The sequence below is a fragment of the Hippichthys cyanospilos genome, chromosome 1 (assembly GCF_059441005.1).
Source record: "Hippichthys cyanospilos isolate Australia breed blue-spotted pipefish chromosome 1, RoL_Hcya_1.0, whole genome shotgun sequence".
Lineage (NCBI taxonomy): Eukaryota > Metazoa > Chordata > Actinopteri > Syngnathiformes > Syngnathidae > Hippichthys > Hippichthys cyanospilos.
Window position 1 is genome coordinate 12,905,001 of NC_142369.1, and position 103,754 is coordinate 13,008,754.

Here is a 103,754-nt window from a genome sequence, read left to right on the forward strand (position 1 = left end):
TGGACCATTATTTAATGTATTTTAATGTGGTATACTGTAACACACACACACACACACACACACACACACATATACATATATATATATATATATATATATATATATATATATATATATATATATCATTTAATTAATCTTGTAATTCATTAATTACGTGTGGAAAAAGGACCATTCCAATACTTTTTGGGTAGTTTCACACAACACAATAATTTTGTAGAAGAGAGTGGGAAGGGGTTGTTGAAAAGACAAAATATTGGTTTGGTCCGATTTTGACACATACAGGTAATTGGATTATTTTTTGAGGAGGGGAGCGTTTCACTGTGTTAGGTAATATTTACGAGGTTACCAGTTTAAATCAAACATACAGTTAGACATATAGTTGGGTATTGTATGGTTTTTAATGTGACTTTATAAAAGTTAATAAGCTTCAATTAATAAGACACTCAGTGAAAATTAATAACAACATGTTCTGAAGTCTATTTTTCAACATGGCCAATTTATTTGTAATATGTGACGTGTGACATGGGGCAATATTTTAGATATGATTGATGTTTGAACTGAATTTTTTTTGTGTTAAGAATTGATGGTGTCTCCTAAATTGTGAAACAATAAGATTGATGACGGTTGCAACTTCTGGGACAAATGCATTTAATTTACGATGACCTCGTTTTTTAAAAACTCTATCAGGACAAAAAAGGCCTGTCTGGGAAACAAATTCCAGCAGAGAGGCGGCCCATCTATCAGAGACATGTTCGTCCATCAACTCTGCTGGCCAAAAGCATCCTCGAAGGTAAAAAACTGGACATTACATCTTTCCTGTTTTGAGTTCATACTAAGCAGCTTATGTTTTTTTTTTTTTTTTTAATTTTATAGTGTTCTAATTGTATTGTAATTGGAAGTTTTTCAATTTTATTTCCCCCAAGACATCTGACTCAAATGATCAGGATGGTTATCAGATTATATATATATATATATATATATATATATATATATATATATATATATACAGTATATATGATCATACGCTGTATGATCTGGAGCCTTGCATGTCAATATATGGTAAAGTTTGGTAAAGTTTCCCGTATTTCAATCCCAATGAACAGGTTTTCGCCCTGTGCCGTCCGATCCCTTCCTGGGAGCCAGCTCCACCCTGCCTCCGCCACTGAGCGACCGCATGCGCAAGAGGCGGGCGTTTGCCGACAAGGAGCTGGAGAGCATCATGCTGGAGCGTGAATACAAGGAGCGAGAGCTCCTGGAGAACGGCCAGGCCTCCCCGCTGCTCTTCGCCAACAACATGGCGCACCACGCCGTTGACTACAACGCCTACAAGACGGCCTACTCGCCGGAGGCGCCCCCCAAGGACATGTGCTTGGGCTCTGCCTGTTTGGATGCGCCCATGCCGTACCCTCCGGCCGCCAACAACGTGGAGTTGGTAACGTCCAACGTGAGCGTGGCCACCACATACCGGCACTACCCGCGAGGGGGCTTTGTGGTGTGGCCCCGCGGCGCCGCCAACCTGGGTGACGCCCTGCTCTACCGCCAGTGCCTCTTCAATGCCACGGCCGTGCAGAACATGAAGCCCGGCGGCGCCGCGTGGGAGCCCAAGACCACGCCTGCCGAAAGCCAGCCGCCGGAGCAGGACGCGGCTGACGCCGAGGGCTCGCGAGCTGCTTCGTCGCTGGAGGCGGGACCAAAATCTAACGCGAGAGAGAACTCTGCTTTCTACCCGCCGAAAAGGAGCTTCGGGCAAGCCTTCCCTGGCAAGGACGCGGCCAAATTCTCGCTAAAAGTCAACTCCACATTCCACTCGCTCATCCAACACTCGCTGGGCGACAGGGACGGCGGCGGGGCGGCAGCCGAACTCCGGGGGTCACCGTACTGTAAGGAGCTCCTCCAGGAGGCGGCGCGAAAGCTTAGGGAAAGCTCCGGCAAGGACGCGCAGGCTGGCAAAATGGCCGACAGGTGCGCCAAAGACTTTCTGTCCAAGCCGGGAGGGACCAAGATTGCTGCCGGCGAGTCTCTGTCCTTCTCTGTGGAGGCCATTTTGAAAAGACCCGCCATGAGTCGAGCTTTTCATTGAAACAGAAATACGTACAGGAAACCCCTGTATTTACAGGAGGGGAGGGCCCGAGCCTCACTGCCTAGTGCGAACACGGTTTTACAATGTGGCAACAAGAGGATATTTTGTTGTAGAATCCCGTCAGCATTTAATGGTTCCTTCATTCACTATGCATGATCGGCATAGATAGATGAAATGTTGAATATTTTTGCGGCATTAAGTCAAATTCAATTAATTCCCATCGCATAGTCGTGGGAAACTGATTGTTTGAACCGGAAATGCATGACAAAACTGAAACCGTCAAAAACTCTTATCACTTATATCTCATCTTACAATTTTAACCTTGAAAATATTTTGATTTAAAGGTCTTTCACACCGATGAAGTCTCTCTGTAACTTCTTTTAACAACCCATGCTAAACTGAATTTCCCAGAATATATGTTAATGTCTCAGTCAAAGTGTAGTAGTTCAACAAATGACCGACACAAATAACTGCTTTCCCATTAGGCAGATCTTTGGCATCCTCTTGTGCCAATTTAAAGCACTATAGAAAAAACACACAAAAATGCAAATTGGTAAATTTGAGAGGAGCATGTTGTCAACAGGCAAGGGTTCGCTGTATGTAAATGTAGGACCAAAAAAAACACACATTCCTGTTGTAATATTTTTGTACAGTGTCTTGAATATTGTTTATGCTTGTGCATGTGGAATAAGTGTCAAAAGTATTTAAACAAGTTCCTCATGTCAATAAAGTTCACAGGACTTTGCTTACAATGTCTCGCAGTTTATGCCCAGGGTTGTCTGCCGTTTTGATTTGAAACAGCCATTTTGGTTATCGTGCCAATTTCCACATTTAAATTTGAAACTCCTAGATCCTGAACTGAGTTTTACTTGTGATCATGGAATTTCATATCTAAAAAAAAGCTTCAAGAAGCTCTATTCAAGCAGGCACAGAGTCTGCTATTAAGGTTTGATGCTGCCACTTTAGGGTAATTTTTGCCATTTCCATGGGTTCCTTAAAGGAATCATTTACCAGTGGATTTTGTTAACTTCCTTCGAAATTTTAACTCCATATTCTCGACAGATGAGTGGCACTAGATTACTAGAATTTTTCATATTTTTCATTGCCTTGTCCATATGGATGAGAATGGTGGAAAAGTGTGAGACAATGGTCGTGGCTCCTTTAATCTCATCACCTTGATGTGAACGCATTTTTGCTACCTTCGTCAAGATTAGTAAATGTGTTCATAAAATACTCTTACTCTTAAAAATTGGCAAAAGTCAGATTTTTTTTCATACCTGTATTCAACCCCCCCACCCAAAAAAAAAGACTGATTTTTGACAACCTTTTTCTTAAACAAATGCTCAATCTTAATTCATATTTTTTAAGGTTTCACGTGTTAGAATACCAAAATATTGGTTATTTTATTCAATATATATGCTTTGGATTAACTGGCTAAATAACAGGTTTGTAAAATTTGGTAAATTAATGGAAATCATGCCGGTCAGGCCCTAGTAAAATTAGACGACGGAAATTGAATTGGATGTCTACAAGCAAAAATCCAATGCAAATGTTGGGCATTATATAAAAAGCAATTCATATCCTAAAGAAAATGAGCCCTTTTCTTCCGAGTTTGTAAATGAATACAAGAAAAAAAAAAATTGGTATGGCCAGTGGCTTGAATTCATTTCCCTGCTCAAAGTCATTCATTCCCAGACTTATTTATTTGACTTTACAGAGTCCAGAGCCAATTTTCTCCTTCAAACATTAAGGAAAAGTAGGTCTTAAAATCGATGGAATTCATCATTAATATCAGTATCAGTGTGTATGGCAGTGGCTGCCGGTCCGGCGAAAAGGGATATTTGAAATCTATACCTATCAATTAGAGACAATGAGTTAAGATAAGAAAAGCTGAATACCACAAAATTTAGTCACACTTTACTATTGCATAACATTCGATAATTCACACAATACACTGGACCCCCGGATTACGGTGTCCCCGGCCCACAATTTTTTCATGTTATGAAGTGGACTACTAAGTCTTTTCGTCCCCTCTTTAAAGCATTTTTCCCGATTTACAGAACCAACAACTGTCATGATCCGTGGCGTTGGCTGTGTTTATGTGGTTTTGCCTCCCTCTTCAGGTGTTTTTAGGTTAATTGCTCTTATTTTCTGTTTGCGTCAAACTGCCTGTGCTGCAACACGTCACTAAGATGCCAATATGCTAAAGACTTGATCTTGTGTGAGTGCTTACAATTTTTTATTTATTGTGTATTTTAATGCTTTATTCAAGCTCTAATTGGTTAGCCACAATTTGCTACTGAGCTTAAAGGGGAACGTAAGAAGATGATTAGTATGGAAATGAAGCTGGAGATCATCAAGAAATACGAAGAAGGCTAGGCTAGGCTAGGCTAGGCTAGGCTAGGCTAACCTTGCTAGGGATTATGAGCATAAGTGGTTCAAGTCAACGTCACTCAAAGGTAAAGAATATTTCATTTTTCCTTTACATATTTATTATTTATGATGTTTAACTGTGTACATGTATATTATATACAAGTAGCACTTACTATATTATTTTGTTACCAATTTTTAATATGTACTATATATACAAATTTTGTGGTTTTTACCTGGGATTTTCTTGGCATTAGCTAATTACCATAGGTTTCTATTGGCCGCCATACGACAATTTCGCTTTACGAGCCCAACTCTGAAACGGATTAATTTCACATGGCGTGGTCCACTGTATCAGTTTTATTGATATTCATTAAGTTTCAAGGCTAATTTACAGCACAAATAAAGTGACATCAGCAACTAGTGGCCTAGTTACATGCCATCTTTACATTTGCAGCCCTGTGTGAGGAGAAAACTTCAACATTTGTACATAAAGACAAGATCATTCCCGTTTTAGCCGGCGTGTTGTTGTGTAAACATACGCCAACGGGGTGTGTGTCACACAAGGCCACAACGCTTGTGTGTGCGTGCTAAACTGCCACTGATAACTATCTGCTGAGGTCCTTAGGACCGCATCGTCAAAGACTGTGAGACTGCGTGTGTCAGCAAGGGAGCAGGCGGGATTGCTGACTTAACAACACACACACGCACACACACATTCACCTTATCTGCAGATGTCGTTCACACAGTAGCATTTTGTTTGTGTGCACACAGGTGTCGTTTGCCATTTAGAGACATCACTGACTTTCCTTCATGCTGAGATGACGGCAGGGCAGACAAACACAGACACACATGAGGAAAAGTGGCCTGGGAATTTAGTCTTTGGCGTCTCTTGTTTCGCAGAGAAAACAAGGCAAAAGGTCACGAGTGTGCTTGTCGTTAATACATGTCGCTGCCGCTGATGTTGTCGCGTTAAATGTCATCCCATTGCAGGGATGGCTACAACCTGAACGCATCCAATCGGCAATACGATACGACGATAGCGATACGACGAGGGGTGGGAATCTTTGACTGTCTGACGATTTGATTCCGGGTTTTGGGTCTCCGATTCGATTCGGAACTGATTTTTGATTCAAAACAATTTGATTCGATTAAAAACGATTTCTGCTTCAATCTGGACAGTAGTTGTGCAAAGAATAATCAATGTACTTCAGTTTGCTTTGCAAGACAAAATAACAAAGGGAGACTGTGCCATGTTTTACATTTTTTGAGTTTTGATCTGTATGGAACATGCTTTTTTTCCACAAAAATAACATGTGGACAACTGCTACTCTTTGAAGCTAGCTATACATTCTATAACTTTATAGTACAAAATAAGTGGAAACAATTTTAAAAAGGTAGCATAAGATACATTGTCATTTTACAGGAAATTGGATTACCAACACATTATGTGACTAACTGTTGCCCAAAAGAAAAACTAGAATATTTCTCAAACCATTAATGGTAAAGATATGAAAATAAACATTTTTACACAAAACAGCTAAATTGAGAGAATGTGCAAAGCATGAAACCTGTTCCAGTTTGTTTATCTTTGAGCATATAGGGTGCGTTATCAGTCACAATTTTAAGATAATATTTAGTACAGCATGACAGTATTCTCATTCATTTACACATTTGTGAGTTTTATGTGCTTGTGTATCAATTTCAAGTTTGCATACATTGTTTTGTATTCCATTTTTTGTGGACATGCTGAGTTTTTATGTTGTGTTGATTTCTAACAATTTAGCTTTCTGTTCTGTACGAACAATTGTTTCTGGACAGCACATTTAATTTACGTGTATGAGAAACAAAAGCACATTGGAGTGAGGGAAGTTGCAGTCCGAGTAGGGAAATTGGAAGACATGACTGAACGCTACTGCTTTGATGTTGATCTATTCAGTCAGAAGGCGACAGAATTATTTATCACAGCTTCAATGTGATTAGGACCTGCAATAGCCACGGTAAAAGACACTTTTATGCACAATCAGCAGATCCGTGATGCTCAAACTCCATTCGTTGGAAGTGGAGTGAAACGATGCATTTACAATACATTTGCGGCCGTATTGATTGTGTGCATCACACGAGTCTGCTGTGAGTGTTATTGTTGATTGTCTATTATATTGTCTGTCTACATATACGGTCACCATTGTGTTTAGCAATCTGTTGTTTCAAGGGTGTTCGTTCATGTTAGAGTTGGATTAAGTTATTTACTCAAAATCAACAGCTAATATCTTGAAATATTTGTAAGTTGAATCACTTAAGTCTTCTTTGTGAATCCAGATAAGGGTGTGGGCCAGTGCCGTGTTCCTCCATGCTAATACTGGCAGTCATTAAAAAGCACGACAAGAACTTTACACCATGCCAAATACATCACGCTCCATTAACTTCTCCAGTCATAATAATGTAATGTGCGCGGTGTGTCTCCTATCCCTGCGGAAGATTGTGGTGTGACCACCGGGACGACGACGGAACGGACGTCTGCTTGGACAGTCGCGCAAATGGAGAACATATTTTCGGAAATTGAGATTTGATTATACAGTAAACATCTGATATTCACGTGCTTATGCTTTGTTAATGTTGTACTTTATTGATCTGCCTTTTAGTTTTTGACCTTACGTAAAGTGAAATGAACAGTTTCCTTCAAACCTACGTACGTTTTTGGTGTAGAGGTTAAAAGCTAGAATAAGAAAGATGACAACTTGAAATAGGAGGTTGATGGTTGATTTATCACTGGCTGTCAAAGAAAATTAAAGTACATCAAATTTATGAAGGCAGGGGTGCCCAAACCTTTTTGCCCCCAACCCTAACCCTGTTTCCGATTTGGGGGCACAGCACGCGACCAGTGAGCTAAAACTTTGGACTACAAGTAAGTAGAATGGACGCTTATCAGTGTTAGCAATCTTAGCGTAGTCCTCCGATGGACAGTGGCTCCAAAACATCACCAAGAGACAACAACATGAGCCAAAAATACCTTTACGACGGATTAATTATCTTTTTGCGACCAAGCTACTGTAAGCTTTAGTGCTTTAATCATTGAGAATATAAAAAAATGTATTCAAGGGGTGAGGGCATGTAAACATCTTAGCTCGGGCACATCAGGAGCAAAACGTCAGAGGCACGAGCACATGACATGACGTCATCACAGAATTGTCCAGCGCAGCATGCACACCGGTGTTCGTGTCATAAAAATTATCAATTCAAGTAATAAAGTATAAGGTATAAGTATACCTAAATCTGTATCCTTTTTAACATTAACAAAAGATAAAAAAAACAATACAAAAATCAACTTTCAACAACTGTTAATTATTTTTTACAGCTTTTGTACGGGTTACAGCTTAGTCTCAAACAGAAAAAAAATGACCAATTGCATCAAAGTGCCTGAAACTATAACAAAAAGATGGCAATTCTTATATTATTGCAAGTACACTTTACATGACAAAAACAAAGCCCTTTCTTTGGGGTCATCCACACCCCCCCTGGGAGGCCCGCCCCACTGTTTGAGAATCACTGGTCTATTGTCTTAATTGCGTTGACAGAAATAAAACATATACGACGCTGTTTCCTACTTGTATGAATAATGTTGGAGATGGTTTGACTAGTTTGAACACATTGCACATTAAAGTTCTCAACTCAAGTCACTCTTCGTTTTGTATGGTTTTTGAGTGTTTTTATATAGTAGCAAACGTTTCCTCCACCTGCCATTTTGTCGCAAATTTGCCAGTCTAAACCTTGATGTAAATGCTATGGAAAAAAGGCTGTGTCACAATGTGGCCCGCAAAGAAAATAGCCTTAGCGATGTATTGTCACACTGTGTTATTTCTGCCCAGTTTGTTTTCTTTTGCCCATGATTCACGACTTTTTTTTTTAGAGGCCGCCATGACGTGACAGGTTGCAGCTGCCGCTGCCCGACCGCACCGACCACCGCTGCGTGAGCTGTGATTTTACTAACATGCTGATAAATGACCACCGCACCTGCCTGATGCTAACTTGAGTAAACAGTGAATTGACCAAAGTTAAAACTTGAGGGGCCCAGGTTTGCATAGATCTGGAAAAATCTATGGAAATGACTGCAAACATATCAGCTAAATATAGGTTACTTTTTTTTTATCTGCTATCTCAAGACAACGAGAAACGAGAACCTGACAACCAATTTCAAGCATTCCGATCGACCATAGTCGTTTTACTTTGAATTTTCCCCAACTCGTCTCTACTCATTTCCATGAAACAAAAAACAAAAACATGTAGTTGATGTCAATTGACATTGATGACGCTCCACGTCAGCATTCCTGTTCACGCACTTTCAATGGTGCTCAAAGTGCTAAACTACCTTAATTTAATGTTGGATCCCTTTAAAATTTTGCTATCAGTTTCCCAGTTTCACTGAAATTTTGTGCTCTGCTCAACTTGCACAATATTATGAAAAGTCAAATTTCTTTTAATCGATCTCTTTCAGTGCCAAGCGTATATTTAGCATTTTCACTCACCTTTCAAGGCCAAGAGAATATCGTGTGCTGTCTATGTAAATATGGGTGCTGCCATATGAAAGATTGACTTCCATTCTTCAGTTAGAATTGATGTATCGGTAATAGCTGTTTTGTGTGGAAACACTGCCATCCAATGGTCACAGTTATTCCTACAATACTCAATTGGCTTATATTAGGTAAGCATTAGTCAAAGGTGAAATTAGTTCATTAAAAAAACAATTTTGACTAGAATTTAATAATTTATTATTGTTATTACGATTTTAAAGGACAAGAATTCTCATCCACTGAAGGCACTGAAGAAGTTAATGTTGTCTGTCCATTATACATGGTTCATTTGGTTGCAATCAGATAAAAATCTGATAAAGATTTCACTTTTGGAGACGAGGATAGCAGACTTTTTTGTGGGTATAGATTCCAACCAAATTTCAAATTGCAAAATGAAGAGGGCTGAAAATGGCTGACTTATTATGTCTTTTCAGGCATAGGCTCTTGAGCTTCATTCATGTCCATCAAATTTTATGTTGCTAAACAAAATTGGTTTCAAGTGCTGAATGATTCAACTCTCATAGACTCTCAACATCCCAGTAGACGGGATGTCTCGTGAGATCACAATAACGAGAAGAGACAAAATATTTGCAAAATTTGCAATACAAAATAATGTCTAGTATATATTTTCCAGGTTCAAAATATTTTCTTTTTACTGAGCAGACTGCAAGAACATCAATGGTCTAGCATGCAAATGTAAACATAAAAAGAGAGTCAGGGTCATTGTTCTGCTGCAGCTGAGATTTTTGCCCTTGCTGGATAGTTGAACAAAAGCGGTGTTAGTTAGGCTCGTGTTAATATTGGTGAATGGAGTATTTTTTTCGGTGTGTTTACAATGTGTCTTTGTCTTATCTGTAAATATTTTACCTTTGTTATCTTCAAGTGGATAACCAAAATATCGCCACAGGTGATTTGAAAGTAATCTGAGCGTCCTGTATTTTTCTTGTACAGCTGCTTGGTATTGAGTCTTTTGGTATTGAGATTTAAAAAAAAAAACGTTTGTTTTTTTTGTTTTGTTTTGTTTTTTATATACACATGACAAGTGCTGCACGCTAGTGGCTAATTTATGCTAGGCGATGAGCTAAACGCTGCCATCAAGCATTGTACGATAACTTTTCAGAGTAACTGAGTCGTTTTTTTAGCACCATAAATTGGGAAATTAATGTAAATCAGAACAACATTGTGTTGTTTCTGTTGGGATCCGAGACTCACAAATCACTGGTGGAGCAACAGTTCGTGCAGCAGAAAGTTGAGAATTGCTTTTGGGAGCAATTTCAAAATTAAAGCAGACCAACGTGTTCGTGTCCATACATTATTTGGTATGGTAAGGTTTATTTTGAAGTTGGCTTTTTATGTTCTGTTGGTATTTGTTGTATGTGGGTTGGTATCTGGGTTTTCTGTTCTTTTCTGATTTGGGCTTTTGCTGCTTTTTATTTTAATAGTCTTTTTGAGTTGTGGGATTTTGTTCATGTGTTTAGGTTCATGTTTTTGTTCCTCTCGTGTGTGATTAAGTCCACCTGTCCCAGATAACCTGTGTCCGCCAATCAGCTCCCTGCTCCTATTGTTTCCTGCCCATGTGTTACTAGTTTGTCTTGTAAATTTTAAGTGTATTTAGCTTCCAGTCTCCTTTCAGTTCTTGTTGGGTCATTGTCGATGCGTCGCTGTCGATGTTGCGTCATAGTTGCTGTCAGTTTTTTGACGTCCTCGTGAGTGTTTCCTGTACCCCTCCGAGCAAACGCTTCCGGTGTTTTGGTAGTTAGTTTGTTAATTTTTTGTTGTTGGTTACTTAGTATGCAATTTTCTTTCTTGTTTTTTGATCTACACAATAAACTATTATTTCTGAGCGCACCTTGCGTCCGGCCTCCCTACATTTGGGTCCACAACCTCGCACCACCTCACCCACCATGCCTCAACGCAACACTTTTTGGGTAAGGCAATCTGAAAGCTCAACTATCTGAAACCTGACAATCATGTGGCTTTTTTGCCGCCGAGCCCTGCGGGTTTTAACCTTGGTGCTGCCTGAAAAACAACCTGTTGCCACTGTGCAACTTTGCGCCTGTTTTGGCAACAGCGCCTGTGCTAATGTGTGTGTTGTTACATCAACACACTGTGTTTTAACTCAGTTGGCCCTTGGCCTGTTTGAAGTGAGCACTCACACAAAAACCTTTTTGTTGATGCAAATGCATCTCCACCGCTGATACAAGAATAGTTAAACATTTCACTTCATGGACTATTATGACAATTGTTGTTTATGTTGATAGAAGTAAGCTGGCAGGGTTACTGTGTCGGATTGAGCGCATCTTGAAACTCTTTTTGTGGATTTGCTCATAAAGCAGGAGGCATGCGTGTCACATTATCATGTTGCCAGGTGAAACATTTGATCATCATCTCACCTTGAGGTGTTTCATTGCAGTTTTGTTTTACGGTGTGTCCTCAGACTTGCCAGGAATCTCTTACCATGCGGACTGAGCAGGATTTTTCTCTTGTATTGTATTTGTGAGTCAAATTTCCAATGGAAATACATTTCTTTGTAAATTTCACTTTTCAAAGACCCCCTCTAAAAGTCCAAAAAGAACCTAAAACGGACATTTTGAAACAATGACGTTTCCAGGCATATGTTCTTGAGACTTTCTGTGGGTCTACTCAAGGTGGTCATGCCTACCAAATTTCATGTTGCAAAGTTAAATGTTTGAAGCTGGCTTCGTGGCTGGTTTACTTTCATGGTGTCACAACCAAGGAGCTCTACATCTGACAGGTGCCCCCCCCCCCCCCCCCCCCCCGCCTCGATTCACACCCAATCCCTATCTTCTGTCTGAGTGAGGACAGAGTGGTGCATTTGAGGGTCAAACGTATTTGACTCCAGCTGTAGAATAACCCCCAGAAAAACATAAAAGTGTTTTATTGGAGGAAGCTGCGCAACGCAGGAGGATACCACCTCTGAAGTCAACCCATTCCATACATCATCATCATCATAATCGCAGTGCATTTGCAAGTACAAATCACATGCACACTGACATTATTTTGTAGGAAAATATAAATGTATTTGATAACAAAAAATGTGCCGACTTTCAAGTTGGGGAGATTGGACTGGTAACATTTACATAAAAATGCAGATACAAAATATCAACATAAATCTTTGGTTATAACAACATTTTGTATTTGGATTCTACACATTTGTGAGACATTTGGGTGACTAAATTCGCCAAGGATCAAAGTGACCGAGCAACAGTGGTATTCCTCGCAAGTATAACATAACAGTAAAGTTAAAATGTCTAACATAACAGTAAAGTTAAATTGTCTTTGAAGGTTTATTAACACAGGCTAACCTGAACAAATATAACATCTTTTATAAGAGGGTTTTGCAAATGTGTTACTTATTTAAAAGAACGTTAAAATGGGGATTTAAATAAGCATTCACTCAGAGATCCTCCCGGTCTCTTAAATCATTAAAAAAAAGCCAAGGAAATGTAGTCAAATGCTAATCCCTAACACAGCGTCACTTTTGTTATTTGCGCCGACCGCTAACATTCATGTTGCCATGGCGATGATATGCATGATGGGAAAGCCAGACAAACATGTGTGCTCTTTAAACCAGGGAATCTTCTCCCGGGCCGTGCCACTGACATGTGTAAGTGCACCCTGACGCATTTTTTAAAAAAATCTTAAAAAGGAAGAATTTTTGAGAAGGGAATCGAACAGGGCACCGCGCTCCGTCGCAAACCGTAGTTAAAAACACAAAAAGGAAAACATAAAAGTCTCCTTTTGGAAAAAAAAGCGTGCATTTTTTTCACGTTAACCCTTTTAATGGCCCTAACTCAAGTCGTTTTTACATCACGTTGGGATATGTTGTGGTATTAGTTGGAGCGAGCCAAGAAAAATGTCATAAATGATGATGAGGCCAGACGCTTCCGACCAAATGATGAGGAAAGCAAAGCGTGTGCCGCGTTAAATGAGCACATGTGTTTTCATAGGTTAAGGTACGGGTCCCGTCAGGTTCTACTCTTCTTTTCAATTTGTGGATTATTCAGTTACTATTATTCCTACCAGTGGTGATTAGCAAATGTAATTTATGAATAACAAGATAGACAGAGTACATTTACCCATGTATTTTTTTGTGGCTTTTTAAAAAAGTTTGTATAATTTCGGGCAATTCTGTTTCCTTCAAGACTGCCAGGTAGCGGTTTGTCGTGTATTGGCCTGGATGTGGGCTTTGAGGACCCAAATGCGGGAAAGCGGGGAGGAAATTTGTGCTGAAAAATAAATAGTTTAATAAGGTGAAGAGGGAATAAAAAACACAAAATAAACAAAGCAATACAAAGTAAGAAATGGAAATGGGTCGAGAAACAGCGATGTGTAAGCTCATTGAACGAAACATGAGAAAAATCTTAAATTTAATGATATCGTATGATGTGCAGTATATTGCACATGCTAATCTGTACTGTAGCTTATTTTCTTTTATTCCAAAGATTATTTATAGCTGTTTTGTTTAATCCTGTTGAGCATCATTGTGATGTGTGTTAAAATAATGATGTGATGTGTGTTAAAATAATAAAATAAAATAATTGATAAACGTCACAATCACACTGACAGGTTCAGGTAAGTAAGAGAGTGCCTGGGGATTAACCTCAGCTGTACTTTTTTATATTTTCTTTTGTGAAGGTTGGTACTTATAATAAACTAAATATCATAATAATAACCGCCGAACCCATCACACTAACCAGCCTTTTTTTTGGAGATTATTTCGAATGATTCCATCCATTCTGGACGGTCCCAGCGACTGCTTGTCCCACCGATATGTTCCTCACAGGGACCAGAGTGGTTTTAAATGAGGCTGTTACCCCCTATTAAAAAAAAAAAAAGGCCCTTGGAAGTGATAGCATAGTCCGGGTGGTCTTGGTGGAAGGGGAGGGGCTGCAACGACCTTATAAAAGATTTAGGTAATGATGGGGGCCTGACCCAGCCCAACCCAACCTTTGCTCCTTGATGACACGTCCAGCTGGAGCTCCACAGCCACCGTCACATGCTCGCGGAAACTTGCGCTCATAAACGTTTGACTTTGATAGCGTCGCCTCGCAGGTGCCAAGGGTTGTCAAAAACAACCTTGCGTGAGCTACACAGTTAGCATAGATTAGCTTTGGCTAATTTGAATCCTGACCAATATTTTTTCTGTTTTTAGGATGCCGATCAGTTCTCTCGTTCATTAGTTCGGTTTGACTGGCCTGCAAGTGAGCTAGCCTGTAGTATAGCTAGGTAGCTAAAACCACAATTAGCTATACTGTTCACCCACAAACTAACCACCTAGATCAGTTGCTGGAAAGCGAGCTAGCGTTGTTTATAGCTGGACTTTGTTTGAAAGACAGATATCTCTGTAAAAATTAATTAAAAAAAAAACCAAAACAAGAAGAAAACACAGTAGCCATAGATATGAATACCACATGGCGGCCATCATAGATAATGATGCATGGACATTGAAGTCGTAATTCATGCTCATTTATCAATCAAATTCATGAGGCTTACTTTTGTGTCACACTGTAATACAGATAAAACATTTAGAACAAACCCTGACAGCTCATGCATGAAATGAATTGACCAATAAACTAACAAAATAATGTCTCATAAACATAAAATGTAGTTTCAGTTGTTCTTGTTTTTCTCACGTATTCATTTTATTTCATTCACCAAAATGTTTTATTTTTTTTCCAATGTTAGTTTCAGTTATTTTGTTATTTGTAAAAACCGTGGACAGCATATGATATGCGCTAACAACCTTGACTCTCCTAGGTTAGCGTTGTTGTCCAGCATGACGCTCAAAGGGGTCATGAAGTCATGCTAAGCTATGCACTTATGTATTGCTGGGCCCCAATCAAACTTTTTTTAAAGTAACAAAATGTATCATGATATTTTGAATACAATGTCATCCCTAATGGACAGATCATTACAACGTCCAATATAAGGAATGGTGCAAGTTAGCTACCGATAGGGGCCCTGGAGAGGCGTTATCTAGTCGCTCATGTATTTTTATTGCTTTTTTTTTTTTTTTTACTAAAAAAATGGAAAATTGAAGGCAGAAGAGAAAGTGGGGGGAAAAGACTTTTGGAAAAAGCGCTTTCACACGCGCCCACATAAATGTCACACAAGATTTAAGCAATGCACTGTCCCAGGGCTGCAACCTTTTGGCCCAAAAGTTTGCTTTTTCCCACCGTCCTCAGCCTCGGTCTGATAGTGTGTTTGCGTGAGTGTGTGTTTATATGTGTATTTTCCATGTGTGGCAGCTTTTTGAATGACTGAATTGATGAGGGTAGTAAGTCATCTTGTCTCGCAGTATGCGTCTCCTGTCTGCAAGTCATAAAGTTAATAATTAACAATGTCCTCTTCTGGACCTTATTTGTGAGTGAGAGTGTCGCACATATGATGCTCATCATCATCATCATCATCATCATCATCAATCGAAGTCACATTCAGCAAAGTAGAAGAAGACCTTGGCAGCGGCTCGGACCTTGGAGTACGGCCTGCACTGTAAAAACTGTTTTCCACGTATGGATTTTATTTTTATGTCTTTTATTTTTATGTATTTTTTCATCTTCGTTTGCTTGCATGCGATCTTTCTATCTGTTTTACTTTGAATAAAATGAAAAAAAAAATTCTGATGCTCATGTCTTTTGCGCATCTGCAACCGAATTGAGTAGACATGATTTATTTTATTTTTGGTAGATTATTTAAATGTATTTGCGTCAAACTGAACTTTCTTTCTGGAAATGAAATGACCACATTAAATACGCTGATGATAGTTTAAAAAAAAAAAAAAAAAAAAAAAAAAAATATATATATATATATATATATATATATATATATATATATATATATATATATATAAAATATAAATATATATATATATATATATATATATATATATATATATTTATATTGTTTTTTATTATATATATATATATATATATATATATATTTATATTGTTTTTTATTATATATATATATATATATATATATATATATATATATATATATATATATATATATATATATATATATATATATAATATATACGCTGATGATAGTTTAAAAAAAATATATAAAATATATATATATATATATATATATATATATATATATATATATATATATATATATATATATATATATATATATATATATATATATATATATATATATATATAATTTTATTTTATTTTATTTTTTATTTTTTTGGGTGGATTATTCAAAACAAAATAGTTGCTTGTGTTAAACTGAAATTTCTTTCTGAATTTGAAATGACCAAAAAACAGATAATATTATTATGAATAAATAAATAAATAAACAAAAATGGGTGGTGTTTTGCTCAGTGAAGCCCAGGTTTGAAACTCACTGCCTTGGTTTCCGCTTGTCAATCTCCAGCCACCCTTTTGGCCATCCTCATTCTGAGAAAATTTTTGCGCATGAATTTTTCGTCCGTTTTTGCATTCTTTCAACATTTTTATTGCCCTTGACATCTAAATTTAAATTTATTATATGAATGAAATCTCTTTTATTTCACGCATTTCTTTTTATATACTTTTTAAGGCATACAACGTGACATAAAAATTAGAATATGGAATGTCTCGTAAAAGGAGTGCAAAAATATTGACTGACTTATGACAAAATTAATAATGATTAAAAAAATAGAATGATAGAAATATGTGATTGAAGAATAAAATACAAAACAAAAATCAAACGAAAACTATTTCAGTCCAATGAATTCATTAGAAAAAAGCCCTTATTTTGAAATAAAACATTGCAATCAAATATACAATAGCATACAGCACAAAGTAAGACTCGAAACAGTGAAAAAAAATCATGTTAATTTTGACACAGAGACAAGTCCCTCAGTAATTTGTTTTGCAAGTGAATATATTGCATCAACAACTATTGCAGGATGTGTGGGTGCTTGTGCATTTCCAGCCCCTGGTCCAAGAAAACAACAAAAATGCAAAGACTCTATTTAGACAAAATGTATTTGGTGCAGAAAGAATATTTATGAGCTGTCTTTGGAGTGTTTTGGTCTTCTTTTACAACGCTGACACATGGCAATAAGATGTTGGCCCTTTTGAAGTCGCACATCTGCGCGCCAGCGGAAACGCGCAAAATCTTGCGTGCCTCTTTGATTGTTACATTGGAGATATCATGTGTGTGCGTGTGTGCGCGTGTGTTTGTGTGTGTGTGCTACCAGGCCGGCTGCTGTGAGCTTGTAAAAAACTAGAGATGGGGATTCCACATGCTTATCCAAGGAGATAATAAACAAAAGGGGGGGACGGGTGATATATTGGGCACATGTGGGCCTTTGGAAGGATGAAGGGCCGGTGGGGGAGGGGGGACTTGAGGGGTATCCGAGAACAAGATGAGTTCAGTAGATCACATCGTCCTACTTGAAGAGATTCCCACCTTGGCCCCACCCCCTCCCCCAAGAGAGCCAATGGGGAGCAGCTTTTTAAATGAACGGACGGCGGCTCACACTGTAAATTGACTTGCGAGGTAAATAGTCACATTTGCACTCATTTTCATGAGATTACTGATATATGGGCTCAAGTGTAGAGTGGAAATTTGCCATACACAGAAAACATTCAGGAATAACGCAACGCAAAAAATTTATTGGTTGCACATGTGTGAGTAGATGAAAATCTTTATGCACCGTGTCAAAGTTTAGAGGCAAGTAATGTTTAGGGTTTAAAAGTAGTGTTTCAAAATAGGTTTTAGGTTTAAAAGTGGGGCACGGGTGTTAAAATAGACTAGCAAAAGAAGGGGTTACAAAATACCACCAATAATGTTGCATGGGATTGAGGAATGGACGCCAAGGGAAAAAGAGGAAAGGATTTTGGAGGCAGCAGAACTGAGGATGCAAAACACACCACATTGAAGGATAAGGAGACAAGAATAAATGAGATCAATGAGAAGGTACGCTTTAAAATTAGTTGGGTTAAAAAAGTAATGTAATCAGGCTCAAAAGGGGACTGCAACGCCACTTGAATTGTTCTGTACAAAATGACCTTTTTTTGTTTTATGCAAAAAAAAAAAACAAACAAAAAAAACAGAAAGTTGCGCCAAAGTGATCAAGGCATATGTTGATCCATAATTGGGTTATTTATGACTCAGGTGTTTCGACTGAGCAGGTTGTAGCAGAGGTTTATGATGGAGAGTTGACTTGAAATACTGGGAGGTCAAAGTAGCCCAAATTGGGTCAAAAATGGATCAACCAAACTTGGCGGGTCATTTATTTAACCCAGAAAGTAGGGTCAAATTAATAAACCATGAAAAGACTTGGTAACAATTTGTAACAATTTGGGAGGTTGTTGAATATAACACAATTAAGTTTGTTTTTTTGGTACAAACCAGCACCCCTTCAATTTGTTACGTGAGTCATTTGAACCAACTTTAGGGGTTAATTAAATAATTTGTATAATTACATTTTTTTTTGACTAAACATTAGATTCTTTGCCTGATGTTATTTTTTTTACTGCAAACACAGCAAACGCTCTCTAAGTATAGTCGAGCATTTATTGGAGTCATTTTTGACCCGACTGTTGAGAAGATCAGAATGAGGTGGTACGGACATGTGGCGAGAATGGAGGGAGATGACCCTGTTTGCAAAGGTGAATCTGCACTTTGAAGGAAAAAGACCAAGGGGAAGGCCAAAGGAGACATGGAAAAACAATGTACATCAGGATTTGCTCCATTTCAAAGTGAAGACAGAGGGTGCGCCTAACAGGCGTAAAGACGAAGGCTGCTGAGGTTAGCCGGAAAATGTCTAGTTTATCAAAGTTGACTGCCTACGTGAGATTATCCAGATTTAATTGTCGCCACCAAACAAAAGTCTTTGTTTGTTCCTGGAAATGGTGTGCAAAAGTGTTTTTTGTTACAACTGTGATTTGTTGTGATAACACGCCATTAAGCGCCCGAACAACCGTCAACGGGACTCGACGGCGGTGGCGCCACGATGGAAAGGCGAATGTGTACCACGTTCAGCTTCACAAGCACAGCACTCAGAATTGTATATGCTGTATACATATCAAATAAAATTACAATAAATATTTTATAAATTGGTATGTCAAAACATATATTAGAAGATGATGATTCATGTTAAATAGATTCATTAAATAATGTGAGAAAAAGTGAGAAAAATGGTGAAACGTTAAAAATAAAAAACAAATTTAATTAAGTTTTGAATAGTAAATATAAATTGAATGGCAAAAGTTAAAAAAAATACAATTAAAGAAAAACAACATAAGAGTAAAAACATGATAAATTGACCTGAAAATGAAGAATTGCTCAAATAAAACACTACAATCCAAAATATGAATTAAATAATACCAATTGAACACAGACACACATGCATGCGCACGCACACACACACAACAACACACACTGCCCCCCCCCCCCCCCCCCCCCCCCCCCACTTAAGTAAGCAATGAACATAACAAATCAATCCTGGAATCAAAATCAGAAGTGAAATAACGTTAGAAAATCATATACAAATCACAAACTAATACAAAAGCATAATAAAAAATAACACAGGAATTAAAGATATGAAAAAAATGAAAAAAAAATTCCTGTAAATGAAAAAAAATATATAAATGTACTAATAAAAGAAGCATACAACATTTAATAGTAAAAGAAAAGAGAATCATAATAGTTTATAAATGAACAAAAAATATCAGTATCAAGAGTAATTAAAAGGGCTATTTGATTTTTTGCTTATCCTTTCATATTAAAAACAAATATTATGCCACAATATATATTAATTAACAATATAAAGGTAGACTATCGTCAGTATAACAATAGCACAACAATAACGATAACAATAGCACAACAATAACGATGCACGGAACAATGCTTTGAGCAGTGAGGGTCAAATCCCCCAAATAAAAATCCCTTGCCAACACTGCCTTATGAAACAGGTATCATAAAAAAGAATGATTCTGTTAATAAATCAACAAGAACCACTTATCCTCTTTGCCAAGCCAGGCACCACACTTAAACATTTCCACGCGGATTTGGACTAGGAGATGAGAAGTGTAGACGTTCACCTTTAATTTAAGAGGTGTCACAAAAATATGCCGTTTACTGGGGTTCCGCCTCCACCGTCGGGTGCCCGAAAGTATTTTTAACATTTCCACCCACTCGGGTAGCTCAAATAAAACAACCAGAGTTCATAACAACAAAGGCATGCATGTAGTCTTTATCTTCTGCAAAGAATGACTCATTTCTGTAATATACTGCCCCCAGTGGTGGCAAAGAGGGTGATTTTCAGTTGGATGCACTGTATGCTATAAGACTGACTAAAATGAACAAGATTAGATTTATTACCTAGTAGACAAATGTTTTTATATTATGGAGTAGGCCTACACACAAATGAATGAATATGAAAGACTTGAAGTTTAGAAAGTTTATATGTCTACTATTTACGAAACAAATGCAACTAGTGTCTAAGGGAACAATTGTATTTAGTAAATCATACTGTCCATTGACCGGGCTGCATTTCTTTCCGGGTGAAATGAGGCGGGCAGATTTTCAAGGAAGGTGGCCGGGCCTGCCAGCGACTGTTTGGCTACTAAAAATTGTTTCCACGACAGGAGCATGGTCGCCCGACTGTACGGTGAAACCACGAGGAGTGACTGGTGTGTGGACTACAAACACATAGAGAACACCACTGGCATCATGAAAACCTGTATGATTTGGCTTTAAAAATAGCGGAGGGCATTTGGGTTATTGTTTTATCTCCTCAAAGTTGCCTGTGAATAAACATAAACTATTGTTTATATATATATATATATATATATATATATATATATATATATATATATATATATATATATATATATATATATATATATATATATATATATATATATATATATATATATATATATATATATATATATATATATATATATGTATGTATACATACACACACACACATTCAAGGGCGTATTCTATTTATAAATCAGGGTCCGAATATTTTAACCAAGTGTGAATACAGAAACTGGATGTTGATGTTGGGGCACATTTCAAAGGTAGGAGTCAACGTCTGCTAAACAGATAGCACTTTGGTTTGTTTTCTCACCTTTGTTTTTGCGTATACAGCTTTGAGAGGTCAACGAGCGTGTGACACCTGTCTCGCAAACCACTATTAAAGACAATGACAACAACATGTTGCTCTTGTGCGTGCATCCCCGGCAACATTGTTGGTGCTCACACCCGACACCCCCCCCCCCAAAAAAAAAAAAAAAAAAAAAACAACTTAAAAACAAAAACACGTCCTGATGATTTAGTAGAATTTGATACAAAAGTGTGATGAGGAGCAAAATACTGTAATCTCAACACAATTGGCTCTTTATGGAATGTCTTCTGCAAAAGTAACATTTTGCACTAAAGTAGGACTTTAAGATGTGTCTTTTTAGCGTCATCATCATAATATACACATTCATAAAAACAAATTATATAGTATGTTCTATTATTTAACTGCATATGTTGCTGTATTATTTGTGGTCACATGCTGTATCAATTGCTTAAAGATTTATAACACTGCAATTATCAATGCTATATGTTTGCCAGTGTTTGACCATTTCTATTGTTTGTTAGCATTAACCTAAATAGAAAGCTAAACAAAGCTATGTGGTAGGTTCATGATCAAAACATGAGGTGTACACATAAAAAAATTGATTCACAAAAGAATCAAGATTCTCATTTACTATGGTTCAGAATCAATATGAAATGTCTCAATATCGATTTCTTAAATTGAAAGAGCTAAATAGATTTTTTTGGCTTGAACTAAACAAATTAAGTACTAAATTAATTGATTTGACACTTTAAATATAAGTAGATTGTGACGATTCTTTGCACTTCTATATATTAAAGCAAAAATAATTGTCAATCAAATCATTTTGAATAGTTTTGAGTCAAAAATCGAAATAATTTTGAATCATCGTTTTGGGTCAAAAATCGATTCTGAATCGAATCCTACACCCAAAATCTGAATCGAATCAAATCATGAGACAGTCAAAGATTCCCAACCCTCCAAAACCTAGTTCAAGTACAAAACATGTCATTCAAGGCACTCTATCTGCTTTAAAATGTAGCGCATAGAAGGAAAAAATAGTCAGTAAAATTAATTCCATACTAAAGTACAATAATGAGATATTGGCACTCGATTACTTGGCACTGCAAATGTTTTGCATTAGCCGTGTGAAACGCCTTCTGTTCCCCGCGATTCGCTTTTACAAGCGAGAAACTGGATATTTCATATTTCATTCTGCTTTGTGGACGTCAGTGCACATGCGAGTGGCAAACCCCCCTCCCTCCACCCCCTTTGATCGCCCTCCACCCCTCCACCACTGTGACTAATTGCAGGGCGGAGAACAAATGAAAGGAATATCTGAGCTATTTCATGGGAATTGGCCGCTGGCCGCTAGCGGAATTAGCCCCCTTTCCACGCAAACGCTAACTTTATGCCGCGACTTTCGGGGATGTTAACGGTTTACTTTATCGTCGCCGTGACAACGTGAGGTCACTGGTCCCAAAACCGAAGTTCAGGGCCAGAAATAGGTCACTTTTTTATTGCCTTTTGTGTCTCAGTTTTTGTTGTTTTACTGTTAGTTCATGTCATTTTCATGGACAAACCAAAAGCATTTTAGTCATTTCTGGTGCTGTGAATAAAACAAGGTAATTTCAGTATTTTGATTTGTTCAGCTTGGCCTATACTTGACCAAGTTCCACATGTCAATATGATGTCATTTCAGCAACCCCGCACGTCCACGCGGCATGCCAGATGAACTATTTATGATGGAAGTTTGCCAGTAGAAACACCTTTATAATTCAGCTGAAAAGGACAACCATGACCTAAATACTGTAAACAACTCCTGGAGAGCATGCACACCCGGTGAGATGAGGAGTCTGTTAAAAAAAAGCTTGGATAAATTTTAGCTACCTCTGTTATAGAGTCATGTTGTTTGTATGCTCTAGACACTTATAGTATGGGAGAATATTGGCTGACTGCGGGGGAAAGCCGCACCGAGTATAAAGTGTTGAAAAAAACGAGATTCCACGCGTTCACTCATCAAGCATCAACCAAGCTGTATTAGTTTTGTCCAAAGATTTTTGTAATTACAGCACATTTAGCTCTATGAAATTTGTGAGTTAAATGTTTAGCGGCAAGTGTTTTGCCACCTCTGTAGCTTAGCACTAGCATTAGATTTTGGGCTCACGTCAGAAAAAAAAGTGTCAAGCAGCGGCAAGTTGCGGCAGCGTAAGACATCTGTACTCACATCATTTATGACTTTTGGCGACTGACATTTATGGCTGTTGTCAATGAAGGCCAGTTCTCAGGCCTCTGCAGATGTTAAACCTCATGGGTCCCTGAACTTTGAAATTTCGCCAATACCATAAACACTAAATGTAAAATAAGTAAAAGATAACAAAAAAGAGAGTAATGTGCCCTCAGTCTGTCTTCATTTGTATCTGTCATCGATAATGATTATTGATTCAAAAATTTAGTCGGAAATTACAAATAACTAATGTTCGACTCGACCCACTGGATTGGTCTGAGTCTGTTCCGGGCCATAATGTCTAGAATGGTATCAGGACGTTCCTATTAGAACCAATCCAATCAAATCCATAGACTCAAACTCAACTGGTTGGGAAGCAATCACCTTAAATGAAGCGGCTACAATGTTGCGCTAATGAGCGTCAAAATGGCGTAAATGCGACACAGGTGCCGGCGCATCATTGTAGCAGTCCGCCTCTTGCAAATCAATCACCCGCTGTCAGCCGGAAGATTCCAGAGTGTGAAACGACACCTTGACTTGAGGGAAAACACTTGTGATGTCTCTCAGTTGTTTCCAGCAACCGCTTGCCCCCTTAGTCCCCCAATGATGACCACGTGGTGACCCCTTTCCAGTCACCTGCTGCTGGGACCGTGGCTAACCTGCCATCCAAAGCGGAAAATCTGCCGCCTTTTTGCATGCATACCTTCACTTTTTCACGTTTAGCTGTCATTACTTGTGAAGGTTTGACTTTTTTTGTGGCGGGATGACGATTCCCTCACCACCTTTGAAAAATACATGTCTTCATTCTTTTACACCAGCAATCAATTCAAGGTTTGTGTTGCTTCCAGATGCAACTCTGATCAAATGTGCACACACACACACATGCACACACACATGCACAGCTATACTTGTGAGGAAATCCATTGACGTAATGCATTTCCTAGCCCCAACCATAACCTTAACCATTAGAAATGGTTGCCCAACCCTAACCCAGTGCTTCTCAATTATAGTTTGCCAAGCTCCCCGTATAAAAGAGAAAACCTTACGCTCACCACCTCTACTCTACGCGCTGACTATAAACAAGATTATTATCAATAAAAAGTGTAGAAGTATAACTCATACTTTATAAAAAAAAATGTATAAGTATACCTATCCTTTTTTAACATTAACAAAAGAAAAAAACAATAGAGTTAATGAAGTTTCAACAACTGTTAATTTTTTGCAGCGTTTATACGGGGTTACAGGTTAGTCTAAAATAGAAAAAAAAACCTACCAAAGTGCCTGAAATTGAAAAAAAAAAAAGAGGGAAAATCTTATTTTATTGCAATTACACTTCACATGACAAAAACAAATCCTTTTTCCTGGGCCAAGATACAGTTTTTATTCCATGTTTTTTGTCTGTTTTGCAGTGTGTGTTTTAAAACATCATAAAATGTAACACTGTACTTGTTTTTTATTAGAAAACAAACATAACTGCTACAGTATGTACCGTAACCATCAAATTGTTTGCTTTTGATTTTAACCGCTCAAACTCAAATGTTGAATATGAAATAAGACACACGAGTTTCCAAAAAGATTTTGGCAGTGAGCTTGAAAGAAAAATGATCTTCTCGTGTTGCTTATAAAAGATGAAGAACGAGCGCGCGGCTGCTTTGTGGAACCGCTCATGTGAAGTGTGCTCTAATCTATGCGGAGACACGCAAAACCGTTTTGGTTTTATGCTGCATTCACACTGGACCCTTGGCCACCTGCTTGTCCTTTGGGGGATTTGACATCAGCCATCCTAGAATGTTCCAGGTCCTCTCAAGATGATGCACCTGATACTACGAGTCACTCACCCCATATCTTCATCTAGAAATCAAGTCAAAGAATTACTTTTTATAAAATATGCTTCTAACCAACTTCACCATAGTTCCTATTGCGTGGTGATTCCACATGGTGGTAGCGATGCCTCAACTCACATCAACTCAGTTCGTTAACACCATGATGCCACAAGCCAATGACAAAACACTGCTTCTGTGTAAATCAAGTCAGTACAACATAGCTCTTTCCCATCAAGATGGCACAAATTTATGGCAGAGCACCATTCATTTTTAAGTAAAGGCACTTCAACTAACATCAACCTTGTTCATCAGATGCCCTGAGATGCAGAGATGCAATGACATTAACCGGTGACAAAGCATTACTTTAGTTTAAATGAAGCTCTTCAACTCATTTCAACATAGTTCTTTGCTATCAAGATGTCACAAATTGATGGCAAAGCTCAAACTTCCTGAGTAAAGCATTTCAACTAACATCAACATAGCTCATCAGATGCCATGAGATGCAGACAAGGTTGTTTCTCCTTTAATGAAGTGCATCAACTCACCTCCAAATACTTCTTGGGATTAGGATGCTGCAACATGGCATCAAATCATTGATTTTGTATTAATGAAGTGCTTTAACTCACTTCAACATAGATCATTAGCACCAAGATGTCAGAACTTGTTTTTGTTCCTAAATGAAGCGCCGAACCAAGTTCAACATAAATCCTTGCCAAGAATATGCCATTAAATGGCAGCTGAAAACTTTTTCTATTTAACTTAAGTGCCTAAATTTACCTCAACGCAATTCCTTGACATCGAGATTCCACAATATGATGTCAAAGCACTGTGTTCATTCAAATGGAGCTCCTCGGCTTACTTCTACATAGTTCCTTGGCACCAACATCCTACAAGGCTGCACTGTTTTGTTGGATTGAGTCTCCTCTATTCACATTAGCATATTTTCATGCGGGAAAAATGTCAGAAGATAGCAGCAAAGCAGGACTTTTGTCCAAATGAAGCTCTTTAACGCACTTAAGCATAGTTCCTTGGCATCAATTTGTGAGGGGCTTGAAAATGCAACGTCCAGACAGTAATATCACAGCACAGGGATGGTGAGATGATCAAAATACCGAAACTTTTTTTTTTTTCAAACAACAGGTTGCTGATTGCCGGTATGGCAAGGGAGGGCGGAGATTGTCTCCCTCTAACATAAACGCACACACATGCTCACACACAAGCATAACGTATCCAACTCACATACGTTCAAATACCAGGCTGTCAATCACACAGTGGGGAGGCGGGAACGTGCGCATGGAATTCGTGCGCTTCTATCTCACAGGCACAACATGTGCGCTCAAAATGCCCGCCAGCTTTCTCTCATTTACGCCCCCTATAGATCAATGATGGTGCAAACTATAAATCAACTCTCAAGTCTTCAATCTACTTTTTTGGGAGGGTTTTTTTTTTTCCTCCCATCAATGCACGCGTTCTTGACACTACATAACTTGACACTACAATTTTAGAGTCAATCGCGCATCTTTTTCAGCTTGATAAACCTTTGACTTATATTTGTAATTTGTAATTTGAAAGGATTGCACGCATTTTTGAATTGACACATACATGTCTTTGAATTGACACACTTTTATTTGATACACCTCACCGGCTTATTTCCCCAAAACTCTGACAATAAGATTTGACCTGATATAGCAACCGTCTTGTCCAGTACACACTTTGAAACGTGTTTGTTTTGGGCTTAATGCTAGCAGAGTTAGCAACACAGAAGCGTTCAAGACTCTTTTCCTGGATCGGATGTGAGTCATCTTTGTGTTCCTGTGAGAGGCATGAGGGTATTTTGGACTGAATTCCAATGATGTGCGACTGTTATAAACCAGCAGAACACATTCGAACAATGGAGGTAGAAACGTTGTTTTTTTTTGGGTGCTGGCGGGCTTTATTTGAGTGAGAGTGTGTTAACATTTTGATGGACAATGGTGATCTTATCGCGCCAGTTCGGCTTTGATGGCGGGCCTGGGAAGATGGTGACGCAGGGATGCGAGTCGTCCAATGTCTGCACCTGCAGCAGTCATGTTGTTTTGATTCAACCCCAAGGTTGTCCCGGGTCATGAATGACCAGTCAGGCTCATGGGAAAAAAGTGAACGCAAAAAAGATGATCTGACTTTAAATCAAAATAAATGAATGAAGAGCATGTCTACCATTGTGCATGTCCTCGAGGTGGTGAAAACATGGGAGGGGGGGAAACTGTGAATTGAAAAGGATGTTTAACTATCAAATATTTTGTTGTGCTTTTAAGATGACACACAATGAAGTTGAATGAACTATTAAAAGACTATAAAGCAGATTGACATAAAATGGATTCCTCAAAGATAATGTTCACGTTTAGCCGTTTTCTGCACTAAAAAGTTAGCGTTTTATCTACACTGAATTTCATAAAACTGTTTATTATTGCCATTAACACAAATTTCCACTTGCTGTAAACTGAAAATGACATTTTCAATTCAATTTTTCTTTTTTTAATAATTTTTTAAAAAAGATTTTTTGAGTTCCTAGTCATAGTTTTTCCTTAAATTGACATCTTGAACAGATATACTGTTCATATAGACATATAGATTGTTTGATGACTAGCAAAAAAAAAATAATAATAAATTAAAAAAAAAATTGCAGCTAAGCCGCAATGGACTGTAAGCCGCAGGTCTCAAATCAAAAACAAAAGTTGTGTGTTATAGCCTGAAAAATACAGGACTAATTTAAGAACATGTAAAACATATCACATTGAGAGTATTCTAATATTTTTGCATGTTGTGACCGTTTAGTGATTATATCATCAATTATGCTTATTTACTTTGGTAGAAATATACGACTGGTCGATGTTTTTGTAGTTGGATTTGATTAAGGAAGAAGCCAGGAAATTGGTGATGGTTTTGATTAAAAAAGAACCTGAGAAACTATATAGAAACAAACTGTCAAAACCAAAAGGCACACCTGCTTGACGCGAGTGTCTAGAGTGCGCTGATTGGTTGACACAAAGAAGGGGGGTTGACGAGAACAGGCTCAGACAAAAGGTGTGGATATAAATGAAAATTGCACCCAAGAAAACATGACATTATATGAAACAAGGCAAAACCTAAACAAAATTGTCATTAAAAAAATCACCTAAAAAGTAAATATAATCAAAACAACTTTATGACCTAGTGACACACTTATGCTACACTGACAATTGACTATTATCATTCTATCGTATGGAATAAATGCAGTTGAAAATGGAAAACACCAGTTTTAGATAACGATTAGTTTATGTTCAATGAAGACTCCTATCAGAATGCAAGCTGCTGGAACACTTTCAGCCAACGTATCGTATGATCTCCACAATGCTTCCGTCGCCTGGGGGGGCCAGAAGTGTCCCCATGTTCATGCTGGTGCTTCAACACCTATCAGTAAAGACATCCAGCGTCACAGAAGTGTTCCACGAGAGGTCAAACAGGGATACGTCGAGCTGAACGCACCAAACGAGGGCGGCGGACAAAGTATCACCTTAGCCTGACACGATTTGCATGACTTTTCAAAATAACGCCCCGATGAGATTTGAATGGCCGGCATGGCTTACTGCCGCCGATGCACGTCCCCTCAAGACTCCTCGGTTGGTCTTTGTTGTGCCAACTGATAACATCTATGGCGAGATGTAAAAGAAACCAGAGCCGGGTGATAAAATGAGAGTTGGTTGGGCAGACGTTTGATATTGCCTCTACCTCCAACAAAGTACAAAATCTGCTTTTAAACGTGGGACACGAGCTGTCAGGGGGTGTTGTCCGCAAAACCCGAAGGGATGACTAGCTTGCGATCCCTAATCAAGTGGCCATCCTTCGAGACTTTGTCACAATTAATGAGAAAATAAAACAAAAAACAATGTTTGCCAATATCCAAATCCGCTATGAGATATCACAATTATAAACGTAAATTTCTCTGCATTCTCTAATTCAAGGGTCGTTTCTATTTTCCACTAGTCACTATTTGTGCCCAACTGCCCAGTATGCACAACACATTTCACAACATTTTAGTGACAATAAATATAGATTTTTTTTTTTCCCCGCAATTGTTTAAGACAACTTTCTTTGTCCCAACAAATTCAAAGCATGCTGGAGCAAGCAACGTCTCCTCTGTTGTAGCCAGAAGCACATTTACCTTTATCTCTGTCACACTTGGGATTCTAATTCACACTGCTTCCTTCTTTCAGTTTCAATCTGACTATAAAACAAACTACCTTAGTGATATAGTAGTAGTATATGTATATTTTTAATCTGTAAATATTCAATACTATTTTCACAATTGTAACCAAGCAGTTGTAACATAAGCATTAATGTATTTTTTTATTTACGTTTGCATAAATAAATGATTGAGCTTTTGTATGAATATTGTTTATTTTGAGGCCTTTTTCTCAAATAAATCAAATTATTAAGAGTCATCTCATTAGCTGCTGCATTAGTTGGCAAAATTGTTTAAACTGTGTCCGTTTGAGTGAGGCGTTTATTTGGATTGAGCGGCTGCTGCGCCTGAGAGGTTAAAATGTATTTCATCAAATGAAATTAATTTGCATGGTGTTGATGCAACAAGTCTTTTTCTTTTCATCGCAGTTTGCCCTCAAACAAGCCGTGGTGGTGGAGTGTTTGATGTAAATACTGTAGGTGCTCACTTGCCACATTATTAGGCACACCCAGGTTACCCAGTTCGTAACCCTGCACCAATAAGTTCAAAACTGCTCAGTCAAAAGCTAAAAAGCAACATTTTCTGGGAGCATTTTGCAAATGACAAACAATTTGGATTTTTTTTTTTTTACCTCCATAGGAAATATTGGTGAATAAATCATGGTTGTAACCAAACATTTATTGGGGACCTTCTCATTTTGAGCCTTCTCGTACAGTGGTTCTCAAAGCGTAATACCAGCACCGCTTCCTCTAGTGTTACCAGAGGGAACCACTAAGAACATCTATCCATCCATGGCTTGCTGGTGCCTATCCCAGCTGTATTCTGCCAGTAGTTGCCAGCCAATTTTAGGGATATGGAGACAGACAACCATTCACGCATCCAATCAATTCTAAGGACAATTTAGAGTGTCCAATACACCTGCCATGCATGTTTTTGACACGTGGGAAGCCGGAATGCCCGGAGAGAACCCACGCAGGCTTCGGGAGAACATGCAAACTCCACACTGGAAGACCTGGAGTTGACCTCGGGACTCGGAAACTATTGAGTTTTTATCCAATCAGAATTCAGCTAACTTGTGTCACCAGTCTGTATGAAATTTGCCCAAGGCCTTCAGAATCAACAGTTGCAGGCGTCCGTGCACTGTGAGTGAAGGGGGACATATAGTTAATAAGACAGTTGCAAAATCCAATCAGGTCACAAGGTGACGACAATAAGGCCAGCTAGAAAGCCTCACGTTGAATGTGACATGTACGCGTTTTGTGATTGAATAGTCAGCATAGGTATGCAGGTCAACCAAGCTTGGCTGTTGGGCTGTGAAAACTACTGTTTCCCGTGATTCTGTGGAGCAGTCATTCTCTGCCTTTTTTTTTTTTTAAGTGTATTAAAACATACGATAGAAAAGGATTTCTTGTTGGAACTGAAAAGCACAGACAAATTGTACAAGCAAGTCATTGAAGTCTACTAGAGGAAATAAAGCAGAATGGATTTTGTGTTGAATTAAGTTTTTTGGGAAACAGCCATTTTGATGTGCAAACATTTTATTGAAGTATTATTTCATTTTTAATATGTTTTTGTCATTTTATTACATTCATGTTCTGTTGCCAATTCCTTGTTACTGCTAAATTGGGAGTACACGGGATAGATTTTGATTGTGCGTGTGTATGCTGGGGGAGGTCATTTTTTGTACACTTGTTGTGGCGAGCTTGCTCCTGGGCAGCTCAATAGGTCCTACAAGGAGGGCGGGGGTGTATTAGACTTGTTTAGGTTGTATTGGTGGGCGATTGCGGCGCATGTTGAGTTACGAGGTAGTCACCATTAGAAAAGGAGGACATTGTTGAGTAATATGTGTTTGACCGCTCATTGGTCTGAGCGGCTGTGTCGATGAATTGCTCCAACTCTGCAACATAATTTTCTCTCTCTGCAACATACTCAATTAATTGTAAATAATGAAAATGTTCTTATATTGAATTGTGATTTGTAATTTAGCGTACAAGATGTGATATCTTGATTTCTTATCTCCAGTTGGGCCCTTGGAAAATACCCCCTCATACCTTTTCCTTGTCTCCTTGCTTCCTCATGATGTCATCTTTGTATTTTGGAGGCTTCAACAGTTTTTTTTTCCTTTCAAAGAAAATTCTGATACCTGGAGTGCCTTCAAAAGACAAAATACCTGTTCCATCTGGTGGACGCCAAGTTATTTACGACAACCTGGATTTTTTGTTGTTTTTATTACATTCAAAGCCTCGAATTACCGCGCCATTCATCTTGACGCTCACACGCCGTCCTCGGGAGGCGTTGCTATTTTTACTCGAATAAGAAGAGAAACATCTCCTCACTTTTGAAAAGGGGGCCGACATGCCTGGAATTGTCGCGCTGATGCCTTTTCCAGAGCACAGCTGGGATAAGTTTGTTCAGGCAAATTGCTGGGCGCCCAAAGAAGTCCCTCAGCGAAATGTAGACAGGCCCCTGGATGCCGGCCAGCACCGGCGTGGCCATCAAGCGCAAGGGGAGACTACACCTTGTGAACGCTGAGGTTTAATTGTGTTGGTAAATGTCAGAAAAAGATGACAGGCTCTCTTTGGTGTCATCCATTGCGGGACCCCGGTGAGCGGACCTCATGGTCCGCACATGTGGAGCAGCCCCCGCATTTCTGACTAAATAAGTCATTGGGCTTCTTTGGCAACATCCGACTGGAGATACGATACAGCTGAAGCGCTACATCACGCTGCCCCTGAAGTCGGACAATCTGGAGATCAAATTCGAATCTCCAGGGAGGAGAGGATGCATCGAAAATGAATAAATATTATAAATCTTGCGCGTTCTCAGAAAGTCCCATGTGACTTCATGTAGGTCCCAAGTGACTTCATGTAGGGAGCGATGTGATAAAAGTGCCACTAATTAATGGTTTGTGAGGTCGAGCCAGAGAAAAGCGACCCTTGTACAATTCCGCTATATTGTCCATGAATAGCAAAAAATCTATCTATATATATATCTATATATGGGATGTATATTAATAAGGACATGGGGGAACCTCCCTACATATTCAAATAGTATTTAAAAAATACAAACAAACAACACCAACAAAAACATGCATATCCTTGAGTGCTAAACTTCACATATGATGTGTGGACTGTATTTATTTTTGTTTAGTACAAAATGTTTGCATTTAAGAATTCTTAAAAAAAAAAACACCAGTGAAAATAATTTAGTTTGAACACCTCTGATAGAACAAAGAACGACGACACTACTGCCAATTTTAGTCATGATGATGATTTAAACACGCATAGTTGTGCTGCATGTCAGTTTAAAATCACTTTTTGGGATAGCAATAAAGAGCGAGCCATTTGCAAACACTTTAGAATTAAATAATTAAATACGCCTTGTGTGTATCAATCAAAAGTTTGGATTTTTGATTAATTCAAAAAAAAAAAAATGAAATTCACCAAAATGCGACTACAGTTTTGCCCCGATGCCACTGATACTTATATATAAATATTTAAATATTTAAATGTAGCAATTCAAATTACAAGTCAGCTTTATATATATCTAAAACACATAGTTTATACATAAGGTCAGTGTTTCACATAATTGCAAAACAACATTTAAATACGAACACCCAAATTAAAAACAATCAAAATAATTTCAGACAAAAAAATAAATAATTTAAGACATTCAAAAGCAAAGTAGAGAAATGAAAAGCCCTTTAAAGCTTTGGTTCTTTTTAAAGAACACTACAAATAAAGTTGAATATTAAAAGAACATACACTCTAAAAACAGTGGTGGTAAAAATAATCCAATTATGAGTAAAACAAAAAAGTAAAAAAAAACACAAAATTAAAAAAAAAACAATATTTGGATCACTTTGACATAACTTTGTAGGTTGTTTTCTCTAAACGACCCAATTTTAGAGGTGTCTTGCAAGAAATGACACATTTTAGGGTTGTTTGGTAGAGACAACCCAGAAAACAGGGTCAAATGAATTAGTCAGTCTGTTTTTTAGACCCATAAGTGACTAATTCTTAACCGAACTATTTTTAGATTTTCCAGCTCTAGAACATCACTTTGAAAAGTTGGTTCGAGAAATGCACCAAGACCTTAAACATATATAAAAAGCATTGTTTTTTAAAGTGAGTTTAAAAGCATTTATAATTGAGGCTATTTTAGTTCTGCTGACATCTTATTCAATTTACATGCAACACAATGGTGAAATACTGATACACCGTGTCTGCCCTGACGTGACCTTGAAATCCTGTTTTTAAATTGAAAATGCTAATGTATATTGAAGGATATTTAACAATCAGAATTTTTCATGCAAAATTCTAAATAAAATTGAATCATTTTCATTCATTACAGTCAATTTTTTTTTTGATTAAGCATACGGTGGGTTAATGGTATAGCCCTGAAACAAACACAGCGGGAGGGAAAGTGGAGCCTTTGAACCCAAATGACTGGAAGTGACTTTGTGCTACTTTTTCACATTTTCCCACTTCAGCGCGACGCTCCACTGGGACTTAACGGGAAACAGGTGGACATCCTTAAGGCCGTAAGAAAACAGCCCAAAAAGCATAACAAGGCCCCTGTGGTTTCCCCATAAGTGTGCCCTCATTTACCATATGTAGCCGCATATATCAAGGATATAATCATTAACGAGCGGTTCACGGGGAGGTCGTGCGCGAGCCCTTCCAGCCCGGCTCCGGGATCCTTTGCTTTCCCCTGAAACCACAAGAGAGCCTGCCTGAGCAAATGTTATGCTTTGCTTGTTTCACAGAGCTCAGTGGCCACTATTTCCTTTCACTAGCAATGACAAATCAAGACGGAGGATAGAGTTGCCACTAATGGCTTATCCTCTGCGGATTTCTCTCTTTTTTTTCTTTATAGGAAATTTCCCTCACCGTGCCAAGCGATTCAACATGCATGACCAGACGTGCTGGGATTGAGCTAAAAAAGGAAGTGATGACATGCTCATTGTTTCACTATCACCATCTAAATAGAGAAGTGAGGTGTGTATTGTCGGTTGGTTAGTTACGGTAATGGCGCCGTTCATTTTGCGCTGTATTTTGTGCTGTGTGCGCCTAGGTCACATGGGGCAGTATTGTTTTATGCTTGATCTAGAACCCTTGGCAAAAGTTACAAAAAAATACAAAAAGTTAAATTATATATATATATATATATATATATATATATATATATATATATATATATATATATATATATATATATATATATATATATATATATATATATATATATATATATATATATATATATATAAGGCGCACCCTCAATTATTGACACATTTCAAAACTATTTTCATATATAAGGCGCACCGGATTATAAAGCACACCCTCAATTAATGACATATTTTAAAACTTTTTCAACCGCAATATAGTAATACTCTAAAAGTAATAACAATAATAACTCAAATCATAACTCTAAAGTCTCATCAGCATAATAACTCAATGTCAATATGACCAACCTTGTTCAACCTTAAACACACAAAAGAAACAGGTTAAGCTTACTTTATCGGTTCATTCCCCATCTACGAATCCCATTCTCAATATTGAGCCATATATAAGGCGGACCTGATTATAAGGCGCACCATCAGGTTTTTAATAAAATAAACACATAATTTAAATTTTTGTATTTTTTGTATAGTATAGTATTTTGTATAGTATGTACATATACACACACACACACACACACACACACACAAAACAGTATTGACTGCAACAAGAACGGATACTGAGGCAGGCGGTTTATTTTACTGAGCATAAATGCACCAATTCAAGTGTATCGCGTTGTTGATGCATGCACTGAGCTTGATTGATTCCTTTGTTTTTCTAGCAGAATACACTCCAGCCAAGCAGGTTGACGCAGGCCCCGACACAAGCGACTTTGATACAGACCTCACCCTGCAAGAAAAACAGCCAGTGTACGCACTCGACATCTATGACAGGACGGCTTATTCCTTTTTTTCATTTTTTTTATTTTGCTGTTGCGAAAAAAGGGGCTTGTTACATGCTTCTCTGACATGTTTCATTATCACCCGCACAAAAGCGACAGTGAAAGACGACATGATCCCCGCCGCTCATTCATCACGGGGCCTGAGGTATCCGCGTCGTTCAGGTCGATAAGCGCCCGGCTGAAACCGGAGCCGATTTCTTGCTAAATTCCGCCATTAGTCACAGGCCCGTGTTTCAGGGATTAGCCAATCCCTACAAGAAAGTGGGGGCAATTGTCGTCTGGCGCAGCATGTTTAAGTAGTGTTTGTTTAGCGAGCATTTCTTTAAAGTGGTGTCATGCTTTTAGAGGGGATTGGCCGGCTGTAAAATTCCGGGGCCCTTTGAGGTTTGCAGTGATCCGAGCACAAAGGAGTGCGCGGGGGCGAGTGGGAAACAGTACAGTAGGTTTCAAGGCGTCTAATGGTTACTTTGTGCTTGGATTGACTTGTTGCGGGGACGCTTAGCTGTGACGCGATCGCCTTTCGGCAACAAAGTGAGCTGTTGAAGGCAGTGCTGGGATGCGAGAAAAAAAAAAGGTTTGAAATAAAGTTTGGTGTGTTGTCAATTGGCATAAAGCAAGCCCCTCACTTCCAACACAGGTTCCAGTTTGGCGATCGGGCTATAGCGCAGGTTTTTATTATATATTTATTTTTTAATACAGCTGACTACTTTGGTATAGAACTAGCTGATGCCATGAATTTGAAAAAAGAATGAAAACAGAAAGCATTCGCAACAGCCTAGTTTTTGTTAAAAGTTAACCAATCATCTCCAGATGTTGCTCTCCGAATATATTATAATTATTAAAATGTGTGTTTACTAAACAAAGTCAAAATCAAACACCATTAATTCTGTAGGAATATTATTCGGCAGTATTTAAAAAACACATTTTCCTCATCACAAATTTCTCTTTTTTCAGGGTTTGTTCTAGAATGCAACGCACTTGTGAAACCTATTTTCAGTTCTCCATCTGGGCCATTTGGTGTTACTGCGCTAAGACTACAGCAAATAATCTACTGGTGGAATCTTGGTGTTGTCGTTGGGTTTGAGTCATTGATAGTGTTTCTGTCTTATGCTTTTTTTGTCTGCCCTTGAAGGGACCTCGTGATTGTAAAGTGAAAGTTCAATACGTTTCTGCTTTTAGCGTCTATAGCCAATGTTGTACTTTTCCGTTACAATTTGCCTGTATGTATTGCCTTACACATTTCAAACTTTTTCTTTCCTAGGCCACATGAAGAAAAACTGAAGGATGATAGGGCCTCTCTGATATTTTGTTGAAATCAACTTCCATCAAAATCAGTCAATGAAGCAATTGCAGCCATTTACCGCAATAAATTGGAACTCATGTAATATGTTCACAATTTGGACCTTGACACCAAGCAGAAAATAAAGAAAACCATTTTTGCTTGTAAAGATTGAGTTGGGGTTAGGATTTTAAACTAGGGTTAGAGTGTTAATAGAGCGTTTCCATCTAGAGTTATAGTTTCAAAGATGTCTTTTAAAACAGGGTTAGGATTTCAAACTGGGCTAATAAACCTCGGTTAGTATTTCAAAATAAGGTTACCAAGTGGGCTTTTAAATACGAATTTTAATTTCTAAATTCTAATTTCAAATTTTTAAATAGGGTTTTATACCAGAGTTGGTCTTATAAGGAAGGGTTTCAATTGTGGGATTACAGGTTCTTTAAACTATGTTTAGCGTTTCAAAGGAGAGTTTGACTTCCCGATAGTGTTTGAATTTATAACACTGTTTAATATTTGAACTAAAAAATATGATCTGAGAAACTGAAAGTAATTGTCACAGTGTTATGAAAATAAGTTTAATCATTCATTTATATCTCTTCAGATACACAAAAGCTATACGGCATTTAAAACAAATTATATTTGTTGGTACATGCCGTTTGTGCTAGCATTTGATTCAGTTGAGGACAAGAGGTGTCAAAAATGTACAGATGTATATTTTACGAGTGAATGGAAGGCCTTGTGTGGTTTGTGGTGAATTTTATTTCTGAAAACAAGCCATCAATGCTTAATGATTCGCTCTGTTTTAAGTACTTTGCCGCCACCTGCCATTACATCTCCATACCCTTCTAGCAACCTCTTTTAAGGAAGGTGTTTATTATTTGAAATTTTTTTCCCCTGATTCCTATCGAAAGTTTAAATTAAATAAAGCTGGAATAGTTCCCAAATTCTTCTCTAATTTCCCTAAAAAAAAGGACCTAAGCTATCTGGAAATTTTTCACCCCTTTTGCAACCTTAAAAAGTAACAACTTAATGTAGCGTTACCTAGCCTCTGTACTCATGTGTGCTGATCCAAACGTGTACATGAGGTCACAAACTTCACGGCTCATCTGCGGTCACCTTAGATTTTTCCTTCCTCGCCCGCCATTTGTTATTCTCCATGAAAGGGAAGCCCTGGCTAGATTTACGGGGCAGGTGCGCCTCGGCACGCCTCCCGTCGCCGAGTGCTCCCGCGGGAGCGCTGTCTGGTCGGCGAAGCGACTCTCTCCGACTCGTCTGCCTGAGATCTTTTTCCAAGATGGAGCAGGGGTCAGGCGGGAGGCCGGGGAAAGAGAGGAAGCGCTGTCAGGAGGAAACCCGACTTTGTAGTTGCCTGGGCTGCAGGTGTTCTGCCATTCATTGTTAAAGCGTGCTGTTTAATATTACCGTCCCGGGCCGCCGCGATCCTGCGCCTGGAGAAATATGGACTGTCGGGAGAACACAAGAGCTCTCCATGTTGATTTAGCGTAGCATGTGTGTAGCATCCTGCGGGCTCTCGACAGGAAAGCTGCAACAATTTTGGAGCTAATGTGAAGTGACTTTGTTTTTAACATGCTGCACACGAGACAAAACTGTATAAATATCATTGACAAGCTTACAGAGATTAAACAAAGAGGTTTCATTGCGAGATTTGTGGCATTGGTGCTCATAGAAAGCTGTGAGTAATGTGTTAAAGTCAATGCTTGATGTGGCAACCAACTCCAACCTTAAAACATAACGCTAAATGAATAATTTGAAGGTGAAAAATTTATATGTCGTGGCCAGGGTGTGACAAGACCTCTGTGAGGGGTGGTCGGGGGTGGCATGCACAGTCAAGATTTTTTTTTTCATAAAATAATTGTATTTTATTATCCATCCATCCATCCATCCAGCCATTTATCCTCACAAGGGTCACAGGCTTGCTGGTGCCTATCCCAGCTGACTTTGGGCAGTAGGCGTGTGACACCCTGAACTGGTTGCCAGCCAATTGCAGGGCACACAGAGACAAACAACCATTCACTCACCCAATCACACCTAAGAAAATTTAGTATGGCCGATACAGGAGTGTGGGAGGAAGCCGGAGTGCCCGGAGGGAACCACGTGGGCTCGGGGAGGAAATGCAAACTCCCCACGGGAAGGGCGTGGGTTTAATTATATATAATATAAATCATACATACATATAAACAAGCAGTTGTCAAGGTCTATAAGAATATTGTGTGAATGTAAAAATGGGAGAAAAATCAGATACTGTATAAGCAATTTCCCCAATGTGTGGGGTGGTAGCCATGGCCACGCCTTGCCCCCAACCTATCCTAAACTGGCTGAACCTAGAAAAAAAAAAAAAAAAAAACTGAAAAAAATTACACTTGCTTAACTGTCTTAAATAAACCTTTTACTATCTAACAGATGTGTGGTCACAACACATTTTGGGGATGGATTTACTAAAACACAGATGTGGAAATTGACCCACTAACCAGATGCAATGAAAAATTGCTCTGCCAAACATGTAAAATTGGCATGCAATTCATTTTGTGACTTGTAGGAGTATATATAATATATACTAAATTCAAGGCCTTTTTTTTATCAAGCGTTATTGCATACTATTTGCATAATATTTTAAAACTGCTTATAATAGTGATCACAATCAATTACTGATCACAGAAGATATGTTGCTTGCTGCTCTTCGTGGAGGGAGATCCGCTAGCTTGGCCCTGGCCCTCTGTCTAACATCACAGTTCTCAGTGTGCCATTCAGGACGCATTCACAACAGCTGTGACTTCCTCCGAGGCCAATATAACATTGTGTGCCCGAGGAGGTCTACTTGTCCTTTTGGGTGAAATGTGTTCTCCTCCTATTTTCTACCATAGCTGGACTTTCAGTGGGAGTCAGGTGCAACACATTTATAAAGGGATAGGGAGGGGCCGCTCGGTTCGCACGATAGTGGGCGGTTGCTTTGACATGCACATGGTGCGCAAATCCACTATCCTTCCGCGCGACACTGCGCCTGTCAACCAAATTGCCAAATCTCGGTCTGACCCCGCCCCACTCCCTTCCCGACTATGTAAGCACCTTACCAATCCCCAGACCCACACCTCAATCACCAAAATAGAGCCCTTGGACTTACTATCCAACTGTAAATTAATGTTATTATGTGGTTGATTGTTGATTGTTAATACTAACATTTATACAACCGGAAGTAATGCACTTACATTAGACAAATCATTCAACATTTCTTTTCTTTTTCACCTGTTAAGCCCTTTGAGACAGTGGTGATTCAGGGCTAAACAAATAAACTTGACTTGACTTGAAATCACAGATTGCTTACAATGACACTGTTCATTCCATCACTTCAAAGTTAATTTTGCTCCTTCGGTGTTCTCTCCAATTTTTTGTAAATACTAAAAGAAATTGCATTAATATCTTTCAAAAATGGCACTCTCCAACACTTTGATACCTGTTGCCACCAACGCGTGGAATCTGTTGTAGTGAGTTTGTAGTGATGTTATTGGGATTTTAGTCAATTTGTATATTTCCTTGTACTGTTGTTGCAAGGCAGAATTTGCAGTGCTCAATCCCAACTGTCCCTTTGGGCAGTGAAAATAACAATCCGACTCAACAGATAGATTTTTAAATTCCGCAAGCAACTAACAAGAATTCTGATCGCCATTTGCTAGGAATGGTGTGGGGTACTGGAGTTGCCCTTTGTGGAAAAAATGTCCACCAAACAAGTTCTTTGACTCTGAAATTGAGTTGTGTCTTTGCTTGGATTGAGACCAAGCAGCATAAAACACGCAAGAGGTGAGTGTTTTCATTTTTTTTTTAAAGCCTGTCTGTGTTTCCAACTTTTTTAATGTGCATATGTTTCGGGCTTGTCACAGTGAATACCTGGCGCATCCGGCATCTGTGAGCCGTTAAGACCACTTCATCTTGCGCTCGTCCGCACAGCGAGGGCGTAAAAGGTAAGATTGCTCCATCTGCAAGTCATATGTTTCACTGTTAAGCGTGTGCCCGGACAAAATGTGTTTTGCCTTCTGTTCCATGTTGAATTAGTGCAGCAATGGTATGCAAGTGGTAGGAAGTAACAAAGCGTCTATCATTTGTTACTGTTCTTACAGTGAAAACATTTTTTCTTGAGTATTTTATTTTTCTGATGGCATGTTTATTTTTTGCCTTACTTCATCATAATATTCTCTACTTTTTTCAACACCCACGCACAATGACATGATTTAAATCAGTTGTAAATAGAGAGGTAAATATTGTAGATGAGATCTTTGACTGATTGTATTTTTAAAAAAGTGAGCTGGAGAAAAGTAACATGGCTGGATTAATGATGAGGACCCACAGTCACAATGATTTGTGCAAATGTCTTTGTCTTGTGGCAATTTAAAATCCACTAGTCTTTGGCAATAAAAAAAACATCTTGATTTATTTTGAAAAGAGAAAACCCTCAGTGTTCCCCTGCTACGAATAGGAAAAAAAAAACATTCGTAGTTGAATATAACACATAAAAAAGTCTTAACAGACTTTAGATGCATAGATGAATGACACCAAAATGGCAAAAGATTGTCCCAAAGCAATACCTATAAATAATAATCAGCATTGGCCAGAGCACAAAAACACATTTTTCTTTTGCGACGCACACAAGAAACATAAAAAAAGCAAAAACAAAATTGATTGGTGACTACATGAGCAGCTGTGAATATGTGCGTATGCTGCATAAGTAAGCAGGATGTTTGTTTTTTGTCACTATCATGAGATAATTCAGCATTTTTTGTGAACAACATAAGCAAAACTATGGGAACAGATCATAAAAGCCTGGACTCACTAAACCAATGCTAGCTTAAGCTTGGTTTGGAAAAAAAAAAGTTTTTATATTTTCATTGTCATGTTAGTGAAACTGATTTTTTGTATGTATAATTTAGCGTACATTGCCGAGTGTGTATGTTTGAACTTTTAAATGAAGGGGTCAAATTAGTATTTTTAACAGTCTAGTTTACTTAAGGAAAGTGTGAGTACTACTGCCACCTCTTATGACGACGAGGCATGTTGTGACTAATGGTTTGTTTCCACTCACCGCCACATTCTGGGATGCCGAGCTTTGAATGCTGGAGATCCGGGATCACCCAAGAAAAGTCACCCGTGATGGATCCGAGCAGATGCGTCACAGCCACGCTTTGGCACATTAAGATCAATTGTCAGGTCAAATGCTTTTCCTGTTCTTTGACCTAATGGAAAGAAAAGCTGTGTTGAAGCCAGATGAAGATGTGAAAACACCCATCTCTCAACATTCACACAATAATAATGACATATATGAAAAACAATAATTAACACTACCAGTAGTAGCTATATATATATATATATATATATATATATATATATATATATATATATATATATATATATATATATATATATATATAAAACTAAAAGGGCTCATTTTTAGATACACAGAAGTGAAACCTTTTTAGTTCACATCAAGTATTTACACGCACTCGTGGACACAAAAGCAATGATGTCAACTGTGTGTGCAAACATCCACTTGGCTCTCTGCCCCCGGCCATAAAAAAACAAGTGCACTACAATGTAAGTAGTGGTCATTCAAATGATTGAAAAGAAAAGCCTCAATTGCGGCTCATCCCTAAATAAATGAGTGCCGCACCCTTGTTTGCGCACACCTGCAGACAACCATACGTGACCTGTATGTGAGTGTGTGCGTGCACGTGTGAGGGAATTCCTGACAGTTCCATTCTGAAGTCATGAACTCCAGCACTTCAAAGAGTAAGTGTACAAGAAATTGTTCTTTACAAAAATATATTCCATGCAGTCTAGTCTAAAAATGATATTCTGATTAATGTTGTGTTTGTGGAGTATGAATTAAGCAATAATCTCCACTCATTTTTATAAAAATAATGATAAATTACTACTTTTATATAACACTTTTCTGGACACTCAAAGATGCTTTACAATGGGTACATTATTCATGCATGTAAACATTCATACCGGTGGTAGTAAACAATATTCTGTAGCCACAGCTGCCCTGGAACAGACTGACAGAAGAGTGGCTTCCATTTTGCACCGAAAGACCCTTTGACCATCACAGGAGGCAAGCTGGGTGAATTGTCTTTCCCTAGGACACAAAGACACATGACTTGCATAGAGTGGAATATGAACAGCCGGCCTTTCAGTTACAGGACGACCTGCTCTACTGCCTGAGGCACAGTTGCTCAGGACTCAGGTAAGGCCAATTACATCACAGCTTTTCAATGTCACGTAACCACAGAAACCAGTTGAGCCATGATTGGTCACCATGTGAGCCTTATACAACTTTGGTGTTATTTTTTGTCAACAGCAAGTGGTAAAATGGCTGTCTCCTGAGATGGATATAAACACGTGGATTTGACCGATAAATTCATATTCCACAAATTCAATATTAATCAAAATGATGTGTAGACTAGTGGCGGTGCATATAACTTATTATTGTGTAGAGTTTTTTTTTTTTTTAACTTGACTTACCCTTTAAAAATAAATATAATCAGAATGCTGTGTAGACTAGTGGGGGCGAAATAACTTTTTTTTTTTTTTTTTTTTACTTCAATTCCCCTTTAAAAGCACGGGTGAGGAGTCCATGGGCCATAATAGGCAGCCAAGAGGTTTTGGTGTGGCCTACCAAATAGAGCAATACGAAAAGAAAAACAAATCTTAGAGGTCTTAAAAAATACATTTCTGCCACTCAAAAACTTTACAGAAAAATGTGTAAATGTTTAACACAAAAATATGTAAAATAATGAAAAATACAAATCTTACAGATATAATAGAACATTAAAAATACTGCAGATATTATTAAAAAACACAACAAAATAGGAATGAAATACATACATTTAATGCTGATGGAATGAAAAAAAATTGAAAAATGTAAGGACCTTTTGAAGGCATATTGCAGAAATTTAACCACTTAAAAACAGAGAATAGAGAAAATGAAACGGGTATTTGTTGAATAAATATTAGTTTGAAAATACATAAATTTTGGATGGCAACGTCATTTTACACATAAAAACTATATAACATAAAACACCACATTTTGTCACTATCTGACAAAATATTTTGAATATTGAAATATGTGAAAAAGTATGTAAAAAACGATGAATATAAAATCTACTAATATGTGTTAATATTAAGTAGACAAATATGAGAAAAAATATTCAATATGAGCAAGGAAATTTAACATATTTGACAAAAAAATAGACAAATACTAGAAACATTCAAGCTATACCTGTATGTATATACAACAACTCCACGTGAAGCAAAATCCACAAATATTAGGTGGCAAATACACAAAAATGCTAAATACTATAAAGTGATACATATTATTAAACCAAATCAACAAATAATACAGTAGGTGAAAAAAATCACTAGAAAATAAAAATGTTAATGACAAACACCAGTCAAAAATACAACAAAAAACTGGTTATAATGTTTGAAATAATCCCAGGATTTCAAAGTAAATAAGTCATTAATTGAACTATTATTGTAGGATGAGGGAGTGAAGAGTCACACCATTGTTTCATTGTGCCTGTGAGGGACTTTGAGGAGGTTTGGAATTTAAATAAGATGTCACGCCTCTGACTTGTTCACCGGAGCCTTTTTCAAGGTGACTGTCACGCCGCAACCGCTCGGCCTTTCACTGTCAAATGACTGCGGCTGAGCTTTTTCCTGGCTCGCTGGACCTGAGTGGGGCCGCAGGCCGCAAGGTGACTTGGGTCTGTTTATTTGGATAGTATTTACATCCTCTTTCTGTCTGGATGGCCCAATAAGAAAAGGGGCAGCCGGTTCCCAGAGGGGAAGCCAAGATCAAAGGTCAAATGTTTTTGTTAATTGAGAAGAGATATTCAAATGAAGATCTATGTCAGGCTGGGGCACTTTGAATGTTATGGTTTCAACCCCAAGGATTGCGGGCCGAATTGTGGCTAGGTAGTTCTGTACCTTTTCAGGTAGCATTCAAAAACACTGTTTTAAGCTTGCATCAATCCTGGATGGAAGCTGTCATTCTAGCCAGAAACCATTTTGAAAAATGATCACGTTTTTCCGCTGAGATTGCAATTTAACATGCAATATATATGCAGTCTATATTTAAAAAAAAATATCATGTCAAACAAGTGTGGCATAACAAAAATCAGTATATCATAAATCAAATTACAACCAAGCAAACAAATTTGTGGATTTGTCAACACTATTTCTCATGCTTCCTTAAACAATGACAAGTAAACATAAAGAATGCCCTTCTTGGGAACTGAACTTATATAGACACTGTATAAATATATGAACAAATAAAACAAACATTATCATGTGCATAATCATTCCAGCTCCTGTTTTTTTTTAACCCTTTATGTACTTACTTTTATCATTTTGCATTATTTTTGATACCCTTTATGCACTCACTTCTTAGCATTTTGCACTGTGATTATTTTTTATTTAAAAAATGCGGTACTACCCCCCCAACAATCAACTTTAAACTTGCCTTGGTCACGTGGCGTTGTCAAACATGGTTGGTCATGTGGGGTCTTTGCACATTCCGATACAAAAAGGTTTATAGGCTTAGTTATACAACAGGTTCAAGAAGTGAAGAAAGTACCAGCATATGGGGAGAAACAACAGTTGTAATATCACAATTACGAGCATTAAAAACATCTGTGGCGTGCAATGGCCCACCGGACAAATGTAGGAGTAATAGTGTGAAATAATAAAGAAAAACTAAAATAAAATAGGCATTTGTTTTACGTTGCTGCCATCTTATGGACAACTTAAGGAACGCCCCCCCCCCTCAAAAAAAAAGAACAGCAGCATTCCAAAGCCTGTCAAAGCAATTCACTCTTTTTATAAGTCTAAGTGTTTATAAGCGCAAACTGTTCATTACCGCCTTTGACTGAAAAGTATTATCTCCCTTCGAACACCACAAACTCATAGTATTATTTGTACAGTACAGTCTAAAACACACCCAGGAAAGAAAACACGATGGTCGACAAGGGACAGTAGCCAATAAGCAAGAGCAGCCAGGGAAAAAGGCGGAACATCCTGTGGCTCTGGCCAATGAGTGATTGAATCAACGAGCTCAACTTTAAATATGTCAGCAAAACAGCACGAAGGGGGAGTGAACTTGACGACTGCAGTCATATTTTAGAGAAACATTAGATTATTTTCATCTGCTGCCGTGTGCTACTTTCACTTCGGCCGAGAGGTAAATGATCATCGCGTGGGGGACGCGGGGGCCATGACACAGCGGCCGGCGTGTTTTTAACCGTGTTGCGCGGATTGTAGCTGTCAAAACTTTTCCTGACGCGGACCGCTCGCTTTGGAAGAAGGGAGAGCGAGGGAGAGAGAGTCCACAGAACCAGAACCAGCTAGCACGTTAGCCTCCTAGCTTAGCGTTAGCTTAGCTTTACGAACGAGGGGGTGTGTGTTGGCAACAAAATGAGCCAAAAAGGCACCATTGGTGGATATGCACAAACATGATCGACATAACAAGATGTATTAAACCGCGCGCGGGTACCTTGGCCCGCTCAGGGTCCTGACTTTGATCCCACAAGTGACGTTTCGCCATGATGGCCACCGTTTTTTTCCCCCTGGGGGGGTGGGGGGCGGGTCGGGTCGGGTCATAATCCAATCAAGAGTCGGTTTGAATGTTTCCGGGAGCAAAAATCTAACGGTGCTCGTATCCAAAAAGCACGTTATTCGGTACTGCATAGTGTTATGATACGCTGGGATAATACGTGTTATATAAAAATGTTGCCACTTACTAGAATGCCGTCTTTTGGTAAATAGAAAATGTTTGAAAAGCAGTAATCATAATATGCTGCAATAACATAAACTAAGCTTCAATTAGGAGCAGTCTCGCTTTCACTTTTAATGGAACCATGGTTTTGTTTTCCAAAGTAGCTTGACAAAATGCATTGTTTTATCTTTAAAACATTGCCACTTGAGTTTTAAGTTTTAATTTACACAAAATAGTGGGCTAGTGTACTTTTTATTTGATAAAAGAGGGAAGTCTAGCGCAAATTGTTGGACTGGAGGACTGTTCTACGATTTAAACTTCATAATGGAAGGCTAGTTTAAATTGTTGCAGAAAGGTAGCTTTATTTATAGTGCACTTATGATACACAAGGCAACTCATTGTGCCTCATACAACCAAATGCACAACACTTAAAAGCTTTTTGTGAACAAACTCGTTAAATACATTTAAAAGTAAAATTAAAAAATATGAATTTAATCAAATTCATTCTTAAATGAACCCACATTGCCAACATGTCTCCACATTTAAAGGGACAATATGTCAGATTTAGATTGTTTTTCACTACGGACAGCAGGAGGTGCTGCATTTACCACTGTTTGTAGCTTTAACAGACATGGCAGCCTCCGGAGGAGTGCCACCCCCCATGTAATATCATTTAATGATAACTAGACCTACAGTTATATTGAAAACATTCTGTTGGTTGTTTAGAACACATTTATTTGTAAATTTTTGATATTTATAATGGGGTAATTTATTCCTTTTTAGTGAAAAATAGTCTTACACGTTGTAATCTTACACATTGTCCTTTTAAAACCAAGGTAACAAATTTAAAGGGAACTTCCTAGAGTAACTAAAAGAACAAACAGTGAAATTGATTTTTCGACATTCCATGTCTCGAGAGCTAGCTTCTGTAGCAGAGGATCGGTGCGCCAAGATCTCGCCCTTAGCCTCCGTCCAGCTCTCTACACACCTGACGTGGGGACCCACGTCTCTTCGGGCTTTGCCCAGCCGCGCCCCATGGGTGTAGGCCCGGCCACCGGGCGCTCGCCACCGAGTCTTACCTCCAGGTCTGACTCCAGAGTGGGGCCCGGGTGACCCACCACGTCCGGGCAAGGGAAAACCAGGCCCAGTTATATTGTTCATCATAAAAGATCCTTATTCATAGACAATACATTTAGTTACAATCCTAACTTATGACTAACTGGTTTTTCAATTGATGATTAGTGGCACTGAAACCTATTTCCTTCCCTGCAGGGGGTCCGCTTGTCATCTGGGATTGTTCCAGTCCATGTCCACCCCTTCAGACCCATCAGGTGGTATGTCCCATCCTGGCCCTTCCCCGGGTGCGGGCCTCTCCCCTGGCCCCATACTGGGCCCCAGCCCTGGACCAGACCCGTCGCCTGGTTCTGTTCACAGCATGATGGGACCCAGTCCTGGGCCCGGAACGCCCAATGCGGCCCATGGCATGCAGGGACAGGCGCAAAGTGACTTCTCGCAAGACATGATGTACCCTATGCACAAGGTAAACAAGGCACAATTGATTTCATAAAATGTGTTCATGGGCATAGAAACCTTTTCCTGTGCAATGCATGTCAACCCAGGTACCCATTTATTTATCCATCAAAAATTTTTGAAATTCAATGATTTTGTAATGATTTTGTGTCAAACAATTGTCCTCATTAAACTTTTAAATAATGCAAGGTTTTAACATTTTGAACTCGTACAATTATTAAAATACATTTTAGAAAAATTCACCCCTTTGTAATTTTCACTTTCACCATCTTGTATGTACTGAGCATGCCACAGTAATTTACATTCCTGCCAGGTCTTAACCTAGTTGGCAACCATGGCTGTTTGTTGCAGCAGCATCATGCAAACATCTAACAAAAGGCTCCCTTTAGAACCTCTGCGTCATTATTTGTTCCTTTAATTGTAGTCTTATATTAAGATCATGACTTGATTTTTCAGCCCATGGAGGGAATAAATGACAAGGCCATGGCAGATGCGATGCACTTTGGTCACATGAAAGGAGTGAGCATGAGATCTCTTCACAGTGGCATGGGCCCGCCGCAGAGCCCAATGGACCAGCATAGCCAGGGTACGTTTCAACTTAATTTATCTTTACCTTAAATACCTTTACCTAAAATAAAACAGTTTTTAAGTGGGACAATAGCTCCTTTCACACCAAATAGTCCAGGAACTCTTGGACGTGGGGGTTCCAGGTTGGAAGTTCCTGGTCTGTGGCCCACAAGTTTGCGTTCATACCGAGAGACAGCGGAGGGGGTAGCAGGGGGAAGAAACTACACTCAACTTCCTGTCTAACAAGTGGCGCTAACTAAAAGCGTGAATTACAAACAAGCATGATGATGAACTAAAGAAGCTGCCACACAGCGCATGAGAATGAAGCTTAATTGGATTTTTCTTTATTTATATGCATCTGAGTTAGCTTGATTCTGGTAAATTCATGTACGTTATTCGAGCTGTGCAATCTATCAATAAAGCTAGGAGTAGATGGCGGAGCCAGCACTTGCATACTTACAGCGAGCGTTTTGTGGCGAGAAGCCTGCTAAAAGTACATGTTGAAAAGGACAATCTGGACTGACAGCAATTGGTGGGTGGGGGACTGCTGAAGCTTCTGCTCAGTCCATCTTCTTTTTGTGGACTTGCATCGTGGAGAGCTTGCAGCGGTACAGCAGAAGAGTTCCTGCGGTGTGAAAGGGGCTAATTGGTCTACTAGAGCAGTGGTTCTCAAGTAAATTAAGGCATTTCAGTGGGTATGAGAAATTTCAAAAGTGTTTCTGCAGATGTCAGAAAATCTAACGTAATGCTTTTTTTGCCATGACAGGAACATTTCAGTTTTCTTTTCAAATGAGGAACAAATTAATTGGAACTTGAAACAAGTTTTTGGTAAATTGTTGTAGCGACTACTTCTTCCTCAAAATGTTGAATGCTTTTGTTTGCTTGTATATGGATGCGCCCAGTTATTAGTGTGAATTGAAAGAAGCAGTAAATAAAAAAAGATGATGTTACATTATCTATCTCCCGAGTTCCTCAAGAAAATGTCCCTAAAGATGCCACTTCACATGTAGTTACAGTTTAATTATGAGACAAGAATGGCACTGCACTATGTAAAAAATCTTTGCACTGGTTAGGTGGTACGTGGCTCAAAGGGGGTAACTCATTGAAAACGTGTTGAGAACCACTGTATTAGGGTATCAACCACTATACGAAGTTGTATGAAGTTTGAATTTAAATCTACAAACTGTAATTGCTTGTGATTAAAGCTGTCTCTGGTCTGCAACCCTCATTTTTACAATAGGCTACATGTCCCCCCATCCTTCTCCAATGGGTGTACATGAGCACGGGTCCAACCCCATGTCCGGAGGCGGAGGGCCCACGCCACCCCACATGCCCCCTTCCCAGCCGGGCCCCATGATGCCCATGGACCCGCAAGGAGGAGGAGGAGGAGGTGGCAACAGTGTCATCCCCAACATGTCCGGTATGGGCCAGCAGGGCCGGGGACCATCGGCATTCAATCAGGCCCAGTTGCAACAGCTCCGGGCTCAGATCCTGGCCTACAAGGTCTTGGGACGCGGGCAACCTCTGCCTGAGAACCTGCAACTGGCCGTGCAGGGCAAGAGAGGCCTACCCACAATGCAACAGCAGCAGCAACAGGCGCCAAGTGGTAGTCCCTACAACAGACCTCAAGGTATGACGATATATGTTTGTGTGATCTTATTTTTAACCTTGACAAAAGCATGCTTTAGACATAGATTAATATTAGACATGGGCGAGTACCGATACCAAGTATTATAATCGGGCTGATACCTGGCCTTACTTCAAGGTATCTGTACCTGCGATGGCAGCTGATGCTCGTACTGACTGCTTTCTTGGAGCAGTTTTATGATCATGAACTGAAAATGACTCATGAGAAGAATAGATAATTGCCTCTAAATTCTTGAAATTAAAGGAAAATTCTACATTGGCTTATGGTGGTCTTTCTTTAAAATGATACAGTATGTTATTGTTTTTTTTTTTTAGAGGGGTGTTGTGTATCTAACATACTATGGTATCAGTACTTGGTAGCAGTATCAGTGACTACTTAAGATAGTTTATCAAAAGTACTATGGTATCGGTACTTGGTATCAGTGACTACTTATGAAACAAAATTGGTGTCAAACATCCTTTTCATTAAGAATATACTGCTTTACAACATTATAATAATAGTAATACATTTTATTGTCAATGACATCATTCCATGTTTACAGTAAAAGCTTGAAAATCAGTACTCTTTTGACCAACATTTGAATGTGTTCTGATTCAAAGGAATGCCAATGGCACCTTTGGGTGGGGCCCAGTCTAGCCCCTGCCCCACTCCAGCCATGCAAGCTCACAATCAAGGCGCAGGTCCCAAACCTTGGCCTGATGGTATGTATTGCAATTATTCTGTATACAAAATGTAAATTTCCCCCAAAAAGTATTAGAGCAGCGAGGCCAACTTCTTCTATGTTGCTGTAGGAAAAAAAACTTTTGGGTTTGGTATCAAATGATCTCATGGAGATTAAATCCACAATTGTTTTTCCTTGTTCTTCAAAGAGATCATAATGTTTTGGCTGATATGTTTTTCAACCAGACCGCTCTCTGATTTTCATGTTGGTTACACCTCATACTCATATCGATGTAGTATAGACATTTAGTGTTATTTATCAAACATAAACATTTGTATAGAGACAAAAAGTGCACACATCATCATGTTCCTATTGCTCATACGAAAATGCCTGGATTCGGACAAAAAGAGGATCTCAGATCCAGATGTAAAAAGCTTGTATCTTCAAAAGCTTGCCTCGTATTCGTCTTTTGACAGCAAACTCACCCGTCTCTATCAAAATAAATATATAATACATAAAATATAATACATAAAACTAAAAGTATGCAGTTCAGTGAAACAGAACCCCTTTCATGCCACACATAAAAAACTGATTTTGAAACTGATGGAACTTTTATGTTAAGTCTTGCATCACGCTCTTTTATCTGAAACGGAGCTGAATTGAAATAGGCTCTCATTTCTGTTGCTGTCAATGAGCTGACGTGACTTCCGTTGGAGTTGAAGGGATGTCCTCATTATATATTTCATTATAGTTTCTGCAACACTTTCTGTCGATTTCAATGAGTAGTCATGGTGAAACCGGGGTACTTTGTGCTGTCTCATTTTTCATTTCAGTTTTCTTTAATGCATCATGACTTTCTATTGCAGCAGACGAAAGGAAAAGCTTCAGTAGAAACCTAACACATCTTTAAAGGAGAGATGGTGTGCATATTTTCCCAGACTTTAATAGAATTTCTAGGGGATAAATATTGATAATAAGATTACATTTCAACATCTTGTTCATTAAGCCTTCTTCCAGAAGTAACCAATATCATGTCAAGCCACCCCATAAAGAAATTTAAAAAAATATATTCTGAAGTCAGCACTTCATACATCTGTCGCTTAGTGTGCAGATCTGTCTTGTTCAATATCAGTCCCAAATCATTCAATGGGGAAAAATTGCCACATTTAACAAATATATTAACAAATATATTTCTCAGCCACACAGGCTTCACAACTAATAACTAAATAAAACGATTTAAAACCAATAAACGTTTTCCCCTGCTTGAATGAAATGGATGCTCAAGGCTGTCTCTATATCAATGAAAGGAATTTGAATTCCTTTTAATGCCAACACATTTCTTCTTCACATTTTCTGGCTTTCTGTCCAAAGGATGATAGAGAAAAGACTTGTGTTTTGCATTGAGCTGATGTAACTCCAATGCAACATCTTTCAACCTTTGGATCAGACAGCAAATCATTATGTTTGGGTAAATTCACCCAATAACAAAATATTCTGGTTCTGGTGCACCCAAGAGTCTTCTAAATCGCACATTTTATCAATATATTCAGTTCTTGGGTTCACAAAAAGTCTCTAACCACATCAGATTCATAGGCCATCAAATACATCTGTATACAAAAGGTAGTGCTTTAATCCTATAATCTATGATTGATCTAACCAATTAGAAGCCTGAAGAAAATGTATCCATCCATCAATTTCTATACTTCTCCTTTTCTAGGTCACAGGAAACTGGAGCCTATTCCAGCCATCTTTCCTGCTGAACTAGACTACGCTCTGAATTAATCACTAATTAATCAGACGACATGTACTGTAAATTGCACTTAATTTCAAACCATTTCTCAATTGCAGTTGAATGCACCTAAACATACCCTTTAGACATCTGTGCTCCTTTTTAGCAAGCAGCACCAAAAATTTCAGTTAATACACAAGGCATTATAACAACAACGCCTTGCTTCCAAATAGTAATTTTCAGTGACCGCACGCTAGAGAATAAACCAATCACGAAGCTTTCTCTTCTAAGTCCAAGGCGGTGACAATCAAGCCGGCGCCCCTAAGCACCTCCCCCCTGCGAACGGAGGCCGGCCATCGCCCGCACCCCCCCAGGCCACCGCTATGCCAGCTGGGCCCCTGGCAGGCAGCTCCATGCCCCCTCAACCAGCAGGTCAACAGGTGTCCCCCATGCTGCAGATGCAGCAGAAGCAGAACCGTGTCACGCCAATTCAGAAGCCCCAAGGCTTGGACCCAGTGGGCATTTTACAGGAGAGGGAATACAGGTAAAACGGCTATGCTATGTAGGCCTGAACTGATTTATTAGTTTACATGAATCACGTTCCTAATGATATCCACCAGGCTGCAAGCTCGGATTGCGCATCGCATTCATGAATTGGAGAGTCTGCCGGGCTCCCTTCCACCAGACCTGAGGACCAAGGCCACAGTTGAGCTCAAGGCACTGCGACTCCTCAACTTCCAGCGGCAGGTTTGCACTTTCTTTTTTTTTTTGGGGGGGGGGGGGGGGGCACCCTTTTGGATTAGAATCATTTATATTTTGATGGGAGCCTCCCATGTGGAACACAATTCATTTAATTTTCCAATTGAGGTAAATTGTATTTGTAATAATCTGTCAAACATTCGTCACATAAAAGCCTGATCGACTGCTAAAGAAAATTTAGCAAGCTAAATGATCGACAGCTAAAACATTTTTTAGTTACTGTCTGCACGTGCCAGAGTTGCTGTTTTTCATTTCTACGTTTATAAAGGGCCCAATGATGCTTAAAACATTAAGTAAAACTAAAAAGGTATTATCCTGAGCTTGTTATGGCCCCAGATAAAATCAATCGTAGTGCATTGGACTCAATAAAACAACACAGTTGACCATTGTTTATCAATTGCGGTATTTTGGCATGTACACACAATCATAAATTTGGTGAAACATGGATGCTGCGCAACTACGGGTTTTTATGATCAATTGAACTCGAGCTACACTGGCTAGGTGTTCACTGACCGCTCAGAATGTGGGACATGTTAAACACACTTAATGCGCAATAGTAATATAGCTTACTGATACAAACACAAGAAAATATGTAGAGTTGACAAAAGATGAAATTTATTCTGTTTTGCTATAGTTTTTTACATAGTTGCCAAAGTGTTGGTGCATCTTATACATGCTAACATATAAAATACCAGATTTTGACCCAAAAATTAAGGGTGCATGTATCCTACACATAGGTGCGTTCGATACATAGGTGCGTCCTATACATTGGTATGTCTTATATTTGCAGAATTACTGTATTACCGCGTTCGAAAAAATGTCTTTAAACACTAGTGTAACTGTAGTGTCGGATCATTGAAAATCCAGATTATTAAAAATAGATAAATAAATAAACCAATGAGTGAATCATTTTTCAAAAAGGTTGCTAGATCCTGAAAATGTGATTATTTTGGAGGCTTCTGCCTTTCTCCACAGCTGAGGCAGGACGTGGTGGCGTGCATGCGGCGGGACACTACCCTGGAAACGGCCCTGAACTCAAAAGCGTACCGGCGCAGCAAGCGACAGACGCTGCGGGAGGCTCGCATGACTGAGAAACTGGAGAAACAGCAGAAGTTGGAGCAAGAGAAGAAGAGGCGGCAGAAGCACCAGGTTGGGAAAGGGAAAAAAAAAAAAAAAAACTAGTTTGACAAAATTAAGCGGCAAGCTTACGAAGCAAGTTTAAGAGCATTAAGAGTTTGTCAGCTTGCTGATATTGTTTCCCCCAACAGGAGTATCTTAACAGTATTCTCCAGCATGCCAAAGACTTCAAGGAGTACCACCGCTCCATGTCGGCGAAAATGCAGAAGCTCACCCGAGCCATTGCCACTTGGCACACCAACACTGAGCGGGAGCAGAAGAAAGAGACTGAGAGAATTGAGAAAGAGAGAATGAGGAGACTCATGGTAAAAATCTCAATTAAATGTGATATTCCACTTCATTGTAAAAGACTTCAGTAGCTTTTTTTTTTTTTTTTACAGAGGGCACAAAGGCCCATAACCTACAATTTTAGAGATGCACTTTGTAAATTGCACTTTCTAAATAGACTTGCAAAGAAATGTTCCCATTTCCACTCATTTTCACTGCATCGCTGATAATTGGGCCAAAGTGGAGCTGAGGTTTGTAACAGCAACAAACTATATATATTAAGGAATAAGTTTTAAATTTTTCAAAAAAAAAGTGAATTTAACAATCGTGCATTTAGATGAAAAAAGATATCTTGCACTGAATCAAATTATAGGGGCAGAATTGGAACCATTTGGAGGCAGTTCAGATCCTAATTGTTTTAGAAATAATTCAGCAAAAAAAAAAAAGCCAGATGTCTGACGTCGAACAAACGGGCTAGCATTAGTAAGGGACTGTGGCCAATCTGATGCATTGGTTTATTAAATAGGCGAAAATGTCCACAAATAAAGGGAACATTTTAAATGGTAAAGTTCCAGATAGTATACTAAGGTTCTCCTGTAATTGACAATGACACATCTTCCATCCAAATCCCAGGCGGAGGATGAGGAGGGCTATCGAAAATTGATTGACCAGAAGAAGGACAAACGCTTGGCTTACCTGCTGCAGCAGACAGACGAGTATGTGGCCAATCTCACCACCTTGGTGTACGAGCACAAAGCTGCACAAGCAGCGAAGGAGAAGAAACGAAGGAAGAAGAAGAAGAAGGCAGTACGTACTATGAGAGACTTTAAAATGACCACTGTGGACCAAAATGTTGAACACTGTCATGTATGTTCTCCATATCTAGAAGGTTGACGGAGATAGTGGTGAAGGCACCAGTGCCATCGGACCTGATGGGGAGGTAAGTAATCTTTGAAAACACAACAATATCCTTACCGCTTTCCTCTATTGCATAAAACACAGCCTCCATTCTCAAAGCTGCTCTGAATAGTGTTTTAATCTGCAGCCCCCCCACCCCCACCCCCTGAGCTAACTTTTTTCCTCAGTGTTCTTGTTCTAAAGCATTCTGTTATCCGTCGACCCTGAATTTTCTTCTTCACTCGTTGCTTGTCTCACATGCCCACTCCCACAACTTGTCATTCATTTAGCTGCTCTTAAAATTAAAATACATTAATGAAACAAAGCAAAACCTTTGGCTTGAAATATTCAATGCCCAATTTTTGTGGTTGTATATAATCTGTTTCGTTGCACTGTCTTCCCACACCTCGCACAAGCCAGCTTTCAAAACTGCTTGAATGTTTTAATGTAGCTGTTTATCTTACACTAAGTCTGCTAAGACCCAGCAGCACATGATAACACATTTAGAACGAGGATTTATTATCTGTATACAGTATAAATGGAGAGTCTGCCAGGCGAGGATGAAGAAATTACTTAATTCAAAATGGAGGCGGGATAAAAATGTTTGCTCCTTGCCTGAATAATTATTATCATTGTACAAGCTGGGAGAACTTAATATTTTCTTTATCAACCTCCCATCCTCAATTGATTATATGATTAAATTGTGAGCGCTTGTGTAAGCTGCAAAGCAATCGATGGTCGCCCATGGGCAGAGGTAATCTCAATTTGCCATTAATCATGATATGAGATAGAACACAGGTTAAGTGTACTTTCGGTCATTAAAAAAAAGAAACATAGGGCATGAAGTATATAACATGTTTGTCCTTGTGGTGTGTTTGCAGCCTATGGATGAGAGCAGCCAGATGAGCGAGCTGCCTGTCAAGGTCATCCAGACGGAGACGGGCAAAGTTTTGCAGGGTACTGACGCACCCAAATCCAGCCAGCTGGAGGCCTGGCTTGAAATGAACCCTGGGTGAGGAGACTTTAGAATGCTTTTGACTTTTGATTCTGCCTCAGTCTTTTCAATAATATATTGTGTTAAATTGTAATTCAACTCTTAGCTTTTTGTACTTACCGCAGGTACGAAGTTGCTCCAAGGTCAGACAGCGAGGAGAGTGGCTCGGAATTTGAGGAGGAGGTCAGTGAATCATAAATGTTTATTGTAATGCAAAAATTATGAAAGCCTAATTATGTAACACTTTTGGAAAAAAAAAGAACTGTGCCAATTAATACTTTTTCTTACATAGCAGAGACTTCTCATTGATATAATGTATTGTATTGCCCCTAAATCTAACCTTAACCATGACATCAGATTGCCTAACCCTAACCCCAACCAAAATTCAGTTCAAACTTATACTCTGAAAGCGAGTCTTGACCTACAAAAAGCGTTCGGATTTTGTGGGGTCCACCAAAATTTTCCCCACAAAAAAACAGTAAAAGCTGCAAAAACCAAGGGCACACACACACACACACACACACACACACACACACACACACACACATATCCGAGCTTTTATTGAGCCAAGAAAGCATAATCTTAGGTTTAAAAAATCTCATGCCACACACTACAAAAAAGACTAACTTCTAACTTAAAAGTTAAAAGGGAATTCAATATAATCACAGTTGAAACCCACAGTAGGTTTATTCGAATGCATATGTGTATATTTATTTTATTTATCCCGCCCTCCTAGTGTGTATGTGCTGTGTGTGTGCGCGAATAATTGTATGATGTCTGGGAAATTAGGGTTTTTGTTTAAACACATGGAAATCCGTTATTTGTACATGATCCTGTTAAATTTCTGTCATTGAGGTTTCTTAAAATCAATAAAAAGACGTTTGAAAGAAACCCACAGTTTAACTCCACTAGGGGGCTGTAGGTGTACACATTTCGGTTATGCTGACTTAATTCTCAACTCATATCAGAACAATCACTTGTAATAAAACATACATGTGGGTCCTCAAAAGTATTTTTCATGTCACAAGGAGGAAGAAGATACTGCCAAGGGCGAAAACGACAAGACCGCAGAAGGTCCTATCGGAGAGGCCAAGCACATTATCGAGTATTATATTACTTCTCTTCTTGTTTAATCAAGCAGCATATCATAATGGAATTGAAGATGTGAGTTTCATGTTGACACACAAACACTTGTTTAGGTCAGCCAAGCAGGATGTGGATGATGAGTACAGCGTACCAACGGACGAGACCAGCCTGCAGTCCTACTACGGTGTCGCTCACGCTGTCATCGAGAGGGTGGAAAAGCAGTCATCTCTTCTGATTAACGGCTCGCTCAAACACTACCAGGTACGTGCTTACACGTGCTAATGTATCTCTGTGAATGCACAACCCATAACTTTACATTAATCCTTTTAAATATTGAGAAAAGTTTATTCAAGACCAAACTGGGAGGCGGTGGGGGGAGCTCAAACATGAGCTGTAGCTTGGGGGTCCACAAAATAATATGCATTAATTTGTTTTGTATCATTTGATAAATTAAATTCTTAGACATTGGGCCCCACGGGTAAAAAAAACAAATAAAATAGAATCACTCTTTCCTACCTTAGCTTTGCAGTAATGAAAAACTTTGTCAAGATCCCAGCATGAATATTATTATAATAGAGGTTTGCCAAAAAAATCGATTCACATAGAATTGGGATTTTCATTTTCCACAGACAGGAAATGAGAAAAAATTTTCAAATCCTTTTAACTCCTAAACGGGTAGCTTGAATTGTGTGTGGGAAACTGTGCATTGTAGAGATTGTAGAGAATAAATGTCACATATATAATACGAAACCACACAGTTAAATTCTTACTCTGTTCACCTGCTCACTTGAAAAAGTTCATTTTCATATCTGGTTTGTCATAAATATACCGAAAAATACTGTACTAGTCTTTTTCATTTGTGTGTGTTTTTTTTTCTTTTTTTTACAATACAGTATTCTGATTCTACAATTTCCTATGAGACAATATATATTGTTCTACATTTTATATCATACAGATGCATTTTATTTTTACTTCATCTTAATTTAATCTATAACATCTATACAGTTTATAGCTAGCTTCAAATAGTAGCAGTTGTTGACCTTTACATGCTGTTTTTGTGAAAAAAGGCATGTTCCTTACAAACCACCTAATAAATGTAAAATAGATGTCTCCTTTTATTATTTTGTAAAAGCAGACTAAAGTATTATGATAATACTTTACACTTCTATAGATTGAAAAAGAAATACCATATTTTCCACACTATATGGCGCACCGGATTATAAGGCGCACCCTCAATTAATGACATATTTTAAAACTTTTTCAATCACAATATAGTAAAACTCAAAGTAATAACAATAATAACTCAAATAATAACTCTAAAGTCTCATTAGCATAATAACTCAATGTCAATATGAGCAACCTTGTTCAACTGTAAACACACAAAAGAAACAGGTAAAGCTTACTTTATCAGTTCATTCCTCATTTACGAATACCAATATTTCAATCTCAATATTGATCCATATATAAGGCGCACCTGATTATCAGGCGTACCATCAGCTTTTTTAAAAGATTAAGGCTTTTAGGTGTGCCTTATAGTGCGGAAAACACGGTAACTGAATTGAATCATTTTGAATCAGGAATCATTTTGAATCAACAATCAATTCTGAATCAAATTGTAGACCCAAAAATCGGAAGCAAATGAAAACTGGATACAGTCAAAGATTCCCACTCTTTATACTATGATTTAAAATCAGATATGATGATTGTTCCAAGACCGATTTGAATATGCAGCTCGGAAAAGTGGACGGGGAAAACACCCACCATGAACATGAATGACAAAGAGAAAAAGAATAAAAGAATAATTCCTTTCCGCAACCTCTTTTTGATGGACTTGAAATCATTATCATTTCTGGTTGATGCAGTATTCCAAAACAGCCACAATCCAAACACCAATAATTCTTCCTTTTATTGTTTTTTTTTTTGTTACTATCCTCACAATTATCTAAATGATAGTTTTTATAATTTTGCCTCCTGGTGTTGTTCTCATTCTCTTTGGCCTGATAGAACTTTAGACTAAATCTCTTCCTTTCCTGACCTGATAGATGTTTTCATGCTAACCGTCACCTGCTACACATAACAAATATTCAAGTTTACCGGCACTTCAATGGAGGACTTTTTATCTCGCTGTTGCTTTGGCATTTTCTATACAAAGTTATTCAAGCACGACCCAGCAATCAAGGCTGCGACGTGTTGTGCGGCCCCTCAGAGACAATGAGGAAATAGTGGGCGAATACGAGATGGTGAGGTGGTACGGGGGTTGGATTCTGATCATCAAAAGGGCACAGCACAATGTCAGCTCACAGCAAGAACACCGACCAATTAAAGTGCATACGCCGTTGCATGTCTGACAGCTAACAGTATTGCAGAAGAAAAATTAATAAAACACAATGACACTGATCCCATTTGAAAATTTTATACGCTTCAGACTACCCAACCAATTACCTTGAGGATGAAAAATCTTTATTTTTTTATTTTTTGAGCTCCCTTCATATTGTATCTTAAGTGAAATTCGAGCTTGCCATAAATCACAAATATATATATATATATATATATATATATATATATATATATATATATATATATATATATATATATATATATATATATATATATATATATATATATATATATATATATATATATATATATATATATATATATAGATAGATAGATAGATAATTTTTATTTTTTTTATACAGGAGTGACTTTTTTTTTCTTTATACACGAGTCATTTATCAATCTTTGGATGAAGGAACAAGTTCATGTACTATTCATTTTACCAAAGGAGAAGATAAATGACTTCAATCGAGCAAATGGATGATATACTTTTTTTATTTTAGATCCACGTGAAGAAAAAACAAATATGTTTTAAATAACACCCACAAGTGTTAAGTGCCAGTCTTGCCAAGAACACTGTAAAACTTTAATCATTAAAAAAATAACATCACAATATATTTTAAAAGGTCGGCAAAACAATTATTTAGATTTGAGTTCTTGATGATGATATGATCTTGTTGCACATTTCGCTCGTCGAAGACTTCTTTGACAGTACCCCTGCACATTCTGACTGTCACGTGCTCAAGATTTTCTAGAAAATGGGATCTTTGTTATTTAATGTATTTTCTTCAGCTGTTATATGCTAAGCAGCTTTATTAATGCATGAGTTAGTCATCTGGGAAGAGAGCAGATTTGCTCTAATTTGCGGCTCAGATGGCCACGCCTCCCCTTTGCTTTTTCCTCTTTTTGATATTTATCCCCTTAAAGGCTTGTTATCTCTTTGATGTACGGCATGTCTTCCAAACACACTTTGTTGTCGTCGTTTGTGTTCTAGGGCGTGCTTCCTTGTATTTCAATATTGTTGCTTTTCTTCCCTCTGTTCAGATCCAAGGTCTGGAGTGGATGGTGTCCCTGTACAACAACAACTTAAATGGCATCCTGGCTGACGAGATGGGCCTGGGCAAGACCATCCAAACCATCGCACTCATCACCTACCTGATGGAGCACAAGAGGCTCAACGGGCCCTATCTCATCATTGTGCCACTCTCGTCAGTACTACCCCGCCTGTCAATTGTCAAAAAGCCTTTTCTCAAGTGACTGATGCACAGGGCGTTCCTCACATTGCAGTATAGCATTTTGGGGGCTAAGTCAAGTGAAGCAGATGCAAAGTCAGAATTGTGAATTGTGATAGTTGTTTCATGCCATTCCTTACAAAGCAGATAAAATACAAGCAATAAAAGTGTCTACATAACTTGCCAGAAAAAAAAAAAAAACACAGGCTCATACCACTTGTCCTCGTGACTACTGGCGAGCATCTCCATCTTGATGCATTCATACACAAAATGCTAATCACTTTTTACTTTTCAATTATTATGAAGAGTTAGCTCAGATCAACCCTTGCAACCCTAGCACGTGTGCATGTTTAATCGAGCTCTAGCCAGAGCCAGCATAGCACTTTTTTATTTGAGTAAAGTCAAAATAGGGCGTTTTAATTATTAAACTACATCTATTGCCAAAAATGAGGCCGCTTACAACTAATTGGTGGTACAACTCAAGTGTAAAATCAGCAGCTATTATTAGTGTACACTAGGCACACTGCTTGAATAAGACAAGCATAAAAACTAAAATACCGATTGAATTAAAATGTGTTGACAAGTTCAGTTAATTTCTGGTTCTCTAAAAATTAATCTGAAACTCTAATCCAAGTTTTAAATTTGACGATTTTGGCCAGGTTTGAAATAATAGCTCGGGTTTTAAACATTAAATTAAAACCATAACTGTAGCTTGAATAGTTTGAAATCCTAACCTTGTCTTGAAAATTGAAGCCTGAATCTAAAATATTCACGCTGGCTAGAAGTGCCATTTGGAAGTTCTCATATGTTGAAATCCCGATTCAAATTCCTAACTCGGGGTCGAAATCCTAAATGTAAACCCCAACCGTTGCTTAAAACTCCCAGTTTAAACCTCATCCTTTGGTTGAAGCCCTATTTTGTCTTTTTTTTTTTTTTTAACTTTGATTTAACCAGGAAAAGCAAGGTTTTCTTTGCAAACAGCAAGACAAAGGTTCAGAAGAGCAAGAAAAAGCAAAACAATTATGAGAAAATTGATAATGATATTAAAATTGATAACAATAGCAATAAAGACCACTGCAATAACAGTTGCAATAACAATAGTCCAAGAACAGTGACTCTTCCTCCCTAACCTGGGCCTTATAGTGAGAACCTCAAAACATAGCCAAATATTTGATGTTTGTATGTATAGACAGACACACACACACACATACACACAGTTGCTCATTCTTAAATTCCAGTAGCATGAAATCCATTTGCAGCTAATGAACACTTCCTCACTTTTTGACTTCCGTCTTGCGGCGACTACACAAACACAGATAAGAGACTGCCTCTGCGCTGCATGATGAATGAGTTGATATTTTTAAAGAAACAAGGCGGTAAATTGGTATTCAACGCGCCCAGCGCACACAGCTGCCGGATTACCAACACTTGGATGTCAGAACTGAGGCGGTGCACAACTTTGCAAGGTTAAAACACACTTTTATAAAATAAACAAGCTATCCGGTCTTTCATTCCACTCAACAAAACCAGCAATTTATCTCTCACTGTTTTTGCCCACAATTAATCCCTTCAAATCCTTAGACGGCACTCCAGCCCTCTCCACACAAGCAATGTGCTGATTTGGATGCACGCTTCAGCCTAATTACCATACAAATATGTAGATGAGATGGGAGCTTATTTACTCTCACATACTATGTTACTGCAATCTTCACATTGGCCAGTGACTTGATTCAAAATATGTAGGCACATATTTCATCTGCGCTGACAACTGTTTTCCCTCCCTGTTGTTATTTCTGCATTCTTTTTGTTTATTTTAACAGTGTTTCTTAACTTTCTCGGAGGTACTGAATCCCACTAGTTAATTATGCACATTCACCGAACACTATTTTAGTGAAAAATAAAATGATAAAACATAGGTATATGTCTGGGGTGGGTAATTCCGGTCCTTGAGGGCCGATGTCCTGGATGTTTTCCAATTTTTATCTCAAAACACACATGAGTCAAATGATCAGGATTATTTTCAAGCTCCAGCAGAGCTTGTTGATGCGCTAATGGTTTAAATCGGGTGTATTGGGGAGAGAAAACTGGAAAACATGCAGGACTCATTGCCCACCCCTGGTATATGTTTTGTGTGGCTGTTGCCTTTGATGGACCAGATATGCGAGGCTTCACCGTGGAAAGTGCTAGGCTTAAGTCATTTTCACTGCAAAGGCTTTTCCTTTTCTTCATTTTTGTATTCAGCATCTTCGAAAAGGGCCGCTTGCAAATCGAAAAAAATGTTCAGCGCCCATGACTTTTTTTTTCCTGAATGGGATTAAAATATTAAAAAACAAATACACAATGTGCTACCAAATCAGTCAAATTTTAAGTTCTGAAGAGTCTCCGCTGAACCCCTGAAACCAACTCAGTGAACCCTTAGGGTTCGATCGAACCCGGTTAAGAACTACTGGGTTAACATTATGTATTTCTTTGTGTCACTTTGCTACTGCACATCATTCTGCCTGCTGCTTTCTTGTCTCAAACTTAAATTGGATGGTACAGTATTTCCCCAGGGTGTGCAGACAGCGGAAGACAACGCTGTCTTCCGTAATTACTGTTTTGGCAGATTAAAGCTCAGATGTAATCTTTTAATATGCACTGAACAAATTGCACTCTTTCTCCTTTGGTGAACCCATCTGATGGACAGCCAATTCTGAACACCTTCCAAAAGACTCTGGTAGCAAGCAATCTTTTGACAGACTGCAGTGGAAAATCTTGCTTTTGGTAACTTAACACTTGCGTGCATCTTTGTAATTCTCATCGATTTTCTCACTTCAGGACTTTGTCCAATTGGATCTACGAGCTTGACAAATGGGCTCCGTCCGTGGTCAAAATTGCTTACAAGGTAAAAAAAAAAAAAAAATCTCTTACTATGCATGCTTTGTTCCTCCAAAAATGTTTGGCTTTTGTTCTCTGAAAGGGTACCCCAGGAATGCGCCGGGGATTGGTGCCGCAGCTCCGTAGTGGCAAATTTAACGCTTTGCTGACCACCTACGAATACATTATCAAGGACAAGCACATACTGGCCAAGGTGAGACAAAGTGTTCTCTTTGAAACCTACCTCAGCTCTTAAGGAGTTCCAAGCAGTCAAGGTTCAAGAAGCTTTATTGTCAATGACATTGTGAATGTTTCCTATAAGTAGAGGAAAGAGTAATCATTTTCTCTGGGGATCCAGTGACGTACTTGGATGCTGCATGAGTTCTTTTCTAACATGCTAAGAACTGAGGGCCGAAGTCACAAGAAAAATCCGACAGCTGCTGAAAGCACTTTTAATTGTTTTTCATTTGTGGTTGTAGTTTGCTCCATCATAAAGACATATTCACAAAGGACAAGCCAGTGGAAATACGCTCACAAGTTTGACAGGTTGAGCCCAGTTTGCACCTGATTACCATACACAAGGCAAAGTAAACTGCTTGATTTGAGCCTTGAAAGCCATAGCACAACCATGGCAGTTGGGAAGAAACCTTTTGACTGAATTCCCCTATTTAAAACATGCCCACTCAATCGAATTGTCTTGTTTTTGTTTGTTTTTTTATTTAAAGGTATGTCAGAGATTGTATGAGGTTCTGTGCCTAGAAAGATACCTTTAAATAAAATGCAATTATTATTATTATTATTATTATTATTATTATTATTATTATTATTATTATTAGGAAGAGTGGTTTGCATATTCGCCTCACAGTTCAGAGTCCCGGGTTCCCACATTCCAAAAGCATGCTTGGCAGGTGTGTTGGACACTCTAGATTGCCCTTAGGTGTTATTGGGTGAGTGAATGTGTGTGAATGAGTTTTTTTGTCGCTGTGTTCCCTGCAATTGGCTGGCAACAAGTCCTGGGTGTCCCCCCGCCCATTGCCCAAAGATTGCTGGGATAGCCACCAGTTAGCCAACAACCCTAATGGATGGATGATGATGATGATGATTATGATTATTATGATTATTATTGTGTTATAGTCATTCAGTCATTCATTTAATGTCCATTAGTTCAAAGAATTGTGATGACATTATCCAAACAACAAAGTGCTTGTGAATTTTTCTAACATTTGTGGTGTATTTTTTTTAAATTTGAGAATGTTATCTTACGTAATCTGAGGTTCCACCACATGCTTTTACACGCGCTTTGAGCTTGTGTTATTTTCTCCACCAAAGCTACATTTCGCTATTTGCATCATTTTCCGTGATGTTGACCTTTTATCAATGAAGAACATTGAGGATGGCTATTTCTCAGCCAAATAAATGCATATTAGCTCATTAAAATACGTGCCCCGTCACACCGAGAAGGATTCTGCTTGGCAGCATTGTGAGAGACGCATTTCATCATTTGTACCTGTTTTTTGAATAAGTCTATTTGTTTGCTATCCTTATTTGCAGTCCTGTAGTGAACCTGCCTTTGTTGGCATCAGCGGCTGTATAGCGCAATTACGAGCTAGTTATATTCAGCAGGCCCATTCTGGTTCACTCACATTAGCCATACAGTGACTGAACAGCCCCTATAAGGGGCTTCGGTACTCCAAACACCCAAAGCAGCCCCCACAGATCTCCCCCAGGTACACAGTTGATTGCCCTCTCCAAGTCCACAAAACACTTGTACACTGGTTGGGCGAACACCCATGCACCCTCCAGGATCGTGCCCAGGGTGGAGAGCTGGGCCAGTGTTCCACAGCCGGAACAAAAACCACACTGCTCCAAGGTTTGACTTCCGGACACACCCTTCTCTTCAGCACCCCTGAGAAGAATTGAGGAGGTCTTTGAAGTACAGTGGGCCCCCGGGTTACGAACTTAATCCGTTCAGCGGCTACGCTCGTATCTCGAATTGCTCGTATAGCGGGCAATCCAAACCCATGTTAATTCGTGAGTGCGTGCAACGCGCGCAGAAGCCTTAGGTAAAATCATCACGCTGTATACATAAATTAATATTAAGTGACATAATCTACTGTACAGTTGCATTAAATAACAAATATAAAGGATAAATGACTTTTACCTTTGGAAAGACGTGACTTGTGCTGAGATAAGCAGAGATGAGCAGAGATGAATGCTCTAAGTCAATACGGTAAATCAGATATGCTATTGGTCTTACAGTGTCAAAGTAACTTTTTCAGTCAGGGTTTTCTCTACTTCCTTCCATCCCAACCAGCTGTGCCATCAAGCTAGATAAAGGCGTTCGGCCAATAGCATATCGGCACTTCTGTGATTGACGTGTGACACCGGCCAATAGCATCTCCGTGAGTGAGACCGGGTGACCTTAATCGACCAATAGCATATTGGCGTCTCCTTGACTGACTGATAATTATTTGCACTTTTTTTTTAAACGGTTGGAATGTATTGACATCTTATTGATTAAAACACATTTAAATCTGTGACGATTTTTTGTCCTGCAATCGGCACACTTAATTTCATGTCAACTGTTTTTCCCGACGTGAATTGAGCACGGTGGAAGCGGAGAGGTGGTTGTGTGTGTTGCATTTACTAGGCAGCACACTTATGGCTTGTTCGAGCGTCAGTTCACCTTTGGTTACAACTCACAAAATTGCAACAATGACGCTGTCCCAATGCATATCGGGAGATCGCCGACTAACCTGACATGCAATCTTGTCTAGCAACCATTACATGGCGCTGTATCATCACCCGTAATAGGGTGCAGAGATTAACCTCTTGAGTTAATACGGCAACGCATATAGGCTATTGGTCTTACAGTGTTACAGTAACTCTTTCAGTCATGGTGCAAATCACGGAGATACTAAAACATCATCCTCTTATTTCTTCCTTTACCGCTGCTAGTAATTTTAGAAGCTATGTCTAACAGATAAAGTTTGCAAAGTCTTCAAAACATTCCGTTTTTCACTCATTTTGTCTACTTCCTTCCATCCTGTCCCATCAAGCTAGATAAAGGCGTTCGGCCAATAGCATATCGGCATTTCTGTGATTGACGTGTGACGCCGGCCAATAGCATCTCCGTGAGTGAGACCGGGTGACCTTAATCGACCAATAGCATATTGGCGTCTCCTTGACTGACTGATAATTATTCGCACTTTTTTTTAAACGGTTGGAATGTATTGACAATTAATTAAAAAAAAAACACACATTTAAACCAATGACAATTCTTTGTCCTGCAATCGGCACATTTAATTTCATGTCAGCTGTTTTTCCCTTTAGCTGTACAAACACTACACTTAAATGGTAATATATTTAGACACCGTGAGTGAGACAGTCAGTGTGAGATTGTAAAACCAATAGCGTTCACGTTACCGCCATAAGTATCTATTAATGATTGTAGATGACGCAACTGCTGAATATATTGACGCAGTTAGGCGAGAACATTTCAACATACTCAATGGCTGGTTTGACGGAATGCTCGCAAGACGAGAGGTTTGCTCGTAAGCGGAGGACAAAATTCTCCCTGATCCACGCTCGTAAGGCGGAATGTTCGCAAATCAGGATGCTCGTAAGCAGGGGGCTGACTGTATTCTACCCACTGGCTCACGATGTCCCAAGTTGAGATCTCCAGTGTACACAGTGTTAACAGTACACTGCTTCTCCCTCCTCAAGCGCCAAATGATAGACCAGAATTTCCTCGAAGCTGTCCGGAAGTTGTTTTTCATGGACTCACAAAACTTGCCCACACTTCAGTTTTTGCCTTGGCGACTGCTGACCGCCGTACTTCCTTTGGTCAGTGGATACTTCTGTCTCCGAAGTCCCACAGGCCAAAGAGACCCAATAGGACTCCTTCTTCAGCTTGACGGCATTCCTTAACGCTGTCCACCTCGACAATGGAGGCGCGAAACATGGTGCACTCAAAGTCAATGCCCCCCGTCCCTCCCTAGAATGCCACAATTTTCAAATGAGCGAGGCATTTTTGCCATTCTCAAGTGTGTTTTTTATTCAGTCATCTATGGTAATATGTTGGAATGCAAAAGCCTTATGGGTATACAATTAGCAAGAAGCATGTGCTCAAATTTCTGTCATGTAGTGCTCAAGCTGAATGACATGTTTGAAAAGCCCCTGAAGGATTTTATTGTATGTAGATACACCTCAACACTCACTCATCTTTGGCGTCCCCTGTGAGGAGCCTCCTGAAGCTTGTTTGCTGGCAATCTAGCTCGCAGCTAACATTTGATTGCGTTGCAGAACGCCAAGGCATGAGAAAAACAAAGTTACATACATTTCCATAGAAACAGCCACAGCATTTGAGAGTGGTGACAAAGGCTTGATTTAGAATTTTGTTTTCACGATAAACTTCAGCGGTAAATTTGTCTTCATATTGGAACATTGAAATGAGAGGATCGTTGATGTTTACTCCAAGAGCTGCAAAATAAACTCGGACCAAACTTTGTCTTTTAGAAGAACTTATGTTTGTTCCACTGCAAGCAAATGGGACGTGGGAGATTATTGGAGTAAGTCTCTCAAAGCACGTAAGGCAGTGTTATTTCTTTCTTGAACTCCAAAAGGGGCACCAGGCGAGCTCAACAAGACGGCACTGTAAGTGCCGTCATTGATTTATCGACCGGCGCATTGCACTCAAAAATGAACACAGGCCCCTTTAGCCTCTTCTTTTCGAGAGATGGCTCTGCCAAAGTCTGCGGCACTTTCCAGACATTTTGTCGATATTCCCCTCTGAAATGCGGCGTGATAGTTAAATGCCAGATGTTTTGTGGTGCCCAAAAGTCTTTTTTTTTTTGAGGGGGGGTATGGATAATAGCATCATAATCACAAAGGACTACACCATCACACCAACCTTGAAATGATGCAGCACTTTATTGACTTTTTATTTCATGCTTGCTCCACTGTAAACAGTATAGCTCCGCAAAGAAAAAAAAAAAACCTTTCATCATGTACTTCTGGAGACTTATATACTTCATTGCTGCCCTTGCCATAAAATGACTTAGTATGCTTTCCCAGTGCCTTTTTTAAAGTGTGTGCTCTTCGGTATAAAGTTTAAAGTATCACAGCTGCATCGACCTTTTACATTGAACTCATTGAAGGTGTGACTGAAGCTTACAGTTATACATGGTCCTGCCATCAATTCATTTGCTTGAATTGATGCTAATAATAGCATTTTAGAAATGAATAGTCTGTTATGGACGATGGTTGAATATTACCAAATATGTTAGTGTCGAGCTTCAAAATGACCAGCTTAAGGTGATGTGCCAGAAACCCAATGGAGTGTTCAGACTCAGTTACATTTTTCCATAAATTCAAATCACACCTATTCAATTTTGGCTAATATTGCTTCTAACTATAACATACTGTATGTCTATGGATGAGCTTGGTATATACAGTAGTTCCCTATGCAAGATTGAATCCTGCTACCCTAGTACATATTTTTCGGAGCAACATATTCTATTTGGACTAGCATTGATACTAATGTTAGCAAGTTGTAATGTTGTCAAGAAACAATGGCGCAGTTTGCTGCTGCCAAAATAAGCAATGGACTCTTGGGTTTGTTCCATGTAAATTTGATTAAGCTTTTTTTGACTGGCATAACGAGTTGTTTCCAGCACACTGAATCAAGTCCTATTTCTAGATCCGTTGGAAGTACATGATTGTGGACGAGGGTCACCGCATGAAAAACCACCATTGCAAGCTGACTCAGGTGTTGAACACGCACTACGTGGCACCGCGCCGCCTGCTGCTGACCGGCACACCACTGCAGAACAAGCTGCCCGAGCTGTGGGCGCTGCTTAACTTCCTGCTGCCCACCATCTTCAAGAGCTGCAGCACCTTTGAGCAGTGGTTCAATGCCCCCTTCGCGATGACGGGCGAGAGGGTACGTACTTTCAATTCGTATCAATCATATTTTTGGTGTCTGGTGTCTAGCATCTCTCTCCCTCTGCCAGGCCCTGTGCATCTTGCGGTATGGTAGCCAGGCCAATGTTCATTTTTCACATTGAAAAGATCAGTTTTACAAAACTTTATTCAGGTGGACCTGAATGAGGAGGAGACCATCTTGATTATTCGACGTCTGCACAAGGTTCTCCGCCCCTTTCTGCTGCGCCGACTGAAGAAGGAGGTGGAGTCTCAGCTGCCAGAGAAGGTGAGGTCATTGATTTTGACAAAGTGGTTTTCACAGTGTCTGTAACAAATCAGCAACATCAGCTTAGCCAAAATAATAATAATTGCAATTTTGAGAAGCCTTCTCAGAGGGGGTCTAACACACCCATCTTCTCAAGATACTCCACTTCCTTACCCGGGTATTCCACTTACTCTCAAAGCTACTCTCCACTCTGCTGCGTTGCATCTCCGTCGTGCACAGCACAACAGCAGCCATGTTAATGAGTGAGAGCGGTTCCACATGCCGCGGTCCACCAACTTTACGCAAGACTTGAAAAATCTGGTCCGCCATGGTCAGTTCCACAATTCAGAAAGCACCTAACAGGAAAAACAGTGTTTTATACATCCGGATACAAAGAAAAAGAACTCTACGCAAGATTTTGTTCTCCTTTGCTGATTGATTGGATGTAGCCAAAAGCGACTGCTTCTCCTTGTCTGTGCCATTGTCATCGAGACAAAAGGAGCAAACAATTTACTCCTCTTAATTGGCAGTATTACTGTTTGAGTCACGATTCAAGTAATTCACTTTAAAGTTAAAACGAACATTGTATGTACTGGCCCATTGTAAACAAAGCACGTGTAACATATTTGACTGCATACGTCTCCGGTCCGCTGCACTGCACCGTGTCACACATTCCTTGGGACGTAAAACTGCGCATATGCGCAGGGATCATCAACTTGTGCAATTTAAAAAAAAAAAAAAAAAAACTTCTCTAAACTTCTGGTATGTGGAATCTCCAGGTTATGCAAAATTTCAAGTCAGTTTTTTTCAATAACTTATTGCAGTGTGCTCGAACACCAAAATGATCACAAACACTTTGTAGTTTTTTTCTGGTGTTTTTCAAATCTCCTTTAAAGGTGTAGGTGACAACATCAGCTGGTCTTTGACATAAAAAAATATTCATAAACCTGGATCTTATTTTTGGGTTTTATCTTCATTAACAGACTTGGTTAGCAGACTTTTTTTTTCTTTTATGCTACTACGTTTCCTCTTAAATCATTTGAAGCCATATGCGCACTGAAAAGTCAGAAGCTTTGTTGTTTTTTGTCTTTTTTTTTTTTTTTACCTCGCTGTGGGCCTTACACTGATTAATTGGCAATCTCAATTCTTTAGTTTCCTGCAGTCCCAGAACTTGTTAATGTGTTTGAAAAAAATATACTGTTTCTCTCAAGCTGTCGAGCCCCCTCTGAAGTCATTGAAGGCAGATGTGAATTTTAAACTCACATTTCTAAGCATATCACTTTTGGGTTTTGACATCAAAATAATTCCTCATCAAACTGATTTCATGTAGTTTTTCTTCAAACTACAGACATAGTTGGCAGGGTTAAAGAAAAAGTTTTCATTTTTTTACTAGCTGTTGCGCTTGATGTCTTTAAAAACATCTGGGAACTTTCAAGTTTGAGGATTTATCAATGTTTCACAGTAGGATTTTGACACCAGAATAATTATCAAATGAGCTTCTTAAAAAAAATATTATATTTCTTATTTTGCTGTGCCTCCCGGAAGGATTGCAAGAAAAAACTTTTTTTTAAATAAGTATGAAAATCTATCAGTTGATGTTTTTTCGACTTTCAGGGATGATTTTCATGTCTCATGACATTCAATACAGGTTCACATTTTGTGTGTCTGACCACAATAGCCCAACAGTATTATCTCATATTTCTAATTTGATGATTTTTCTTGTCACCTTTTGATTAGGTGGAGTATGTTATCAAATGTGACATGTCCGCCATACAGAAGGTCCTGTATCGTCACATGCAAAAGGGAATCCTCCTCACTGATGGCTCGGAGAAAGATAAGAAGGTACCTGCATGTTGAGACTGCTACGAGGAAATCTTTTTTTTTTTTGCACATTTGACATAGCGTTCATTGCCTTTTGGTGTCAGGGCAAAGGGGGAGCGAAGACCCTTATGAACACCATCATGCAGCTGAAGAAGATCTGCAACCACCCATACATGTTTCAGCACATTGAGGTGAGTTGCGTTTATATGACAGTTTAGAGCAGGGGTTTCAAACCTATGGCCCGAGGTTTAATCTGGTCTGCAAGATGATTCTGTGAAGCATTGCAAAAAAAGAATAGAAGCGAACACATTAGTCCACTGTTTGTAAGATTGTAATGCCCTTGCGTATGTGAAAGGATTCACTCAGTCGTAGATCTGGCTGAGCACTTTTTACTATTCAAAGATCCAAACAGGAAAAATGGTTAACACGTACTTCGCCCCAAACTGCTTTCAGCCGCAACTCACCTTGTGCTTGTTAAACTGACTCAGTCCTCATCTGCAGTCTTGCTAGTGCCAAAAAACGTTACAATACAAAAAAATATATTACCTTTTCAAGCCATGGAAAGACCAGCACTGCAACTTACGAAATAGAAAAACGGTTAACAAGCGCGTCATCTCAAGGTGCTGTCAACCCCAACTCAGGCTCACGCTGTGCTCGATAACAACTCAGTGCTCCTCTGCGGGGTTCTTCGTGCTGAACAACGAACGTAATAATACGCAAAAAATATATTTTTTACAAGCAATGCAAAGATGAGCGCTACAACTTACAAGACCGCAGTGTCCATACTTTCGCCAAATGTCTTGCTTTTCACTTTACTCCAAAGTGCAACACTCGGAGCATTTAGCTTCGTCGTGCTACTACTCAGCGCAGGTTAAAAACACCTCGAAGAGATTCCCAATGGGCTGGGGTCACCGTCTGGGCCAAAATTGATCACTGTGGTATTCTAAACAATCAGTCTTATATTTTGTTTGAAATTTACCGGTACTTTATTTACACATAGCTCCAATGTATTTGACATTGACGTCATGACTTCTTCTTCATGAGTTTTTTAAATGTATTTAACACCAGGTTTCCGGAGTTAGACACTACACTTTGCAGTTCATTATTTATCTTTCATTGTATTCAATAGTTTATTTATTTTGTGTTACATACAAAGTATGTATTTTTTTAAGAAATGAAAAAAAGATGATGGAAAAAAATCATTTTAAGCAAGAAAGAAAAAATGCTATATTGTGATACATAGAGGGCCCAAAAGTAAGTTAACCGTATTTTAACCTTTTACTTTTTTTCTGCCCGACAATATATTTACCTTTGACCCCTGCTATTTGGGGCCTATGTCCAGCCTGCTTGAGGATATGTTTTCCTCCGTGCCTTCCCTGAGCCAAAATAAGTTGGACACCCCTGGTTTATGGCAATCCGCAGTAAACTCTGGTTTATCCACCATAGAGCCACTCTATTGCTGATTGTTTAATTCTCTTCTGTAGGAGTCATTTGCTGAGCATCTGGGCTACCCCAACGGCATCATCAGTGGGTAAGTTGGACCGAAAAAAGCGTTCTTTTATCTGTTTTCCTACCCACTCTTGACAAAACTAATTATTTGATGTGAAGCCAACATTGCGTGCCATTGCTTGCCAAGACTTGTCTAAAAGCTCATTATTAACACAGTGGTGGTAATTCCAGACATTTTGGTTGGAAAGACAAAGTCATGGATAATTGACGTCTTTGCCGATAGCAGTTATTAGTGAGCAGCTACTAAATAAGTGCCCAAGCTTCAAAGTGTGTCATCTTTATATTACTTTGCACTGGCTACCTTCAAAGGAGATATATTTATTTCATGATTTTAAAGTGGTGTCAAGATACTTTAACAACAAGTCTGTATCATAGTTTTGTAAAATTACTACAATGACTACATTTTGTTGAAATGATATAAATGGGGGGTCCTGTTTTCTTGTTTGCACTTTTTTTTTCTTTTGGGTCCAGGACAGTGTACAAAGAAAAAATCTACTTATAATTATCACTAATTGTTTATTAGAAATCCAATATAACATGATTTTAGCCCCCTTGAGGATAGATTTTCCTTCATGTACTCCTGATCCAAAGTAAGTTTTTACACCCCTGCTGTAGACTGATTCATATTATTAGTGCCTTACTGATGAGGTGTGAGAGGAGTTGAGGTGTGATGAATCATGTGATGGATTTAAGGCCCACTGAAGTATAATTTCAAGCCGGCCATATTGTTGGTCAGTAATAGTAATCTGTTCCAAACACAGGCCCGACCTGTACCGAGCCTCCGGGAAATTTGAACTCCTGGATCGCATCCTGCCCAAGCTTCAGGCCACCAACCACCGGGTTCTGCTCTTTTGCCAGATGACCTCACTCATGACTATCATGGAGGACTACTTTGGCTACCGCAACTTTCAGTATTTGCGGCTCGACGGTAAGATTGCATGAGAGGTATAACGATTAATTGACAAAAGACTTTGAACATCTCTGTGATTTCACATCATAATTATCAACGATGATTTGAACAGATAAAGCAACACTACATACATACATTTGATTTTCAAACGAGCGCGATTCGAATGTCCCATTTTTTTGGATTGGCTTCTCATGTGGTCTATGTTGGCTAGCTGGGGCGCACAGGCACCATGTTTGTGTCCGCTGCTATAAAGTCAAGCCAGCAGAAAAATGGCTTTTAAAAAGGGTGTTTTGGAATAGGGATGAATTGATTATGGTACATAATGCTGTATTGAAAAATATCATACATTACTGGGCGTCATTCATTTCTTTGGAATACCTTGCGATAGACTTGCCTGATTGTTGACGTGTCACAATTTTTTTCGTGGAAGAAGGAACGTTGTTTACCTATATGTTGCTGCAAGTAGAAGCTTGATATGTTTTACTTATTTCCAGATAAGAATTGGGTGTAAATGTATATTAGCATGATAACAAATGGTATTAAAATGCTTGGTATACAGCTTTCTTTGTTATGTTTTAATCACATTATTATAGGCAGCTGCTAATTTTCAGAGTGCAGATGGATCCAGAGCTGTATTATCATGATAACCAACATCATAAAAAGGCTCGGTAAACAGCTTTTTAAATCTGAAATAGAAGAAAAATTAGCATACGTATGTGAGTTATGCCTGGGTAATAGCCACCTGAATGGGTTTATGAATGGGTTAATCACATTTTGCCTTTTCATACACAACCTGACACAACTTCAATTCTTCAACCCTTTCCAGGAACCACCAAGTCAGACGACCGAGCGTTGCTGCTGAAGAAATTCAATGAGGCTGGATCGCAGTACTTCATCTTCCTGCTCAGTACCCGGGCTGGAGGCCTCGGACTCAATTTGCAGGCGGCCGACACAGTCATCATCTTCGACAGCGACTGGAACCCTCATCAGGTCTGTGGGGTTGTTCAGCTGCCTTTACAACCACGTTGTAAATATTAACTATGGGATGGTTCGCCATCTCTGTTGTGACATTTTTACCGTATTCACTGTTGTAGCTCCATCACTCTGTATTAATTGTATTACTGTTGTTGATCAATATTACTACAACTGTATCGACTAGGGGTACGAGGTATGTTGGGCTCATTTTTTTACAGCCAGCCTCACGCACAACGCACACTTATAAGAACGCTAAATAAAAAAGCCATATCTCGCTGGCTGTTTCAGGACCTCCAGGCGCAGGACCGCGCGCACCGCATTGGCCAGCAGAACGAGGTGCGCGTGCTGCGTCTGTGTACTGTCAACAGCGTAGAGGAGAAGATCCTGGCGGCTGCCAAGTACAAACTCAACGTGGACCAGAAGGTGATCCAGGCCGGCATGTTCGACCAGAAGTCGTCTAGCCACGAGCGTCGCGCCTTCCTGCAGGCCATCCTCGAGCATGAGGAGCAGAACGAGGTATGTCGTCAAGTCTTAAGAGTGAATTTGTTTTTCAATATTTACTGTATGCTTGCTATAGTAATTATTTGATGTGTGTGTGTGCCCTGTTGGTAAGGAAAGCGTGTATGTGTGCATCAGCAACCTCCTTGAGTACCCAATAATATGGCAGATGATTGCCGGATACTGATATCTTGTATCGGTATTCACCCATCTCTAATTTTATCATTCTGGATTATCAATTTTTTTTTTTGCACACCCCCCACAAAACAAGTTAAAATCATCGTTCATAGTTTTAAATATAAACAAGACGTGTTGTTAAATCCAGTGTTTTTTCATCATAGTCAGCTTGCTAAGGTAAAGTTTTTCCTTTCTCAACAGCTCTTTGAAACAGTAATCCCCTCTTCCTTACATCTCGGCTGGATTATTTTAATTCACTATCATGCACTTCATTTAGGAAACAGCTTGTCACCACTCATGCTCCTCCAGTTGGTTTAAAATGCTACCGCTGACCTTCTAACTAGTGCTCATTAGAGGGGATACATAACTCCAATTCTGGACTCCCTTCGCTAACTTCCAGTACGTTTGGGACCAGCCTATTTGTTTTCGAATTGTTAAATGGTTTTGCCGCACCTTACCTCACCGAGTTCCTCCAGGCCTGCCCATGACCTCAGGTCAGTGGACCCAGGCACCGAGGCGCATCATAAGGAAATGAGCCTTTTCCAATGATTTTCCATTAAATGTCAGACAAGCTCCTTATCTGCATTGTTCTATTGTGTTTTTTGTTTGATTTCTATTTTTACTTTATGTTAATATGTATTGTTTTGTTATTGTTTAATTTGTGTCATTAACTTACTGTTTGTACTTTGTATGGTGTTGGACGACTGTTTTTTTTTACCTATATGCGGTACTTTGAATGAAGCAATGAATCTTTTATGTTTGTGTTATATAAATCAAATGTTGAGTATGTATTTAAAGTACTTCAATAAATGGCATATTTAGCTTCTGCATTAAACTAGACTTGATTTAATTTGAACATTTCTCTGCTGTTCCACACTTATAGGAAGAAAATGAGGTACCGGATGATGAAACCCTGAACCAGATGATCGCCCGCAACGAAGACGAGTTTGAGCTGTACATGGTGAGAAAGCGGCACATGCATTTTCCCAATGACATTTGGCTGCCGTGTTCCCACTAAATCCGGACACGCGGTCACAGCGCTTCGACATGGACCGGCGGCGAGAAGACGCTCGAAACCCGAAGCGTAAGCCACGTCTCATGGAGGAAGATGAGCTACCCTCCTGGATCATCAAGGACGATGCTGAGGTGGAGCGCCTCACTTACGAGGAGGAGGAAGAGAAGATGTTTGGACGAGGGTCCCGCTGTCGCCGTGATGTGGACTACAGCGACGCGCTGACAGAGAAACAGTGGCTGCGGGTAAAAGTCTAGCCTGCTGTCATTTCGTGAGTTTTGAGCAATTACTTAAAAACAAAGTGGGACCTACATTATACTCAAGTTTAGGTCTCGATGTTGCATTAGTGCTTTAATGTATTGTTTGAAGCCTGGTTTTGAGCCTCAAATTAGAGTTTTAGGGTTGTAGTCGAATTTGGATTTCAAAACCTGGCTAAGGATTAGGACTAAGGTTAGGATTTTAGAGAAAGTCAAGTTTTCAAAGTAGGGTTATTAGCAGATATTTGTGTTTCTGGCAATTATGGTATCAGACAAGGGTTGTAATTTGTGTGTAAAGGGGTTGGGGTTACAGTTTCAAGTTAGGGTTTCAGTTGACCTGTAGGGTTTCCATCCTGGGTTGCGTTTTCAAAATTTGTAGACCACCATTCAGTATTTTTGTCACGGTCAGGCCATCGAGGACGGCAATCTGGAGGAGATGGAGGAGGAGATTCGACTGAAGAAGCGCAAACGCAAGCGACGGCAGGACAAAGAGCCGTCAGCCAGGGAGGACTGGGGCGCCAAGGCCAAGAAGAGGCGAGGGCGCCCACCCGCTGAGAAGCCCTCGCCCAATCCTCCAAAACTCACAAAACAGATGAACACCATCATCGACACTGTCATCAACTACAGAGACGGGTGAGGACCTCCTCAAGGTGTGTTTTAAAGTAGCTTTTGGGGATCTAAGGTAGGATTATAAGACTAGAGAAGTGTTTCAAATATTGGATACATTTTAAAAGTTGGGTTTTAAACCTGGGTCAAGGTTTTACTAATAGTGTTTTAAAGTGTCAATATGTAAGATTTAGAACATTTTTCTTTAAAAATTAATACATTAAACTATTATAAATTTGAAAAACTTCCAAATAAATGTGTTCTTATTGTGTTCCTCTGGAGGCTGCTATCTCTGTTATAGCTACGGACAGCATGAGGAGGAGTGTGTATTGCTGCATTTATCGTAATGCCCCTAAAGCTCCCACGGGCGCATGCAAAAAATTACACTTATTCCCTATGAGAAAGAAGTTAGGTTTTCAAACAAAGATGAGGCTATGAAATAAGGGTTTGGGTTTAAAGGGAGATGCTTAAGAAGCACATTTGTCTCAAAGTGATTAATTATCGTAGATCCGTGGGCTATTTTGACAAAAGCTTGTCATAACACATCAGTTTTGATTGAAGAGCAGCAAAAAAATGTTACATTTTCACCCACACGTTCACAATCCAGCTCGGTGTCAAATCAATAGTTTGATCAATATACCAACTGAGCAAACAGCCTCTGGCTCACGTTTCCATCCCATTTTTACGCGAAGGGATCTGAAACCGAAGGTGCCTCATGGAACGTCAAGTGCTGAAGGTGTAAAAATCAGTCAAGAAAAAACATTTGCACACTTGATACCACATGCTCGAAGCATTTATTCATTTCCCCTGAGAGGAAAGGGCTTCCGCAAAAATATTCACACCTGTTGAACTCCATATTTGTAAGGTCATAGCCACAAATATAATTTATAATTTCTGCACAACACAACTGATGGTCCAGGTAGTGATGAAGCAAGAAATTCTACTACATAATTATCCCTGGTAAGACACACGTCGGGAGTGAAAAGTTAATAGTTTTAATGCCTTAACACTGCACGGCAGACAGTCATGATATTAAAACACGTTGAATGAGAAAGTGTGTCCGAACTGTGTGTATATGTAGGAGGCAGGTGTCAAGGTCTAAAGCAGCGGTTATCAAATTTTTTGGAGTCGGGGATCCCATTTAGAGAGCAAATTTTCGAAGGACCCCCATTTCAAATATTTACGGAAACAAAACAAACAAAAACTTAAAATCTAAAAGTATTTAGATTCACATTCAATGCTAGGGACGAATTTTCTCTTTTTTTTTAAGAGTCAATCAATGAGTACAATGAGGCATTTAATATTCAGATACTTAAGTTTTCAACTGATACTTAAGTGTTTGGGATTGAATGTCTGGACTCTTAAAAATTGAAAATATGTTCCTGCCATTGAATGAGCTTTATTGAAGAGCAATGAATACTTTCACTATTTAATATAAAATAACATAAAATAAACACACACACACTCGCATACTTTTTTTTTTTTTAATTAATAACCCAAATTATTTCATGGAACCCCTTCAGTCGGGCAACGTAGCCCCCGGGTACGTGGACCCCACTTTGAGAATCACTGGTTTAAAGTACATGAAATACAAATATTAAAGGTTGAGTTTGAGTGTTTAAAAGAATTCATAAAACAATTCAGAAATTCATAAAATGACCATATAAAATCATCATGGCTTGTAGTAATTTTAGCAGTTTTATGACATTTGTGAATACTATTCAGTCATTTTTTATATTCACCTAAGATTTCCTACATTCAGTTCAGTTTATCGTCACCATTTGCATGCAATTTTCACAGAAATTGCATTCTCTGCCTACCTTTGAAGATAGATGCAGTCAAATACAGTGCGAGGTGTGTAATTTGACAAAATGAGAAAAAGTTCAAGGGCCGTGAAGACTTTGACAGCTAATGATGCTGTCAAGCTTCGTGTGTTTACGGGGTCGATGCCAGAAACTTAAATTGCTGTCAACTTGTGGAAATTGCATTTTGGGGGGAAAGAGAAAAAAAACATCTGATGCCAGGAACATCATTTGTAAATTTTATAGCTTTTCTGTCTGCGCCGAGACTTGTTTACTCGCCTCCTCTGAACTTATGAAAACCATAAATAATTGGCTGTTTTTAAAATGCTATTCTACCATTAAGACTTTCAAAATTGAATATCCTGGGTCAATTTTTAAGCGAGGTTTGGATATCAAACGAGGATTAGAGTTTCAAATTAGGTTTTCAAGATTTCAAATAATGAGCAAAAGGGTTTCAAATTGAGTTTTTATCAACAGAGTTCTTTCAAGCATGTTTTTTTTTTTTTTTCCTTCAGGGCTGGCAGACAGCTGAGCGAGGTTTTTGTCCAGCTCCCGTCTAGAAAAGAACTTCCGGAATATTACGAGCTGATTCGAAAGCCCGTGGACTTCAAGAAGATCAAGGTATGTCGTCCTCAAAGCGCCTAGCTTTATTTACAGGCTTAAGCGATCACGATGCCGCCACTCCGCAGGAACGCGTCAGGAGCCACAAATACCGCAGCGTAGGAGACCTCGAGAAGGACGTAATGCTGCTCTGTCACAATGCGCAGACCTTTAACCTGGAGGGATCTCAGGTTAGCGCAAATTGAGTTTGCTGTCAATACAATAACATTTTGTTCAGTCTCCAGGGACATACTGTATTTAGTTGACCTCATCCCTGCTGACCTTTTGTTGTAGTGATTATAAAAGAAACAACAGAACAAAATTTGAAATGAATCAATGGCTACCAAAGGAAACTTAAGGTTTCAAAGTAGGGTTTCAAAGAAAAAGGCTTAAGAAAGCTTCACTTTAGGATAACAAATCTTCCCTTTTTGTACCATTTACCTTTGTGTACCATGTACGGCAAGATCTACGAGGACTCCATCGTGCTCCAGTCGGTGTTCAAGAGCGCCAGGCAGAAGATCGCCAAGGACGAGGAGAGCGAGGACGACAGCGAGGAAGACGAAGACGAGGATGAGGAGGAAGAGTCGGATGCCGAGGGTGAGGACACGGACGCGCACACACGCTGTGGTCTCATTCTAATTCAGCACCGCAGAGCCAGACAGTCGTCCTGTGAGGCATGCTTCATTTAACTCCCCCTGAGACTAATGCTGCCCGAGGACAAAAAAAAAAAAGGATAAAAATACATAACAAACAAAAAGAAAAGTCTGGATGAGCCTGTCACCTTTAACACGTCTGCTCGACTGCTGGGGAAGTTAATAAAGGTTGAGCTTTCAAGCCTTGGTGAGGCTTCCACAATGAGGCTTTTGAGCAAAGGTTAGATTTAACAAAAAACAGTTAAGGTTTCAACTAAGTTCCATTTTGAAATACTGTTACAAGCCAAAGTTAGGGTTTTAAGCCTGCCGGGTCTTTCAGAGTAGGGTGTGAAGTTTGGATTAGGTTTCATACAAGGTTTAGGGTTTCAGGCATATATTAGGGTTTCAAACAAGGCTCTAACTTGAGTTTGTGACTTTAACAATGGTTAAGGCGTCAGAACGTTTTTAGGCTTCAAAATAGTGTGATGTTTCATGTTCCCTCAAAGATCCTAAAACCTTGCCCGTTGTTTTACCCCCACGCTAGTCTACCTTGATATGAGACTTTATTCGTGTATTCCAGCCAAGTCGGTATGGGTGAAGATAAAGCTGAACAAGGAGGCCCGAGGGAGCGCAGAGCGGGGCAAGAAGAGGCAGAGCCGAGCCAAGGCCAAGCCCGTCGTCAGCGATGACGAAAGTGATGACGACCAGGACGGCAATGTAAGTCAATACTGAAAGGGGGCAATGTTTCTCACATGACAAAAACCTCTGCTTTTCTCACCCTAATATATTATTTACCAGTGTGAAATGGCATTGAGTTTTTCACTTGATTCCTTATAAGTAGTGTTAGCTGTCAGTTGAGACCCAAAGTTGGAGTAAATTCAGTTTGAAATGACTGAACATGACATTTTGACTGCTAATTGATTAAAATATGCATAAAAGTAAATAATGTGCTTGGTTGCAAGTACGCTTCATTTTTTTTCATTGCTTTGCACTCAGCAAGTTAGCTGTGTTGCCCTGTGTGCCAAGTCCCTCGGTATGAACGCAAACTTGTGGGCCGCCGATAAGGAACTTCGGACCCGAAACCTCCGTGACCAGGAACGCAGAGTTCCTGTACTGTTTGGTGGGAAAGGGGCTGATGACTTCATAAAGAGAGTGTGTCAGTCACACAGGGAGAACCACGGTCCGCCAACGAGGCGTTTTATTTCCTTGTGAGAAATGTCACTAGCATAAACTTTTTCTTTTTTTAATTAAATCGCCAATGTGCAAAGTGTAATTTATATGTATACATATATTTAACTGTGGAAATTGAAATAAGTGCATGACAAGGACTAGGTCCTTTAAAAATGACCAAATTGTGGTGTTGTACAGTGTTGAATAAACTACTGATGAGGTCAGTGTTTCTCAAATAGTGGGGTGGACGCCCCTGGGGGGGGCGCGAGGCAATGCCGGAGGGCTTTATTTTCAGGCAGTTTGATGCACTTGTTTTTTTTTTTTTTCTTTTCTGCTGAGACCAGCAGTATCAAACTCATTTTAGCTTGCGGGCCTGATGGAGGAAAATCTATTCCCAAGTTGGCCGGACCAATAAAATCATAGTATATATTTATAGAACTTCAAAACAAAAAATTATTAGTATTTTATTATTACGGTCTAAAATAGTAAAAACACTATTAAGCATAAAACATTTTACTAATAATCATAAAACATTTCAAGTGTTTCATTTATTATAAAATTCAGCTCATCTTTATGCTTTACAAAATCATCTGGCAGGCCTGATTAAATCCGTGTGTTTGACACCCCTGCCTTAGACAAACCTTTAAACTGTACACAGGTGAATTCTGTAGGAAAGTAGTTAACAGTTGTTGAAAGTTTTTTATATTGCTTTTTCATTGTGTCATTGTTAAAAAAGATACCGTTTTAGGTATACTTATACCATTTTTAGAGATAATAGTATTTATGGTCGGCGTGGGCGAAATATTTTCTTTTTCCTGGGGGCTCTGCATAATATAATTGAGAAGCACTGGCTTAGGTGAACAAGTAATGAATTCATGGCAACCCAAAAAGTGAACGCCTAACTTGGGCCAAAAAATAGCGTGCATACTCAAGTTTAATAAGCGGCATATGTTGATGGCACGCGGAGGTGTTCTAATCACATTGGAAGGCGTCTCAGCGAAGCTCCGCCGAGGCTCTCACGTGTTTGCAATTCATTACCACTCCAAATCCACCAACAATCTGCTCTTTGTTTTGGTTGCGTCCACTTTCATCCCCCCAACTTTTGTCACACGGGCCGCGCGTCGGGAAGAGCTGATGGCGACGTGATTAGCGCGAGCCTCCGGGAGAAACGCAGCGTATGCTGACGAATGACTAATGAACGCTTGAGGCTCGCTGACAGGTATTCTCCTCTGTCCGCGCGTCAACAGGTTTGATTGGTTGCAGCGCAAGGCACCGCTCGTAAATATTGACTTCGCTCGGAAGTTCTGGAGCAAAACTAATTTGACGCCGCGCTTCTGAAAGCTCTGTTGCATTTCGATGAAGGCGCAGCCATTTTCGGAGTTTAAATAGTTAAAAACAGAAAAGAAAATGCGGGAGCGAAAAGTAACCAACTGAAAAGTGTGAACTGGATGGTCGTCGGTGTTTGCAAATCTGCTCACTAAACAAAATTGCCTTTGATGTTCACGAAACAAAAAACATTAGGTTCTTTGAAAGCTTTAAATCAGGGGTCAACAAACTTTTTGAAACGGCGAGCCATTTGCCTTTATGGGTGCCCAAGAAGTTTCGCCGAGTCTTCTTAGCCAAGACCAACTTTGCCCATTAACCATGAAAAACGAGGGATTTAGTAGAAGCAGTCCAGGAGAGATACGTACGGCATGCACTTATTACTTTCAAATGACCAAGTATGGTGACCAAGTATGGTGATATTTGGTTTTTCAAAAAGCCAACCCAATCAGTCCATAAATCCAATGTTCCACTGTACTGTGTACCATATTTTCTGCATTAAAAAGCGTACCTAAAAGTCTTAAAGTTTTTTCTTCGCAATCTCTTTTATGAACAGTTTTCCCCTGTCTGTGATTTCAAAAACTAGCTAAGTGTGTGAGGAACTGCAAATTGGTTTGAATCGCAGTCATTCGTAACCTCTGACAGAAAGTATAACTTTAATGTGGCCCTCGATAAAAATGAGTCTGACAGAATGCAAATGCAGCCCCAGCCACCACTGTAGTTTTGATTCCATGCGGACCTAAAATATACATTATATACGAATAAAAAAAAATAGGCCATTCATCGAAGGTGCGCCTTATAATCCGGTGCGCCTTATAGTGCGGAAAATACGGTACTCTGCTCAAAAGGTCTTCACAAAGACTAATGTGGTCAGTCCAGACAGAAAATGGACAGTAAAATGTGTTTCAAAGATGGACAGTTGCTCCCATATTAAGAATGAAGTTGAGGGTGTTTGAGGTCAACATGAGCTGAGCCAAACGTCCCCCCCCCCCCCCCCCCACACACACACACACACACACACTGTTTATACTTCTCTTTGTGTCTCTGTAGGAGCAGTCTGACATCAGCGATGACGAGTGAGGAAGAGGTGACACTAGGACGAATGAACACCCAAGGCGTCATCCAGGTTCTTTATTTGTTTTCATTATTTCCTATTAGATGACATAGTCACCACTTCCTTGAACTTGTTTCCCCTTACAATAACGAGATTATACATATGATATAATGCTGTTTTCTAGGCAGTTTTTTTTTTTTTTTCTAAATAGGGGTTTACGCCACATCTTGTAAGTACTCGCTTTGGCTATTTTCACGCAATCCTTACGCTTGCACTTTTTAGAAAATGACAAATGAATATGAAATGTCAAGATTTCATGTGGTACATCCGGAGCAGGGGTGTCCCAATGTCCGCGGTACTTCAAGACCAAAGAATGTAGAACGGAGCAGGGATTCATTGGTGACAGCCACCCCCAAATCCCAAACTTTATGCAAGGCTCCTTGTATTCTATCACATACTACCATTTTTTTTTTTTCGCTACACAGACTTGTTTTATGTGAAGCCATATTTTTGACGGCCTGGAAAAGAAAAACTTATCGATGTTGTCTCTTAAATAACTTTTTATTTTTGTGACGTCGTAGGCTCTTCTTGCTTCGGCCTATTCCTCTTTTGGAAGAAGCTCTCCAACGCATATGAGTCGACTTTCAAAACAAAACAAAACTGTTGATCAAATCCGATATTTTATGCCCCGTGGATGGGGGCCCTCGACTATTGCTAGCACTGTAATTGTCATAATTGTGTTCAATAATTATCGGTAAAGCGCTCCAAGGCTATAATTTGGAACATTTTTAAAATTTCCTACGCTCGAAACCGTTAGTGAAGCTCGGTGACCTTGAAGGAACCCCGATGCAAATGCGCCTCGCTGGGTTAGGAACTTAAAGGTTCCAAAGCCCCAAATAGTTTGTATTTTTGATGGATATTTCTGGCTGAAGCCATTTGAAAATGCCTTCAGTGGGAAAGGCTTGGACACCCCTGATCTCGGACTGCATGAGCGTTTCATTTTCTATCTTTGACGGTTAGGCCATCAGCATCCAATTTTATGCTTCCGATTTGAGGTGGAAAAACAACATTAAAAACAGTGTTATAGCTTTTACACATTATATGTGAATCAGTATTTTTGCTTTGAGGGGTGATTCAGAAATCCTCCTTTTTATATTTAGATTTTTTTTTTTTTGCATGAGTTCCCATTTTGCAATTTCTTTATGACATATATCATCCATGTGTCAACTTGGTAATGTTTGCTTTCTTTGCACAGTGTCTTTGTGGTTGTATTGCATAGCCCAGAGCTAAATAAATATCACCAATTTGGAGCACAAAAAAAATTGTCCTGTCTTTATTTTCTGTGTGTTTTTTCCTATTTTTCACGTGTTGATAAATGATATGATGTGAAGTTATGTGACATCATATGATATGATATCATATCATATGATATCATACGATGTATCATATGTCACATCACTTCACATCATATCATAAATATCAACACGTGAAAAATCATAGGATATCATGTGATATCCTATGATATCCTATATCATAGGATATCATATGACATATGGACGGATGGATTCTAGCGTATATGTTAGGGCTGTCAGCTTTGAATATTTTCTGAATCAATTCTGTCGATTTAATTGATTAAGTCATTGATACCATTTTATTTTGCATTAAAGTGCACACTATTGCAAAACCATTTTCCCTCCCAATTACTGGTTATTAACAAATCCTTTTTTTCTTTTTTAGTGAAAAAATCAACTAAGCAACAAGTAAGCAATGCGACGAAAGGGATCGTTATTGCTTTTTTTTTTTAGAGAATTGATTTAGGATACTGGCTCGATCATTGCTTTCCTAAGTAAACCAGATGTTTGCAGATGACTTAATTTGATTAGTCACCCAAGACAAATCAGCCTACTTTCACGAAAGAAGATGGAAATCAAGATAATTAGAGCTGAGAGAGCTCAAATCAAAATATTTGGACAATTTTAAGAAACAACAACTTTTACTTACATTCAAATGCTATACAAAACAGAAAAAATAGATGATTTACTTGAAAGTTCAAGGCCAAACAAGAAAGTAGATATAATGGGAGCCCGAAATACTGGAATCAAAGCAAGGTCTGCATCATTAGGTCAAAGGAGCCGCACAAATTAATGTCCATTAGATGATGGCACACCTTTACAAAAGAAGTTTATGCGGGATCGATGATTTTACTTGTTTTGAAAAAGCAGAGAGTGTTATGTAGTCTCTAAGGTCCATTAGTGGTTCACCTCCATTTGCTAATCCACCCAAAACACCTCGTCGTACAAAAAAATAAAGGCCGCCTAGTCACGGTAATGGGGTAACACGTCGAGTCCCGGTTGACATTTTCGATCCCCCCAGGAACGCAGGGATGCCTTTGTTGAATTATGTATCAACAAAAGAGGGAGGGGGAGAAGCATGAAAAGCCGAAACAAAAAGACAAACCAAAATCCTGCCTGTTTTCAATGTCTCCCTCTTTCAACACACCTGATTCAAATGCGCTTGCTGATAAGTTGATTATCGCAATCGGGTGTGATGGGAGATGGAAATTTCGAAAGCGGGCGGGTTAGGGTTCTCGAACCGGAGTTTTCTAAAACTGCACGCGAGGAAAACGCCAGACACTTTTAAGGATAAACGAAATGTGTTAAAAAGCAGTCAAATTTATATTCCGGCATTGTGGGACAACAGAAGCAAAAAGGGAGTGATTTGGACTGGACAAATCGTTCTGGACAATTATGATATTGATCCGATTTTAATGGTAGAATTAAATGCAAGAAACATTTTAAAGGTTTGTGTTTTTTTCTGAGGAAATTTCTCAGAATATAATGAATACTCATTTCAAATCAATGTTAATGTCTACTTAACATTCACAGCTTGTACATCTTACCTATAAAGGATAGTTTGGTTATTTTGACCATTTTTTAGAAGTGAAATTCAACATTTTGTTTATAAATAATTTGGTAACTAAATTATTATATATTCAGTTATTTTAATTGTGTGTAATTAGTACCTTTAAAGAGACATTTTTTTCATTGGTCGACTGAAAATGACATCATCTGAGCACAAGGCTCAGAAGAAGGTGTAAATGCAATCCCGGGTCATTTTTATTTATATTTTTCTTTCCGTTTTTCTTCAAATGTTTGGCTGAAAATGGGAGGTATTATATGAATTAGGGGCTAAAGTAACCGATTACTTTAGATAATAAAGTATAGTAATTGATGACTTTGGGTAATAAAGTACTAAATTATGATTTATTGACTTTAGTTCTTTAGTTTTAAATGTAATTGATTGCTTTAGTGCTTCATTATCCATAGTAATTGATTACTTTAGCATTTAATTATATCCCATCAGAAACCGTTTAGGAAAGAAATCGCTTTTTGCTTAAGTAATTGATTACATTAGCACCTAATTCAGTTTGTACCTGAGATTTTTAGACCCTTCTAGTCAAACACGTGATTACTTATTTATTTTCCTCAGATAAAATAGTTTTACTTTTCTTAACAGTACTTTTCAATCGCAGGTACGTTTTTCTATTTCTTTTCCATTCTTCAAATGTTTGGCTAAAAATAGCTGGTGCTAAATGAATTGGATTGAGAGAAGTGATTACCATAGCACAATTACACTCCATCAAAAATCGTACCTAATTTGTGTTTTATCAGACATTTTCAAACCCTCCTTTAGCCAAAAACCTAAAAAAAAAATGTAAACCTGGGATTATGAGTGCGTTGTCGTTACCAAACTGCTGTTTCACATAGGTGCCACTAATACAAAACTGGGAGGTCGATTTTCTACCTTTGCGACGTTCCATCCTGTGCGTGATTGTGCGTTTGAGGAAATACCGAGAATTTTAACGCCAGACATGGAAAGCACGAGTTTCAAGCGTGACGGCGGCGAGTGAAGATGTAGATGGCTACATTAGCATCTGGCGCTAGCTGCGTCTTCGCCCCCTCCGGGACCCCGCTCTTTCGCATTTCACGCCATCCCAACACCGGGGGGGCCGGCACATCAAAACCACTTTCGCCATTCTTTTCCCCTCCTGCCCATCCCGAGGCGAGCTGGGCTAAGATAATTCTGGCCGCCGTTTTTTCCGAGCCTTTTGAAGCGGTCGCTCTGTTGGCACAGCCGCGGGAGAGAGAGGGGCCGCGCCAATCGGAAGTTAATCCTCGTCTGAGCGCCCCGCCGGACATGTCAACCGCAAAGAAGTCAGGTCGTGGCGCCGATGCGGGTCGGGCGGCTGGAATTTTCTCAGAAAGAGGCCAGGTGCTCCTGATCTGGTTTTATAAGCGGCCCCCTCCTCTCCGATGCCAATAGCCTTGTCTTGCACAACTTAAAAGCGAGCGCGGGAAAATGCTTTTGTCTCCGGGGGGAAAATTCCGGGGTTCACTATCAGTTTAACGCATGGTCGAGGAAAGGGATGACAGAGCGGCCGTTGGTTTGATCTACAATTACATCTATTGATCACGCTGTCGGCCGTAAAGTTTAGTCAAAATGCCACTCTTTCTTTTTTTTTTTTTACTTGGAATTTCCTATGTTTTGAGGACAACTCACTTCAGACTTGCCACATGGTAAGGTGTTAAAATTGTTGGCAGATTTACAAACATGAGACTCAAGAAAACAGCTTTGCGTGTACAATGTGGTGTGCAGCTACACGGACGGCTTGGTGAAACTTTTGATTTTGTTTTTTTAATACTTTTTTATACTTTTTTGTTCGTTGTACATAGAGAAAAAATGTGAAGAAATCCGAGGTCGAAATCTCTTAGATTTTTCAAACGGATCTCTCATCTCCGCAGCTCTGAGAGCCCCCATTTTGAGAAACCTACATCAGCGAGGATGGTCCCACAACACTCAACAGATTATCAAGAAGTCCAAACGGAGACTGTACTTTCTGAGGAGACTGAAGAAATTTAGCATGGCAGCAGAGTTTCTCAAAAATTTCTAAAAACGCACAATCCAAAGTGTCCTCTCCACCTCCATCACAGTGTGCACGGCAAAGGACAGGAAGGCTCTCCAGCGTGTGATCAAGTCCTCACAGCGTATCTGTGGTGCAGCCTTAGCCTCACCGCAGGACGCTTACCACAACAGGGTCCTGCGGAAAACATGCAACATCATCAAGGACAAGACACACCCACAAAACGATCTGTTTGAACTGCTGCCATCAGGCAGACTCTACAGGAGCCTGAGGGCCAGGGCTGCCAGGCTGGCAAACAGCTTCTACCCACAAGCCATCCCGATTCTCAACAAACCCCTCGCACACTAATCTGCTTCTTCCTGCATGCATAAATAATATTTTGCACTACATGATATTTTGCACTTTATTATTAGCACTATTGTTTCTCTTTGTTACTTGTTATTTATTGCCATTTATTTATTGCTATTTATTTATTTGCTCATGCAAAGTAGTGTGTGGTATAATAACACTATACATATGAAAATAAAACTTTTGAATCTTGAAAATGCAAAACAAACCTTTGCACGGCCGAGGTTCGAAGCATGGACAGTTAGATAATGCTTTCCGGTGCTTTGTTAAAGCTTGTGACACAGATCCAGCTTTTCAGGTTGTTGTGGCTGAGTAGCCATGAGCTGGAAGTCCCATAGGCTTTTCCTGTGTCAGTTCAAATCCTCCTGACAGCCCAAAATTTTTGCGCCCTCCCTTCTTTACATTCAGTTTGATCCATTGTGCGTCTCCCGTTTTCACTAGTGGTGACTTAGAAGCAGAAGTCCAAATCCCTCAAGGACTCTTGAAAATAAACACGCTTCTTCTAATATTAGCATTTATCCATGGCAACTGGTTGTTGTGGCCAAGTGTTTAAGGAGATGAAGTAGAAATAGTTTTTACTTCTCACTGGGTCGGTTAAAATCCTGCTGGCAACTGGTGACTTTGCAAAAATGTTATTGTGGTTTTTCTACTTGACATAGTTCTTGCATTGATGCTAATGTTAGCACTGAGCTACTGCGGTACAGGTTGGTGCGTTTAAGGCATTAAATCCATTGGGGTCTGCCAACTTTGATTTGGATCCTACCAACAAAACCTGGCTTTGAACTCTGCCAACAGTGAAGTACGTCTGGGAACTTATTTATTCTTTGTTTCATACCCTCAGGCAGTATTTTGACCATTTTGGATCATTTTCTGCCACATAATTCTCACAGTATCTAAGCCAAGGGATGGCACACTCCTGGTCGTGTGATAACTAAGTGGTCATGCCATGTTGAATTTTGACATTTTGTCCCCATCTGGGTGAAATTTCAGCTCCCTGCTGTCTTTTTTCAATGATTTTCTTTTGTTTGAAATGCCTTTGATGTAAAGATCAAAGGATTGGACAGAATACCACACAAGGGTTAACCTTGATGTGCTCAGCAGGAATGTCATCTGAAAGAGAATCAGGATTAGAAAAAGCAGGTGAAGCTATTGTCAAATTTGGGCCATGTTGGTTTTGCGGCAGTCCAGCTTCTGATCACGCTGTTGATGCAGCTGCATCATTGTACTACAGATTTTATTTGACTCTTTTTACTATGACATCTGCCTTATTACCTAACCCTGATAGCATTGAATGTTTTTTTTTTAAATTTACATATTCTATCTTTTTTTTTTGTTTGTTACATACTTTTTGCCCCTCAACAGTCATGGAGGGATTAATACACAGTAATGAAAATAGTCAATTCATTATTGTAAAAACTCAGATTCTCCCCCACACTATAATGGTTCGACCCAACTTGTCATGCATGTGCCACCTCTCGTTACCTGTCACGTTACCTGTCAACTATTCATCCCATATTAAATTTCTAGTCAGTTTTAGCAATTTACCATTACTCAATCTTGTCATGTGCCACCTCTCATTACTTGTCAACTATTCATCCCATATTTAATTGCTTGTCAGTTTTAGCGACTGACCATTATTCAGCCTTTGTTGCTCGGTCTCAGTGTTATACCGTTTGTATTTTTTGCCCCCGCAACTTGGGTTGACATACGACTGTTCTAATTTTGGTTAGTCAAATAAATTTGACTACGAATAATTGGTAAAACACAATGATGCTGCCAAAAATCTGCCGGGACACAATGCTCAAAACTTGGACTGTCCTGGTTAAACTGGGATGTGGGGTTACCCTATTCTTAGAAAGTCTTAGGAATCCATTGGTTTCTCCCAGTGCAGGTTTGAATCCAGAACATCGGTGCGATCTTTTATGCGAATGTTAGCATTGAGCAAAGTACCACAGGTTGTTGGAAACCAGACGAACAATATTCTAAAATGTGATGTTACAGCTTTTCCGGGACCTTCATATGTACATTTGTAAGTTTATGTAGATTTTGCGGCAGAGTGGGTAGGGTGTTGCACTTGAAAGTAATTGGGTTCTTTCTGTGTAAGTTTGCATCCTGCTGAACCAAAGAGTTTTCCAGACAGATGTCTGTCTGGAGCTATGCTAATGTTAGCGGCTATGAAATGCATCACAGTTTATGATAAACCCTCAGTAGGTTTAGTGTGGTAAAATTATAGGGCAGCAAAGAAAACTTTCTAGTTTTGATTGACTTCCTTTTTTTTTTCTTCCCTAAAACAAACTCGACTCCATTGTCAATGTCTGCTTCTGCTAATTTTGCGCTTGATTGGGTTCGGCGTTTTTCTCAATTACGCCTGTGTGAAAATTCAAAGCAATTAACCAAAGCTCGACTTCAAAAGGACAAATTGTTGGAGGTTGAGGTGCTTATTTTTTGGAAGGAGTGATAGCGCCTTTCCATCGTACTGCCAATTATTTGTCAGGGTGGTAACTGCGGGAGACATTTTCAACAAATTGTCACTGGAAGCTGATAAAAATGGATGTTCTTCAAAATTACCCACAGGAGGTGAAGTGAAGCCAAACAAGTTCATTCTGTAGCCAACTCTCTCTCTCTCTCACACACACACATGCACACACAAACCTGTACTAAACCTTGTTTCCTATGGCCGGCTTACGATGACCAGAAAACGAATCCTCCTCTTCTGAATTTTTTCCAAGTTTGTATTTTCATTTGAAATGGTGTGAACAAGGAAGACATCCCAGTTTCAAACATCTTATCTCACCACCCCCCCCCCCCCACACACACACACACACACACACACTCACAGTCATTTAATAGACAGAAAATATTCCATCAATTTTCATCAAATTCTTCTCTTGTCAACCTATGCTATATGGCTTAGTGCTAATTGTGACATCAGTGCATCTAATTAAAAGAGAATCAAGGCAAGCGGTGTGTATAAATCAGCATTAGGAAGCATTTCCACATGGGAACATGGCACATATAATAGATCTCACAGCATGTTCATTCCTCAGATTTGTTGTAATCAAAAAACAAACGAGTTTTCATTGTTTGAAAATCAGGCACAGGTCAAAACGTTGTGAGTCTCATTAACAACAACAAATGTTAGCGAGACAATTAAAAAAAAAACAACCACATTTTAATGTGTTTCACTGTTTTATTGATACCATATTTAATTTCTGCGCAGCAAAAATGTCATTATTTACATTTAGTGGCGGGATGTGCATTTCAATTATGGGTCTTCAGTGACACTATACATTTCAATTATGGGGTCTTCAGTGACATTTTACATAACATAACATAACATAACGTAACATAACATAACATAACATAACATAACACAACACAACACAACACAACACAACACAACACAACACAACACAAAATAACATAATATAATATAATACAGTATAATATAACAACATAACTCCAGGGCTTGAGAATCCACACATAGTAATTTATTACATCACTCTTTCAAATGAATTATTTTTAGTATTTTTGACATTTAATTTTGTCCGCATTGATTTAATAACTAATAAACATGACAACAACCTATTAAAAAGGCAAATCAAATATTTTGCACTCAATGTGGCACCGCACAGTGAGTTGTTACTGGAAAATAAAATCCATCTTTCATATATATATATATATATATATATATATATATATATATATATATATATATATATATCAGGACGCTAAAAAAAAAGACTTAGGTTGACTGATATTGTATTGCATAGCGCCTGTCGCCAGTGATTTTGCAGTGGCTCCATGTTATAGCAGCGTATAGCATAAATTACACAATAGCTCGCAGCGGTCCAGAGAAATTTCTCTTCGGTTGCACCCTGTGGCTCATTGCGACCGCTCCGCATGGCACACGCGCAGCCGATTTGGCATGGACCAAGCATACGTTTTCCCAATGGCCAACATTCCCCTGACTGGCATAGGCTCCAGCTCATTCGCTCACCGAGGATTAGCAGTATAAAAGGATTGATGGATTTCCTTCTTTAATTACAATTCAAGGATCTTTTTCATCTAAAACTTATATATACTCACCGGGTATCCATTTTGATCTGGTAACGATGATCCAGCAGTCTCCCACGGAACGCTGCTGACAAGCAGACGAGACTCCCCGCTGCCATGGCCGCTTTCATCTTGATTGCCTGGCTGAGCATTTTTAAAAAACCTGAAATTAAAATGGATTATATTGGATATTTTGCTCTCATTAAATTAATGACTGATCTCATTAAGAAAAAAAAAATCACACAAGGCTAGCGTAGCTTCACGCTTCTGTGAACATGAGTCATAAGAGATGCACGGACCTTATTAACATTGGTTAGTTGCAGTCGCCTCAAACAGGCGAAAGCCGTTATGCGAACCTATGGAGAGTTCTCTCATTGTTAGCAGGATTCACACCTTTGGTGGGAGACCCACATTTCTAGACCATTGCCTTTGTTTTCTATTGTACATGCTAACATTAGTGCCAATTTGAACACCACCAAGTACAAGAAGACTTAAAAACAAAGTTCAAGTGAATGTCTCCAGTCAGAAGAATTGGACCTACTTGGGGAGAGGTCAGTAAAGGGCAAGTACATCACCTATAGCCCTCGGTCTCTGCAACCTTAGATGCAGTATGCAGTAGCAGAACTAACAAGATGATGATGAAACTCCAGATAATAATTGCATCATTAGAATAAGTTGAAGTGATAAGGTAATGAAAATTTTAGGCAGTGATCAAAAATACATATGGGAATGCAAAAAATGTTTTGTCTGTCACCTTAACCATTTCACAGCAAATAACATCTTTCTGTGTGTTAACATCAGCAAAAACGTTTGCACTTTATGAAAGTGACATCCAAAACATTTTTTTAGTTTATAATTACGATACTCTGCCACAACAATTTGAGAGAAAGGGTGCGTCCCAAATAATGCGTTCTGGTGATCATGTGAGTAACACATGAATGAGCACCCCTGAATATAGATCAACTTAACATCGTCGAAGTTGCTGTCGCGCAGGGGTCACCAACATGGTGCCCGCGGGCACTGGGTAGCCCGCGTGTATCACATGAGTAGCCCGCAGACCTGTTCTGCAAATAGTTTACAAGTGATAGAGCATTGTGATTTTCTCGGAATTTTACGAACGATCATGCATGTTTGACATACATGAAATATTGCACTAGATTTACATATTTACTACAGCTGTTTCTTAATTATATATATAATAACGTGATCAAGGTCTTCATATAAACTGGTAGGCCTTTGTATGCCCTTTGTATTGGTACTCAGTAACAAAGAAGTAGCTCTTGGTTTCAAAAATGTCGGCGAGCCCTGCTATAGAAATACATTTCAAAGTAACCTGATGGGCAAGAAACGAGATATGATGTCTGTCGCTTTATTTGTTCAGCTTCTGTAGCCAGGACTTTCTGTGTTTTAACTTTATCATGGAAGCTGCAACTAAATGGGGTGGGAAAGTCATGACTTCACATCCCCACACCTGGAGAAAATGTGTTAGTTCAACCCCAGAGAGCTGCTGACTTAGCGACCGCTCACCGCCAGCCTTTCGGTTGTTAGATCCAATTAACAGCTTGTTTAGAGCTGGAGCTGTTAGCCCTCGCAGATGTCTTTACAGTCCCCAATTTGCAGGAGGAAGCTCACCATTTCCAAGGTGTGATATGCTCTATTTGTTACATTTTTCATTAGTGACCTCTAGAATTGCTCTTTCAAACTGTATTGTCAGACTTAGCAATATTGGTATTCAAGCATGTTTCTTGCGATTTTTTTGTGAACCAGACCAAATTTCAGGTTGTCGAGTGCAGTGGTTCTCAAATTGGGGTACTGGTACTCCTGGGGATACTTGAAGGAACTTCAGGGGGTACTCGAGATTTTGACACAAACACACAGGCAAAAATCCTTGAAAATTCATAATTAAATTTATTAATTGTTTCAGGAAACTATGAGTTTATTAAACAAATTTTATGTTCAGTAGGTTATTCAATTATTTAATTATTTGAAAGCACAGATTCTCCCCCATACTTGAACGGTTCGACCCAACTTGTCACGTGTCATCTCTCGTTACCCGTCAAGTTAATGATTTATTACGATTATCTTCTCTCTGGGAACACAAGCACATTCATGACATTTACTTAAACAAATAGCGATGGAATCCTTAACACTTTTGACTTCTTGGGCTTCCCGATCATTTGATGGCACCATGGAATGAATGAACCAAAATGAAGCTTTGGACCATGTGCAAAGCAATTGACTGCAAAGCTTAGTTGCTCCAAGAAGCTTCATTTAGCCATCACTACAGAATATGTTCATCATTCGGTCAAACTGGCGACAGAGAATAAATTGCTTTTCCACTCCCACTTGCACTAACGGAATGATAATTTTTTTTTAATCACCATATCTGTCTTGTCACTGTGAAGGTAACGAAATAGATGTTTTTTTTCCCTAATTCAAGGCCATTTCTTACTACAGCAACCGCAATGTCTAACAACAAAATAAGCTAGTTTGGCGAGAAGACACGGTGTTGCTAAGTGCAGTGTGAAAAGCTTTTCAGTCACCAACGTAATGTACAGTATGACTTAAGAGAATTGTTACACAACCAATCCATCCATCTATTTACTGCCGCTTATCCGAGGTGGAGTCACCGCCGCATGGCCTTTTAATGTACAGTGTTCCCTCATTTACCACGCGGGTTACATGCCCCAGAATCCCCACCGTAACAGAAATCACGTTTTCTTTTTGCTGTTGTTTCATTTGCCAAAAAAAACAAACATAAAATTGATGGTTTTGTTTGGTCCCACTAGGAAGGTGGAAAAACAGTATCGAGAAGAATAACAAGGTGAACGAAAACCCATGTAGTCAAGTTTGAAATATGTTTACTACAATAAATTGCTCTTTTTCTACTGGTCTGACTTCAAGGGAAGAAAGTGAAAGAAAAACGTAAACCTGCAATAGAAAGCGTCAATAAAAATCTGCGATTGAGTGAAGCCGCAACAACCGAAAGTTGACACTTTTTCCTATACACATTAAGATCTCATGCTACACTTTCAATTTGTCATTTTTTACTGCCATAACTTCCCAAATGTAAACAATTGCACTACAGATGTTGAACTCGGTGTATTCTCTTTTTTTTCTTCTCAAATTTGGTGAGGAGTCAAAAAGCATCCGACGGGTAACAGCGCCGCATGTGGGCCTCTAATTTAGCCTGCTTTTATTGCTCTTTTCGCTGTGCTGCTGCCTTTCAAATGAGCCTTGTTAAAGCTGAGTGTGTGCGAACGTGTATGTCTACACTCATTACTACAGTATTTTGTGTTTGGCTGACCGTGACTGGTTGGAAAAAAAAATTCAGCGGGAGGCGGCCCTCCACGGAGAGCGCCTCAAAGGCAATCATCATGACTAGATATAAAAGGCATTTTCAAGGATTTCGGAGTTTAACACGAAAAACAAGCTGCATTTTAATAGCTTTTGGCATATTGCTTTTATATTGACGTGGTCTTACGTATATTAACGCTTACAATTATTAACACGATAGGCATGTGCTTATTGTATTTTTCAATTGAATCATTGTTTCAACTCCCTGCAAAAACAAAAACAAAAAAAAACCACACAAAATATCCAAAACACAGAGTCCAAAACAAATGAACTCAATAATAACCTATTACCAAGCAAAATAAGACAACGTAGTGAAAAAACTCAACAAACCAGACGGGCGAACTCAACAAATGTTGAAAAGTCCGCATTGTTGACGTTGATGTTTGAGTTTTGTGTTTTAAATTTCCTACGTTGCGAGCATTCATTGGAACGCAGCACCAACGCGAATACGCTCACAGTAGTTTGTCATTTTCTTCGTCCGCGACACAGCATGACTCCGTGATATAAATTGCCAAAGTTGCTCGCAATCCACGTTCTAGCCCGTTTGTGATTGTGTGTATGTGCCCGAAGGTGAGTTTATTCCCGTTTAATGTTTGATTCGAGTGCTTGTTGTGTGTTATAGGTGAGGTGTACGATTGTGTGACGTCACAAGCATTTAATTTTCTCGTACTCTCGGCTAGCATGCTAATTATGCTAATGGAGCTCCGTCAATATTTATTTGTGTTTAATTAGCGCTGAATGCCACTAGTTGAGAATTTTAGCGTGATGCTGTGTAGTGGATTAAGTTGTGTGTGTATAGATGTTGTTAATATTTGTTATTCTTTGTATTATTGCACACCACAGATAATAATGTGCTGAATGGGTGCGTGTTCTCTAACCGGAGCACATACATCCATACGTTGCTACTCTGAAAGAACATCATAATCATATCTGAATCTCAGTTTATGATCCTCTCCGTTTTGTAGATTGGACAAAAACTGACACTGACCACAAACGTCACTATTCCTGTTTCCAGTAGTGTATCGATACAAAATCCAACACGGCAGCCTGCGCGAAACAAAGAAATATTTAAATTGAAATGTCTTGAAAATAAATGTGTAAATTCTGGAATTTTATGAAAGTAAAACAGTCTAGATTATTGGATAAAAGCAAAAAACCAAACGAAAAAAACATGCAGTTATTATACTACGTAAATATTTCAACCTAAAGTTAATTTGCCTTTTTTTGCACAGTTTTCAAAGTGCATATATAATAACATAATAATGATCTTGAAACTTAAATTAGTTTAGAACGCAGCGTGTGTCTGAGTTGTCGCACTGAAAGCTGCTCACACTCTGCCTCTGGGTCGACCTCCTACAGGTAGCCGTTGTACAATGGCTCTAAGAGCTTTTCCGTCAACTAATACTGAAGTCTGTGCACTGACACGAGGACAAGTAAAAGTGGCTAAACCAATATGTCAAAAAAACAACTCAACCCCAAAGCATGACAATAACAACTTGTAGTTTACGTTGTTCCTCTCATAACATTTTCAACAGCTTTTGTAACTGTCAAAATTGTTCCTCAATGAACTTCAGACCTGTGCTTGCTTCCGCCCTATACTTAAAAGCTCATGTACTCTATTTTTCACCGTGTGGTTTTGTGCTTTACACATATGTGACAATAATTCTCTACAATTGACAATCTCCTAAATTAAATCATCTGATAATAATGAATGTTTCATAATTATCATCTTAATAAGGACAGACCTTATTAATTGTCCAAATACTTTGGTCGACCTCCTTTCTTTTAATATGCAAATCATAAATCACCTTGTTAGACTAATTGAATCAGCAGCAAAGCCATTTAGCACGTCACTCGGCAAATAAATGGCTTCCGGGCAGCTCAAGGCGGTCTTAAAGTATGTGTGCAGGGAGGGGGTCTCCATTCAGGATATGACAGGCATCTTTTAATTTATGTCAATTATTCCCAATTCCCCCAGTCCCCTTCCACTAACCTCCAATGGAATGTCCCCCCTTTTAGCCGCCAAAGATTTTTTTTTTTATTGCCCCGATGACAAAAAGCACCGCTGACCCCACGGGGTGCGGCGTGGCCCATTGTGAGCGGGACATAACCTGCCTGGTAAAGACGTCACGGGTTATTGTGTCGGGACAAGAAAGAGTCAAAAGACGACATTCCAGATTGAACCCCCTACCCTATTTCTTCATGCCTGCGGGGGTCAGCTAAATCGCCACTGGGCTGCTCATTTCGACTTGTCTCCGAGGTCACTTCCTCTCAGTACTGTATTGCTCTTTGAACCCTCTTACTCCTGAAGCATCAAAGTCCAGTCCAGGATTGCCCGTGTCCTGAATATTTTCCAAGTTTTTTTCTGCAACCCAACTGATTCACTTGATCGGGTCAATATGAAGTTCCTGCAGAGCTCGCCGATGAGCTCAACATTCGAATCGGGTGTGTTGCAATAAAACCTGGAAAACATGCACAACACAGTCCCTGGTGGTATGATGGAGTATGATGGTTCAGAGGTAAGAGGGATGAAATAGTCATAGTCATCAAATAGTTTAGATGACAAGGTATCATTGGTGAAATAAAAGCCTTGCTGTTAAAATGACACATCGAGTTTATTCATGTCATGTTCTGTCATTATTTTTCATACGATTTGTGGAGATTGAGTTACAATGTTGATTTATCGCCCTATACAGCCCAAAGTGTTATTTACCCTCATTGTTTCACTTCAACTTCCTCAGCTTCCTCGCCTGTTTTGCGCTCTCAGCACCGGCCCCGCCCGAGCAGATAAAATTGGCTTGCGAGAAGCTTAATGATAACAATCCAATCCCATGCAAGAAAAAATACACACCAACCTGAACCATGTCTAACCCTAACCCTAACCCTGTCTTTTAGTTGGGAAGGAGAGATTTTGAGTCATCCATATAAACAGCAACGTCTCATTTATTAGTCACAACGTCTGACTGTAGAAAATGCTTATGTGACAAAAAATGTATGTTTGGCGCACACAGCCAGGCAATCAGTAGTAAATAATTAACACATGGGGCAACTGTTGTTATTAGAACTGGTCTCCTTCAGGGACTAATTTGATAGGAGGAGCGGTTCTTAGTGATTGCGGCCTCTGACACTGTTTTGCATTTTAATGTTGGTAAATCAACTGTTTTTGCCTACTTCATTCACTCTGCTGGGATAGGCTCCAGTGCTCTGTGACCATCGTGAGAATAAGCGCTCAAGATGTTGGATGGATGGATGTTGCGTAGTGGAAAAGTCCAACAGAAGTTTGACTTCCTTGTTAGAAATATCGCGACCATAAAACTTATATAATAAGAAATTAAATCGCCAATGTGCCAAATGTAATGCAACAACAGTACTGTACTTTGAGAGCCGCATAAAAGTATGTTTTTGTTTCTCGAACATCACACCTGATTCAGATAAACAGCTCATTAGTAGGCTCTGCACTAGTCTGATAACGAGCCTGATCATTTCAATCAGGTGTGTTATAGAATGGAGACATCAAACACATGCGGGATAGTGGCTCTCTAGGACCAGAGTTGCCGATCCCTGATCTAAGTCATTAAAATTTTTAAATCATCTATCTATCTATCTATCTATCTATCTATCTATCTATCTATCTATCTATCTATCTATCTATCTATCTATCTATCTATCTATCTATCTATCTATCTATCTATCTATCTATCTATCTATCTATCTATCTATCTATCTATCTACCTACCTACCTACCTACCTACCTACCTACCTACCTACCTACCTACCCATCCATCCATCCATCCATCCATCCATCCATCCATCCATCCATCCATCCATCCATCCATCCATCCATCCATCCATCCATCTCTCTCTCTCTCTCTCTCTCTCTCTCTCTCTCTCTCTCTCTCTCTCTCTCGTATAGTACATTTAGATCAGTGGCTAGCTAGCTACTGATATGCTCTAAATCATAGTTGTCAGATTCCAGCCCTCGAGGAGCCGGTAACCTGCATGTTTTCAATTTTTCTCTCCCCAACACACCTGATTCAAATGATTACCTTATTAGCAAGGTCGGCAGGAGCTTGAAAATCATCCTAATCATTTGAATCAGGTGTGGTTGAGTGAGAAAGTTGGACAACATGCAGGATACCGGCCCTTGGGGACTGGAGTTTGACACCTGTGCTCTAAATGCTCCACCCCTATGGCTTGCTCTCACATGGTACAACCCTGATTATTTTTGTTGTAAAATGATTGTGGTTTTGTCCAACCTAAGAAGAGCACCTGGATCCCTGAGACAAAAGAAATCCCAAATGTCTGGTAAACCTATGTTAATTACTATTATTTTCATAAGAGTTTTTTCCCAAACGCTGGACATACACTGAACACTTACAGAAACAGTTTTGATAGTGTAGACTTCAGAGGAACTACAGTTGGACTGTGCTATAGCTTAGCATGCCCCCTAGCCTAGCTCGCACGTGCCTTAATTTAGCACAAAGCAGACCTAATCTACTGTTTGGATATGGTGACCATATTCTTGTGGAACTGTTAAGTATATCTGCTGTATTCACCTACTTATCCAATAAACTTGTTTTAAAAGCAATAAAAATAAATGTCAGTTGTCTACAGAATTTTACCAAAGCCAACAAGTGAGGTCCACTCTATTTATTTTAGAATTTTGCACCCACCAACCACCTACCCCTTCTGAAACCTTTCAAGCAGCCTGAGAAGGCTCTGACAAGCTCCATTGGATCTAAGAAATTGGTGTCTCTGCAATCTCTGGGCCACATTTATCTTTAAATTCTCCACCCTGCAGAGCGAGAGCTCACATGTGGAAAATGACAGCGACAAAGGGAATGACACGCCGTCTGTAAATGACACCGGTTGCAAGTCATATCCTGAATGGTAGGCTTGTCTGCACTCTGAGGGCTGTCAATTTTTTCAGTCATTCTATGAGTTTCTATTTTGCAAGGTGGCACTCGCGCTGACACCAAGTAGGCTATTTATTTCACTTTATGCAAGATTTATGGACTTGTTCTACAATTCTGCTCAACGCTAAATTTCATGAATATATCTTTTTACCATGCCTTTGTTATGCTCTTTTCATTTATTTTCATATTTACATTTACACTTGTCGTTCTTTTCGCCCTGCAGCTAAACAAAATCGTCACTTATTTATTTAAAAATAATTATTTTTTTTAATTTAATTTAAAAATAAATGTGTATATATTGTAGAATTTAGAAAATAAAACCTAAACATGTTTCTCTCTCTCTCTCTCTCTCTCTCTCTCTCTCTTTATATATATATATATATATATATATATATATATATATATATATATATATATATATATATATATATATATATATATATATATATATATATATATATATATATATATATATATATATATATATATATATATATATGCATATGCTGGGATAGGGTCATGTCACCTTCAAACAACTTTTGATAAATGTTTAGGAACAAGAGGACATGAATTTTTTTAAGCTTGTTGGTGCAATTCATTCCCTTTCTCGCTTGGTGTACAGCGTGAGCTGTTCAACAGTCCAGTGTCCATGAAAAAAATAAACTGGGATGGCTACATGTTTCTTTAAAACCTGGATGCACTTTCAGCACTGACACAGACTGATCATCACCATCCGCATGGTTCTTTTTCTAATGCCGTCCACGATTTCCAAAAACAATTCGAAATGTGGACTCGTCAGACCACAGAAGACTTTTCCACCTTGTATCAGTCCATCTTCGATGAACTCGAGACGAGAGAAGCCAAGGGCATTTCTAGGTGTTGTTGATAATAGCTTTTGATCTTTGCACGGTCATGTTTGAAATTTCACTCATGGATGTAGCGCCCAAATGTGTTTACTGACAGTGGTTATCTGAAGTTCCTTAGCTTGTGTTGATATTTTTACACATTGATGTCGGTTTTTGAAACATTGCTGCCTGAGGGATCAAAAGTCAGGAGTTTTCAGCCTTGGCGCTTACGTGCAGTGATTTTGCTAGATTCTCTGAACCTTTTGTGATATATGGACCACAGATGATTAAATGCCTAACTTTCTTGCAATTGTTTATTGAAGAAAAATGTCTGTGAGCTGTTGGACTATTTTCTTGCACACATAATGACAAAGAGGTAAGAGGTAAAGTTGCCAGCCAATCGCGGGGCACTGAGACACGAGCAACCATTCACACTCATAAACACACCTAAGGGCGATTCGGAGAGTACCTACCATGCATATTTTGAGGAATGTGTTAGGAAACTGCAGAACCTGGCAAAAACCTGGCACAGGCACCCGGAGAACATGCAAACTCCACAGGAGTGCTGGAGCCGGAATCGAAGCCACAATCTTTGTTTGCATGCATCGCAGATGATATAATCAGTCTGCAACTGTGAAGCCCACCTTTCAGTAAAGTAAATAAAAAAATACATATCTTTCCCCATTAAACAAATTTCAAT

At 39.1% G+C, this 103,754-nt stretch overlaps 3 protein-coding genes across 8 annotated transcripts in view; 2 read left to right on the forward strand and 1 right to left on the reverse strand.

Moving 5' to 3' along the window:
- dmrt2a (doublesex and mab-3 related transcription factor 2a) overlaps positions 1–2,826 on the forward strand; it is a 4,788-nt gene extending 1,962 nt beyond the window's left edge. The window contains exons 3-5 of one of the 2 annotated variants that reach the window (XM_088433036.1): positions 688–790; positions 1,104–1,444; positions 1,544–2,826. In XM_088433036.1, the coding sequence (XP_088289162.1) occupies positions 688–790; positions 1,104–1,444; positions 1,544–2,080 (981 nt within the window). In that variant the 3' untranslated portion in view covers positions 2,081–2,826. Of the gene's footprint in view, positions 1–687; positions 791–1,103 lie in introns of both variants that reach the window. The other variant, XM_088433027.1, reaches the window with a different exon arrangement.
- Positions 2,827–33,969: 31,143 nt separating this feature from the next.
- LOC148429288 (uncharacterized) lies at positions 33,970–46,244 on the reverse strand. Of its 5 annotated transcripts, none has more exons than XR_015867714.1 (7): positions 46,154–46,244; positions 42,610–42,736; positions 41,684–41,834; positions 40,495–40,583; positions 38,017–38,137; positions 37,636–37,932; positions 35,092–35,263 (listed from the first exon to the last, which is right to left on the reverse strand). XR_015867714.1 is itself a non-coding variant. In XM_088432397.1 (7 exons), the coding sequence occupies exons 3-7, from the start codon at positions 41,790–41,792 to the stop codon at positions 35,192–35,194; spliced, it is 558 nt and encodes a 185-aa protein (XP_088288523.1). In that variant the 5' UTR covers positions 41,793–41,834; positions 42,610–42,736; positions 46,154–46,244; the 3' UTR covers positions 35,092–35,191. The 5 variants fall into 5 exon arrangements, 1 of the variants encoding a protein (XP_088288523.1); XM_088432397.1 differs by having other exon boundaries at positions 37,711–37,877; XR_015867713.1 differs by lacking the exon at positions 35,092–35,263 and having other exon boundaries at positions 35,318–37,932.
- On the forward strand, positions 45,734–85,933 carry smarca2 (SWI/SNF related BAF chromatin remodeling complex subunit ATPase 2). Its single transcript, XM_088432362.1, has 34 exons — positions 45,734–45,841; positions 47,648–47,915; positions 48,362–48,491; positions 49,713–50,102; positions 50,720–50,821; positions 52,802–53,054; positions 53,131–53,257; positions 54,245–54,418; positions 54,538–54,711; positions 55,307–55,480; positions 55,560–55,613; positions 56,452–56,582; positions 56,690–56,747; positions 57,593–57,669; positions 57,764–57,911; positions 61,032–61,195; positions 64,037–64,103; positions 64,179–64,289; positions 69,777–70,019; positions 70,173–70,286; positions 72,003–72,107; positions 72,191–72,277; positions 73,571–73,617; positions 74,357–74,523; positions 75,332–75,495; positions 75,769–75,996; positions 77,039–77,116; positions 77,194–77,412; positions 77,834–78,057; positions 80,348–80,453; positions 80,522–80,623; positions 80,897–81,029; positions 81,645–81,781; positions 84,608–85,933. The coding sequence occupies exons 2-34, from the start codon at positions 47,682–47,684 to the stop codon at positions 84,635–84,637; spliced, it is 4,752 nt and encodes a 1,583-aa protein (XP_088288488.1). The 5' UTR covers positions 45,734–45,841; positions 47,648–47,681; the 3' UTR covers positions 84,638–85,933.
- The last annotated feature ends 17,821 nt before the right edge of the window (positions 85,934–103,754 follow it).

Excerpts from the sequence above, each read along its gene's own strand:
- LOC148429288 (XM_088432397.1), bottom strand. The coding sequence starts at position 41,792 with ATGTGCCAAAGCGTGGCTGTGACGCATCTGCTCGGATCCATCACGGGT. Across the intron at positions 40,584-41,683 it reads CGGCATCCCAGAATGTGGCG|ATGGAGCAATCTTACCTTTT; the intron begins GTGAGTGGAAAC and ends TATGACTTGCAG. Across the intron at positions 37,878-38,016 it reads GATCGCGGCGGCCCGGGACG|ATCTCAGGCAGACGAGTCGG; the intron begins GTAATATTAAAC and ends TCTTGGAAAAAG.
- smarca2 (XM_088432362.1), top strand. The coding sequence starts at position 47,682 with ATGTCCACCCCTTCAGACCCATCAGGTGGTATGTCCCATCCTGGCCCT. Across the intron at positions 47,916-48,361 it reads TGATGTACCCTATGCACAAG|CCCATGGAGGGAATAAATGA; the intron begins GTAAACAAGGCA and ends TTGATTTTTCAG. Across the intron at positions 56,583-56,689 it reads TGGCTTGAAATGAACCCTGG|GTACGAAGTTGCTCCAAGGT; the intron begins GTGAGGAGACTT and ends TACTTACCGCAG.